The 144,179-nt window shown below is 40.1% G+C and overlaps 7 protein-coding genes and 1 long non-coding RNA gene across 21 annotated transcripts in view; 4 read left to right on the forward strand and 4 right to left on the reverse strand.

Moving 5' to 3' along the window:
- The window catches only part of trabd2a (TraB domain containing 2A), a 64,810-nt gene extending 44,384 nt beyond the window's left edge, over positions 1-20,426 (reverse strand). The window contains exons 1-2 of the mRNA XM_039778790.1: positions 19,725-20,426; positions 17,740-18,300 (exon numbers count right to left, since the gene is read on the reverse strand). Coding sequence (XP_039634724.1) covers positions 17,740-18,300; positions 19,725-19,829 — 666 coding nt within the window. The 5' untranslated portion in view covers positions 19,830-20,426. The remainder of the gene's footprint in view (positions 1-17,739; positions 18,301-19,724) is intronic.
- Positions 20,427-40,196: 19,770 nt separating this feature from the next.
- On the reverse strand, positions 40,197-67,059 carry hook3 (hook microtubule-tethering protein 3). Of its 6 annotated transcripts, none has more exons than XM_039779883.1 (26): positions 66,877-67,059; positions 60,547-60,632; positions 60,154-60,226; positions 59,899-59,949; positions 59,566-59,698; positions 59,353-59,420; positions 58,994-59,056; positions 58,336-58,419; positions 57,397-57,459; positions 55,349-55,512; positions 55,080-55,220; positions 54,691-54,778; positions 54,360-54,473; positions 54,134-54,244; positions 53,704-53,788; positions 53,510-53,579; positions 51,420-51,560; positions 50,951-51,038; positions 49,088-49,093; positions 48,068-48,102; positions 47,815-47,897; positions 47,486-47,586; positions 47,267-47,371; positions 46,445-46,516; positions 45,325-45,461; positions 40,197-45,141 (listed from the first exon to the last, which is right to left on the reverse strand). In XM_039779883.1, exons 1-26 carry the CDS (start codon positions 66,931-66,933, stop codon positions 45,129-45,131), a joined length of 2,232 nt encoding a protein of 743 aa, XP_039635817.1. In that variant the 5' UTR covers positions 66,934-67,059; the 3' UTR covers positions 40,197-45,128. The 6 variants fall into 6 exon arrangements, with proteins under 6 accessions (XP_039635817.1, XP_039635816.1, XP_039635819.1 ...); XM_039779882.1 differs by having other exon boundaries at positions 40,197-43,663; positions 66,877-67,058; XM_039779885.1 differs by lacking the exon at positions 57,397-57,459 and having other exon boundaries at positions 40,197-43,663; positions 66,877-67,058.
- A 3,034-nt stretch (positions 67,060-70,093) lies between these two features.
- On the reverse strand, positions 70,094-74,970 carry rnf170 (ring finger protein 170). Of its 3 annotated transcripts, none has more exons than XM_039780143.1 (7): positions 74,835-74,970; positions 73,801-73,957; positions 73,183-73,258; positions 72,822-72,936; positions 72,463-72,536; positions 71,614-71,745; positions 70,094-71,004 (listed from the first exon to the last, which is right to left on the reverse strand). In XM_039780143.1, the coding sequence occupies exons 2-7, from the start codon at positions 73,938-73,940 to the stop codon at positions 70,735-70,737; spliced, it is 807 nt and encodes a 268-aa protein (XP_039636077.1). In that variant the 5' UTR covers positions 73,941-73,957; positions 74,835-74,970; the 3' UTR covers positions 70,094-70,734. The 3 variants fall into 3 exon arrangements, with proteins under 3 accessions (XP_039636077.1, XP_039636078.1, XP_039636079.1); XM_039780144.1 differs by lacking the exon at positions 74,835-74,970 and adding an exon at positions 74,695-74,821; XM_039780145.1 differs by lacking the exon at positions 74,835-74,970 and adding an exon at positions 74,509-74,675.
- On the forward strand, positions 74,904-78,422 carry gpn3 (GPN-loop GTPase 3). 4 transcript variants are annotated; one of them, XM_039780141.1, is made up of 8 exons: positions 74,904-74,999; positions 76,064-76,172; positions 76,669-76,836; positions 77,245-77,369; positions 77,505-77,620; positions 77,871-77,967; positions 78,055-78,183; positions 78,319-78,422. In XM_039780141.1, the coding sequence occupies exons 2-8, from the start codon at positions 76,082-76,084 to the stop codon at positions 78,382-78,384; spliced, it is 792 nt and encodes a 263-aa protein (XP_039636075.1). In that variant the 5' UTR covers positions 74,904-74,999; positions 76,064-76,081; the 3' UTR covers positions 78,385-78,422. The 4 variants fall into 4 exon arrangements, with proteins under 4 accessions (XP_039636075.1, XP_039636074.1, XP_039636076.1 ...); XM_039780140.1 differs by lacking the exon at positions 74,904-74,999 and adding an exon at positions 75,696-75,776; XM_039780142.1 differs by lacking the exon at positions 74,904-74,999 and adding an exon at positions 75,715-75,903 and having other exon boundaries at positions 78,151-78,183.
- Positions 78,423-78,864: 442 nt separating this feature from the next.
- On the forward strand, positions 78,865-82,071 carry arpc3 (actin related protein 2/3 complex, subunit 3). Its single transcript, XM_039780146.1, has 7 exons — positions 78,865-78,975; positions 79,375-79,474; positions 80,042-80,118; positions 80,565-80,633; positions 80,898-81,024; positions 81,526-81,620; positions 81,820-82,071. Exons 1-7 carry the CDS (start codon positions 78,970-78,972, stop codon positions 81,880-81,882), a joined length of 537 nt encoding a protein of 178 aa, XP_039636080.1. The 5' UTR covers positions 78,865-78,969; the 3' UTR covers positions 81,883-82,071.
- A 1,153-nt stretch (positions 82,072-83,224) lies between these two features.
- On the reverse strand, positions 83,225-90,187 carry ube2g1b (ubiquitin-conjugating enzyme E2G 1b (UBC7 homolog, yeast)). Its single transcript, XM_039780112.1, has 6 exons — positions 89,792-90,187; positions 89,228-89,330; positions 89,029-89,126; positions 88,024-88,202; positions 84,371-84,481; positions 83,225-84,227 (listed from the first exon to the last, which is right to left on the reverse strand). The coding sequence occupies exons 1-5, from the start codon at positions 89,832-89,834 to the stop codon at positions 84,395-84,397; spliced, it is 510 nt and encodes a 169-aa protein (XP_039636046.1). The 5' UTR covers positions 89,835-90,187; the 3' UTR covers positions 83,225-84,227; positions 84,371-84,394.
- A 35,543-nt stretch (positions 90,188-125,730) lies between these two features.
- LOC120545604 lies at positions 125,731-129,806 on the forward strand. 2 transcript variants are annotated; one of them, XR_005636716.1, is made up of 6 exons: positions 125,731-125,848; positions 126,510-126,587; positions 126,741-126,781; positions 128,505-128,597; positions 129,072-129,131; positions 129,633-129,806. It is a non-coding gene; the product is annotated as an uncharacterized LOC120545604 (long non-coding RNA). The 2 variants fall into 2 exon arrangements; XR_005636717.1 differs by having other exon boundaries at positions 128,505-128,534.
- Positions 129,807-136,308: 6,502 nt separating this feature from the next.
- The window catches only part of si:dkey-112m2.1 (transmembrane protein 132C), a 176,571-nt gene continuing 168,700 nt past the window's right edge, over positions 136,309-144,179 (forward strand). For 2 of the 3 annotated variants that reach the window (XM_039780113.1, XM_039780115.1), the window contains exons 1-2: positions 136,309-136,650; positions 137,124-137,315. In XM_039780113.1, coding sequence (XP_039636047.1) covers positions 137,249-137,315 — 67 coding nt within the window. In that variant the 5' untranslated portion in view covers positions 136,309-136,650; positions 137,124-137,248. The remainder of the gene's footprint in view (positions 136,651-137,123; positions 137,316-144,179) is intronic. The other variant, XM_039780114.1, reaches the window with a different exon arrangement.

Below are 144,179 nucleotides of genomic sequence, written 5' to 3' on the forward strand. Positions count from 1 at the left end.
TTTCCAATCCTGAGAGACCCCACACACGGCGATAAAAAATCACGGGTCTAACAGTTTTGGTCGTACAGTGTGTGGTGCGCAGCACACGGCAAAATCAACACATCACACACGAACCGATTTGACTGCCGAGCATTCCCAGGTCAGGCACGGTACCGCCAAAATCCCTCGAGATCAAACGCGACTTCAGACTAAACAATCATGCCGGATGCAGTGGCGATAGTTTGTAGTTTGTTTTTAACCGAAAAAAAACGTTATCAAAAGAAAAGGCGATGATCAAAGAAGTGGAGACAACGCGAGCATGGACTATACTCAGCTACATCATGATATGGAGGTGAGTTGTTGTTTTTTCTCATAGAAATGTCGTTACGTACTACACAGATTAATTACCGTTGAAATACACGTTCATATATTCGTTTCCATGTACTCTGGTGGACTGCAGTTGTGGATGTAGTTATGCCCATCGACTTTATTGTATGCCACAGTCCACAGGCTGCGTGCTCGTTTGTCCCCGGGGGACACCACACACGAGGAGAAATCGGGCCAAAAAAATCCAACATGTTGGATATCCCCGATTTGAGATCGTAGCGGTCCTGACGTCCTTCCGAGCAGACGAGAGCAGTCTTAACACACCACACACAGCAGGAATATCTGATCAGATTATTTTACAATAATCGGAGCATCCTTAAGATTGTCGGGAGGAGTGAATCGGGGCTAAAATCGGCCTAATTATCCTGCCGTCTGAACCAGGCTTTACCTCCCTTTTCTCTGCTTTGCCCGCCCAGAGAATTTGGCCCACCCACGAGAGAGAGACATCATGGCTTTCAAACGAGCAAAGTGGCAGTTGGTCAAGGCCACACCCCCACCCTCCACCTTGCTCATTGTGGGACTGGCTCTAGTGGCTGCAATTCTGCACCAAAGCTGAATTTCAGGAAAGAGACTTCAGATACAGTATTAGGGGACCACTAAGGTCTATATAAAAGCATCCAAAGAGCACCATGTCATGGGACCTTTAAAGGGGAACTATGCAGGTTTTTTAGCTTAATTTACCTTAACTGAACAGCTTCAGAGTCATTGGAATGGTTATATAACTTTTTTCGAGTTGAATGGCGGTCGTCTCGCTCCCCCCTAGCGCCTGTGAGCAGAAAAACCACCCTTGCAATTTTGGGCTGGCGAGTCGCCGGCCTCAGCGTCAGGAAGTATCGCGTGATAACAGGTCTCGTGATGCAACGAATTGCACTGCACACATACGCCCATTAAGGAAACGGCTAACAAGGTAGCGATGGCGTTTTTCACACTATCGTCACGGCTGAGCCAGCAAAAAAGAACAGAAAGCTAGGAAAGCATTGTCGGAGGAACAGAGAAAGAGGAAACGGCAGACTGACCGAGCAAGGAGTCGGACACAAGTAAACATAGGAGCTGCCAAATATCTATTCCGAAGCTGTAGGGGGAGCTATATAGAGAAACCTGCGAGCAAAAAGCGAAAACTGCATAGCGCCCCTTTAAAGACATCAAATCTCCTACTGCAAAGGATGATGGGTAAATGTTGTTAAGGCAACATGTTCTCAATCAGCTCTGACAGCAGTGCCAGAAATCAATCTCCAACTTCTTGACTGTGCAGAAGTCAGATAGAGAGACAGCAGGAATCAAAAACCCACACAGCGCTATTTACGAGTATCTGCAATTCCCTTTAAACCACTGGCCCAGACTCAGAACCAAAGCACCGCTGGCAAACACAACTGAACGGGTTTGCACACACACACACACACTAGCACTCCATGCATGTAAACACTTTCCGTCAGCTTGCATCTGTTCCCTTGCTCTAAACAACAACACTGAGTCAAAGCACAAGACACTCAACCTTTAAGCAACAGTACAAATCCTAAACCTCACACATACTAAATGAGTCTATATGGAATGGAAAATAGGACCAAACGTCCAAACCATCTGAGGAATGCATCTGTTTATTGTGGGCGAAAGACTAATCAATAAAGGAGACAAAAGGGTTGAGAGGGATAAACAGAAGGCAAAATCAATATTCAGAGACAGACAGTGGGAGGAGGGAGAGGAAAAAAAGAGAAAATGATCAAGAGGTATAGGTGGAAAGATGGAAAGACAGAGAGAGAGCGAGACAGAGGGAAGAGCGAGATAGTTGTTGTTGTGCAGACGTCTGCCACGACCCACATCCACACAACCACAGACTTATAAACAGCCAACAAAATATGAAAAGCATCCAAACATCCTAAATGTGTTGGGAGGTCAGTTTTCAGAAAAGTGTCCCTTTGCATTCACTGAGGATGGTGCTCGCATAAACATGCTGCTGTCATGTGAGGTTACGACCAAAATAACAACTGTCAAAGATACACTAACGACACAAGATAAAAAAAAAAAAAAAAGATTTCCACTAATTTTAGATCAGTGTAAGAAGTGCTGTGGGAAGAGAAAGACACACTGAGAGATACGGGGACAGAGAGTGGTTTGCATCTGATTTTAGACTACGATTGTGGGATTCAGCTGTAAAGTATTCTTAAAGGAGACCTATTATGCTTTTCCGTATTTTCTGTCATATCTATAATGTTGCAAATTAATTTGTATTTATGGAAAATGTAAATTTTAGTATGTCCTAAGTCGCCCTGGACTTGTTTAAAACTTGTCCCATGCATTTTATGGTACAACTGAGTAAAGTAAAGTGGGATCTTCTATCTGTTAAATAACAAGTCTCACACTAGCAGCTCTGTGATGCTATACTGAGGTATAGCAGTGGCTTTGAGCTAAAGTCACATAATCACATAAGCCATTAGTTTTCATCCTCTGGGGACCATGAATGTCTGTACCAAATTTCATGGCAATCCATCTCATAGCTGTCTGGACATTTCACTGAAAACCAAAATGTCCCCCCTCAAGGTGAAGAGAAAGTCAGGGGATCACCAAAGTCAGTGTGTTTCTACCTCTGGGGACCATGAATGTCTGTATCAAATTGGCAATCCATCTAAACGTTGAGATATTTCTTTCTGTAACAAAGTGGTGAACAGACCAACATTGCCATGCCTAAAGACATGCGGTTTGAAGAGTTAAAAAAGTGTTCATATCCACGTGGCCGGTTAGCTCAGTTGGTAGCGCGGGCACACATATGCAGAGGTTTATTCCTCGACGCAGAAGGTCTAGGGTTTGAATCTGACCTGTGATGGTTTTCCTGCATGTCTCCCCCCCACCCACCCCCCCTTTCATATCTCTCTGCTTTCCTATCCGATAAAGGCAGAAATGCCCAAAAAAATAAATACCACCAAGGTTGTAAAAACCTTTGTAAAGGCACACAGAGAGTGAAACAGAGTGGTGAAATGAGCTAAGAGGCCAAACAGTGGCGTTGCTGTTAAGCTCTCACAGGTTTAATGATCTCAGCTACAGCAGCTCAGACAAACCCCCAAAACACAAACAGTCTTTGGGTAGAAACAACCCTGAAAACCTTCATCCTCAGCGTGGAACTGACTCTGGGTGGTGGGAGGAATCTGATACGCATGTTTATGTAGGTATGTGTTGGTCTGACGTGTGTGGACACTTGGTGTGCGTGTGTGTCTCAGGTGTATATAGAGTAATGGGGAGGAAGAAAGTGTATGAGACAAAAAAAGAGAAATAGCAGCGTCTTCCACAGAAGTCAGAAACATTATCTGCTACTTGCTTCATAGGAAACTTCAGAGGTAAAAACACAACCACACACCGCAGGTTTATACGATATCTCTTCCTTTCTCTCCTTTACGGGGGCAAAAAAAAGTGAAAGCAGCAGACCATCACATTTCCAATTGTGTTCAGACCAATATCTGTCAGTCATCCATGAAGCAACAACTATTAATCAAGGTGAAACGTGTTCCACTGAAAAGATCTTATCTAGAAGCTACAACTACAGCACAGCTACAACGTCTTGAGCATTCAGACGTTGGATGAAGTTTCTGACTTTATAGGTTATAAAAATTGATATAAGATGTTACACTTTTCCTGACCGGCCAGAAAGCAGCTGGGGAGACGTTCTATCCAGGGCTAATGTTCTTTTGGGGGTAACACCCTTTACTTCACCGATAGTAGGCCTATTAACAAAAGATGAAGCCACCATGTCTTGAGAAGCTTCTTGTTTATTGTTAACCGTTAACTCACTTGACATCGTCTTTGGGATCTCTTTTTTCTCTTGCTTTTTCCTCACAGCCACACATGCACTTCTCAGTCGGACACCGCTACCGCTCGCTCTCCTTGCTTGATAACAAACTCACTGACGTCACTCACTTAACGCTGCATTCTCGCTCTTACTTTCACTACTCTCGTAACAAAGGAATTGATATTGATATATGCAACTGTAGTGCATGATTGGTGGGCTCCCTACTACATGTCCACATTTGGAAAATGCAGAGATGCTGGAAAGAGCACCGCTAAATGTTGCTTAGAAAAAAGTCAGTAAATAAACGCCTTTTTCAATTGTGACAGTGTCATTTTTGTTTAATGTGGACCCTCTTTTATTAGTATATCATCCCTTTAAAGTAGGGCTGCAACTAACGATTATTTTCATAGTCGATTAATCTGTTGATTTTTTTTCTCGATTAATCGATTAGTTGTTTGGTCTCTAAAATGTCAAAAAAAATGGTGAAAAATGTGGATCAGTGTTTTCCAAAAGCCCAAAATGACGTCCTCAAATGTCTTGTTTTGTCCACTACTCAAAGATATTCAGTTTACTGTCACAGAGGAGAGAAGAAACTAGAACATATTCACATTTAAGAAGCTGGAATCAAAGAATTTTTACTTTTGGTCCCATGGCATGAAAATGTCACTTGATGAGGTTTTTTTAACATTAATATGTGTTCCCTCAGCCTGCCTATGGTCCCCAGTGGCTAGAAATGGTGATAGGTGTAAACCGAGCCCTGGGTATCCTGCTCTGCCTTTGAGAAAATGAAAGCTCAGATGGGCCAATCAGGAATCTTCAGTTTGCTAACTGTCAGTTAGCAAACTCATTAGCTTTTGTGGAACAGTTTTGGTCCAACAGAGGAGGTTAAATAAAAGTGAATGGTGCGACAATGCTAATAAGCTATGATAGCTTTGTCTATCTCTAGACTCTCCAGCTCTCCGACCCATTAAAGGCCAGCACTGTCAAGATGGCTTTCTATTTATCAATCAACGGCAGAACATTTGTGCTGAGTAATTTCAGCTCCTCGAGTGGAACCCCTGATCGTGGCGATTCAATTGGAATTATTTTTTTGTTCAGGCCTTATACACTGTCTCATGATGTCCAACTGCCAATGCAGTGCATTACATTTAACTTAGCCAACTGGTAGAAACTGCTATATAGTCAAATATCTTGCAAGCACCTAATGATGACTCAAGCAGCCTGTAATTATTAAGACAGAAATGCTAACTTGGCAAGTTGCAGACATCTCATAAATCTCAGAGAGCAACTTTGCAGTGTTGGTTGAAACATTCACCCAAGTGAAAGAAACTCCTTAATTTTACTTCTTAGGTTCGTGTAAACACACGTGACAGTGTCAAGATATTTGCTTGTCTGAATTTAAGTCTGTGGAGAACAACAAAGTCTCACAAAACTTTCCTATGTCGTGCTCACCTGTGAAATTCCACTTGAGCCACCAAAAATGTGGACGGGAGCCAGAAAGACACAAGTGGATTTATGGGCAGGTTAGCTCAGGAACCATGTGGTTCAACTTTTATAGACTTAAAAATGTTGTATCAGCATCTGTATATTCATGTGAAATCACCCTTATTTTTACTGTGCACGCCATTTTATTACTCAATTTAACATTAATATGATTTTCATTTATATCACTTAGTTTTAGCTTTAGTTAGTAAAAGCATTTTTGAGTGAACTCTATGTATATTTCTATTAACTAACCAGCTAAAAAAGTCTCAGGTTTCAACATTTCTATGCAAAAGTAAAGTTACCTCAAAGCAAATAGTCGAAAAAAAAAAAAAAAGAATCCTCTTTGCTTTTACAGTCAAATAACAAACCAATTAAGTCACAAAGTGGCTGCTGCACAAAACCTTTCCACAAGATCCAGGTGACACTCCGCGAGGAAGCACAAACTATTAATCCTCTGTGTGGGAGCTTGTGGACAACTTTGGCCTCGTATTGCTCGGCTGAAGTCCAGCCAGGTTTGGCTCTTTTCTACAGTCTTGATTTAATGCAGACCAGCCACAAACCTGGCCAGTACAGAGAAAGCATATACCAGTAGCAATTTATAAGACTTTATGTCAAACTGTGAAAGGTTAATGTCCCCTATCTTAAAAAAACATCTTTATCTTTTATTTATTTGCATTTTAATTGAAATAATTGTAGTTGTGCTCATTACGGTGAAATTGTATGACCCTGATTCTCAAAACTCAAAATCCAATACATTTTACTATAAACTGTTAGTTCAGGTGTGCAATTTTCAATTTATTGAACTAAAAGTTGCTTATATGCAAGTAAGTGAGTGTAGGTGGACTAAAGAATGTTTGCTCATTGGTCACTGTACCTCAGCTGAGATGATAATATCCTTGGCGTCTGATTTTTTTAACATTAGGCTTTGAACAGAGGCATAAAGATTTTCATGACTGATGTATAGTCATGTAAAGAAGATCATTATTCCCACCGTATCTGTTAGCTATCATTTCCGGGGACCACCTTTTTTCTGGCAGCATGGAAATTGGTGTTGAATTGACAAATTACTGCATCTGATACAGTATCTCCTTAATACAGGATTAAATAAGTCCCAAAAGTAAGTGTCAATAGTAAATGCTGCATGTGTGAAAGCAACTGACAGCTGTTAGTCAAGTAAATGCTTATCTTATTTAACAAGTTTAATTAACAAGTGACAATTAAAAGCCCAAGAAAGTGATGAATTAATGTTTCAGCCTGCAAAAAAATTTATCGGTTTTGTATCATTATGGAAAAAAAGTAATTATCATTGTAAGTTGTGCCCTCTGGGACATATTAAAACAATGGACACCTCACACCAGGTGTTTTATATGTGTTTTGAATCAAGGATTAACTGAAGTCTGCAGTGTTTTGATGTAACAAGAGAGATATGCTAACCTCAACGTTTACTCTTGTTTTTCACAATTGTATTTTGATACAGTGTTACAGCAGTTCTGCAAATTGACATTTTTTTTAATACACATGAATTCATATAATTAGTTTTTTTCCACAAAAAGAGCAAGTATGGCACTCCTACATTTTGGTCAGTCACATGCTAATTCAGTGCTTGTTGGTTATAGCTTAGTAATAACAATGACCCCGGGGTCCTGGCCACATTCAGGCCTGCAAAACTCTTAATTTAACACAACAATAGAAGGAATGATAGGCACCACACAAATTGAAATTAGCATCGTATTGACTCTAATTGCTCTTACGTATAACTTACATTAGCTTTAAATATGGGAAGGCCGCTGTTAGTGAGTGTTAAGTACAATTGTAGATGCTGAGCTTTTATTACTTAAATTAAGGTGGAGGCACACTGCGAAACAGCAGAATCACAAATGCGTTTCTCTATTGGCCGCCCTCTGCGAGGTTTCACAATCAGATGTTGGAACAGTGAGTGGAAAACTGCCTGCTAAAACAAAGCAGTGGCAGAGATATCTGTTATTTCATCTGCAATTACATGCAGAGTTATATTTACTTGTTTCATTTGAGTTATTATACATTAATCTTTGTCAAGTCATTGATTCATTAATTAATTAACTTGGACCCATTTGGCCAACTAAAGCATTGCCAGCGAGGTACATCATTTACTGCCAGGTGGCTGTACCGGCCTCAATATGCAGGTTTCTATGACGTTTCAAAAGTGCTGATAAATCGTGGTAATAAGCATCAAGTGACAGGCACTAGATTATTTTACTGTATTGAACATTAGCATGGGTGCAGAGCAATGATTGTGCTACGAGGCTCCTCAGCCTGCACAAGATTTCATGACCCGGTGTTAAGTCAGAGAGACAAGCTATTAAATCCCCATTTGAGCTGCAGAAGCCTGTGTTACACAACCAGGAAAAGCCTGCAGCAGTCTCCAGAAGTCAGACTCCCCTCCACTGGAGTGTGTTACTGTATATACTTTCAAGGATCTAAGCTCTTTTTCTTGGCACACAGTTGGCACCATCCAGCTGCATCCGATCCGCTTTCAATCAAATACACTTGAAAAACAAAACGTTGCAAATGGGTGGACTTGCACAGGAATGGAAAATCAAATTGGTGAAATTATTTAACCTTGATATGACAGCAGCGAAGAGGGGGGATTTGCTAATGATCATACGAAAAGCGTTTAGTGGAAACGGACATACCCCTAAAAAATAGAAGTAAGGCTGGTTCAAATCCTCTTACAATCTAAACAAACTCACTGGCATTAATTCTATCAATAGTCCATACAGCAAGCAAAACACCCCCCCCCCCCCCCCCCCCCCCCTCCAGTCACTTCTCTTCATGATGACTTGTTGACAGACATTACTCTTCAATTTCTGTCTATAAACCTTTTATATATATATCGTTTTTATTTAGGGTATTTTTTTTAACGCTTTTTGGAAGTAAAAGGAGCTCAGCATCTTTGTCTCTGGTGTCGTGTATCCAGACAGATGGACAGATAATGTCAAGGAAATGTCAGACATCTAATATGTGACTGTTTGGTCAACAGTGGGGAAGAAATCAAGCACCTCAGTGCCACATGAAACCAGGGACTTGAAGGAAGCTGTGAGGACATGTTGGAAAATTCAACCATAGAACTTCATAAACACATACATACAAACGCTCATTCACACACAAACATGAACTCTTGCAAACATGCACAGAAGTGCACATGTGCACACAAACATTCATGCACACACAGACGTAAACAATAATAAACGGATACAGGCAATTATATGAACAACTGCAATGGACAAACACACAGCACACTGCAACTGAACATGGAAAGTTGACTCCCTTTGATCAAAGTAGAGTGAAGTCTAATTAAAGGTTGCAAACTATGTATTTGAGGACAAAGACATAATAAGCAACTTGTGAAACAAATCGCATCCTACAATATGAGGAGGAATACATGTGCAAAAGGTGAGCATCTTATCATGTGTATTCATCTTAGAGGAAGACTGTTTAAGCGTCTGTTAACATATTTGACTTTAATCTAACTCACTGCTCAAACATCTACTTTTTCTGGTTTTGAGAAACTGCATATTTCCTGTTAGTATCTCATATGATGACGTGTACTTGGAATATCTTTCATCAGTTTACTAAAACACGTGCGCGTGATTAATCATTTGTTTCAATAACAAATGAATATTCCTTAAGCCAAGACAATCATCTGGCAGAGCATGAAAGTCCCATTTCAAATACCTTAATGAGCTTAATACGTTCGAGAACAGGTTAAGATTTATTGCTGTTCTTGTCATTTTTTGGCTGTGTCTACCCATATGAGCACATGTACACATTTCATCACTGCAGGCCATTCTGCTCTGGTGATCACTTAATGAATTGGTTCTTTCCAGTGGTACAAATGAGATTTAATCTGATTTGCTGCCAGGGTATTGCTGTGTAATACTGTCATCATGCCAGCATATGTTCTCTCTCTCCCTTACACACACAAACACACACATTTGCTTTCATCCAAAAATTAGATAAGAAGATTGTTACTACAGGGTTTTTCCTGAATATAGAGGAATTTTTGGCGTTTGGTTTTAGCCAGCCCCAAAGGAAAATCACCAGCACCAAAATGACAAGAATTGAGAATAAAAATAGCAATTCAAATCCTCTCTAAATGTGTTTAGGAGCAAATTACCAAACAACCGTTAAACAAGCAGAACATAAACTTGAATATGAGAGTCAGACTAACAGACTCTCCTGATGATTTATTTAAATATGAATTCTTTTTTTACAGACAGTAAAATTAAAAACTTGACTAGGCCTACAAAATGGAGAACAGTGATGGAGCATTCAATGGAGGGAGAGTGAGGTGTTATACCTAATTAGTGTATGGGGAGATACTTCAATTCAATCAAAACTATAAAGGATCATACCGTAACCGCTCCGACACACAGACTTCTGTAGTGAATTTGCAGCCGCAAAAGGCCAAAATAGCCAATTTGGCTCTCTTTCTCTTCATTCTTTTCCTCCTCAGCACCTGCTCATTAATGTTACGGCTGCCAGTACACAAACATTTTGAATGAAATGCTTACTTCCTCCATAACCTCCCTAACTTCAGTGCAACAGCGTGCTGCGTCTGATGTCATTGTTATTGTTCTTTTGCGCACGCGGGTCAGTTTGAAACCACAAACATCCACACGCCACATCTTAAAAGGTAATGCAAAAATCCGAATTAAGCATTCCGAACGTAGCCTATGTGGCTTTACAGGGGGTCACGTGCGGGACTACATTTTGTCCGGGTGTAGTGACTATGGGAAGTCAATCATCCAAGAAATAGTGCCGAACATGCATACACACATGCACACACACTAGAAGTGGGGGTAATAAAATGTACATATGAATCGTGATTCTTACCCTCTGTGATTCTCAAATCGATTCACAAATGCCAAAAATACTTTTTTGTATGTTGTTAATAAAGTTATGTTGACTAGAAAAAAAAAATTGGAACTCAACCACAAGAACAAAGTGCAGCACCCGGACGATGTACAGCATGCACACGCTGGAGTTATCTACAGTTATCATGTAGTTTTGTTCAAAAAGCGAAATTAAATTAATTTAATTAGCTATTAAGCTAAGTATTTTCTGAATACATTTCTGTGGAGTACGAGCTTAAAGAAATAGTCCACTCCTTACTATTTATCCAAACGAGGATCGTGAATCTATTCTGAATCTAACTGTGACACCAAGCTTGTGAATCCAATTGAATTGCAGGATTCACAAAGTTTCCCACCCTTACTCATCATCATTATCATCATCATTCTCATTTTGCCGTCTAATCTCATTAACGGGGGGGATTGAGACATATTTTCCTCTGTGGGCTAACTCTGGAAATCAGTGGCAGCTTGCCCAACGAGCTGCCCATGCAGGGCTGGAAAATAAGGACAGTCATTGTACTGTCCAGGATGTCTACATACCCAACACACTTAGCAGTCGTTACGAGCGGGACAGTGCAGGGTGTACGAGTTTTGGGATGCTCACACTTTGTGACAGCGTCTGTCCTGTCCAATGAGTTTTGGTCCGTTCAAACCTGACCTCTCTGATCTGATTTATGGTACTAGACATTTTCCCACAAATCTGCTGATTCAAGAACAAACTGTACTTTGATTTATTCAATGTTAAAGTTTAAAACCGCTAGCCAAGAGAGCTCTGCCATGTTGCTGTAATTGAGAACAGACTTTACTCCCTGTGTTCAGAGATATTTCTTGACCAAGGGGTCAAGATGATCTGTTAAAAACTCTAACCCCAAATATTGAAAGATGTTATGTAAAAACATGTGAACAAAGGCAATTGTTACTGTAGGAGCATTCTTTCTGAAATTGGGTATGGAAATGTCTAAATTACACACAGCCAGGACAATATGATAATTGGGTGAAATGTTATGGGGGTCTTATGGGTTTTGTTTGGATTACATCAGACCTTGCCTAGTGAAGCCCAGCAGATCCAGAGCCCCTTTAGCCCGTCAGTTCAAGTGAAAAGAAAACACCACATCTAAAGTTGCAAGGTTGTCAAACAGAGGTAACGTCATGATACCTTTAATGGAGACGGAGTCACGCCTTCCTTCCTTAATGGCTCCTCTACTGATCTCAGTCTGCATCTCAGCTCTCCCTGTTCCAGTCCCTCCTCGTCATGAATGAACCAAATGGGCTTCAAACATTCCCCTTCCCTGTTCTCATAGACGTACACTGAGACCTGCATTCATCACCTCTCCATGCACCATTACTCCCAGTGATGGGAGGAAAGAAACAACACTTTCATTAGCAGGTCTGCTCCACTGAGGTGTGGAATGTCCCGCGGGTTTCCAACAACAGCGTCAGAGAATGCTGGCCTTCATACGGCCATTGTTGTCCTCAACAAGCTCACTTAGTGTAATGGGCAAGGCTGAGCCTGCTCTTCAAAAGACGAGGGGCACCATGCAAGAATAAGAGCAGTCATGCTAAGCCAGATTAGGGATCCCAGTATAGAAAGTATAATCCATTGTGGTTTGAAAATAATGAGCTTAATGGGCTTGATTTATAGTGGCAGGCAAAAATGGACACATCACTTGTAATATGAGATTAAAAAAAAAGCACCCTGTTTTTTAAATGCATTAGGCTGCATCTTATAGCCTATACGTATAACAAATGTTAAGCACTTTGACACAGCTGCACAAAGACAGGACTTAAAGATGCAGTAGGTAAGACTTATAAAACTAATTTTCTGTTATATTTGCTGAAAATGACCCTATGTTCCAGTAGAACTTCATGAAGCAGGTAATAAAAAAAGAAAAAATCCGTCTCCTCTGGCACCACCTACAGCCTGTGGTGTGATTTGCAAAAATCCACCGCTCCCTGTTCAGATGCACCAATCAGGGCCAGGGGGGTGTCTAACTGCGTGTCAATCACTGCTCATGCACCCGCATTCATTCTCTCTTGTGGGGGGAGGGGCTTAGGAGACCATTTGGGCTTTAGCAGAAAGGGGGGGAGGGACTGAGAAGTTCTGGATCTTCACAATCCTACCTACGGCACCTTTAAGTACCAACATATTTCTTTACACTTTCTTTAACTGCATTTGAAGAATCACTGTGAAAGTGAACACAATAAACATTTTTAAAAGATGATTTAAAAAAATATATTTTATAACTCCTCCAACGAGGAAATGTTACATATTTATGAAACATAATAGGCTTATTTCGCTTTAGAGAAAATATGAGTTATAGCCACATATTAAATGTAACTGTCAAACCGCCACATTGATAAGAAGCGATGCGTCAGGATCAGCTCAGCAGGTGACTGATCATCACAGTGTGTGTGTTTGCTTTGCAGTTGTAATCAGAGCAGCGTGACACAAAACAGAAAACAAGGTCGGATGAGAGCCTGTATCTCATTGAAGTTAGCTAAAGATCGTATCGACAAGCTGAAGGCTCCACTCTGCTGACCAATTTCTCCAGTGCCTCAGTGACATTAAAAACATCCTGTGGGATTCACCACCTCATTAAAACTCCCAAACCTCACCAACAACTATTCAAACTGTGCTGTAGAGGTTAATATGAAGCCTATTCTCACCCCAAACTTCTTCAGAACTAGATATCTATATGACTCCAGAACAGCCATCACGACGATTCTCCACTGTGGAAATCAGGAACTAAGACCAGTGACAGCCCGACGAGCGATGCGTTCATCCAATCAGCTGTGCACAGGTTTTAACAAAGGCAAGAGGAGAGGAATTTGGTCTTCCTCAATACATGAATATTTTATTTTCAATTTGCCTTTCCCTTTCCTCTAAATTATGTTTAATGCCAGATGTCAATGGCCAGTGAAAACATTGCAGAGACTATTACAGACCGTAAACATGGTTCACTAGCTGTAGCCTCATTAAACAGTACTTTCAGTCAAGAATGGCGTCTGAGGCGGCAGTATTGTTTTGCCAAGTGTGTATCTCACTCATCACACTATATCTGGACATCTTACACTTGAGTTGAGCTAAAAGGCTTTAAATTGAACTGCCCTTTTCAACTACACTGCGAAAACTGTGAAAGAAAATGTTTAGTGAAATATCAAGCGGGCTGTTACAAGCCAGCCCGGTTAAGGCGTTCATCAAGCTGCTGTTGATCAGATTGAAACCAAGTGTGGAAATTACGGAGTGCCAAGCAGTGTGCTGTGCTGGTGCAGTGTCAGGGTAGAGGTTGATTCTGGGACACTAGAATTTATTGCCGAGCCCTCTGGAGGCTTTGTGGACCTAATTAATGAAAGCCGTGATGATGGGAGGTTTTCTCTCTTAATAGCCCTGTTGACAAACCCAATTTCAGCCACCCACTTTATTCCTGTTATATCCATAACAGCAAGTCCCCATGTTTAAACGGCAAAATAGTTTGCCAATGTCTTCCAAATTACGATAGAGCCAATATGACCATTATGAAACTGATGTATGAAGGTCTGCCACCTCCTTTAGGTTAGCGGTCACACTCTACCTGTGGCGGCTCCGTAGGTACGCCACAGCTGATGTACGCGTCTGTTTCTGATTCTGTGGCCGGGTTAGCTTAGTTGGTAGAGCAGGCGCACATATATAGAGGTTTACTCCTCAACGCAGCGGCCGCGGGTTCGTCTCCGACCTGCAGCCCTTTGCTGCATGTCATTCCCCCCTTTCATGTCTTCATCTGTCCTGCGGAAATAAAGGCCTAAAAATAATCTTTAAAAAAAATGAACTGGAATCTGACGCTGAACTACAAATTGAAACCTATGCCATAGGTACCTATGTCTGGAATCCTGTTAACCTTTGTGTCAAGCATAAATCCAGCTCTCAAAGAAAAACCAACGATGGAGATGTGATGCAAACCCTAGTCTCAAATATCAAAGTCTGACACTTTGTATAACAACATAACCTGCCTTTTCTTCTGAAAAAGTCATTATTTGCACAACCACAGAAAAATGTCAACCAAACCAACCGCTGTAGTATTTCTGGTGACGACGGCCACGTCCAGAACACTTCTACTAATTTAAACATAACACAAAAAGGAGTGTAATAGGGAGAAATCATGACTTCAATGCTCATCGTGTGAAAATGCTTCCCTAACAGAAGTGTTAAGCTAAATTGAATCATCTCATCTCAGTCAGAGAATAAAATCAAGACTTAAACATTATTCATCTTAGACTTAAGAGAATGCTAATAAAAGTGCTGCTGGGTGGTTTGGGCAGAGACTTATAGTCTGAAGGGCCGACAAGACTTAGCTGCTTTAAAATAACAACACTTTAAGCTTCTGGGTGTTAGGGTAAATGGTCAAGTGTAATCCCCTTAGCTCCTGACCAGCATTAGCAGAAATTCCTCAATAATACACAACATGATTTCATAGTGACTGCTGCTTTTGAAAGATGTTTGTAATACTGAAAGGGTCACCGAGGGGCACAGACAGACAGGCAGACAAGGGGACTTAAGTGTGCTTTGGGAACAAGGTTTCTTTTTTTCTGGCAATTTTAGACTTGAGTCATTAGGATCCATTTTTCTTTAATAACAAAGAACGTGGCGGAGCACGGCTGAATGTTTGTACAGCTGATTATTAACTCCACCCGACTAAGCTATGGGAAAGAGAGGTAAAGACCAAACTAAAGGCCTCCGTTATTTAAAAAAAAATTAAAATTGACTTTGAATCTATACATCTGGTCTTTTCATCTGTCATTTGCATTACACATCTTAGTGCTGGTGTATTTTAGGAGATGTGAAGCCACTTCAGCAGAGTAGATTTGACATTGAGTTTATTGAAACAACCTAAAAAGTGTGAAGGGTAAACTCACCAGCTGCGTCACAAAGCAACCACCATTTGACACCCGTAACACACACGAGATATACCGTAGGGTTGCACAAAGCTTACTTTTTCTCCCCCTTCACCCATTCTGTTTACCAAACTGGTCCAATACCAAATACCAGTCTGATACCAGTGCTGTTTTTTCCCCAAATGTAAAATCTGTTAACCTCTCCGTGTGGACGTGATTAAGATATGTGTAAGCTAACGTAGAGCTGCAGGTACAGATACATTCCTAACTATTGAGACGTTCATACAGCAAAATCCTTTTTTGGAACTGCCAAAAGACCTCTCTGGAAAAGCACAGTGAGTATTCTTCGATGGCAGTTTTTCTGACTGCAAAGAAATATCTTGCGGTGTTCCATAAGGGAGTTGCTTGGGTCCATTTTTGGGAGAATGCAGCACACTTTTTTTGTGAAAAACAAGTATATGCTGTTTTTTGTCATGGGTATTATACACTGGTCATGTGGTGGTTGCATGTCCATGAACAAATGTCATGATGAGAAGTGTACTTTACAGAGCTTCTTCTGTCTGTATTACGCTCCCGACCAACATCAAAAGTTGGAGGCCAAGGTCGATTTTAGTCACTAAAACACAAAATACAGAAATATCACATAGATTGGAACGGACATCAAACAGTGTTTACCCTGCCAGCTCCCTGGCATATGATAATCTCCTGTCGAATGTGTGAAAATTCACAGCAAGTGAGTGGGTAGGTTTATGACGTTTAATGCCGCTCAAACATAACCAGAAAAAATCAAACATCCATGGTTGAAGAAGAAGGGTGATTTACATGAAATCGAAAACGTCAGACATATTCAAGGAACGGCGAGACTCGGTTGTTATGACTAGGGCTGTCAGTTTAACGCGTTATTAACGGCGTTAACGCAAACTAATTTTAACGCCGTCAATTTTTTTATCGCGAGATTAACGTTCTTTCAGATCTAGCTAGACCGGAAGCAAAATCTACTTCGTACGGCCACGCAGCCACGACCGCCTGAAGCAGCTCGATTGGTTGGGGTTAGGCATTTCACCTCGAAAGTGGTTAAGGTGGAATAGCCAATTGGTCAGGGATAGGACCTGAACAAATGGGGGTTACGTTACCTTGGACGCCTGGCCAATAGTAGTGATTGAAGGGCGGGTATTTGTGCCCCGGGACAAAACAAAACCGACACGTCGCGGCCTCACACACTTGTTTGGGCTTGTGACAGCGCGTACGGAAGTAGGCTCGTCACGGCGATTAGCTTCGGAGCGAGAAGTGACTCTAGAGTCATAGTGAGAGAACCAAAGTGTCTCCCCTGTTCTTTCTGACCACGGTGGGAAACCTGGAGCAGGAAAAGTTACCCCTCTCCTTGAGTTTAGAAGAAGAAGGACAACCAGGAAATGAGTCGGGGGAAACTTTCTATGGGGAAATGCAACGCTACCAAACTACGCCCACGGCAGTCGCTATGACGACCAGCCATGCTCGCCTCAGGAATGAGGCAGTACTATCTGCAATGGAAAATGGAGGTAACAGTGTTACATTGTGTGACAGATTATTAGCTCCAAGTGTGAATGTTAGTGTGAAATTGAACACTACGTATATGCCATTGTTGTTTTCAATAAAAAAAATTATTTGCACAAAGCAAGCCGATCCACTTTTCCATGTTGATAAGAGCATTAAAATGAGAAAATATAATGGGACAAAAAGAAGTCAAGGGACATTTAAAATAGATAAAAATGTGCAATTAATTGCGATTAATCATGAGTTAACTATGAAATTAATGTGATTAATCGCGATTAAATATTTTTATCGTTTGACAGCACTATTTATGACCAAATTATTTTTTTACGACCACCTCTCTATTTCCAGTAAGTGAGAACGCATCTGACACGGACAATCTTCGGTTGTGTAGTACATATGTTAAAGGGAAACTCCGGACTATGTCGGGACCTAATTACTCGGACTTGGACTAGCAACAGACAGAACGTCGCAGCTTGATGAAGGGCGATGTGCTCACTCATTTTGAATTAAACTGAACGATGTGATTCGAATAAGCAAAGTGATTCATGATTTCCATCTCTTTATCCTTAACCACAGCAAATGAATGGATTATCCCTAGAATGAATGCAATAAAATAGTTTCTGGACTGTTAAACTGCAATGATGCATATCTTGACAGTGTATGACAAAAAAATTAGAAACAAAATCAGCCATAAGTATTAGACAGGCTAGTTTTTATGTCAATACAACACCGTTATCTTGTTTGGTCACACAGAAACACAGAGACAATTCCAAACACTGCTGACAGGATGCAAGTGTAAAACAGGCCGGAACTCACCTGGGAGAAGTTGAGCCCGTTGAGTGGATGGCACTGCTCCTCCACCTTCTCGACAGCCCCCGTCCTCTTCCTCATCCTCTCGGCCTCCTGGGCCAGGTACAAGTCCAGCACCGGCACCCCTCGTGTTTTAATATCTGCCTCGGTTAACGAATTCACCATCAGCATCACCCAAACGGGACGCTTCCTCTCCCAGTTCCCAGCAATGGCGTTGAAGAGGTAGTCTGCATAGAGTCCCTTCCCTCTCTGATCTGGGGTCATCCATGAAGGCATCATGAGTTTTACATACTCAAGGTGTCTTTTAAGTCTCCGATAGATGTCTCTGGGCAGGACATCCTGCAGGTTCTCGCCCTGAGGGAGCAGCTGGCAGCTGGTCAGGGCTGAGATGGTGTAAGGGTCCGTCAGGTCCAGCTCAAAGTAGACGATGTTGCTCTCCTGGAAGGCCTGCTTGGAGTTTTCGGGGATGAAGTCCCAAACGCGCGTGTAGGGAACGTGGATTGTACCATAGAAATATGAGGGAGGGTCCCGTTTGATCGTCCACAGGAAGGAATTTAAGTCAGTTTGCTGGGGGTGGGGGAATAAGAAGAAGCAAAAAAACATTACTTTCAGTATTGATTAATCTGTTGACTATTTTCTGATTGATCTATTAATGGCCTTATTGATGTCAAAAAATAGTTTAAAATGTCCAAGGAGTTGTCTTCAAATTGCTTGTTGTTTTGTGACCCAAAGTAATTCCATTCAACACTGAAAATCAGGAAATCCTCACATTTGATAAGCTGGAACCAGTAAATGTTTGCCATGTTGATTTTCAAAATTGTTGTTGCTTAATTTTATAACATGTTTACCCGTAAATATGAGTAAGTCAGAACCTGATGATATCGATGATATCCCCATATAGGGGATAGAGAAATCGGGAAACAGACAGAATAATGGTGCTAAATTCACAAAAACAGCAGGACGACGCATTTTTGACTTAAAAGTTGCTTTATGCCATTTACTTTACATGAACCAACCCTGGGCCTGTCTGACACCAAGCCACCACTTTGTCTGTGAGAGGCTGTTTATTAGACAGACTGCTGACAGACTGATAATGACTTATTAACAGGCCACTTAGGACCAAGGTGCCAAACAAACAATACACATGTCAGTGATTGTCAGACTGTGAGCCCAGAATGTTAAGCTAAGCTAAGAAAGTTCCCACTTCCTGTTTCCTGAAGTGCTCTGGGTGAGTTTAAAGAGCGTGATTGACTGCATGAAAGCTAATCAATAAAAGGGACAAAAGGACAGAGCAAGTCTTGAATGAATGCCATTTCCCCCAAATACACACATCTAGAGTGTGTAAAGACCTAAAAGCCAATACGCACAACTAGTACTGGAACAATGACTCAATTTGTCAATTTGTCGACTGACAGAAGATCATTTTGATAACTGATTAATGTTATTTATCAAGCAGAAAAATAATTTGCTACCTTTATATCATTATTAATGATCATTATATGATTATTAGTTGAATTTCTTTGTAAACGATTTCAAGACAACACATTGGGCTATTGGGACTTGTGATGGGCATTTTAAAATATTCTCCCTCATTTTAGAGGTAATAGATTCATTGAAAAAAAACATGATATAAATAATAAATCAATCATGAAAATAGCCATTAGTTACAAACCTATACAAAAAACAAGACAAGGCTGACTTTCACCAGTACAATACACAAATTAGACAAGTATACCACAGAGAGGTTCAACTGAAGAAGTTGGACCAAATATTGTGTCCCTGATGTAGAAAAGGTGAACAGTAGCCTGTCAAACAGCAAAAAGAGGGGGAATGGCACTTTAGGGCTCCTTTACTGACTGACACATTATAGCTACTGCAATATAAAATATAATGTGGCAGTTCTGAGAGATAATAACTTACAGTGGATATAACCATACTGCAGCACTTGAGCAGTGTAATTCCCTGTTTATTTTCGCTTCACAGTGACTTACTTTCTTGTTCAGCTCGCAATTGGCGGAGTCCTTCAGCCTCCACTGGTCTGCTCGGACCAGCAGCAGCGCACAGGACTGAATGAATGCGCCCAAAGTGCCCCGCATCGTAGCTCTCTCCAAAGTGTGCACGGTAGCTTGTTTTCACTTCCCGACGTGTTGCAGCAACTATTCCCCAGAAAGCATGGATGAAGTAGCCTACTTCCACATCTCCGGCTCCATGCGGTCGCGTAAAATGAGCTGACAAGTATCCGACAAACCGCCGGACAGAGTCATGCTGGCTCGAGCCCTGGACACGGACACGCTGCTGCTGTTTCACGTGTGTTTGAGAGAAGAGAGAGAGAGAGAGAGAGAGAGAGAGAGAGAGAGAGAGAGAGAGAGAGAGAGAGATGGACGTTGGAGTTTACGCAGGGTCACATCAGCCTCTCACCGAGGCTGCTCTCTCCACACTCCCTTCTCTAAATTGCCTTCTTCGCGGCGTTTTGCAAAAGTTTGCGCGAGTTTATCCAAAGAATTGAATTGAACCAACAGGTCGATGTACGCGTCAACGCACCTAGAGCCCAAAAAAAGAGTCAAAATCTGGATAATTTTCCTAGTTGTTTAGGGATCGTTAGTGATGATGAAACTGGTGTGAATGAGCAAACTGCACCGCTGACTTGCACTTTAAAGTCCAAACTTCTCTGCACTCTGCTCTGTCTGTCTGCCCAGTCCTCGCTGTCTGTATCTGCAACTCTCTCTCTCTCTCTCTCTCTCTCTCTCTCTCTCTCTCTCTCTCTCTCTCTCTCTCTCTCTCTGACGTGTGTGAGCATCTGTCGGGCAATTCTATTCTACCTACCCCCTGGGTTGCCTGCATACCCCTCTCTTTCTCTCTTTCACACACACACACCTTTAAGATTCACAATAACTTAAAGCCATAATTAATGTCAATAGCCTATTTTATCAGGATTTTTTAATTTCAGCTAATTCACAGTAGCCTATACCGTTACCTTTTATATCTTCAGTTTGAGACTGAATTGTTGTCACCCTATAGGAGGCCTTCGGGCAATCAAGGGTGCCACTGGAGATCCCGTGGATAGATTACCATGCCCTGGTAATGCCTGACAAACTGGAAGCATTAACATGAGAAAAAGCCCGCAATAACAGCGCTGTCTGCGATGCATCACAGCACAGACAGGGAGACCCCAGAAAAGATCAGCAGACTTCACGCGGCAGCGGGACATGGCCGCTCAACATAATGTTACCCAACCTATTCCATAACCAACAGACCCATACATTTATTGGGAAGCATAGGCTAGCCTACCTCGATAGTTTGGTGGCCCTCATGGAGCCTATCATACTGCCATAAAATAACTGCTGCTATAACACTTAGACTCCATGAAAAACAATGTTTGTAGCTATAATAGCCTACTGATGTTTCAGTGGCAAATCTATTCAAATTGATAATTTAGCACATTAATTAAGTAAAAAAGAAAACAACTTGGTTTTGACCGTGTGTTTTTGTGAATCTAATTGTTATAAAAGGAGGAAAGAACGCTATAGCCTATACAGGTGCTGTGCTATTCACTCAGCTGGACACTGCATGCCACAAGAATACATCAATCAAAATACACTCAAGTACAAAAGTAGATATTTGTGAAACTCGGATAAGGAGGGTTCAAAATATATGACATATACACCTACCAGCTCATCGCTCACTGATGTTTTTTTCTTTATCAGGAAGCTTTCTAAACAGAATCTTCCCCGTCAACATTCGTTGTGTGGACTATAGTCAATAATCTAACATAGAGGCGCAGGTTTCAGCTTACTCACAAACGGAGTGGAATCTTTTGCGAAAGTTGTAGCTGGAGGCCGATCTATGCGCTCTGATTCTATGCTCCATAGCGTCAAACTCCCGGTTCACACGCTGGCAGCGAACACATGTTGGTGTTGTCAGACGTCTAAGTAAATACTAAGCGGGTTGTTTACGCGGAGAACGACTTCAGGGCTTCATTACGCAGACAAAGAAAAGGTTAAAAAAAAAACGTGATCAGGCCGGGATTCCTGGCAAGGCAGAAATCAGCAATCAAAGGCGATCTCACAGCTGTGAAAAGTCAGTGATTTGGAAAATCATATCAATTAATAGACAGTTTTATCAGTCTTTATTGATAAGGGGAGGACACACTTACCCAGTTTAAAATTGATATAGGAAATAGGAAAGGTGAATTTGATAGGGATATTTATAGCCTATACATTTAAACTGTATGCATTTAAAATATATATGCATGCTTAATGGACCCATTCTACAGTGCTTCTGTCTGTAGTGCAATTGGGACCCTTGATTGTATTGGGGCCCTGTTACAGCTCCCCCTAGTGGAAATAAATATTTTTGCCAGCTGTATTCTCTACTTCTCTGTTTTACAGCTGTACTGTAAATAGTCTGTGCTTTGTCAACACTGCAGCAGGTCTGGTCTGGTCATTCAGAGACATGGAGGAATTTAAAACACTGAAAAAGAAAGAGGAGGCGGAAAGATGAAAGTGAGGATGGAAGACGCAAGGACAAAACACAGACAAGAAGAGAAAAGACAGAAGAGAAGCTTCAGACACAGATACAGATTTTGTTAGTGATGTCTCTCCAGCATCCACCGATCTGAAGACAGGATGTGGCTGGGTCAGCCTCACTGGTCCCAAAAAATGTCTCATTCAATTTCAACTTCTGGACCCTCTTCTCTGTTCAAAATCTATTGCATTCCCAGACTGGAAATACCTGTTGACAGGGGACACAGCAAATTCATATTCCAAGAGTGAAATGCTAGGAGAAAATGTTTAAGAAATACAGCAGCATAACCTATCAGGCTCTCTTCTCAGAAGATCTCACAAAAAGTTCTAAGTCTGAATCTTGTCGTGCAGATATAAAATGAAAGCATGATATAGTAAATGCATAGCCCGTTCCTTACTTTAAATGTATTCAGATTCTACTTATTTAGATGGATAGTTCAGTCATGTTGTCTGAGTAATGAAGAAAAGGCCAATCATTTATTTACAGCCTACTTGAAATTACTTCTTTCTCAAGGTAATCTACAAGCTGTTGTAAAAGCACAACGAAAGAGGCAGAGTAATGAAAATAGTGTGTGTGTGTGTGTGTGTGTGTGTGTGTGTGTGTGTGTGTGTGTGTGTGTTTTTGTGTGTGTGTGTGTGTGTGTGTGTGTGTGTGTTTGTGTGTGTGTGTGTGTGTGTGTGTTCATCTGTGTTGTGCATTTGAAGAAAGGTAAAAAGAATACATGCAGCTGCTTCCTCTTTAATGTCCAAAAAGGTTGAGAGCCCTGAGACTTGTAGAGAGATGATGATGCTGCTGCTGCCCCACACACACACACACACACAAACACACACACACACACACACACACACACACACACACACACACACACACATACACACACACACACACACCTGCTCTTTATTTCATGCTCTACCTCCCCACTTAGCCCATAGGTTTTTCTATATAAATACTCATCCAAAATACATCATATTCTGTAGCTCTGTGTAGCATTACTTATATCTGAGGTAAGACTTGATAACTGCTGTGAACTGAATCCACATATTTTAGCTCTTCACTGAAACTAAATGTGGGATCAGGACGAAGTCCGGGGGTCACGACTCCTTGGATAGTCAAGAATCACTAGCCAGCACATCACAATGTCACACACACACAATGTTTCCATAACTCAAACCATATATGACACACCAGCATGTGAGGTATATTAGTAAAATAATAATGGCCTTATCATAGGCATTTACAAGTGTTTTTGTCAGGTAACTAGAAACCTGTGTGATACCCTTTAGTTTACTTTTATAGTGAAGGTTCTGTTAATGTTTTGGTGACATACACACACAGTTAAGATTATTTTGAATGATGGTTATTTCATTTTAAAGGGAAGGCTGATTTAAAGTGTTACGAGTGCAAAACAGGCTGTCATAAAAAGTCCAATCCTTGCTTTTGATGTTTTATTAGTAATTTCCTTAATTGTTTGCATTTTTGTTTGGATTGATTCCTAACTACACATGTTGTCTAATGACCAGTAAAATTCATTCAAACATAAATAATCTTCAAAAGAAAGAGACAATTGAAATTAAGAGTGATCCGTAACCTTTTTCCCTCCAACATTTAATGTATTTTAAAGTATTCATTTTATTATTCTATGAAAGGGGAGTCTGTTTTGATGCCTGTTTCAGTGACCCCTGTCAATACTGATACTACAGCACATCTGTACATTTCCACTATAAAGTGGATCAGTTTGTGAAGATCAAACAGCGCTGGGGTCTACTGAGGGTTCCCGAGCAAACATCTGATTCTACCTCTTTAGAGAAATCTTCAAAAGGATTTGAATATATGGAAATGACCACATATGTTTCATTTTATAAAGACTGGGAGGTGGATGTATTTGATCCTGTCAGGTGACAACTCTGTCTGTCTCTTTGGCATAGTAAAATGACAAAATAGTGACAAATATCTAAATGATTTTTTAATATGTTTTCAATTAAGTCTTAACATGTGATCTCTGATTGATTTTGCCCGAAGCAAAGTTGGAAAAAACATAAATAGCAACAAACAAAGACAGCAAATGTGTGTATGCAAGCTTGCAAGGGCTTCCAGATTGCTTCCCATAGGCCTAGTTTACAGAATGTGCGCATGTACACCCAGTTGACACATTCCTGATGTTTTCATAATCCTGAAAATGGACCACAGAAAACATGTCTGCCAGTAAGCAGACTGCTGGACCGAGTTGTCCATCCTGTTACACACGAGAAGAAAAAAGAAGCACACGGACAACTGTGTAAGCCTTCCAGTAATAATTTGAGCTCATGTGACTCAGTCCATTTACAGATGGTCAGTCATATCGACCACGGTCTACTTCCTTCACACCCCATTAAACTCTGATTGAAAAGACCTGGCACTATTATCTGCAATTCTACATGCATGTGTTTGTGTGTGTGTGTGTGTGTGTGTGTGTGTGTGTGTGTGTGTGTGTGTGTGTGTGTGTGTGTGCGTGCACGCGCGTGTGGAGGGTTCAAGACACAGCAGGCTAGCGTCATTGTTTCCCTTTGCTCCAAGTCTTTATGCTAACTAAGCTAACGGTCTGTTGCCTGTACATTCATATTTAACATACAAATATGAGAGTGGTATTGATGTTTTCATCTAACTCTCTGCAAAAAGTGTCATTTGGGAACTTCAACAACGTTCTGTCTTCATCTATTATTTATACCAGTGATTCTCAAAGTGGGGGTCTGTTGTGGTCTGCCAGGGTTCCGTGAAAGGTTTTCAGATTCATTCATTTAAGTTATCATATATACATTTTTTTTATTTATTTTTTTACAAAAGGCTTCCTAGTTCACCGAATAATATTTAAATTTTTACATTTAAAAATGTCTAATCTATCATGTTCTAATAAATCTATAACTCTTAGAATCTGCAAATATGCATACGTCTAATATCAACATTTGTGTTTCAGGCTAAATGAATGTATTAATGGTTCCCTGGTCTGTGTCATATAAGGTGCAGTCGCACTTAAATACCCTCAATAAACACACTGCAGGATTGTGTCTATTGGTTCAAAGCCAGCTAAGAATCTCACAGGTCTTCCGGACATACCAGACAGACATGGACATACCTTACTGAACTGTCCATGGATGCAGGGTTCACACGGTCTCTCCCTCAGTGGTTCAGCAGAACGCCCCACCACTCACAACTCAGTCTGTGTATTCAATCAGTCAAGACTGTTGACTTCAGCATCTTATTGTCTACTTCACTGGTACAGATCTATTTACCTGTTGGACTTGTGGACTTTCCTTGTCTATTCGTTTTAAACAGGACTTTTCAAACAGCTCACTTAATGAATGAATGAAGAAATTTATTTCAGACATATCAAAAATGAACCAAACATCAAAAAAAAATTACTAATAAGTTAAATAAGCAAAACATTCAATAAACAATAAGTAACATTAGCCAACATAGACATGTCTGAAAAGGAGTAGGAAGAAGTATACACTTATTTAATCATACCCCTTTTCCATAATTTACGAGCTTCCTGCTGAAGGCAAATTTGTTAATCTCTCACAACTAAAACAGTGACTCAGACATGTTATTAGTTACAAATTAGTATTTTTTTTAAGATCATTTTTGGGCATTTTAGGCCATTATTTATGTAGGACAGATGAAGACATGAAAGGGGAGAGGGGGGGGGACAGATGACATGCAGCAAAAGGCTGCAGGTCGGAGTCGAACCTGCGACCACTGCATTCAAAGAGTAAACCTCTTTACGGGGGTACCTGCTCTTCACGTGAGCTAGCCAGGCACCCAGACATATTATTGTTTATGTAAAGTATAAGAGCTACCTTCTATGGCATGTGGTCTACAGACAAATCTTGATCTATGTGATCTCAGTAACATTTCTGAGTGAAGCGTGGAGTCAGAGACATTGTGGTGGTTACAAAGTGCTGATCTGGATTTCTTTAGTTCTTTCAACAGCGTCAATACCAGAGTCATTACTAACAAAACGGAGATGTGACCTTTGAAATGATAATCTGATTTGACTACACTTAAAATCTAAAAGGGATTTCTTTGTGCCGTTTACAGGAATCCCATCTATTCTAATCTGTGATTTCCCAACACAAGCAAACAAACCTTCCAAATAACTCAACGTCAGTAAGAGTTATACACTGGCCTTCCAGTTTTAGCAGGGATACAAACCACATGATTGCTGTTTTTGATATTCACAACACATTCAATTATCCGGTTCTTGTAAACATCTACAGTTTCATATTTCAAAAACAAACACGACATTAACTCCAAATGACACACAGAGCAGAAGAGGCATGGCTGAATGGTTAGTTGTGATGGATGTGGTTTGTGAGTGAGCCTTTAGTCACAACTTCAAAGCAAAAATGGTGTTCATAGTAAAAAGCAGTTACTGGAATCCAGAGTGTCGTGGCGGCTCTGTGGGCAGACAACTATACCACATATAGATCCAAAGGTCTGCCCCAAGCTCATGTACTTAATTACCAACCCCCCACCATCGCTCTCCTGTTTCCCCTTTCTTTATTAGGAAACATCTTTCTCAGGTTGTCTCCAAGGGCATCCACATAATAACAATAAAAAGGCTTTTTTTTCTTCTTTTTTTGGGGGGGTGGGTATTGTTCATCACCTTTCAAACCTCTAATAAGAAAACCAAGCTAATTTAAACTTCAGCTGCTGCAGGTGTTAATCTTGAGGAAAGTCTTTAAAATCTTGGCAGCTTAAGTCAATAGCGTGGTATATTTGGGTGAAGTTTTTTGCCTTTTTGTTTGTCCATAATTCGTTTAGCGTCTACAGTAATTGTTGTGTGTAATAATCTGACTACTGCCTGGTTGACTGAGTCGGAGTCTACCCAGGCATATTAAGATAGGGATCTGAGGTTTATTGACTGACCTTATTTAGAGGAAAATCTATATTCATTCAGACTAATATTTTCAACATGCAAAAAAGTAACATAAGTCCTTTTTTCCACCTAGATTCGTGGAGGGGATGGACTAAATCAGTGGACAATGAAAGTTGTAACAACTGGCAACCAATTTATAATGATTACAGCCCAATAAATCGGCAGGGCCAATATTTTGGTCAACAATAGCTTATGGCAGATCAGTCTCAGCACTGGTTTTAACACTGGCCAATACGTTTCGAGAAATGTCAGTAGAGAAACGTCATTTCTGGTGTGTCACAGTGTCTTCCTTACAAAAAGTTGTAAACATCAATACAACTGTGTTTTCTCAGTTACTCTGTATCACACTACATAGTTTAAGACTACACATGCCCTTATACAGTATACGACATCCAGGTTTCAGATACTTGATGCCAGTGTGCAAAGTTACCTGTGGTGATTCTCTTCAGATGCGGGTTGGATTTCTTTGTTTATTGGTATGTTTGGCATCAAATCACAAACAGACCAAGACAGTCACATGAAACATGTTCCGTTTTGCTCATTCCATTTACTGAAAACAAAATCCAGTTGAAATCTATCCTGTTGCTTTTCCTAAGATTGTCTCGAGTTGAGGTCAAAAGTTGATTTAGATTTGTTTATTGCTTCCAGCCAGCATTAGGTAAGGAAAAAATAATAATTTATCTTTCCTACTATTATCATTCCAACTTCACCCTAGACATACAGTCATTCCAAAAAGTCTCTCTCTCTCTCTCTCTCTCTGATGTGCAGTGTGCATGTGTACTCAGATCATTAGGTTTCATGATATGCTTAAATTGATGTGTCAGTTCTCTGTCACTGCCAGAGGCTTCAACACGCTCAAAACCAACAGTTCTTTCCACTTAAAAAAAAAAAGAAAAACGTCAAAAGTCAACCTTTACAGCTACATGTGTTTTTACAAGCCTGTCTCACTTTCATTTTATTGATAATCTGTTCTAAACCATCCAAACACCAATATCAAGGCAACCTTATTTATATAGCACATTTCAGCAACAAGGCATTTCAAAGTGCTTTACATAAAACATATCAACACCAATCAATGCTTTTTAATTGTTGTTATTTTTAACTGAGTCCACTGTACCGAGACAATGGTTACAGAAGTAAACCAAATCAAGGGCGGTAGTTGAAGGACCTCATCATGCATTTATCATCTGTTGAGTATTCCTTTAAGTTGTTGACCATTATGTCGCTATGCTAAGACGCACTAAGCAATGTAGAATCAACCTTATTGCTAGCATAAGGTTTATTTACTTATTGCTATGCTCAGTAAGCAGCCATCACTTCCTACTGTCTGCTGACTCTTGTCTAAACCCATCCTGAGAACCAACACAACTTTGGAAACGTTCAAAAGAAATGTTTCAGTGCCGGGTTTGTCCATACAATTGCAATTACATGTCATTGAAAACGAATGGCCCAACAGTATGTGACTCTGGAGGAGGCCAGCTGTATATGTGTGAAAAGAAATGGAAGCTACATAATGACTCACTCGGGGCTGTCATGGGTCCATAAATCAGCTGCAGTTGCCGCTGTGAAACCTCACAGAGTTCCTCCGTTTCATCTTTACGCTCGACCTCTAATAGACACCTGTCCACAGTCAAAGGATGACTTACCTCACTTTTGCACTCTTTTTCCATTAAGCTTGATCTCCATCACACCAGAACATTACTAGGGAGGGGGAGCGAGAAAACCAAAGTTAGTATCACTGCACAGCAAGAGAGAGAGAGAGGATGAGGGGTGTGAAGGAATGCAGCTGTTCAAACAGCTCTTTGATTTAGTGGTCAGGGCACCCAGCGTGACTCACTCTGGCTCAAACACCGTGGATATCACTCAGACGTTCATCCCTCTGGTCCAGTGGTTTTCTGCTCTCTGTCGGCCTCTGTGTGTGTGTGTGTGTGTGTGTGTGTGTGTGTGTGTGTGTGTGTGTGTGTGTGTGTGTGTGTGTGTGTGTGTGTGTGTGTGTGTGTGTGTGGTCGTGTGTGTGCGTGTTAAATTATAACTGTAAATTAAACATGCCCTGTGGACTTTTCTGTGGACAAACAAAGTTTTTTGTTTAAATTGAGTATTTCTCACCAAGACCCATTGTGTGTACAAGGCCTAACACACATGCTGAATGCATTTACTTTCATTAGGGTGCTTTCACTCCTGAACATGTCGGTCCGCTTTAACTGAACCCTGGAGCGTTCCTTCGGATAGTCTGGTTTGTTTGGGGTGGTGTGAAAGCTCATTCGAACTCTGGTGCGGACCAAACGGTCCACTTGAAAACGGGGGTCTTGGTTCACTTCCAAGTGCACCAGAGTTTGGTTCACTTTAGGTGAAAATGTGATCCCACCAAAATATTGGAAATGAACCAAAAAACAGCGCATTTACTAGCCACCAATTTAAATGAATTCAACCTTGCACACAATTAACGAACTGATATGTGATTTAATGGATGATAACTTCAAATCCATAACTTATGACATACATCACTTGTCGTCTGTGGGACAACACATCATAATGTCTCTCTCATTAGCGCCCGTTCTCTCCTTCACTCGCTGTCTTGTCAGCTGCTCATATTGTTCACCTTCTTCTAAAATATTAGATACACTAAAGCAAAACCAGAAAGCCCATGAGTTTAGTGTTGCTCCTTCATTTATGAGACCAGGAAGTGATGGCGAGTATCGCACGACCATTTCGTTTGACAAAGTGTTGCTAACCGAACCAAATAAAAAATGCAACAATGTTACAACTTCACCCCCGAAATCGCACTGAGTCTCCAGAGCTATAGGTGTAAAAATCCCTAATACAATATTAGCAACATTAGATACATTTAAAACGTGCATTTGTTTACATTCACGTTTATCTGCTAGTAGTAGTCTTCTTCTTCACTGCCTTTGTGTGAGCATCGCAAGCACATTATCACCACCTGTAGATCAGTGGAGTAGTGTGAAACCATTGGCAGAATGTTTACTGTGTCACCCGGCTGAATCGGCATGCTTGTGCACAAGAATAAAGAAAATGTCTCAAATCAAACAAACATTGCTCCATAGCACATTCTAGTGGTCAAAAACTCCACAGGGTAACTTTAAACGAATAAATGATAGTCGTGAAGTGAAGTAACCTGGATTTATTTGAGTCCACTGTGTGTGAAAGACATTAAAGGGCAATTCCGGCGCCAAATGAACCTAGGGGTTAATAACATATGATTACCGTTACCGTTACCTGTTTTCATGCTAATTGAATGTGTCTCTGGCTTGAAACAAGCGTTCACGTGTACAAGCAGGCGCCATCTTGGGAAAACAGTCATGACCAGTCGAAAGACGAGCGGCGTGCAACCAGTAACCAAGCACGCTCAAGCACGGCGTTCGTCATTCGACTGGTCATGACTGTTTTCCCAAGATGGCGCCTGCCTGTATACATGAACGATACAGTCTTTATAAACTATATTTTCAATAAACTGCCTGTACACTTAGAAAGTTCTTAACACTAGAACGGCCATGACGGTCATTTTGACCGTTTTGAAATTTATATGTGTAATAACTTTGCTGAATAGAAAAATACAATCCTGCTCCTGCCTGACTTTTCCTAAAAGAGTCTGTATTTTCATTTAAAATAGTTTTTATATACATTACACGAAAGGCAAAGAAAATACAATCACTTTTACCTATTTCGGCCATACACGGTCATATTGACCGCTCAGATTTTCGCGGTATTGTTTTTAATCTTTCGCGCGGTTGAAGATGCGTCTTGGTTGCTTAGTAACTACCATAGTCTCTGTCAGAGAAACGTAACTAGAGGTCTCAAGAAACAAGTGTGGGCATCACCGATGGGCCGAAGGCAAAGCCAGAGTCGTTAACGTAGGCTACGGCGTGGATGGACTCTGTTCTGAATCAGAATGCAAACACCGGGCGCACGGTCCGAGCAGCACTGCGCACCGCAGCTGACGCCAAAACAGAGGCCATGCCAGGTTAGGTTATAGCTAAATGTTCAAATAAGATACTTTTAATTGTTATTTGGCTGTTATGAGTTAAGTTGAATGAATTTCCACACCATATTTTTAGGGATATGAATGTATGAAATAATTACGGTTTACTATGCCATGATATGAATTATTGAAACATAGGCCTATTACTACTCAAATGTATAATTAAACTTGTTAAAATGTACATTTCAGTGTTATTACGTTTTTCTAAAGATATCCTAACACAATACATAATACAGTATCACAATTAGGTATTTATCATGAGAGATTATAGAGTTTGGATTCTGGCGGTCACGGCAGTTCTAGTAGTTATGGAATTCCGGCACTTCTAGTGTTAATGCTTCGGTTTACATGTTGGGACCCTCATTAGGGAGTGGAAGTGGTGCATTGAGCTTGTTAGTGGTATAGAAATAGCGATTTCTTTTTACTTTAACCATGCCCCGACGAATAGCTTTATAAGCTAATCAGCGGTTTGCGCTATCTTGTTTCAAGCTAGAGACACATTCGATTAGCATGAAAACAGATCCCAGAGAACAGTCGACTCAATAATCATGTGTTATTAACCGGAATTGTCCTTTAACACTAAAGCCCATTAAAGTACCTGTTATAGGACTGTTGAATTTACCACTTAAGTTATATTTCCTCACAGTGTGTACATAAATCTTAGTGCTGTTTTTTAAAATGTTGAGTCTGCTCATGAGCAAACAAAATCAAGTGTATAATTAACAAATGGTCTTGGTTTGTCTAGAAGACAGTAGGGTCAAGCGTGAGAATCTGGCTGAAAATGTCAGCCTTTGTATAGGAAATTAGACCAGTTTTTCTAGTGACCTCGGTAACCTATCACTCAACTGCCAGGAATAAATAAAGCGTAGTGCCAAATGAAAGAGATTTGTGTCTCAACAAAATATCCTATCCCTTTGGCCTGCATGTTAGCCTTTTACAAAGATGTACACAGCAGCTGTCAGTCAAACTGCTCCCCTCGAACTCTGCTTGGTCCTCCTAGCTCGCAGGGGTCAATACAATCCAAAGAGCCACTCTGCCTTCCTTTTACTCTCTGACTGTGTCAACAGGCAGAGCATGAGGTTTCAGTTTCACCAGTGCACTTCTCACCTGCGTCTCATTGAAGTCGTGCCAAAAATGATCGTGTAAAAGTGGGGAGGTTGCCTGGGTGTTGGCTGACGGTGAAAGTGCTCTGTGTGTATGCGTCGGAAGGTGTGTGTCCGTGCTTTTTGTGTGCATGTGTGTTAAGCCGGGCTCTGAACCAAAGCGCTGAAACTCCACCTGATCTGTGTGTGTCTGATTGTGTGTGCACACTGGAGTGTGTGCATCAATGAGAGCCTTGTGTTATCAGGCCTCCCCCCCTGCCCCCCCCCACCAGGCTGATTGAAATGGAAATTGAAAGTGTCATAAAGCCCATATTGTCAGCCAGACGTTAAGTTATGAAGAAATAATAACAGGCTCTTTCATTAGGGAAATGACAGCTCTCGTTTGCTCTGATTTTCCTCCCGGTGGAATGTTTCCGTAATTACTTCAATATTGAGAGTCAAAAAACACATCTGGGATCAATGACAACATTTTCTTTGGATATTAAAAACAATGTTCTTACTCTGGCAGCATTTGCTGGTAAGAGCAACAATGTTCTGTAAAATTAGTGTAGTGTACAATCTTTGCACCTTCAGCATTGCCTTTCAGCTGATAGTCTCTAAGCATTAAATGTGTCAAACGTTTCTTTCAATGAAAATACATTTAAGCCATATAAAGTGAAATTCTCATAAATATGAATGTTGTACAACTCAGTGTATCTCAAACTACATGTATATAGTTGTACCTATACAGAGTGTGGCTGTTTAAGATGAATTCATCTCTATGTCTGTTATATTTGAGGGAATGTCTAACCATAAGGGAATGATGATAACTCAGACACCTTGTGATCATGTTTCAAATAACAGCAGAATTGGGGGCTTTTGTCTGGACCACACAAGTGGAACCGTGTCAGTGCCGCTGGTTGTCCACCCTATTCATAAAGTTCATGACTCACTGTCTGCCTGTGGTGTTGTTTCATTTTTGTCATTGATTTTCCCTGACTTCATTTTTTTCTCCTCTTTAAAAACCCTGATGACAAAATGGAGCAGACTGGAACTATGACATACAGTAAGGCATAGCTGTTAAAGTGTGAAGTGGGAGTTTGTAATTTCAAGCTTTAACATCATGTTGGCACTATAGGAAGTCTGTAGGATTCATCCTCTGGGAATGTCTGTACAAAATGTCATGGCAATCCATCCAATAATTGTTGAAATATTTCAGTCCAACCAAAGTGGTGGACAGGCCAACAGCCACAAGCATGGAATCTGTAATAATGTGGACACTTTTTTACTCAAACTTAAAACTAAATAAATAATATACCATAAATAAACACATCATTATTTTTGCAAGGACACTGCTGTACTGTATCTTTACATTACCTTTTATCATCTACACATCTCTTCAGAATTGCCGTGGTGTATCTCTCAAAGTCCTGCAGCACAAAAAACTGATTTGCTATTAATACATATCAACTGGAGAATGGCCTTGTTTAAAATATTACACTGATGTGCAAACAACATCCTAACAGTCAAAGTAATATATAACCAGTGGTGGAAGATGTACTCAGATCCTTTACTTAAGTAAAAGTACTAATACCACACTGTAAAAATACTCAGTTACAAGTAAAAGTCCTGCATTGAAAATGTTACTAAAGTAAAAGTATGTAAGTATCATCAGGAAAATGTACTGTCTAAAAGTAAAAGTACTCAATGCAGAAAAATCCTCACATTTAAGAGACTGGAAATGGTCAAAACAGTTCTGTCAAGTGTTTAATAGTCTAATCATTTCAGCTGTACTTGTAGTTTGGGTTGTTTAATTGATAAAAAAAAAACACCATATTTTATAAAATACATGTTTTGTGTGTAAAAAAATCTTAATTTGTAAAGTAACTTGTAACTTGATGGTGTTTTTTACCCCCAACGGCTCCTTCGAGGCAGCGCTGCGACCGCTGCCTCCAAGGCACCTAACCCTAACCATAACCAGTGCCTAATCCTAGTGCCTTCCAGGCAGCGCTGCCTAGAAGGAGCCGTTGGGGGCAAAAAACACAGATAAACAACTAAACCTTAAGGCAGTTACACACCAACCAGACGGCCAACCGTCGGCAGAAAAGCCAGTTGGACTGATCAGTCTCCCCGAGTTGGTCCAAAAAGTGCCTCAGAACACACCGTAGAGACGAGACGTAATATGTAAGCGAGAAATAGGCCATGCAGTTGCTGAATCGGTCTTCATTTCAGATCAACAAAGGTCAGTTTAAAAGATTTTCGTCAGATTTTGAGAGACTCTAGTCACGCTCATTCCGCTCGCCATTTCCGGGTGACTTCCGACTGCCCTGTCTCCGACTGAACACGTCAGGTCGGCCAAACTGAACGGCGACAGCCCCTCAGACGGACGACGGCACGGAACACACTGAACAGACTCGAGTCACCGACCTCCCCAGTCTGTCCCACAGCCGATTATCGGGTTAGTGTGTCAGCGCCTTTACAGATGAATGTAGTGGAGTAAAAAGTACAATATTTCTCTCTGAAATGTAGTGGAGTAGAAGTAGAAAGTGGCATGAAAAGAAAAAACTCAAGTAAAGTACGAGTACCTCAACATTTGTACATAAGTAAAGTACTTGGGTAAATTCAATTCAACAACTTCATTAATCCCACAAGGGTCAGTTAGTTAAGAGCAGCTACAGACAACACACACATACTGTACATAAATAACAGCACACCTAGAGAGTAGATACATAATAATCAAAAAATAGATTTAATCCTTTTACAAGTCGAATTGCAGAAGGGATTAAAGAATTAGAGTGGCGATTAGTTTTAAAAGCAGGTAAAATATAAAGACGTTTCAATGGCAACAGAGAAAATTCACTCTGAAGAACAGAATCTAAAGAAGACCAAATGCTCGTTGCTTTACGCAAGATTTGTTGATTACAAAGAGAAATGTACTCAGTTACACTTCACCATTGTATATAACAATATAAAAATATTACTGACAACTTACCGTTACCGTCTGAACCTCCAGTAATGTGTTTTTGAGACCTAACTGGGATGGAATCAAGCATCAGAATGCATGACTTGACCCAGGTATGGAAAGTGATATCAACACACTAGACTGTAACCATCCACTGCCCTCCTTTCAGTCACACCCATCATGATGGACGTGAGTGAGAAACCAGAGAAGGGTATTTTTATTGACTCTTGACTTCTGCCTGTGAAATGTCAGGAGGAAGCACCCAGAGGCTGAGGTTGGAGAGAGAAAAATAAGCTCTCAGGAATGGAGAATGGGACACTGATACAGGGAAGTTCCTGTGTCTGCACGCAGTGTTGTAGTCAAGACCACCTAAACTAAGACCAAGTCATTACCAAGACTAGAGTGTATTGAGACTGAGACAAGTCCAAGACTTTGAAGGGTTGAGGGTGAGACAAGACCAAGACCAGACCAAGCAACTGGAACATACACAACTAGCTAAAATTAGCTAATATTCTCTAAATCACTTAGGGTGAGGGGTGGAGAGATTTCTGAAGAGTTTTGGTACAGAGGCAGATTGATAACTTAGCTAGCTAGCTTCGCTAGCGTCACCTACACTTAGTTCACCTTTCTTTATGCTTCCTTACTTAGTACAGATTTAAAAAATGTAGGTGGGCCCAGCTGTGTCAGTTAGCGTTACATTGCAGAATTTACACAGTGCTGTGTGTTTTATTTTAGATGTTGTTTTGCAAATAAACTCTTTATAAATCAGACGATACACAGGCAATTTAGTGATATCCCTGAAGTGGTCTTAAAATAAAATCCTGAGTCCTCTTTATCCGAGACCAAGACAAGACCAAGACCTTCAAAAAGTGGTCTTGAGACCGATCTCGACTAAAACACTGCGTGCACGGATTCAGTTCATAAGAGAATGATACTGAAAATCAGAATTCACAATAATCCATACATAGCTCAAGCAGACGGGATAGTACTGCATTAACGAGAGTGGTTATAACACAACGACCAAAGTCAGGCGAGTTATTATTAGGGAAAAACTATTTCTTTGTTATTGAAGGCCAAGCCTTATTCTGCATTATAAATAAGATAATCATACGTATCGTATCTTGGTTTGTTGGGTATTATAAGGATACATAAAAACAGTCTGAATCACTTCTACCATCATCTGCCTTCCATGCCTGACTTGGATACAGTCTCATCTGTCTAATCAAGGCAAAGATGCACTGCTGGAAGGGGTTTAAGGAAGCAGCTGCAGAAAGTATTCAAATTCACTGCATGCCTAAACTATTTTTGTTTTTTGTGTTATTTGCAATTTAAAGGAACACGCCGACTTATTGGGACTTTAGCTTATTCACCGTAACCGCCAGAGTTAGACAAGTCCATACATACCCTTCTCATCTCCGTGCGTGCTGTAAGGCTGTCTGACGGCTCCAGCGGCAGCAGGCCAGCACAGAACAGGCAGGTGAATGGTTCCAGTAATCCTACTGCTCCGAATAAGTGACAAAATAACACCAACATGTTCCTATTTACATGTTGTGATTTGTAGAGTCACAGCGTGTACAAAAAACAACGTAACATGAGACACAGCCATCTTCTAACCGTAAACAAACCAGGAACTATATTCTCAGGCGGAAGAATATAGTACTTGGGCGGAGTGATATGCTCGCAGCAAGCCTGTCTGAGAATATAGTTCCCGGTTTGTTTACAGATAGAAGATGGCTGTGTCTCATGTTACGTTGTTTTTTGTACACGCTGTGACTCTACAAATCACAACATGTAAATAGGAACATGTTGGTGTTATTTTGTCACTTTTGTCACAATTCGGAGCAGTAGGCTAGTTGGAACCAGTTACCTGCAGGATCTGTGCTGGGCTAAGCTAATGCTGGAGCCGTCAGACAGCGTTACAGCACGCACGGAGATGAAAAGGGTATGTATCGACTTGTCTTACTCTGGGGGTTACGGTGAATAAGCTAAATTCCCACTAAGTCGGTGTGTTCCTTTAAGGATTGTGTGTGTGTCTGACATACATACATACCTGCCCCAAAGGTTTTTGTCTTCCTGTCAAGTGTGATGAAGGCTACTGTATTTTATTCAGGGCATCTGTGCTTATACGTCCTATAAACCTACATTTAAACTGAAATCTAAACTGCTCAGTTTAGATTTCAGTCAAGTGATCCCTGCGAGAATGGATCTCCACCGCTGGACCGTTGGGTCAGAATTTGGGTCAGTGATGTCTTACACCTGCCCTAAATGATTTTTTGGGTTAGGGTTAGCATAGTCTATATCCTTCGCGTTCCACTTCCGGGATTGCTCCGGTGCTGCAGGAAATTCTGCCGGATGCATGTATTTTCCATTTCCTTCCGCTTTCTTTGTGTTGGAATTTTAAATTCGCTGCACTATGGCTAACTGCTCCTCAGATCTCTGCTGGGTAAATTGAGACAGCTAGCTAGACTATCTGTCTAATCTGAGTTTTCTCTCACATGACTATTTTGCAGCGGCTCTGTGCGAAGTTTAGCGCCACCCATGACAATTCTGTTTACAATAAACAAGAGCATGTTTTCCTCCGATCCCCGAATGCTATGTGGAGTAGTCAGACTCTCCTTCAGCACGCTTTGGAAGAGGGTCTGGCAAAGCGAGACTAGGGTTAGCACCAAATCAGGCCTCAGGGTGGTGGTAGCAATCTCAGTTGTCGGCCAATGTCAACCAGCATCTTCCAGTCGCAGGCTAAGCACAGCTGGCATCGACCCAGTGGTGTGGAGCTGCTGCTGGTTACCTTAGGCCCCTCACAGACAAAGACAGTTGTTTGTAGGTGGTTTGATGCTTGTGGTTGCAGGGAATTGGTGGCAGCTCAATTGTTTTCCAGGGTGGAGGCAAGGCTCTTTAGGACTTGGTTGTGACGACATGTGCTAGGGCTGTGAAATTAACAAAAACAGAGTAATTAAGATGCACATTACGTTTTGCAAGTAAACTCTTATTTTGTCTTGTGCTCTGAATGCCAAAAAAAAGTTGAAATGGGAAAAGTATTAAGGAAAAATTTCACAGTTCAAGGTGTTTTCCAAAAGTCAATAATTCTTTTCCATAATCGAGCAGCAGAGAGAGGCTGGCAAGGCCACACGCTGGATCTTCACTCATTGATGACAGCCATTGATGAATATTAACTGCTGTTGGAAAGACGTATGTAGCTCTGATGATAAAGCTCAGTCGCATTGCTTCTATGGCTCACACATCCTTCCATCTGATCTTCCTCTTCTCCACACTGTCCCTTTTTGTCCACTGTCCCTGTTTGCCATGAGAGACTGCCTTGGCCCACCTTGTAGCTTCCTCCTAAAGGCATACTTCCTCCACCACCATCTTTCTCCTTTCTGGTGTTGTGGCATTATTTCAAGCTTAGTTGTTAGTCCAAGGCCTCCTCTTCCTTGGTGAAGATGTCCCACTGCTGGTGTTGCCTCCTTCACTGCTTTGGCTGGTCTCCATTTGCGTCCAGGTTGGCGTGTTGGCGCTCACCACTAAATCTTAGGATTCATTCAGTGTCTTCTGGAGTCTTGCTTTTGCACGCTTGAACTCCTCCTTGAGACCTGCGAGGGGCAGCTTGAGAGGCCTATGGTGGTAATGGAACAAGCCGTTTCTTGATCTAGTCTGTGTTTCTACTGCTAGAGAGACAGTTGCTTGTTTACACATTCAGCTGTTATGGGGCAACACCACAATTCATTTGGAGTTGTGTTTCTGACCACCCAGCCCAAAATTCATTCTCTTTTAGCTTTTAGGGGAAATATCTGTGTCTTTAGTTGCAAAACGCTTCACTGTGTTCACTAACTAGTTGCTAACTGTATGCAGTATGGTGTTGAGCAGGTAAGTGTACAGTGTGTGTTTTTAGCTTTTTCACTGAAAACAGCTGCCTGCTGCAGCCGCAAACAACAGTATGAGAACGGTTAGAGTAAACTGTGTTTACCCATGTAGCCGGCGGGTGGCAATCTTTGTTACCATTCGGAAAAAGGTGTAGCTTTGAAAGGATTTTTGAATCATTCAGTGGATGGAATATTTCTTTTCATCCAGACAACCTGAAAACCTGAATGTATGCTGATACATGAGAAGCACACATTGGGGCTTCGGGCAGCTAAAGCTCTATAAAGCTGAGAGGAGCTGCAGATTCAGGTGATAATTCTCTGTAGGTTCATCACTACGAGTGCCCCCTTTAAGGCCGGCTACACACTAGCTGCGTGGCGTGAGCGTGGCGTTTCTGTTGCGTGTCAGTTGCGTGGTGGCTGCTGGCGTTTTCTATGTCTTTGCACACCAGAAACGTGTCTGACGCACCACTGCTGCTGCTAGCCTTGTCTGTATGCACTCAAGCAGTAGTATACTTCATGTTAAACATAAATATATACTGATTTGATAACAGCAAAGAAAACATTGGCAGTATTGACGGCACAATAGGCTATAGAATATTTTGTTCTGTATTGACAGGTGCAATATTTGAATATCGATAATTATTTATCATTTTTTTTTAATTACATTTATATTTGCATTTATGTCAAAACCTAGAGACTTTTAAATATCATAATGTCATTTATTAGATGTATTCGTGTCAAAAAGACAAATAAACATCTTTTCCTATTCTATTTTGCCTGGAAACGCTTCCAACACGCTTGCGTGTTGGGTGAAAAATAGGCGTCGGTTCTATTTCTAGCATGCACGCGTTTTCTGCGCCTGAAACGTGCGTGTCACGCAGGCAGTGTGCAAGCTCTAACCTGTTAACATGGGAGCAGCCAGTGTGTAGCCGGCCTAACATTGTCATTTAATACATTGTCATTATAAAAAATAAAAATGTTGTGTGTGTGCAAACAATGGAATTTGAGGTCATGGAATAAATTATGCAGTCATTAATTTGTTGTGACCACCTTGAATAAAGTTAACCTATACATGCTGACACAAGAGACATGATTTGTACAAATTAGAAAAACAGACAGCCTGTTTTATACAAGCTTTATTTAAAATGTAATTTCCAAGTTTTGCAGTGTAGGAAGCACATTTTCATCAATAGGTCCTCATCGGACAGATGCTATGATGACATGGGTCTTATTTTCTCATTCTCAAATGGCCAGACACCTCCTCTACCACGGTCATAATTAGTATGTACATAGTGTGTTTGTATACAAGCAATATAAAACTTGGCAAATGGAAGGTTATTTGCTACTTCAATATGTAAAGAAAAGTTTTCCAATGAGTAAAAAAATACAGCAAACACTGCACGCGTAGTGATAAGATTCCTCATGTTGTTTGTGTCATCTCTCTAATACACTTTTGACAGTGCAATTTAGCAGTCAAGTAACACTAAGGAACACTGGGTACTTTCTTTAGCTGAGGCATATAAGTAATACACCAAATTATGATCAGGTTTTGAGAAGATGACTACAATCTTCATTCAGTTATTTTGTTCGCAAACACTCAACATTCAAACATGAATATCAAGGAAATATTTGGGGTTAGAGCTTGAACAGTACATCAAATGTCACCTTTGCTTCTTTATTAAGAAGAAATTGCCATTAGGTCTGAAAATGGCAGAAACTAGATAGCTCCTGCAGCCAGTTTCTCTGGTTATATTACTGTGATAAACTTTCCCTGGTTACTCATTATTTGCCAGAAATGTTAAGTATATACACAGACACAAATGAGCAACAAAATACTGTACAGTGGCTGACTTGATGGGGGATAAAAGGGGACAACATAATAAGTTTTCTCTTAGAGAGATATTAAATAAAAGAAATTGTTTCCCCATTATCCCTGATAAAACAGGTCAACCACAATGCGGATGTGTTCCATTATATACAGATTTCTTAGCAAACCAGTGACTCGTGGGGATGGACGGTTAAAAGACTTGTGTGTAATATAACTTACAGCTGAATGTTAATGGCAAGTGGTTTACAAAACACAGATTTGGACAGAAACAAGTAGAGAGCTGGACAAAGCATCACGTCTTTACTCTGCAAATGAATTCATACTGCAAATGGGATTTCCCCGCTCACTTCTAGAAACTAATTTAATTTATTTGATGCCCAAATGTAGAATCCTTGTTTATTCAAGTTATCCAAACGTCTGAGCACACTTTATTTGAATGCAATTACATACGCACGCCCAACAGCTATATAATGCCTTTTCCCGTGAACGTGGCCGGCATCTTTGTCGCTATCGCTAAAACACTGGAAAATATGATAATTTGTAGGGTCAAAGTAAATTCACAATACAATGAATTAAAAGTGTAAAAATGTGCTTTTTTTTTGTTAATGAGAAAACGTTCCGTTTCAAACAGGACACGTTTTCTAAGAAACTCCTCTTCCTAAAAAGACTTGAGGTAAATGGAACCTTACAGTGTTTTCTCTATTTTACACTGGTCTCAGATGACACTGGTAATAACCTCTGTGTCATTTTATTAAATGGAGACAGACACTACACTATTTCAAACCATCTCCTTTTGTTGCATAAGACAAGTATTTAACAGTATCTTAATGTTGTATGGAAACTTCACATCCATTGTAACAGTATAAGTGGTGATATTATAATACTACTGATATTTAAAAAAAATGTAATAACACTGCTGTACAAGCGGCAAAAGAATAAATAAGCCATTAAGATAAAAATGCACGGCATGAATTAATCCAAGGTTACACAATATAACATGTATGAGTAAAATAGGTTAAAATACAAAGAAGAAAAGCCCTCATTAAGTCTACTTCATTTGAATAGAAGTTTTCTGTCGAGAAATGTATCATGTAGATGAGATTAAAGCTCATCTCTGGCATTGTTTTTTTCTCTATTTTCTCAAATAACGCAATATAATTGGTCTCTAAATGTGGCATGCCTTGCTGCCTTTAGTCTTTAAAAGACTAGCCAATCTTGTTTTCTTGACGTATTTTAAACAAAGGCACTACATTTGAGGACTAAACAATCTCTCATTTGAAAAATATATGCAATTATGCCTTTAATATGCATATATCCTTAGGTCCAGGTATTTATTTTCTTTCTCACTCTTTTTATCAACATACTTTTAAGACGCTCTGGAAATAAAATTTAAATAAGACATTTATTTTAAAAAGCGACACACAATGCACAGTATGACTATGTATACAGCAACACCAAGCTAAGTTTCCCTATGACGGATACTATAAAATGTGTCTTGTATAACTCATTTGGTTAATACTGCATGTGTAAGCAGTCTTAACTTTTTTCCGTTAATGGCAAAAATGTTTTTCACATAACTGTTCGGTTAGGTTGTGTTAACGAAAGAAATGCAGTTACTACAGTATGAACATCCTGACATGTATTGAATAAGGGTTTCATCTGTGATTAACAGGATCCTTTTAGATTGTTACAATGGTTTCCCTGTCAACGTTTTTAAAATAGTTAGTGTTTTCGAGCCTACAAAAAGTACTGTACATTAGCCTGCGTGAGCTGATGTACAGTTACATCCTTATTTAAAAAAATAAAAAATAGAATTCCGGCATTTATTCTATCAAGTTAGTATTAATGTTTTATGGTAAAATGTATTTAACTGTATTAAATTCCATCTAAAGAAAAATTTAAAGTAGGCTTAATAGGGGCTTGTATTCAGTATAAAAGCATATCTGTAACAATGTTATTCATTTTAAAACACTTATTTTTGCCATCCTACTGCAAACTGTCCCAAAGCTTACAGGGCATCACAGTAATGCCCCATAAGCGCTCCTTGTTGTACTCACTAATACTTGAGGTAAAATCACTTCTAAGAAGCCATCTAGCAACATGTTGAGGAGAGGCTGGCACACTTTTTTTTGTTGTTAGGCAGACTGATTTGCAGGTTGCACCTCTCAAATATTTCTCTCACACTAATGCAGACTCTCCTCCAACCATGTCAATAAAAACAGATATGTGGGAATATGTCACTGAGGTATCCTGAAGCAGCCAGCCAACGTCAAGTTACACACTGCAGAAAAGGCCTATTGAGAGATCAACTGCTGGATTGACATACTATGCTGCGATATTCTGCCCCTGTCCTTGGTGTTTGTAACAGCTGAATTGTAACAGACTTGATGCGGTGTGGCATGTCAATAAAGAGTGGGGTGGGGGGTAGTATGAAAATGGAGAATGTAACAACGAGCAGGAGAATATGAAAAGCAAGGAACTGGAAAGGTGGGAAGGAGTTAAATTGCTGGCCTCCCCAGGCTTGTCTGGAGGTTACAATGCATGACACTGCAAACGGTTGTTAGTGCTCATGCTGCTGCGCTGGTTATTCGCAAGTCGTGTCAATGCAAAGTCATGCAAAACAGTAGGCAGGCAGGTAGTTCATGCATCGTGTGTCTCAGCCTAGCCCAGCCTGGGGCCAGCGCAGGCCAAAGACAGGCAGGGCCGAGCCACACAAGGTTTGGCCGGTTCATTGGTGTGCCAGTCATGCAGTGACATTGCTGTTGAGGGAGGAGAAAGAGAGATAACGGTCAGACGGCGGGGCCTGTTAGAATTAACATTCTGAGCATGATCTAAAACATATACACAGCAAACGAACAGGGTTAATTCCCAGACTTCTAAAGGTCTGTCATGTTAATAACAAATCATTCATGATGTGCCTTAAAAACAATGACAATGTAAACAGAGTGGAACCACAAATGGGTTGCAGAAAGGACAGGAACAGCTGCAACAAGCATACCTATTCAAGACTCCTATTTAAAGTGGCATGGGCAATTCTGCATCGTGCTTATCAAAACACCTTCTCACAAACCTTGAAAAACCTTTTGACGATGATAGCAATCAATGGATTCTAAAATGATATGGAAAATAAGTCTGCTTCAATGAGTTCACTGAATAAACGCCTTCTCTTTGTTGTTATAATTGCATAAAGGGCGATCTACAAACCAAACAGTCCCAGGATCTAAAACTCAGGAACTATCTCGTGACTATGTCTTTCTGTGTAGTGTGAGGAGGGACGCCTGCAGTGTTGCCAGTATAATATTGACCAAATACCGTGGAATCTAACACTATGACACATACGGTGTTGTCCGAGACAACCTGGTAAATGCTGGTAAAGCTAAAACCATGTGAAACATTGCTCGACGTTGGCTCCTTTTAAGAAACATAATGAAAACCAGTCTACACAGTTATGTCGCACATTGATCTTTGCCACAATCTCCCTAGATGGGGAATGCAGCTTCTTAAAACAACTTCAACAGCTGAAGCAGTTACTTTAAAAAAAATTCCCAGGGGAAATTACCATTCACGATTAATGCTGCACTATTACCAGCCGACAGTTACCTATTTTTTTTTTCCTTCTCCAAATCATGTCGCCCTATTAGAGATCATTCAGACCATTTAGCAAGCAAATGGAACATTTACATGTGATGACTATACATCTTCCTATGCCTCAATGTATTTGTTGCTCAATATTGCATCTAAATTCATAAATCAAAAACATAATCACACGGCAGAAGTGCAACGTATCACCACTTAAAAAATACACTAGACATGTAAATTACAATGGCTGTCGCCTGCTGAAAGCTACATCATAAGAGTTAAAACAGATAACGCAGGACAGAAAATCTGTCAACTCCACTCAAGAAACAAGATGAACCTCAATTGCTATGACAGGTAGACATGTGCATAAGTACTGCATGAACAGGCAGAGCGGCTCCCCTAAACAAAAACTGACAGTAACTTGTCAAGAAGATGCCATTCTTCTCTGCCTTGGGGACCAAATGTACCTGCCTGACAAAAGTTTGCCACAGAGTACAGGTTGAGGAAGGAAGAGAAGGTGTTTGGGGTGATTAGTCAGGCCCTATCAAATATGCTGGGGGTGTTAAAAGGGTAGGAGCCTGGCATCACAGCGGTCAGGGTAAAATATGCTTAGTCTTAGATTTTGGACAGCCTTGCCTGGCATCTCTACCTCATGGATCTGATCAGAAGGAAAAAAAAAAAAATACAGAAAATCAATAGGCAGAATGCAGGAAAAGAAGAACGTCCATTAGAAATTAATGGAAATGGTGTGCCTCAAAAAAAGGCACATCTACTGTATGTAAGTTCAGGGGATTTGTTAAGGTAGGTTGTCGCAGTATTTTTCTGCCCTGCTGCCATCTACCTTGCGGTAGCTGGCTGGACGTGGCCCGGATAGGAGCGGCGTGTGCTGGTGGCTTGTCTTTGCCGGGCCAGGAAGGACTGACCAGAACCGGTGTTGGCAAGTCTGTCTTCAGCCGCCTTCTTCTGCAGAGACATGCCCTGCGTGAGAGTACCAGAGGAACTAAGTAAGTCACCAGAGACTCAGCTACCATCAGTGCACTAATCGTGATGCATGAGAAAGCAAATTAGCTCAAACACAATATTAGCACCAATTTAACGAACATTTAATGAACATTAACACAAGCTACTGATGAAATGTGTAACAGAGCAAACATTGCTAAGCTTATAGAAAAGCATGTGCTGCCCTCTAGTGGTCAAAATGCCTTCCTGCATGATTTCAAATTGACTTCTTCCATGCAGTACTGGGCGTGACATTTTTTTTTGCAGGATGGTAGGGGAAGACTCATGAATATTCATTAGGGAACTCATCCCTGAATGGCTAGTACTCGTTGCTGGCTCTGGTCGGGTTGGTTAGGTTTAGGCAAAAGGAGTGGGATTGGTTAGGGTAAGAATGTCAGGGCGAATCTTCCCCTACCATCCTGCAACATAATAATGTGCGTACTGAGCCTACACTTAAAACAGTATTACAAAAACATCAAAAGTATTCAAATTGACACATAAAAACATGGAATGTCATGTGTAACAAAAAAGTGTAATGTTATGTCTATCAAACGACGAACTGACCCCAGTTGTTTTCTGGACAATTAATGTTTAGGTAAGTATGTTTACCAGTGTCTTAGGTTATCGTTTAATGTTTTACCGCTGGCGACGGCTCACAACTATTTTTCAGGTCAGCTATGTATTAATTTAGGGCTGCAATTGAATGATTATATACATTATCATGTAATCGTTGGATGAATTAAACAGCAGAGAACAGTGAAAAATGCACATCACAGCATCCTAGAGCACGTCTTTGTCCGACAAAGAGTTCAAAACCCTCAAGATACTCAATGTAATTGATTAAAGGACTAATCGTTGCAGTTCTATGTTTACAAGTAACGAGAAGTCGTTAGCATGTTCCTCAATTAAAAAAGGACAGTGGTCAAAAACGCTCAGTTTTAGGCTGTAAAGGTCCTTCTTACCATATTGTACCAGGCTGACACAATCAGTTTCTCCTCGTAATCTCTCTGGCTTTTTGTCTTGTCCATCTCTTTCTGTTTGGAGGAAACATAAAGACGCAAAAAGAATTGAAGCAATGCGAGGGCTTTTTAAGATGCAACACACTGTTGTACAAGTACTGCCATTGTGTTTTCACACACTTAAAACAGGCTTCCTTTTTCAGTCGCTGGTTATCTATCTATCTATCTAAGGTAGTCTCGCATTGCCAGACCTTCCTCCACAGCGCTGCGGAGGAGGGTCTGGCTAGTCCACACAGCATTCAGGGGTGGGAGAAAAATGAGCTGCGGTTAATTGGCATTTCTTTAAACCAATCACAATCATCTTGGGAGGTGCTAAGCGCCGGACACAATGATGGTGCCGCTGCTAAATAGCCTCGGGAAGGAACTTGTTTTGGTGGAACGTGTACGTTCAAAAGTTGTTTTAGTTGTGGAACAGAAAACTCAGAGGAGTTTAGAACGCCAATACAAAGAAAGTGGAAAATGTGAAAATGAGGGACCGGAACAATTGCGGAAATGAAACGTCGTCGATATAGACTATCTAATGGGTGACTGTTTAACCCAATTAATCTAGAATGTCCCAAGTCCACACCTTTCCTTACCAGACCATCCAACTCTTCTTCTTTTTTTAAGAGATTCTTTTTTGGGCATTTTCAGCCTTTATTTTGATAAGACAGCAGAAGACATGAAAGGGGGGGGAGAGAGAGAGAGAGAGAGAGAGAGAGAGAGAGGAATGACATGCAGCAAAGGGGGGCACCCAACCATCCAATTCTTCTAATACTTGATTACCTCCAATGAGTGCAACATCCTGTCCTTCTCTTGCAGCTGGTTCTTCAGGGCCTGGACCTCTGGACCTGAACCCTGGTTCTGTTTGGGGTCCAGGGTCCGGATCACCTGGAGAGGTCACATTCAACCACATCACATACATTTTCTTGTTGACCCACACCTACGACAATGCACTGTGCAAACGAGAATTCACATGTTAGTTAGTAACAAGAATATACTCACACTCTTGGCTTTTTCCAGATATTTCTTATATCTCTCCTCCATCTGTTTCATGTCTTCATCTTTCTTCTTCAAGGCCTCTTCCAGCTCTTCCACTCGTTGGGCTGAGAGGCAACAACATACATGTTATGTGGCGTTTTGTTTTTGGCATAGTTTATTTCTCCTTGGCAACGTGTTGAAAAATACAGTTGTATGTCTCAGTGTTGAATCTGTGCCACAACATCTCACAAGAAATCATTTCAAATTTGAAAAATGAAAAGAACATATGGTAAGAAAGGATGGAGATCAAGAGGCTGCAACGGCACTTCACACATTCAGAATTTTAAACTCACAGCTGCTGTTGTATTTCGGCTCCATTTCATCGATGAAGGCATTCTTCTTCAGTAACTCATTGTTCAACTCTCGTAGTTTCTCCCTGATGAAGAGTACAAAGTCAAAACTGTTTGTAAGGCCTAGTTTTGTTTAATATTTCATAAAACAAACATCCCAGAACTGAATGAAGAGGACATTTTAAATCTATTTAAATCAAGTTTTGTCATCCTGGCCCAGCAAAACATATCTGGGTTTGTAAAGATGGTAACTTACATGTGCTCCTCATATTTCTTCTTCAGAATGCAAGACTGAAAAAAAAGACAAATAAAGGATGTGTTTTATGACATTATATGCCAACCTATACAATCTCAAGAGACAGCTTCAGTCTTCAAAACAACTAGATACATTCAGAGAGACACTCTGTTGGATAAAGGCAGGAGTTGCAGCAAACTTCAGTCTTCTTGATCTTTATACCTGCGGCCAACATTGTGTGCCATGGCAAGTTCTCGTCTGGTTGAAAAGGACCTCTCAACGTTGTAATTAAAAGGCACCACAAAATAACAAAACCCTGCACATTTCCATTCTCATCCAACAGAGGGAAGAGTAGAACAGATAATGACTGAAAAAAAATTATTAAAGTGGTATTCTACTACAGTAAGAGATCTGGAATTACTGTAAATGAGGCAACCAATTAGAGAAGTGATGCAGACCTCAAACCAAATCTTATAACATGTAAACAGGTGTCCCCAGGTTGGATAATCACAAAGAATATTTATAATTAGAGTAGAGCTCTGGTTCATTTTTTTTTTACTGATTTTTTATTCTGTATCCATTGCCACTATCCATGTGGTGTGCAGCAAAATCATGTGAGAGCAGACATCTGCAGAGTATCTCTAAACTAGAAATCAAACAGCATCTAGGAAAGAGGAAAGCTGGGTTTCTACAGAGAGGAAACATCTACATGTATAGGATGCCAAAGGACTGATTAAAGAAGGTCTGAGGAAAAGGAGACCTGCAGAAATTCAACAACTAGCTAGGAAAGAAGTAACTGTTACTATGTGCAACAACTCAGTGTAACAAATGCATGGAGTTGTAATTATTTTCCCAAAGAAACTAGATTGTATTTTGGAGTTATTGTTGCATTGCTCTAATATGTATGTATATAATACATGAGCACATTTATTACATTCTGAGTTGTTACAAATTTGTTTCAGTAAGTAAAAAAAAAAAAACACCTTGAAAGAACAAAGTCTAAAAGAAGGAACTTGTCAGGAATTGCAAAGTTATACTTACTATAGTCTGACAGTGGGAGCATTATTTGAAAAGAAAATGCACAAGTATTTCACTGATTGGCAAGAATCACAGACCTGCCAAATGTGGATGGTTTTACATCCAATGTGATAATCTGTCAAAGTGTCTTTCCCATCTTTGCACCTGACATTTGGCACACCAGCTCCTTACCTGACTGAAATTGTACTGATAATTTTACTTAAATAAAAAGTCTTCCTAAGCAATTCCCTTCACAACTGGGATAATGAATTAAGGATATTTGTTTTCCATTCTCTGCTTATTAGATGCTTGTTCTGCATCTATAAAACAGTAACTGTTGTGTTGATTTTTAGTGAAAAGACAGATGATTAAAGCAATACTGACAACACTGCTAATGGGATGCAAAATCTACACAGGCAGGAATGGAATTGGAAAACCCATGAAATGATTAGTTTTTAGTATTTAAATCAGGGTTAATTATGCAGTAAAGGAAGCTGGCGTTTGACATGCATGCAAGCTCTCTCTCACACATAACACTTCTTGGGAGGTGCTCCAAACCATCCTAAATACCAGTTGTCCCCTACGAGGAACTGGTTTGAAGGAGACAGGGAACAGAGAAGAAAGCAATGAAAATGTCCGTCTTTTCTCCTCATCACAGATGAAACACAAGTTAATAAATATGTTAATATGAACTAGAACGGATTTATGTTGCTGATTTTATGAGCCAACATTTAATTAATTTATCAGGGCTAACTATGGCTACAACATACAAACTCTATAAAAGCGTGCACACACAGAAAAATAAGATCATGGATGCTGGTGTTAGAAATGGTTATTGTTATGAAGAGTTCATTACAACAACAGGAAATCAAAAGTGATTTCAGCTGTTTCCTATCCACTGAGACACACACACAAACAAATGTGACTGAATAAAACCGTTAACTCATTTTGCCTTTCATTTTCACAAGTTACTTTTTAATAGGGCTGGGCAATATATCGATATTATATCGATATCGTGATATGAGACTACAGGTAGATATCGTCTTAGATTTTGGATATGGTAATATCGTGATATGATATAAGTGTTGTCTTTTACTGGTTTTAAATAGCCTGGGTAAACCCTGACGGACTTCCGGCAAATTTGAGATTTGCTCTGCAAGTCAGTCTGGCGAAGAGCCCATTCAAATCCATTTCCAATGTCCCCAAAATAGAGGCACCAATCACAACCGCTGAGGTGGGCTTTACGCGACGACGATAGCGCAGCGACGGTGAGCAGCTTTTTGTTTACATTCAACATGACGGCTACCGAAGTGCAGCGTCACCCGGATCGTTGGTCCGATTGGTTGAAGGACTACCGAAAGCGCCCAGCGGCATTTGAGCGGCGTCCGTTGGTGACGCCCCTTTGGAAATGAACTGTCAATGAACCTTTCCCAGACCCACTCTCAGTTACAACTGACAAGGGTCTGCTGTCAACCAGGCTAGGTTTTAAAGGCTGCATTACAGTAAAGTGATGTACTTTTCTGAACATACCAGACTGTTATAGCTGTTCTATTATTTGCCTTTTCCCCACTTAGACATTATGTCCACATTACTGATGATTATTTATCTAAAATCTAAGTGTGAAGATATTTTGTTAAAGCACAAATTGTCAACCCTAGAATATAGCCGCAATATCGATATCGAGGTATTTGGTCAAGAATATTGTGAGATCTGATTTTCTCCCTATTGCCCAGCCCTAGTTTTTAAGGAGTAAAATACCAAGACCTTGAGCCTTCAGGAGGAGCGGTGTACTGCTGTTTAAGTGTGCTATGGTGGGAATTTGACTCTCTGTGGTTGTTGCCAACTTTTCAACTGCTATCGGAGTTATTCACCAATGTCATTACTTACATCGTCCGCTTTGGAACCCTGTTCTTGAAGATTTTTCTGTAGCTCCTCTACCTGACTCTGTTCCTCCATCAGGCGCTGATTGATTAACCTAGATAAACAGCACAAAAGACCAGTTTGACAAGATAGTTTTAACATATCAATGAGCAAACATCAGAGAGGCAGGCTGCGGGCTATAAGGTCATTGACTGAAATTCCAGTTAAGACAAAGAAAATCTTTGTGAAGGGGGAAGAATGGGAGATTGATCCAAGTTCCAACACAGGGAAACACAATCAGCCCACAGTGAAAGCGTGGCTCTCAAAACTACATGAAAAGACCAAAAGATTTTCTCTTTGCTCTATTTTCATTTAATTTGAATAAGATATTGAGCATGAAGGAGAAAAGTGTAATAGTGTTTTTCCTAGTGAAATGCGATAAAGAACTCAACCTGCTAATCCTGCTAGGCTGCATGTTTCTGTGCCCTTTGCTGACCTGTTCTCTGTCTCCAGTTCGTTCTTTCTTCGGTTGGCATCCTCCAGTAGACTCTGCAACAGTGCAATCTTCTCATTGTCTGATCCCTCCTGGGCCAGCTTCAACATCTTGTTCTCATGCTGAAGACGAATCAAATGTTCTCTGCAACAAACACAAATGGTACAAAAGCAGGTGTGAATACCAACACACAACACTATGAACTGATCACAAATAGTTGAAACAACCAATAGTGGCCCTGTACTCAACAAACCTATAAAAATATTTACCTCAATGTTGTCATTCTAAAATTAAATCGGATATCATCATGGCTAAAGACAAACAGAGACCACCAGTGAGAATACATTATTGCATGTGTTGTTCTCTGTGGTTTTATTATATCTGTCCCAGGTAACTATTTGGCACAAACTGCACTGCATCAGTCAATATAACGTGAGACTTAGTAAGTAGACAAGACTTAGAGTAATTTTGTTAGCACAGGACACACACACACCTTGTGCGAACATATGCAACACATCTGCTGGCTGAGTCTAGTAAATACTAAATCATTTGCTGCATTGTAATGCTGCAAGTGTTGGACCGTCAAAGTGATCGACACTGTCTTCTCCAGAGCTAAACATTTGTTTGAGACGCCCACTGAGAAGCCACTATCTTGCACTGTTCCCCCGACTGACTGACTGCTTCCTGATAATGAACTTTGTACTCAGGACAGAGAAATGTCAGGTGCAAAGACAAGGCAGAGATACTTTCTCCCTTCAATCCATCAACTGTACTAAACAGATAAGATTGGCTCAGTGTTTTGATAGCGTTGAACTCAGCCTGTCTCTTCTGTCAAGTTTTTTAGGGTGTGGCTGCCGACTCCTTTCCAACTAAAGAGCTGACTAAATGTTTCAAGATGAACTTACAGCTGCTGGCTGGCAAAGGTTAGTCCAGGGAAGGCAAAGGAAGACTTGAAAAGAGGTTCCAATTCAGCTTATTGGGAAAATATTACAGCAATATGACCAGATTTCTTCTGGTGGAGTTGTGATTCCTACTCTGCAGTATATTAAGGGAATAACTACATTTCCAGCTCCTGTTTAGCCGTTTTATAGTTTAAAGGGAAAATTCAATCAATCCCAGATGCTGCTTATATAAAAGCAACAAGTTGAATCTGTCAAAACGGCACAGTCTAATGTTCCACACTCACTGAACAAACAACCGACAGACATAAATGAGCATGAATCAATCATTATCAATTCTGTATTTCACACACAATTCTTCTTTTCAGATATCTCACATAAAACATCGCTATTGCAACATTTTACACCTTTCGAAAGCTTGCAGGATAGGACATCCGCTCAGGGCACAAGAGCTTTTCGTTACTTATGATTAGCCTGGACTGGGTTAACTTAAGTACTTTTTCCCCCCATTAGTTGCTTTTAGAGAATTTCACTGTAAACCCATATTTATTTTGGTTCACAAGTGTTGAAAAAAAATTCAGGCACAGTATGCTGCCAGCAGAAAACCCAGCCCTCTTGAAAAGCAGCAGTCTAGCTGATGTAACTCACACACAGCTATTGCATAACTCGCTACAGAGACGGCTCTTTTTAGGCCAAACTCATCTGCCTGAAAACAGCAGAGAGAGCAAGAGGAACATGCTGTAAATCATCTGGCTACCAAGTGAACAACAGCACTACAGACAATACTGTACTGTACGCACAGACAGACAGACAGACAGACAGACACACAGACATTAATTTACCTTACTAACCTACTGCTGGATATAAACACATAAGATGTTTTGATATTTGTACAGCTCTAAATGACTAGCTTCTCTTTTTTATTCTTTTCTTTGTAAAGATTATTACTTTTCTGCCTTTAATTGCTAGGACAGCTAGGTGAGAAAGAGGAGAGAGAGGTGGGGGGGTGTGGGGGGAAGACATGCAGGAAATCGTCACAGGTCGGATTCGAACCCTGGAGCTCTGTGTCGAGGCACAAGCCTCAAAGTATATGTGCAACTGCTCTACCCACTGAGTCAACCCCAGCCCACACCTTCTCTTTTTCTTTTTTACACACCAAAAGTGAAACGAAAGCATAGGGTTCAAAATTCATACCGAATCTCTGGGGTGGTGATCTCAGCAGCCAGTGAATCAGAGCCATCGTTGCTGACCATCGGGAACAAACCTGAAACACACCGATAATACAGTTTAAACCCAACTATTTAGGCTCAACCAAATAGATTATACTTTGCTTTAAAAAAGGCCATTAGGTCAGATTTAGCCACTCTTGGCCGTTACACTCATTTCACCTGATGTAAGCTGTCCCTCCTGGGCTTGGACACAGTGTAGCTCCTCAATAGTTTCCTTCAGAGAGTCTCTCTCCGTCCGCATACGCTACAGAGGGAGAGAAAAAAAATGTGTCAAGGAGTTATACAGAAAAAAGTCTGACAGAGAGAAATAGTGCAGGGTCTGCAATGAAGATTCCCAATGTGCCAACAGAATTCATCTGTCAAACAAGTAGGGGCAGCTCCCACTCCAGTAACTGCAGCATTTAAAAGTGATGTACAGCCATTGGTCTTACTTTCTTCTTACTTGTTGAACAAAATGCTAATTTACAAAGTTAGGCACACTCCTCTGTATGTATGGTGTTATATTTGTATTAAGCGTGTATTTATCTTCTTGCAGAGTAAAACGAATACTGTTGGGTAATTATTTTTTGTACCAGTAAATTGTACATACATCTTTTTCTTTTTGTAGAGAGTCCACTTTCTCTTTGACGCGTTTGTACTCAAACTCCATCTTGTCGGCCTTTTTCGACTCCTCTGACAGTCTGTTCTGAAGTTCGACCACCTGTGCAGAGAAAGGGCAGTTAATGGGAACACATTGTCTCTCAAAATATACATCCAGGGGCCATATAAATAATGATAACTGCATGCTTCTGTCAACATGGCCGTGGGTTGGGTACCTGTCTCTTGTATGTCTCCAGCTGGCCCTTGGTAGCATTCGCCTTTCGTAACTCTTCTTCCAAACTGACGGTGCTCTGCATTAACACTGTGTTCTTCTCCTCCATAAGCTTATTCTGCAAAATAGCGACAGAAATGTAAATTTAATTTGTGCCATCTAACTACAAATTAACAAACACACACACACACACAGGGCAGTCGGTAAAAGCTATCTATACATACTAAATGTTTCTTACTAACCAATGGACACTGTGTAATGTATTGTAAGGGACATTTAGTAGAACTTATCACAGTAAATGCATTAAGTTACTGCTTCGACCGTTGTCTGTGTACCTGTCTCCTGAGAAGTCCCATGTCCTCTAGTTTCTTCTTGTAGTGCTCCACTGTGCCCTCCAGCTTTGACACTTTGTCTGATGAATGCCTGGGGAGGGAAACAACAGGCACTTTGTGATGTTACATTTAGAAAGGAAAGGAGATGGGGGAATCTTTACCAAGGCTCTGTTTGTGTAGCAACACACCTGTAACAACAGAAGTGTGAAATAACAGGATGGTGGTTCAAGCAATACATTATTTGTCTTGCATCATCTCCTGTTTTTTCTGACTCATTGAATTCCCATCAGCCCTTTGGAATCCCTTGTCATGTTAAATGTTAAGCTTTTTAGTTTGCTTTACTCAGGTAATCTCAGTGTGTTGCAAGCAAACCGTTTGCATCCTCGTCTTACCGGAGGACATCCATCTCGTCCTTGAGAGACTGGGCTTCATCAGCCAGCGACGCAAGCTCTTCATTCTGCGACTTCACGTCCAAGAGTTCTTTTTCAAGCTCTTCGCAACGGATCCGATAATCATCTTTTGATGCCTCCAACCTAAAAAAAATAATAATTAGCAACAATAATCATCTTGAAAATCTGATTTTGACAACAGCATCAGTCAATCCAACTCTCAATTTTTTTTATATGACATGAACATTTGTCTGCTTCTAGCATCTCCACACCTAAAAGTTTCTTCCTGCAGTTGCTCCAGTTGTGTCTGCAGCTGGAGGTGTCTGCGTCCAGCAGGGCTGTTTATGTCCTCTATGGAGTCAGACTGGTTAAGTCTCTCCATCAGGATCTGGTTTTCTGCCAGCAAACTGCTCTTCTCCTCTTGCAGGGCTGCCACCTGTGGGAGGGAAGGGAGGGAAAAGGAGGGCAAAGAACAGAAACGCAAAAGGAAAAAAAAAGGAGGAGCAGAAAGGAATGGTTCAGCAGTGAGATACACGGAATTGGATGAGTAGGGAGAAGACAAGGATTTGGATAACAAGAAAGGTGAAAAATAGAGGAAAGAGGAAAAAAAAAGAATGACATGGAGGATGGAAGGATAAAAGGGAGCACGAGAGGTGTAGAGAATAGAGGGAAAGAATGTTCAAGATGGAGAGAAGAGAGGCAGAAAAGGCAAATTAGTTTTCAAATTTTGTCGCTCAAGCTACTTTCATGTACACGTAGCCTATTTTTTTTTTTACAGCATTTAATCCATTAGGTTAGGATTATATCACTGCAGCATTGATTCTGGTAATAAAGCAAGCACACACCAAACACACTTCAACATGGCAAACCAACAAACTCCAACATAGCAAAGAGAGCTACATATGGTTTGATGTTGCCTTCCCAACGTGATAGACAGGGTATCAAACTCCACACAAAGCAAAGCAGGAGCAGATTTGTTTGTTTGTAATGGGCCAATATTGATACTAATTAATTACCAAGTCTGCTGCACCTCAGAAAACACAAGAACTGATCTTAATATTTGTTTTAAGAGAAAATAGAGACAAATCTGTAAAATCAATGAGCAGGCTTATTTTCAAATTTTAAATTACCTGGCATGTAAAGCCATTACCACATTCCATCATTTCTCAACCCTGACTGTTTTCTCTGCCAGGATTAGAGCTATAGTGCGTAGTTTCTGTCGCCCCCATGAGAAATTCGAAGTAATGACAACAACACTGTAGGCGCGTCCACGCTATATGAGCCTTATGTGATCGCGCACGCCCTCCCGCCCACCCATTCCCCCACTGAGTTGCTAGTAGCCAAGGAGGAGACGGAGGTTTAAAAAAAAAAACATGAACTCTTCAGAAGATATTATCTTCACACGAGTTTCTGCGCGGGAAAGTCACCGGACGACACAATCTTCTGAACATACATACATACATACTGAGAAATACAGAGAGAGTTGTTTGGAGCGGATAATCTTAATTAGCTTTGTAGCAACTCATTTGGCAATGGCTTGAATGTAACGGACGTTCATTAATATCAAAAAGTTACGCACTAAAGCTTTAAGTCAATGACCCTACAGCAAAATACTGTGACTTTAAAATAAATGCCAATAGGTATTTCTGACTTTTCTTCTAGCTATGTCTGCTTTTTTTTTTTTTTAAATGTTAAGACTTCCATGTGTAAAATGTATGCCATTTAAATGTCATTAACACTGTAATATGGAAGCATTCTGGGAGAACTTGCACTGGTGTGAAAATTCCCTCACTGCAACAAGCACATGTCCCATTACAGCTGTGACCAGAACAGAACGGAAATAGAAAGGTAGTCAGGAAAGGGTTCCCTAAAAACATACTTAAATCACAAATAGTAATCTCACATATTAGTAATATACAGTATGTGTAAACTTTTTGTTGTTGTTGTTGCATATATTCAACAGTTTTGCCAAGAAATTACTCTTTCCTGGTTTCCCCTTACTGTCTACTATTGCTGTGGGGAAGCAATGAAACATACCAAGGTAAAAAGACATAGGATAATTAGTGAAGGGGTGACAACTGACACACCCACACAAAACTGCAGTTGTGGCTGGTGTGCCCCAAGAGAGGACCACGTTTATACGTGTCCACAAACGTGTACACACACATGCACACATAATTAGGAGAAGGGGGATCTGGATTCCGAAGGGGGGGGATGCTGGTGCAAGCAGACTGAAAAAAATCCAGGACTATTAGACACGCCACACACCATGAATGGGGAAAAAAAAAAGAGACGGAAAGAAAAGAAAGTTTGGATTTACCCTCTCTTCTAGCTCATTAAAGTCTAACCTCAGTCTATCACGCTCCTCTTGGACATGGAGGGCCTTTAAAGCAAGGCACACAGTGTGGAAATAGTCAGGAAATAAGAGGAAACCCATTTAACACAACAGGAGAGCAGGTCACCCTTTAAATTACAGCTCCATTTTCTGCAATAACTGTGTCATCATTAGCAGAAATAAAATGTAAATAAAATATGTCCATTATGATAGATTTTACAAAAGCTTATCAGTGTTAAGGTAAAAAAGAAATCCACAATCTGGGATATAAACATAGGAAGAGTCCATCAGTAACAACAGAATCAGCTTTAATTGATACTATGTAATTATAGTGTAATTATGCAAAAAAACAGGAGCTGGTTTTAAAATGTAACCAAAAATAGCAATAAGAAGTATGACACAATCAGTAAGATAGTAAAAGAGTTACACAATATAGCAGCAAAGGTAAGATTAAAATCTAATTAGGTGGACATAAGTGTTCTTGTATCTTTCCAGTTATTACACAAATATAATTGCTAAAGGCTAATGAGTAATGCCCGACACTCAAGTGTTTAAATTATACATTTGTGTCATTTTCCTAACAATACTGATAATTGATGAATATGTTAAGCACTTGGGAAATTTTATGATGGAAATATTTCAGCACCATGAATACAAAGACCAAATGGTCCGGTCATAATAACTGGCCGCAAATAATAAAGTTATCCACTTTAATGTCAGTTATTCCCATCCTGACCTTTTTTAATAATGTGCCACTGTGATAACTAACTGAACTCTAAAACCTCGCCAGGCTCACTGCTGGTGTTGTCTTTCAGGCTAGTCATTCAGACACGCGACAGGAGTTCCTGCACACTGTGCCATGATGTACAAAACCAGCGGTCAAACAGCCTTAAACATGGCGGATAACAACGGCATAAAACCAACCTGCATGTCAAGCTCGCGGCACCTCTGGGCGATCTCTTCCTTGGTAGACAAAGCATCATTCAGCTCCTCTGCTGTCTTCTTCAGCTGAGAAGAGAAAGACACAAATAAAAACCCTGCAGATTTACTTTGATTTCCACGAAATGTACTGTCCACTTGGACGAGACTAAAGAAACACTTTTAAAATCTCACGGACACGTTGGATCAAGGGCTAAACAAATACATCTACCCCCAAAAAACAGCGGGAGATGTTTTTGAGGCAGTTTATACACAGTAATGATTGCACAATAGCACAGCGCTTCTGCTGAAGCTAGCTTTTCCACACATCCAGCTGGTTTACAGGCCTGTGGCCAAAACAAGGAGGAGGGTGAAATACTGGTTGAAGGGGAGATCTGGGTCGAGTTTTATAGGGAGTACTGTGTGTGTAATGACAATGGTGTTGAGGTTTCAGTGGACAGTCCAGATACCGGAGGGTGTCTGTGTGTGATATCAAAGACTTCCGAGTTTCGTGTGAATGTTCAATTTTGTATCTTACAAGTAAAGTCTATTTATTACAGGACAGTTACATTTAAACTTGTACATACTTCCTGACAGTACGAGTGTGCCTTCTGAAATTTGAGACCCTATTGAAGACACTTGCAGTTCTATAAAGTCTCCATACCTGTCTGTCTAGATCCACATACGAGTCATTTCCTCCCATCACCGGAGTCTCTTTACTCATCAGCTGCAGAAACACACAAAAACAAGTTAATGGTTCATGTGAAGTGTACACAGCGCCGACACTTGTTACACCTTGGTTCAGTGATGATGCCAACCGAGCAAGCGGGACCGTTGTGTCAATCCTGCATCTGCCCGAACTCACAGGATTACCAGCTGATCCTGCAGATGTGCCATCCCAATCCCACCCACAACCCTGTTTCTGTTAACAATCTATCTGACCAATCCCATCTAATTCTCATAGTTTATCAACAATTACCTGCAATCAATTTGGTAACCGGTCAAAATAGCATGATAGTTCACCTCTTGGATGGCTGTCATGACAACATGCTGCACTGACTCCTCCATCATCATTATGGTCTGGATGTATTCTAGAGAGCACAGAGAAATAGACACAATGATGGGGGAAATTTGAGCCTCTGAATCTGCTGTAAATGCAATGCGATATCACAGACCATTGTTTCTCAATATTAAATTGCATATGCGTGCACACGCACACACACACACACAATGTACCTTGTTTCTGTTCACAGTTGACAGCACAGCCCAGTATAAGTTGAAGCATCCTCCCAAGTTCTGCTGCATCAGAGTGCTCTCCAATAAGGTTAACATCTGGTAGTGTGAAGTCGTTAATGTGCTGGCCTAGGATCTAGACAGGCACAAAATATGCTTTAATAATCACAGTACATCATTATATGAAAAGTGGATTATCATAACCTGTGCTGTGCTACAGCGGTTGAGGGTGGTGTTCGGCAGTCACAACTTGTCCCTGTTAGCAACACATATTCTTATGTAAAGTGGATGCTAGATATTGATCAAATCAAAATGAATACAGTAGATTCTTCTTACCTCCTGGTTATAGTCTAGGATGCCTTTTAGAACTTTCTTTAGATTGCTGATCTGAAACAAGAGAGAAACGCAACAAAGGTTAAGACTCAGATATATCTATATTTTGAAATGTGACAAAGATGTAGTGGGATCACCTAAGTCATCAGGACCATACAGTACCAACAGATAATCACCATTTCTAGATATATTACTCATTTACAATTGGAAAGGTCTGCTATGTCACCTGCTAATAAACAAAGACTAATTGATGCTTACCTTTAACCTCCAGTTATCTCCAACCTCTGGCTTGACTCTACTAATCCAAGAGTCATTGAAATACACTACATCTCTAGAAAATTTGCACAGACACAAGAATAGGGATTAAAAGAGTAACATTTATTTTAAGTGGGATCATCAAGAAGGGGCATCTTCAGAATCTACACATTTAGGAAACTGAATGAGAAAAAGGCAGACAGTGATGGAGTCCTATTGACTGTTTTAATAGGTTTACTTATTAGTGAGAGTTATGTTTACTGTACGACCTGACATATTCCTTTACCACCAACAATGTAAAATAACATAGAAAGAAAAAGGTTTTTTTATAAAGATGTAACTAATACAACAAATAATGCATTTTCTGACACGCCACGCTTCAGGATGAAAACTCACATTTTCTGTAGAGCTTGGGCCATGACGATGCCACTTGTCAAGTCTTCTACTGTCTTGCATGGAGCCTCCACTCCAAATGTCTGGATCTAAACAACAGACAGACATGCACGATGAGTGCTGGGTGCATGATAAAACTAGTGTAATTACATCAAGTTGCAAGTCTATTAACATTTCACATGACAAGCTACAAAAATGGCATGTTATCTTTCCCCAGGTGCTCCCTGAAGACCAGAGTAAATACAGTCACAAGTATGCAGCTCACACTTACTGCTCCCGCAAACTTTCTCTCAACTTTGCTTGTAATCATTGTTCAGTTTCACTTTTGTTCAGATCTTTTTTTTTTTCCCCACATTGTTCTTTTTCCATCCTTCATATTCTTCCTATAGTTCTTCCTCCAGGCTGAACATTTGTTGCCCAGACTGAACTGAATATTTTAGCCTACATGCCAACAGTCCACATGCCAAAGAAGGGGAAATTGAGAGCAGGAATGTTGGAATTCTGACAGGAAGAAAATGACGAGGTTTAAATTCTGCCTGCACGGGATTCCGCCTGTCTCACTTTTCATTACGTGGAGCCTTCAAGCCCTTAGTCACAGATTTACAAAGAGCAGAAGGCAACAAAGAAGAGATTCAGCACCTTGTCCAAATACTTTAGACCACCTATCAGCCGGGGACACAGGTTAGATCCCTGATGAAGCGTTTATCCTGGATCCATTTGAAGTAGCTGAGTTAAATGAACTGAGCAGAGTGCTAAAAGTCAGACTCAAGCTGGACTTTAATATATTCACATACAGTATATATCAGCGTGTCATTGTTTTTAACACAAAACTCATTCAAAGTTCTCATGACTGGAAATATTTTACTGTGAAAAGCAGCGACCAGCCTGTTGGGTAGTAATAATATGCCATTTCGCTTGGTGTCTGCTATGAAACTAATAGCTGTAGAACAAATCTTAAAATAAACATGATGCAAGAACAACACTATCTCCGATTACTGTCGACATAATGTGAATATCCGTTTTAAAAAGATTTAAGGAGAGGTGAATTCACACTTCTTATTTAACTCTTTTATTTTATTTTTTTATTCTTTAGAACCGTTTCCATAGATCTGGGACATGAGTAACACCGAAAACTATATTTTCATTGATGAGCAGAGACAGAGGTCAGTAAACAAGAAAACATTCTACACTGTACAAAGTAGAGGACACACTAAAATTGGCATGAGGGCAACATGACTCAAAATAGCATCCACACACTTTTACTTAAGATTCACAGTTGGACATGTGTACAATGGACAAGTGAAGTGTGTACTACACAATCAAGATTACACCCATTCCTGTGATGCTACATTATCTTGTAGAGTGGGTAACAGGTCGACTTCCTGTGTTTAGATACTATAGGAACACAAACCTGTCAAGTGATGTGGTACTGTATTTTAATACATGGATGGAGGAGTGATGAAACTGTTGCATCAAAAATGTTTATTCAGTATTAAATTGGCGTTTCAGACTGGTCAAAAATAGCTGTATTACAAACATGTTAAGATGTTAGCCGCGCTCTGGACCCTCTTGACCCCTCTGGACACAGAATTATGCATTACAAAGGGGAGAGACACTTCAACAAGGCAAATAACTTTTCTCTGGAGTGGCACAGGGCTAAAATTAGTTGAAATGAGACAGGCCTCATAATACACATGGTTGCATATAGGCCTACACACATATTGTTCTAACACTATGTATTGGCTCTCCACCACTGCAACATTTGGTCTGCATCAATTCCCTTTGCATGAAAGAAATTGAAGAAAAGAAAATAAAGCCCTTCACAAGACAACCAGCAAACATGGCAGCATGACAACAGGTCCAGAGCTATCTACAGACTTAGAAAGCCTATCTGAGAACGAAATGAATCGATGGCCCTTGAGTCATGTAATAGGTCAGGTTGGAATATTATTGACAAACACTGGCTGAGGTATTAGATCAATCACCTTCAATCTACCGGATACTTGAGGTCCCGGCAAATCCAAATCTGTTGCATTTTGTAGACTGACTGACCAAAAGTATTGCATCCCCTTTTAGCAGGGCTCTGTATCTTTTTTTAACACCCTAAACGATTGTTACCAAGCAGCAATAGGTTCTCGTGGCCACATGAACTCCACATGCTCGACTGCATGTTAAGTCAACAAACCTGTGGTATACATACCACTGGATTACAAAGCCTTTAAACAGAATGTACGTCCATGTGATGTCTCTTGAAAAGCCACAGAAGAGCAGTGCTGGTGAGTGGCTTTATGCTGTCTATGACATTGTGCTGGCACCGGCTATCTGTGAAAGAAGCCCCCTTTTAATTACTGATGCCACATACATTTGATACACTTGCTGCCTTGAATGTTGATCAGTAATCAGATATTTAAAAGACAACAGATCATCCTAACACCCAACTAGGGAAGATTTTGCAGAACTCAACATTGTTATAGAAATAAGAATCTGTACAGTGTATAAGAATCAATAGCCTAAATGGCCTAAATGTTCAAACGCCATGGCTAGTAAGGGTTAGGGTTGCTGGCTGAAACAAGCTGCCTAATGCTTATAATGAGGATTTCGTACAGTGCTTAGACTGAAACTCAATGTCTTCTGGAAAAGGTTTAGTCCTTGCTAAACCTCTGAGCTGTTGTTCCTGGGCTAAATGTTATTGGCCTGTGTCCCACAGTGTAAAAGGATTAATAGGACCTATTCAAACGTTGTTGATTTTGGTTGTAACATCAGATCTCTTTACACAGTGCGTTTACATGCAGTTAAAAAAAAAAAAACGATTATATTCGGGTTAAGGCAATACCCCGATTTCTCCAACGCCATGTAAACATCTTGCCCCGGTTATAACTGGAGTTCTAATAACCCGGTAAACAGAGGTAGAGAACTCCTTCAGTAACCGGGGTATCCCTCCATGTAGCTATACACCTTAACCTATGATCGGTTTAAGTATCTGTGCATGCTTCAACAGCAAAAAGGAGGCCAACAATCACTTCTGCATCTATCGGACTAATATTGTCTGTATTCTCATTATTCTTGCACAAAGCAGCTTTTACAGCTTAAACATCTGCATTAAAGAACCAGTAGCTGTGCATTTTGGTAACTGAAACAGCACTGGTTACTGGTTAAACAGCATATATGCTTTCCCAGTACTGGATATCTACCACAGCATATCGTGTGCTATTCTGCACAGTATCCTATGACCTGTGGTGCCCAATCTATGGGTGTGAGCAGCAAGTTATTATTGAAAACCAATTAATTTGGAAACAAAGCATCATGTGATCGAGGGATTTTGAGGTTCTAGTTCAGCAAGACTTGCTCATGTTCCAAGGTCTTGCCAGATTACATTAAATCTGCTTTGATCACATCATCCATAGCAATCCGCTAAAAGGGTATAGAAGAGCACGTAATGCAGTTTAACTGAAAGAAATTCAGACTGGAATGCCGGGTTTAACAATGGGAGTTGTCCACTATGATATCTTCATTGAAAAATGAGAATGTCTGAGTGTGTGACACCTAAAGAGTTTGTACAATGGCTCCTAGAGACAGACAAAAAAGGTGCATTACCCATGATACCCTCAGCTTTCTGAGTCACATGCACAATAACTGATGTAATGACAACATTATTGTGGCAGCACACAAAGGGCCAAAAATAGAAAATAAATACTACAAATTTAAGAGACTAGGATATGTTCAATACTGAGCAACAACAGACCTTAAGCAATAAAAACATAATCATATCCTTGAAAATATTGTCTTAGGTACACTGTGGACACACACAACTCAGATAGGGTGGACTGAGGTCAAAAAGGAAACCCACACCTATGAGTTTGTGGAAACAGTTGGAAAAGGAAAACACATGTGTATCACATGCCTATGACTACTGATCAGAGTGAAGCAGATACTTGTCCCTCCAAAATATTAAGCTATGTCCACATTAGTTTGTATCAAACAGCATATCAGTTCTTCGGTTTGATTAAATGTGCTTTTCCAAAAGGAATAGCACAACCAATGCCACACATGCCAACCTTGTACAACTTTGACAGTACCAGTGAACATTAATTTGGTACCTAATGTAGGCTAGAAAAATAAATAGCACACAATGCAACCAATGCACCTAGTTGCTTTGGTGATGTGCAACCCAGTGCATCATTTCAGTGCAAAGCATGAGTGAGCCATAAATGTCAGATATGATTTTTCTCAAGCGGTGATGGGATATACTGCAGGTATTCCGTTATTTTTTTGTTAAACTTCTATACGACAGAACTATAGAGCACATTTGTAGGACATTACAGTTATTAATACAGATGTTGAAATGTGTAATTTCACTATGTGTATGACAACTGAAATTTTAAGATAGCTCATGCAGCTAGGGCCATATCAATAGCTATGCCTATATGAAATAAATAATTGTTCATGTGGTGCAAAGGGAAAAAAGTATATTTTTGTCCTGTGACTACAATGTCACGAAAAATCATTTAATCACTTGCATCTAGTTATCTTATTAGACAAACTGGTTTATATAACACGCAAGAGGCGTCAGATGAAAAAATGGCTAACAGCACAAACAATCTAAAGTCACATATTAACAGGCATCTGGCTGACATCTGGGTCTATTTTGTACACTGTGACCATATTATTAGTATTACATTATGTATGTGGCAGCGATTACTTTGGCAATCTGACCAAACAGACTACAATAAAAAAAACAATTGACTTAGTACTGTGGCTTCTTATATTTCTGATATTCATTTATTTATCATACAATATAATATAACAAATAACCCACTACTTAGTAGGAGCTTCATGTTTTTCAGTATTCCTTCATTTAAAACTAATTGGACCTCTTACTGCACTGACCTAAAGCAGAAACAGTTGCTTAGACATCTCCACTTCTAATTTGTAAGAGTTACAGTCTCATCATGTGCTTCAGTAACAATCTGCCACACTCAGTGCTGTGACTTTCGCAGATAACATGTATTTGAGGAATGTTTTCCAGCCACATCATTACTTGGAACATGAAAAAGGGCCATTCTGAGTTGCCGTACATAAGCCAGGCTATGACAACAAGAGGAGGTGACAGTGATGCACGTAAATGTCACATTAAAACACACAAGCTCTGAAAGGCCTACGTCTCAATTTCACAAAAGGGAATCCACAAATTGATTTCAAGTATGATTATGTGACATCTAAGGAAGCACATGACTATGCAGGAGTGTAGCTTGCTTGAACTAAGCCCTACTAAAACTATCACCTCATGCATGTTTTCACTATACACTACTGATGTGTATCAGTAGTGTATAGTGAAAACATGGATGTACCTATAGTTTCCATCACATGGCATGTCTGCCAATACATGCACAATTCTGTTGACACATCTGAGTAACGCTTGTGATGAAAACGCATCATACCTATGAAGTCAGTTACTCATACCTATAAAGTCAGTTACCTTTCTTTGTTTAAAATATACATTGCAGTTAAGAGATTCTGGACTTTTCTGGATTTATTACTCTCCAGATGTGTGACATCAACGGTGAATGTCTATCTGCTTGGACATCATATTAGCATTATCCCCAGACATCAACCATCTCTACTTTATGTTGTATCAAAACACTCAACAATGAATGTAAACCTGCTACAATCGGTAGTATGTGATCCTGCAATGTGATGCCTTTCCCCCCCCAGTTGGTAGCTTTAGATATCCGTTTTTTTTTACTTTGACTAGAAATATTTAGGGTTATGGTAACGTTATAAGCTCGCCTGTATTTGACATTTTGGATCAAGAGGAATGGGGAGGAGCGGACATAATGATACATTGGTCAACAATGAGAGGAAACCAGCCTCGAAGCAGACACCGAGCTGTAACGTTAACGTGTTATGCTCATTCCAGAGGAAGACACCCTTCGCTAAAAAAGCGTAGAACCATAACAAGGCCACCGTCTCTTCCGTCTGATCCCCCCCTCTACAACTAATACAACCACTGTTAAAACATAAGACATAGCATTACGAAAGTTGAGCTAGCTAAATACCCCCCCGCACATATCTGGAACCAAAATTATAGTCTTGACTGGGTAGACGTTTTGCTTGTGGGTGGCTAGCTAGCAACACATCAGCAGCTAAAGCAGCAAACAGCTGGCCTGCATACGTAACCAACGTGAGCCCGTGTCATTTTCCTCTCGCCTGCTAATGTTACCCCCGCTAGCTCATCGAGCTAGCAGTAGCCTAGTCTGCTACCTAGCATCGCCGGCGCCGGAGAACTGTCTGTCAGTGAAAACAACCCCACAAACTTCATATTTGATCACCTACCCATGTCAAGAGGCTTTCACAGAGTTCCATTCGATCCAAGGAACCTGATGTAGTCATCGTTACCTAACGTAAACCGACTTTGTGTGGTAAACAGAGCCTGGAGTTAACAGTCGGCTTCATGTACTCCCGAGATCTCTTGCTCTCTGGGTGTCTCACAGTCGGGTTCGCCGCTTCGCCAGTCCGGCGTCTGCCAGAGGAGGTCTGGGTGGGCGGAGTCTGCAGTGCATATAAAGGAATACTCCCCCTATTACAGAAAGAAACCATGAGACATTTTGCTGAGGGACATGAATGACACATAAAAGGTGTGGAAAACATTTTGAAGCTAGGTAACAAAAAAACTAATTTGCTTGCAGGGCTGGATTAACCTGCTAGGATGGCACAGAGCAAAAAATGAGCCTCCATAAAATAGAGCCTCAAGTTTGGGTAAAAATGCTGAAATAACCTTGGGCCCATTTTAGTTACCATTTCAGTTGTATTGTGCTTGGCTTGTGCATACAAACAAACACATTTGTAATTTATAAAATAATTGTTGCCCTCATCAGCCCTTTAGACCTAATCCAGTTTTGTTTGCTTGTGGCACGAGCAGAGGAAGAAAAGGCATTTCCAAGGGCTATGTGGCCACAAATAGCAGATATATGTTAGGAGTCATCTGTTGCAGATTTCTGACTTAACTAGTAATTTAGGGCAGTTGTTCCCAGGGGAGCAACATAATTGGTGGGCTCATGGATTACCAGCATAGGAAAGCAGAAAACATATCTAGGATAGGCCTACACAAAATGACACTCCTCTAATCTGTGCTTTTTCCTTGTTAATTACTGGATCATTTTATTTCTTCAGTTCTCTTAAATAAAATGTAGTTACAGTGCTCATATTATGCTCATGTTCAGGTTCATAATTGTATTTAGAGGTTATATCAGAATAGGTGACATGGTTTCATTTTCAAAAATCACCATATTTTTTGTTGTACTGCACACTGCTGCAGCTCCTCTTTTCACCCTGTGTGTTGAGCTCTCTGTTTTAGCTACCGAGTGAGGCATCTTACTTCTATTCCATCTTTGTTGGGAGTTGCGAAAGTGCACAGCTGACTCACTTCTGAAGAAAGATGGGGAGTTGTGCTCAGAAATAAGTCAGCACCAAACTTGGACAGATTAGTCTGGAGGATCACGATTTACCAAACTTAATAAATGGTGGATGTCTTGTAAGTAATCTGACTCACATTTTGTTATGGAATGATAGAAATGATAGGTGTTAGTTCATACATTAAGAGCAGAGAGAGGTATAATCCTGGCATTATATTACACATTTATGAAATCTGTGTTGATTTGTACCTGGAGTATGCCATAATTCACTAGTGTTGTACTTTTTAAATTGAAATTGTTTGGGAATTACGATACAGATTGCACGAAAGAACCGACTCTTCAAACAGTCACAGTATTTTTCCACCAGGGTAGACTCTCACCTAACCAGTTCTCAGCTGAAGAACAGCTGAAGCATTTACAACACATGCTTTCAGTGGCAAAAACAAAAGGCTGGAGGTTGCTCAAACACCCCAGACACTAACTAGAGGAGACACTAATCAGTAAGGACAGCGAAAAGGTATGACACGTGCCACACCTTAAAACATGACATTCCAAGAGTGAACTGATGGTCTTTTTTTTATCTGAAGCGGTCGAACAAAAATGAATTTGACAGGTGACTGTCAATCTGCCACATGAGCCTGCACCCCCGTCTTCTTCTTCTACTATTCATGACCACGAAGGCCAGTGCTTGCACAGCAAATCCAGACCTAAGAAAGCAAATGGCCTGAATACAGTTTCAGTTCCCACTCTGAAGCCAACATTTTCAGCCTGATGGTCAGGGCCCTCATGGACTCACAGTAACCTTAGGGTGCTTAGCAAAACTTAACAGGGACAAAACATTATATTTCTACAAATTTAAAGGTGTCCTGCCACACAAAACCGTTTTTACTTTCATTTTTTGAAATATGTTAGGTCCATATGTGTTTGTGTTGTGTTTTATGTTGTGAATGTGAAAATGAACTGCTTCCTCCTCTGTCAGCTCTAGCCACTGAAAAGAAATAAGCGGAGAAATCAGGCCAATTACAAAAGCTGGTCAGTCTGACGTGGTGTTGCCTGAGCTCATTACTATTCATGAGCTCGCCCAGTTGCGCTGGGTAAAAGATGCTGATAGCCAGACTCTCATTGGCTAGCTGTTAGCCAATCAGAGTCAAGCAACTTAGCTCATTGAACATTAATGAGAACTGGCAGAAATCAAGTTTTCCTGCAGGCTTTCCATACCAGCTAGAATGGCTTGAAACAAGGTAACAAAGTAGGGCCGAACGATTAATTCATATGAATGTTTACACCAAGCTTGGTCAGTGCTCAATATACTACTGTGATTGAAGTAGTTAAATAAAAGATGTCATTCATATAAATTCATGCATCACCTAATTTCATCATCACATACAGGCCTGGCCTCCAGGAAAGAACAGTTTGTTTAATCTATCTAATTTTGTGTTGTTCATATTATACAATGATTTATTGTTTGTCTTTGTTGAATAATAAAGAAGACAAAGAGCTTAAAAAAAAATAATCGCAAATAAATTATTTTCAAAAATCATTCAGCCCTATAACAAAGGCTTTTTTTTCCCACAAAGAATGTTACAGAGTCCATGGTAGAACTTCAGAAATTACCACAGAGAAAATTAAATACGTGTAGCAGGGCACCTTTAAGACATTATCTACTGCTGATTGTGACGTTACTTTTTTCCTTGGAACATGTCAAATCATTTTGGGCCTCTCCTCTGATAAACAAATATTCAGGAGTCAAAAAGGATGAGAGATGGAGAACTGCATCTTTACAACTCCAGTTTCAAAAATGAATTGAAGGATCTGAAACACTTTGTGCTGTACATAGAGTTGTTCACCCAGACTCTGAGCCTTAGGACTGTTAAGTTCTGTACAGAGGACAAACATCCAAACTCATGGTTATCTGTACAACGTTCAGAACATAAACATTTTTTTTAATTTTTTTTTATCTCTTGAATAAAAATCTGCGAATTGAGAAGTTACTAAGCAACGGTCAGGTTGTCCTGTGCAGCGAGGTTCAGATTTAATCAGATATGATTAATAGATGTTTAACGTTGGAAGTAAGATGATTCACTGGTTTTCACACAAGCTGTGTTTGTCCAGTCATTAAGAATATGCATAGTCACAGGTTTCTTAAATAAGTGCATCATCATTTTTATTGACAGAACAGGCTGTAATAGAAGACGGGTTAGAAACACAAATCTGTCCGACAGTCGATAATCTGGATGCAGACAGCCAACTTTAAATGCACGTAATCAAGACACTGCCATTGATACAGTACATTCAAGATCACATTATGTTACACAATTGTCTGCTTTTGGCTATGCTGTCATAAAATTGCCTGCTAGTTATGCTAGTCATTCAGTTAGGGGTGTTCCTCAAGTACTTGAATGGACCAAAACTATTTCCCTGTCTTACTGCAAAGTCTGATAGGGCAGATATTAACAACATCACATCCCTACACAGCCATTCTCATGCTCTATTGTTGTTTGCCTTGATGTCACTCAATCTATGAATCATTAATGGCGATACAGAGTCAACATTCAGAGATCATACTTTTGCTAACCCCTCTGATTAACTAACATCCCAGGCTTTAAAGTAAACCTCTCTGAGAGAACCAGCATAACTGATGGACTGTCCTTTTTTTTTTTTTTATTCAGTCTTTACCTGCCCACCTCAGGGGCAGGTAAAATAAAGTTTACTTAGATGCTGTGTTCACTCTTCCTGAGCCTGGTATGAGCGAGCCAAGGCCTCTTTCATGAGCGAACACTTAGCCATTCAGTCTCTGCGTAACCACCTCTCTGTACATTATAGAGATGTACACGAAGAGAAGTAGGATCACAAAGAAATCGTCCATGAATCCCAGCAGACCGAAAAGTGCCTCAGGGAGGATGTCAAGCGGTGAGGCCAGGTAGGTGAGTGCTCCCACTAGGCAGAGAAGAATGCGAATCCTGAACATCCAGAAGAGGCCTCCCACAGAGAACATCTCCCTAAAGGCATGACGGAGCAAGGTGGGCACATCTCGCAGCCTGTCCATGTACTGAGAAGACAGAGGAGAGAAAACATTATGAGAAGCTCTAAAAAATACTCCCATAATTATAATGTACTGCACAAGCCAGCATCTCATTTGCAGACTTGTATCTTTTACTAGCAGAGCTTCAGCGTAATTCTCTTTATATTTGAATACTCACAAAGCATCATAACTGATATTGCTTTTAACATGTTTAAATAACATTCATAACATGACAATGAGTAGCATCTTTAACTACATTTGAAGAATTGTTGCTATTTTAGATCTAAAATTAAGCCAGCTAACCTGTAACTACTGCAGCCCAAATATGAATCTGGCTGTAGAATGGAATAGAATTAGAATAGATTCCTTATTGTAGTATACTCACTAGGGGTGCACGATTCAGAAAATGTCACGATTTGATTCAAAATCAATTTTCGATTTGAAAACGATTCTTGATTAAAAAAAACAATTCACAGTATGTAAATGTAGTTACTTTTCCCATGTGATTGCAGTAGACATACAAAAGGAAAAAAATTATGAATAGATTTTTGGAATTCTACGAATCGATTTTGAATCGGTAGAGCTTGAATCGCGATACGAATGTGAATCGATTTTTTGCACACCCCTAATACTCACAGATCTTGGCTGGCCTGAGAACCTGCGGTTGTAATCGTTAATGTCTGTTAATATCAGCTGAGGTTCTCCCTCGCCATCCTGGACCCTCTGAGGGGCGGTGTGTTCATGAAATAGTGGGAAGAGCAGCGTTACCTAGGGGGAAAAAAAATAAAAAAATAAACTTAACACATGGCAACATACTGATGCGAAAAAAAGGAATTGTGTGGCACACACCTACATGAATACAAATTAGGAGAGAGTAACACTGTGTACTCAAGATTTTCACAATAACTAACAGAAAACAATTAGACTGAAAATTAATAAAGGTATTAGAGTCAAACATTTATATCTATGGGTAAATTTGGAACCCGCCCTCTCCGCTCTGCATCAGCCAACCTGCTTGCTGTCCCCTCACGGCGAGGGACAACTAATCACTCAACGAAATCCCGACTGTTTGCTGTCCTTGCTCCTAAATGGTGGAATGAGCTCCCTATTGACATCAGGACGGCCAAAAGCCTACACATCTTCCGATGAAGGCTAAAAACAAATCTCTTCCGACTACACATAAGAACATATAAAAAAAAAAAGTATATATATTTCTTGAAGCTGCACTTTCATATGCTCTTTGTAGTTTTTCTTATTTAAAGCTTATGTACTTGGACTTACTACTTGTTGTCTGGAGTTTGCAGCTTCAGGGTTGAAAGCACATAATCGGAAGAATTTGGATAAAAGCGTCAGCTAAATGACATCTAATGTAATGTAATGGAAGCAAGAAATTCTAACAAATACCTGTAAGTCTGGTATCTAAAAAATGGTAATATAAAAACTTAGGTTAACCATTCTACATCCAACATTTATTACAAGTCTCACCATTTGTCGGCAAATGGGGCAGTGAATTGCACCCAGCCATGTGCCATACCTCCAGTAGGCTATAATGCAGGAGCCTATTCAGGGAAAAAAACATGAACACAGCATAAGCTAAAATCAAAGAACAAATATTTTAACACATATACTCCCCCAATTATGCTTGGATTCATTTTCGCAACTGAAAATCTATATATCTAGATATATCTATCTATCTATCTATCTATCTATCTATCTATCTATCTATCTATCTATCTATCTATATAGATATATAGATAGATAGATAGATATTCTGACTTCTGAATATGGTCTAAAGCTAAAACAGTTTGGTTTTGCTTAGTGCACATTTCTAAAATCAGTCTTACCACAGAAAAGGTGTCCACAATTGGTTTCCACAGGCAGAACAGCCTGCTGTAAACACACAGGACAAGACATGTCTGTGTAATACTGCTGTCTGGCCTCCGCCTGAGGATTTTCATCCTGACAGAAATCAAATAAATAAAAATAAAAAACACATGTGAAGTTTAATATGACAGTAATCATTGAACAGACGATTTCTAAATGTATCTCCTCATTGAAAAATAAACATTACATTATAACATGTAGAATTTGTTAATGGTTAATTTAATATATATATATTTTTTACATATTGTTGTTGTTTTTATGCTATTTTTGTCAATTAGCTATATTAGGGAGGAAAGGCTAAAGTTGTATTTGCCTCCGTACCTGCTCGGTTTGGAGCTGTTGTCGGACAGCTCGAACATGCTCCTGATTCTCCGGATGAATGTTCTGCTGCTCTTGTCTGCAAGAAGGTCAAAAGGACAGACATTTGAAACCATAATATCCTTTAGCTGAAACTAATGAATGTAACAGCACATTAAGCTATGCAAACTGACATTTTTCATTCAGCAAATTATTTGCTAATGCAAAACACAAAAGTTTTGGTAACAGTATCAAATGTTGTGTCAGCTTAACAGCTCTGTTTCACTGTGTTATACAGATAGCCTTGAAAAGAAGAAATGCACAGCATAGAAGCAAAACTACGCTTGCAGTACAGGCCACTTTGATTTGAATTATAAATAATTAATATAAAAAAGATACAGATTTATAATACATTCGGTAAATTACTGTAAGTGCAAAGCACTGCCAATAGGCAAACTAACTGTAGAGACAAGTTATCCTATGTGAGACTGAGCTAGAAGTAAAACGTTGGGGTTTAGTGGAATGTATTTACTTGACAAATTGTACCAGATTACGTAAACAGAAGTTAGAGCAATTTTGAATATTCCAGTTTGTGATGCTACTTCACATGAGTAGCATCCTGAAATTTGGATTTTAATTTACCTGCAGAGCAGAGTGAGAAGGCCTGCAAGGAAGGTGATACTGAGCACCACAACAAATAAGACCTGGTTGCTGACACCTTCGATGAGGGTGTCCTCATCTTGGACCAGGTAGTCCAAGTCCCCACATTGACTGTCCTCCATCACCCACACTCATAGCACTAGAAAACAAAGAGGCAAAAAATGAGGTTATTACACTGGACAGTGTTCTGTTTCTGATCTGCATTAATCTATTTAATAATTAAAAAAAAAGAGTAAAATAATATAATAACTTAGCTATAACTGCATAAAGGACGCTAGTTTGGCAGAGAGAGAGAAGTTCTGTCATTTCTAATATCAATTTGTTTCAGCATATTTAGCTAAGGTATGAAAACAAGTGTCATTTTTACATCACTATGAGCCTTGAAGCCTTCTTATCCTTACTCGCGTTAGCTAGCGTTGCTGGACTGATAACGTTGGTCAATATACTTGTCGTCCTATCGGATACCAATATCTAGGAAGCCGTTGTTGTGTACTTTCCTGACATTATCAGCTCTGTCATTAACTTAACAGTCATTAACTTAACAGTAGCCTATTAACATTAACTTAATAGGCTACCCCACAGTGACAACTAGCTAAGTTTAGCGTTAGCGTAGAGTAGCCTTCCTAGAGTAGTGCTAATGATACGATGCCACAGACTGAAAATTAGTATTAACAGTTATATGTACGATACATTTATATGCTGACGTTGGAAGCCGACGATGTGTCGTTTCGCTTTTGGAAGCAAGTACGTGACATTCGCCCCGGCGGCAAGTAGCAAGAGTTATTAACGCTACACAGCGATAAAAGACAGTGGCTGCTCTTCTAATCCGAGCTCAACCTGGCCAATTATCGCTCGTAGCTAAACCATAAACGTTACCCCTTTGCCTGGTTAACCAAGAACGTCTTGGGTCTGAGCACTACTGGCTAAGCCAGCTAATTTAAGAGTCCAGGTATGACACAAGAGCACACTTCAGCAACGTAACAACCTACCAACTGCATTGCAATGACATCACCTACCAATAGGAAGTCCGCTGTCTCTCAAGGCTTGACTTGCCAACTTCTTTCACTTTGATCCTCGAGACATTTTCTTTCCATCGATGGCAGATTATAGGCTAGTGACTCGCGTCAGACCGGGAGCGAGAACCAGTATCGTTGCCGTATCATGAACTGCGTTTGCATCAGGTTTGCATGTGTTGGTTGTTTCCAATTATTTCAGTTGGTTTCGTCTTGTTTTCTTCTTCTTCTTCTTCTTTGGGGTTTAACGGCAGCTTGCAGCTTGCATGCCACATGTTGCACTACTGCCATCTTCTGGAGTTAGTTAACTATAGTGTCTAGTATGTCGGATTATCCTCCTCAGTCCTGCTCTTATTGAAGCTGACCAAGTATCTTCTGCCTTGTCCACTTTCAGCACACTCCACTATATTCACACACCTGCTCCTGTTATCCCAAATCGTTTCATTTATTCCATCATGTCCTTTTTTTCTAATAGCCTTCATATTTTCTGCAACTAACAAGCACATGCTCTGCAGTTTCTGGTACAATGATCACAAAAACAAAGTGTATCTATCTATCTATCTATCTATCTATCTATCTATCTATCTATCTATCTATCTATCTATCTATATATCTATCTATCTATCTATCTATCTATCTATATATCTATCTATCTATCTATCTATCTATCTATCTATCTATCTATCTATCTATCTATATATCTATCTATCTATCTATCTATCTATCTATCTATCTATCTATATATCTATCTATCTATCTATCTATCTATCTATCTATCTATCTATCTATATATCTATCTATCTATCTATCTATCTATCTATCTATCTATCTATCGTGTTTAATTTTATTTCACACTCTGATCAGTAGGTGGCAGTAGTGGGCCTTACAACAGGTGAGAATGCCCTGAAACCCAGAAGAAGAAGTACTAAGGCATTCTGTACCATGGTCAGTATATTAACTATCTAGCTACAGTTAGCGAATAAAGGGATTTCACTTTACCAAAGCACCTTTTCATTGAGGCAAAATGCCTCGTTATGCACAGCTAGTGATTGGCCCGGCGGGTAGCGGTAAGGTAAGTTATCAGTCATTCAGTTGCACGTGCTGAAATGCCTTGTTATGCTATTCGGCTAAAGCGCCATGCTAAGACATGGGGTAGTCTATCCACATTGACCAAGTTTAAGTTATATCTGCTTTTGATTTGTAAATTTTTTGAGTTTTATTTTCCATTTCAGAGTACCTACTGCTCCACCATGGTCCAGCATTTACAGACCCTTAACCGCTCAGCTCAGGTGGTCAACCTGGACCCAGCAGCTGAACACTTTGACTACCCTGTCATGGCAGGTGAATAATATATACAGCATGTTTTTAGTTTACAAAATTATTACATTAATTACAAAGAGTGCATCTTAGCCGTATATTATACAGAACTATTATGTTATTACATGCGTATATTGGGTGTATAGTGTTTTCGGTCTAATTTTAAAACACTGACTTGTGGTTGGCTAATAATAGATAGCCTACGTAGATGAATATATAAATACGTTGGTTCACATACTGTACAACAACAGACTAAACTAGGACACAGTGTAGTGTGACCACACACTTGGTCATAATAATGTTAACAATACAAAAAACAGTAAAAATAAATAAATAAAATACACAAACTGGGAAGTGTACTATTTAATAGTTTAGAAATAAAGTTATTTATCCTGCACTGTCAGAGATAAATGTTGTGAATCACATGCTTGTCACATGTTTTTTTGCTGTTACATTTAGAATACTTGCAGTAAGAGTTATTTTGTTCGACACAACAACCGGATTGTTTCTGTGTCCGCAGACATCCGGGAGCTCATCCAGGTGGATGACGTGATGGAGGACGCTTCTCTCAGATTTGGCCCTAACGGAGGTCTGGTCTTCTGCATGGAATACTTCGCCAACAACTTTGACTGGCTGGGGGAAAGCCTGGGGCATGTAGAGGATGACTACATACTGTTCGACTGCCCAGGTAAATATCTTGGCAGAGGCATGCTGGAAGCTGGTGCAGGGTGGATTTACCCACTGGTTTGTGCTGGGTATGGCCCAGTATGTTAAGAGTTGAAAGGAAGGGGTTTTATGGGATGACATGTGTTCTGTTAACCCATTGTAATTACTATAGAAACAGTTAAATACATTTAAAAAAAATGTAGGCTTCTTGCTCTCTACGAGCAAGACAGCTTGAGTAACAAGCATTACAACTGAAGTTTGAACATTAATTCATTCAAGAAAGTGAACGGGACATACTAAAATGAGATTTGACATGGTTTTCATCACAGTATTGGGATTATGGATTTGTATTTACATTGTCCCAGTTTTGATGCTATGGTTTTCGTTTCACAGCTCAAGCACAGTTTTGACAAGTGGCTTCTTTTTGCAGGTCAGATTGAACTTTATACACACCTCCCTGTAATGAAGCAGCTGGTGGAGCAGCTCCAGCAGTGGGAGTTCCGGGTGTGTGGGGTCTTTCTGGTAGACTCCCAGTTCATGGTGGAGTCTTTTAAGGTGACAGACGATGTCTTCATCTGTTTGTTTGGTTCCCCTTTGTGTGTGAACACCCAATTTTTGTAATAATGTGAACTTAATGTAGTAATGAAAGCAAACGTGAAGTCTCACATCTTCCCTTTTCTCTAACTACAGTTCATCTCAGGAGTCATGGTTGCCCTGAGTGCCATGGTGTCATTAGAGATCCCTCAAATAAACATCATGACAAAAATGGACCTGCTTAGTCCCAAAGCCAAGAAAGAGATTGAGAAGTAAGAGTATGAGTAAAGTACAACCGTGTTATGTGTCCTAAGTTAACATGAAACTTGCCTTTTAATTTTTGTAGTAAGACTCAAATAAAGGAAGGGTTAAATGTTACTTTTACCTAATATTCTGAACCTCAGTTATGGTGTTTTTCAAAAAAACTTAACCTAGTAAAAAAGGAAAGTCATCTATTTTCCTAATTATTGAAAAGGTTTTTCAGCTGGATGCAGCATTATGTTTTTCTTTCTTTTTCACTAGGTACCTGGACCCAGACATGTACTCAATGATGGAAGATAACTCCGATAACATCAGAAGCAAAAAGTTCAAGAATCTGACTAAAGCCATCTGTGGTCTGGTGAGTGAAGCCCTTAATTTAATACTGCATTTATTTTAATTTTCTTTGTAATGAGACAGTTTCTAAAGTCTTAGTCTGTGTGTCCAGATTGATGACTACAGTATGGTAAGATTCCTGCCCTTTGACCGCACAGATGAGGAAGGTATTAACATAGTACTGCAAAACATTGACTTCTCTATACAGTATGGAGAGGACCTGGAGTTCAAGGAGCCGAAGGTGAAGAAACATACAAAAACATAACACAATAAAATAACATTTAACAATATGGTGTTAATTTATTACAATGCATTTGTCATTGTTATAATATTGTGAATTATTCTTTTGTTATTCCTATTTTTTCCTTTTCTACAGGAGGTTGATGAAGAGCCTGCTAACCTCAATTATGATGCGTTTTTTCAAGACAAAGTTGACAGCTGAGGACCGGGAGTAGTGTGACTCCAGGACTTCTGCAACAACAACAAAAAAAAGAGACTAGAGTTAAAAACATTTGAGGCTGATGAAGAACCAGGATACACTATATCAAGTCCAGATGGAGAATAGCATGACAATAACAAAGGGACATGTGTGGTTAAAAAAAGACTGACCGAAGATCATGAATATCTTGTGTCATGTACAGTGTGTTTTTGTTTTTGGGTTAAGCCTACCTTTTTGATGACTCAAGAAATGTGTGATTTCAACCCATTCATGTTTTTTATTATGTCAGGACAGTGTTTAATTTTAAGTTCAAGAGTTGTTAATAAATACATGTATTAATGCTATATTTTTTAAATAAAATATGACACAAAATATGCAACTTGACTTCCTTTGTGAAGAAAATCGGTGTGGTAGCGCCCATAGACATAATATATAATTATAATAATATATATTATGTCTATGGTAGCGCCTCCGTGTGGACGGTACGCCACATAACGTGGCCACTTCCTGTAAAGCTGAAGGGTGGGACAAGCGGAAACTGGGTCCTGTAGTGTTAGTATTTTTCTGGACTGATATTTATCACTCAACATGCCGGTGAGTAAATTCTACGCGATTATTAACCAACAAAAGCTTTTATCGTGCGGCTTAGAACAACATACAACTGCATAGAAACTCCACTGTAACACACAGGGGCCTCCGAGTAAACGCTAGCTGTGATTCTCGATAGCATAGTTGGCTATAGCTATGTTAGCATTCGCTCGCAACGTTTGGGCTGTTTTACAGTCAAAAGTGATACATTCACTGTAACGCTTCTGCAAACCCTCCGTAGTTTAGTAGCTATCTGTTACAATAAAGGGTTCGCTATCGTGGTAGCATAACCTTTTACAGCGGAGCGGACTGTAGCAGAGGTGTCACCGATGCTATCTGCCAGAAAGGTAACGTTACCTTGAAAGTATAGCTACGTGACAGCAACTTTATTCTCTTTTTTTTAAGGCGTATCACTCAAGCCTGATGGTCCCCGACACCAGGATGGTGGGGAATATGGCTTTGCTTCCCCTCAAAACCCAGTTTAAGGGACCAGCCAGAGGAGACGGTAAGGTTTGAATTAACACAAAGTGGAGCCAATCCCTCTTAATCACAGAAATGCATAGGCTACGCAGTGGTTTAGGTTATTCTCTAAAATGTTCACTCGCTTAGTTTTTGTTACCTTGTTGTGACACGTTGCTCAGTTCCTGAAACATGTATCGGCTTCACTTCCATATATGGCTTCAAGAGCGCATCCTAAACTTCAACTTCTTCATTGTCTTGACGCTCCGTTTCCAGCATTTAAGTGTCTGTAAAGCTTGAAGTGAGTATAGAGCAGAGGATTTGATTTGGTAGTCCTAGTGAAGTCATGATTTGATGAGATTTTCACCATTAAAAACTGTATATTGTTTGGTCACTTGGGAGTTGTTTCTTAGCAGCCTGTATATCACGACTCAAAAATAGGGACTTGCCATACAACAACAAAAAGATGTGGTGACTAAAACAGGAAATTACTGCATTAATACATACTTTGACAACACTTATTAAATAAAAGTTTAAAAGTAAATAGTTATATGCATCTCTGTATTATGTAGTGAGTGGAGAGCCTTTTATCTTTTTTTTTTCTTCATTTCAGGCATAGAGTCAGATATCATTGATGAGGCCATCTACTACTTTAAGGCCAATGTTTTCTTTAAGAACTATGAAATCAAGGTAAGAAATGTACTCTCACTTGTATTGGCAACTTGCATTTATCCCTCATTTAAGGTGTCCCAAGAGAAAATTTAAATTTGTGTGCATCAAGCTTCAGAATTTTGCTTGCCTGTAGATATTAGACAGAGAAACCTCTACAACAAAGAAGTGTTGCATTTTATTTTATTTTGATAGTTTTTAATAGATGTTTAGTTGAGGAACAAGTATGTATCACTAGTGTGCGAGTGTTCTTGTATGTTGTCTCTTCCCCATCTGTCTCGGTCTTGAAGCAGCTGTGCATTTTGTTCTTCGACATGCCCCAGCTTGCTTCTTCCCATTCCCCTCAGCAATGCATATTTGCTCAGGATTTAAACTACTGTACTAATTACAATAACATTCATGCTGTAGACACATTTCTTTCAGTCTAATTCCAGGTATTTCAGCTAGTAATGTGTGCTTTCTTCCAGAATGAGGCAGACAGGACGCTGATCTACGTCACACTGTACATTTCGGAATGCCTAAAGAGACTACAGAAGGTAAATTGCATATTTGTTACATATCTCTGTACTTTGTATACAATGGCTTCATACTAATCTTTTATATTAATATCAGTCTGAGGACCCACAAGGGCTTACCGGATGGCTTTTAGGGAGCCATTAAGTAGAATGTGAATTGTTTTTCTGTTTTACACACACGGGGAGGAGGAATTAGCGGCTTGAATGCCTATTCAAATGGGTGCTACTATAACAGGTGATCTGATCCTTTGCATCGGTGTGTGTGTGTGTGGTTGCTTTTTGCAGTGCAGCTCCAGGAGCCAGGGGGAGAAGGAGATGTACACTCTGGGCATCACTAACTTCCCCATTCCTGGAGAACCTGGCTTCCCTCTCAATGCTATGTACGTCAAACCTGCAAACAAGCAAGAGGATGGTAAGAACCAGCACCATCAACTAACTACAATGCTGTTTCACTTGCCAGTGTCCTTGTACTCTTCTCATATTGCGTTTAATTCCCAGCCTGAAGTAATATCGAGCCCAAAATAGCAATGCTGACCAAAGCCTTGTCAGCTTTAAGGATCTGATGCTGGAATTGCTTTTTCTTGCTTGTGTTGTGTCCCTCAACCTTGTTCTTATACAGCGGGCCTGGACATTGAATCATCCCTCGTGATATGTAGTGGCTGAGACTGTAGGTTTACTGAATCAACACATCTATGCTGAATTTGGAATTGTCACTACTGTGTTTTCCCTTTTTACTCCTGAATATTTACACTGGCTTTATATTAAAAGGTGGGATGTCAACAATTCAATTAGTGCCTAAGGTCCTTATTCTGAGTTTTCATGTAGCTGCAATAAATGAAATGTCATGCTATGATGTGACTTTTCTCCATAGTAATAGTGTCTGTTAAAATCCTGGTTGTGTAACCTTTTCCAGAGACTATGAGGGCGTACCTCCAGCAGATCCGCCAGGAGACCGGCTTGAGGCTATGTGATCGCGTGTTTGACCCCCAGACAGACAAACCCAGCAAGGTGAGCCCAACACCTCCAAAATTTCACTACATCTTTATATCGAATGTATTTCAGCATTAAAACAATCAATCCTGTTATTTTGTGACAAATGGGTTATGGGGTGCCCAGTTATTTTTTTTTTTTTTTTAGATCTTCCCTCAGGTACTTGCAGAACCTTCAGCCACTTTTCTTAACAGAATTTGTTTATTTTTTTCCCCAGTGGTGGGTGTGCTTTGTCAAGAGGCAGTTCATGAACAAAAGTCTGTCAGCTCCTGGACAGTGAACGACTAACGACTCAGTTTCTATTCTACACCTGCAAGATGGTGGGGTTGGAGGGGGGGGGGTCTGCTTCTGTGTTGCTAAGATGATTTTATACTCTTTGAGTTTAAGGATATGTCTTAATTTGTCTAGATGTTAACCATATTGAGCTGGTGCTTAATTCAATAAAGAAATCATGGAGATTGAAAAATAATGTGGTACTGTGTTTAGTTCTTATTGCACGTCACACTAAAAACAAGGCACATATTCAGGGAGTCGTGATTAACAGTAGCTCTGAATGGACTTAAATCTAAAGTTAGATTTCAGTTACCTGTAGAAACATCTGTTAAAGGTCCCATGACACGGTGCTCTTTGGATGCTTTTATATAGGCCTTAGTGGTCCCCTAATACTGTTTCTGAGTCTCTTTCCTGAAATTCAACCTTGATGCAGATTACAGCCACTAGAGTCAGTCCCACAATGAGCTTTCCTTAGGATGTGCCATTTCTGTGTCTGTAGCTATTGAGGAGGAGAGGGAGGGGGGGGGTGTTGCCTTGACCAACTGCCAATTAGCTCGTTTGAAAGCCGTGATGTCTCTCTCTCATGGGTGGGCCAAATTCACTGGGCGGGCAGAGACAGTGGAGGTAACCCAGATAGGCCCATCTGAGCTTTCATTTTCTCAAAGGCAGAGCAGGATACCCGGGGCTCGGTTTACACCTGTCACCATTTCTACCCACTGGGGGACCATAGGCAGACTGGGGGAACTCCTTAATGTTAAAAAACCTCAAAGTCAAATTTTCATGCCATGGGACCTTTTAATTTAAGGTGAAGACTTGAATAGTGGAGAGGTAGAACCATTTCACCAGTCACTCACATGTCCACAAGGTTTACTTGTTTTCACAATATAAAAAAAAAATCAACTTAAAGTGAGTGCCACTGCACACCGATTACTCAAATTATGCCCATACTAAACACGCTATAGCTATTACTGTTTAGCTCTATAAAGTCACTTGATTAGCGGATAATTTTGTGGGTGATAGAGGCTTTTACAACAGCAAACTATTTGACTTATTAGTAGGAAAAATGCCTCTATTCCTTTCAAGTGTCCCAGTTAACAGAGTGAGGCCGCATGCACAACGCCAGGACCCTGAAACTGACAGCTAAATGGAATTCTATTTACACGCATGCTTTTCCCTGTGTGACATGCCAAAATGGCCGCTACTGTACAAAATCAATACACTGCCTCTCCCATAGCAAGGTGAATGCATTTTCTCTACACACGTGCATGTGTATTGTATTAATGTTCAGACAGTTCTTCCAAGCAAGGACAAACACAGTTTATATTTACATAAGTAAACAATGTAGCAAGTTCATTAAAAATATATTTATTGGTGCATTCTCTTTGGTTTGTCCACAATAGTTTTTCTGGATTCAAAACAAGCCTTCAGATGCAGTCCTTATTGAAGATAAGTTTCCTTCGCTGGCAGTCAAAGTTAAGGCAGCGCTGGGTGATAAGTTTGCCCCCTTGTGTAGAGAGGGACCACTTTCTCTGCAGAACACTTTGGCTGTGCAGGGAAATTAGAGCCAACGTCTGTATTTCCATCTCTTTAAAGAGTACAAATACTGCATAATTGATGAAATAACTGTAGACTGGATGGCTCAGCGCGGCAGGTTGAAAATAAAATAAAACCCTCCATTACAGACAATATGCATCTTAAAACACACTAAATAGTCGCACTCTAAATAAATAGGTAAATATAAAGTAAACTAAATGAGGCCGCGATCAGACAGAGCGAATTTGTTTGTTTATTTTGCTGTGAAGTTAAATGACGTGGGGCGTTTTTTCAGCACCGCGTTGAAGTTCTGTTCAACACGAGGAGTTCAGGGCGCTCCTGCAAAAGAAATTCAACGCAAAATGCTTCACTTTCATTTAAAAACAATTAGCCTACAACAATCCGCCCCAGGCTGCTCAAACACGCTGTCTGATCAGGGTCCAATGGTGCATTTATCAAAGGGGATGACTCCTAAAATCTGATGAGTATGTACATAACAAAGAAAGTATTAGGCTGTATAATGCATCTTCCTGCGGATAAAAATGCTGATGCCATGTGTCTTGTGCAACTGATGGTGGAAAATGGAAAAGTAAAATGGAACTTTTGGCAGCATGAATGCCACTGCCATTCAGCAAGATTCATAAATATCAAACACTCAAACTGCAAGACACAAATTAGTAGAGATATATGGGTTTAGAAACTTTTTTCCTGCGAGTCTTCCTTGTTTGGGTGACTAGTTGATGTTGACAAAGTTGTGCCCCATGGTCATCTGGCCGACTTAAGTGTAACCAGTTGTCAAATCCCCTGTGCAGTTCCAATCTGAAACAAAATCAACATCTTGGTTTGGTTAATGCTGTGTAAACCTACAGCACTATGATTATATCGTTTTACAAGTAAAGACGTCCGCCAAACGAGCAACAGTAACTAACGGTGTGTGATTCCTGATAGGTGGTTGTACTCACTGTGTTGAGGGCTGGAGTGAGGCCTTAGTCATACGCCATCTCTTGACTCCTGCGCACACAGCGTGCCACCTTTTTCTTAAAAACTCCTTTAGGATCCTCTCGCCACTCTTTCTGCAGGACATAACATGTAAAAAAATTAAATATATATATCTATCAACAATCTCATTAGCTTACTTTCGCTTGTGCTTTGTTTCTAACTACCTCCCAACACTGTTAAGCTGCTAGATGTTTACTTCATTTCACAATAGTGTGTTTTTCTGTCTCCCGGCAGCCCCTGTAAAAAAACGAGATAGGCCCATATAAACCAACAAAGACTCAACTTTGCCTTGACCGGCTGTGATTTGCCCTCACAGGGACCCACGTCACTCAGCCCACTTGTTTGGATTTCCATTAGAAAAGCAAGACTAAACTGTGGTGACTTAACAGTCATTTCAAGTTGTTGTTGTTGTATACACACACACACACACACACACACACACACACACACACACACACACACACACACACACACACACACACACACACACACACACACACACACACACACACACACACACACACACACACACACACACACCCCTAAAGGATTATTAGTAACACCTGTTAAATTTCGCATTAATGCAATTATTTAATCAACCAATCACATGGCAGCTGCTTCAGTGCATTTAAGGGTGTGGACCAGGTCTAGACCGACAATCTCCAGAGGCCCGTTCCAGAAAGCAGGTTTAGTGAAAACTGAGTTTGTTAGACCTGAGATGAGGGAAACTGGGTTTTCCTTTTCAGAAAGAGAGGTAACTTAACCTCATAGTCAGTTACTATGGTAACTGAGCCTGTGAACCTAACCTAGAGGGAGGAGACGGAGAGAAACTGTGAAAAAAACCTAGAGTTTCTCTCATTCTCCTCCCTCTCAGAGAAACTAATTCCCTCATTCATTCATTCATTCAGTCTGTATCAGGCGCATGTTAATGCAGTTTGTTATCTGCATGAATAAAAAAATGTATTGGTTTATGTTAGACAGATTAGAAAACGTTTTTTTTCTCAAACATGTCATGTCCTTTTGTCGACGATCCCGTTGATGAAAAAGACGTATTAATTCACAGAGTTTACGTCGGGAGATGATACTGAGTCCCGACTATAGATTTATTTTCATTTCCACAAACGATTTGAGAGGTATTTTTTATCACAGTCCATTAGATACCTTATCCGTCCTCATATCACTAACATCAACCATCGTGGACAGGCTTTAACATCCCAGCAGATTCTTCATTCACTCATTACGTTTTTTGCAAACAGCAGTTTTCTTTATAACAGTGTACACTGTTATAAAGAAAACTGCTGTTTGCCGTTACAGTATGATCTGCGCGGATCATAGCCTAGGCTACTGTAATAGTAAAGCCGCTGTAGAGCCGTCAGAAAAAGTGTGACTCGCTCTGAAACGTTTTTTAAACGTTTTTGTAGTGTTCCCTGGACACAAACCAGTGAGAGCCATTAAAAAGAAATAAATGATTATACATTATAGTTCTGTTAATGATCATGGTGCTGCAGCCTCAGAATGGGATTAGTATAGTTTACTTTTTCGCCCGCAGGATTGCACCTAAATGAAATTATAGGTGTAATACAATTCCAGTTTTCACCAGTAATATTATAAGTTAACTGTGATTAAATATGAAATGAATACACTGTTAATGCTTACGCATTGACTCGAGCAGCAATTTTCTCCCACACCAATTCTCTCTCTTTTGCAGCAGCAACCGCTGTCTTGCTTTTTTAATGAAATGGATGTTCAAACTCGCCGTTTGTGCGCATGAGTATTTCCGCCGACCCGTTTGTTTTGTGGTTGTTACCATGGTGAATCATAGAATCATGGCTCCATTCATACTGCCTTTTTATAGTGGTTGTGCACGCGCGTAACCCTGAGTGAACCTACTCCGAGTTGATTGAACCAACTCAAATCAGCTGTTCTGGAACCGAAAACTCGTTGTTTCCCATCTCAGGGTAAATCAACTCAGACATCAGGGTTAGACTCAGAGTTTGTTAAACCTCCTTCCTGAAACGGACACCTGAACTCCAAACTGAATGTCAGAATGGGAAAGAAAGGTGATCTAAGCAACTTTGAGCGTTTTGAGTATTTCACAATCTGCTCAGTTACTGGGATTTTCACGCACAACCATTTCTATGGTTTACAAAGAGTGGTCAAAAAAAGGAAAAACATCCAGTATGCGGCAGTCCTGGGGGGCGAAAATGCCTTGTTGATGCTAGAGGTCAGAGAAGAATGGGCCGAGTGATTCAAGCTGATAGAGGATCAACTTTGACTCAAATAACCACTCGTTACAACTGAGGTATGCAGCAAAGCATTTGTGAAGCCACAACACAAACAACCTTGAGGCGGATGGGCTACGCCAGCAGAAGACCCCACCGGGTACCACTCATCTCCACTAAAAATAGGAAAGTGAGGCTACAATTTGCACGAGCGCACCAAAATTGGACAATTGAAGACGGTAAAAATGTTGCCTGGTCTGATGAGTCTTGATTTCTGTTGAGACATTCAGATGGAAGAGTCAGAATTTGGGGTAAACAGAATGAGAACATGGATCCGTCATGCCTTGTTACCACTGGGCAGGCTGCTGGTGGTGGTGTAATGGTGTGGGGGATCCCTTTTGCCTTCAGAACTGCCTTAATTCTTTGTGTCATTGATTCAACAAGGTGCTGGAAGCATTCTTTAGAAATGCTGGCCCATATTGATAGGATAAAACATGGTATTAGTATGGTGTTCCTAATAATCCTATAGGTGAGTGTGTATATATATATACCGTAAAACTTCAAATAATAGCCCGGGCTTCTATTTACCCAAATCCCCGAAATACACTGGCTTGTATTTGAGACATGCGTCTATAAGAGACAGGCCTTTAATTGACAATAGGAGGTTACCACATTTTTAATTCGTATTATTCGTATTATTGGCCCTGATCATTTTACGTGAGATTCTGAGATGCTTTGCCCGCATGCTGTGGATCCACTCACACACGCTCACCTCCAGCTCTTCACTGACCTTCTTCCTCCCTCCACCTCGCAGTCTGGCCCTTTTGTCGTCTTCCTCGGACAGACGTTGCAGTTCTGCTTTATGTTTACGCCATTCTCGCACTCTCTTAGGATCAATCGAGAAATGTCTTGCCGCTGCTTCTCCCGAATTTTGTTCGGCAAATTTGACAACTGTCAGCTTAAATGTCAAATCATACTTTTTTCTTTTTGTCTCCATAGTGGTATTGAGAGAATTAAGAAAAACTGAAGACTAAAAGAAAGTTTGTTAACCTGTTTGTTATGACGTTTATGAACGGTTGCGTCTGTCACGTGAAATCAAATCAAAACATAGAACAAACGATCTGACGGGTTTTAAAAGATCAAATACAACCCGACACGAAAAAAAACAAAAAACAGACCAGGCCTCTATTTGAGACCGGCCTTTATTTACCCAAATCTGTTGTCACACCAGGCGTTTAAAAGAGACAGGCATCTATTTGGGACTCGGCTATTATTTGAAGTTTTACGGTATATATATATATATATATATATATATATATATATATATATATAAACAAATCCACAAACTAACCCTAGCTTGAGATTGCTCTTATATGGAGACAGTGGGCACTTACAGCTGCATCTACGTTGGCAGGAGAGTCTCCATTGGGGTCTGCCAACATGGAGATAACACTTATCATGATGGTCTCCACTGTGTGGATTGGCAGCCAGCGCTCTTCTGGCTTCTCATAGCCATACTTGTCCTCACCAGGTTCATGCAGGATGGAGATGCAGACATCGCCATTTTTTGCCACTGGCAGAAAGAAATGAACAGATATTACTGACACGTTTGTACTAAAGCAATAGATGAGATACTACACTGCAGTTCTGCACTCAGCAAAACTCAAGCCTAATACATTGAATTATGAAGCCAGTTACAGTAAGAGACTTTTGTTAAGGGACCTTTACCAGAGAACTATTATCTGCAAACTAATATACTCACAGCCACCCCAGTGGCCACTGTTTAAGGGTGTTTTCTCACCTGCGCTTTAAGTCTGGTTAAATCAGACCCCCCCCCCCCTTGTACGATTCGTTTAGGCAGGTGTGAAGACAGTAATCACACTCAGGTGTGGACCCAAATGAACTCTGGAGTGGTTTGTTTGTGGTGGGAACGTGATCCGACCCAGTTGTACTCCAAGCTCTGCAAGTTTGAGCTAAACGGCTCCTTAGGCCAGGTGTGCTTTGCGTTCTGGGATGCAGCAGAGCACGCAAATGTAGCAGCTAGCCGGAGAATTGAATAGGAATGTTACAGAAATACGCACTAGCTCAGAACACAGGACCTTCCTCATGTACTTACTTTCTTGCTCCCGCCCCTGACACATCTGACCAATAAGCTGAGTAAATGTTCTCACGCGGTTTGTAGTGATGCATTTTGGATCGCTTGGATTTTACCAAGGGGAAAACGCTCCAAGTTAACAAACTCATCAACTGATTCGGACAAGAGTAAACGAACTATAGGCGTTAAAATAACCCTAAGTATTAAAATGCCATTACAGAAAATTGAGTCCATTTCCCCGAAAAGAGGCCGTATTTAATACAGATTAATTAGAGATACAGTGGCCTGGTATGTAAGTCCTTACCATTTGGATGCCAGATTTCTGTGATGAACTTCATCTTGGGAGGCCTCAAAGGGTAGTTACGGGGGAAGGTTAAGGTGGCTTTGAAGAAACCTCCTTCACTGCAAATAACAAAGAGGATGGTGTTAATAACACTGGGTATTACGAGTGAACAGCTCAGCTACAAATCAAATGAAGTTTACGTGCAAATGATTTCTCTCACAACAACGTGTCTTGAGGTCCAATGACGACCACTTCCCACTGATAGATGTCATCATCATCTACAAGACCGGCAGAAAAGCCTTCCACTGGGTTCTTGTTGAGCTCTGAAATTTAAGTTGCAATTAGTCTAGTCTCGCATTGCCAGACCCATCTCCACAGCGCTGTGGAGTAAATCGTTTTTTGTCACACAACGTACAGTATATCAACCTGGGGGTGGAAGTGAGTCAAATTTGTTGATGTGCAAGTAACGTAATGACAAGTAGACTGACGAAAAGACACCTGACAATGCTTAGCTGGCAGCTGAATATCCAAACGTACGCATTGGCTTGCGTGTGGTGATTTTGAAACGCCTTCAATGGTTATTGAGCAACAGTCAGCTAGCCTTAGTCATAGTCGGGCTATCCGTGACGTTACACGTGCATTTCAACTTTGTTGTCACTAGCCGCATATGTAACTGTTACGTAAAAACGTCAGCTGCTGCTCTGATGTGATAACTTAATATAACGTTACGGTAAAATAAGCTCTAGCTAGTAGCAACAATTATCGTTAACGTTAGCCAACTTACCTGCTAATTGTTTACGTAGTAACAACGAGGACTGTCCCGTCATGTTATAGCCAACGTTATAAATGTTTAACCCCGTTATTCGTATTTATTAACGCCAACTAACTGTCAACACGGTTAAATTAAACATTGGGCAGATACTATAGCTAAAACAAACCGTCCACGTTTCTCCTCTGTCTCTCTGCTCTCTGACAAGACCAATAACCACTGACAAATAACATAAGTGAAAAAAAGAAGAAGAAAAAAAACGGTAAGAGGTGATTTGCCCTCAGTACAACCTGTTAGGCAAGCCTTTCTTTCAGGCGTTATACTGTCCCCAATAAGGTCCAATTAAATGAAAGTTAGTTTCAAACCTAGGGCCTTCGCTAGGATATAGGGCTGTTGATTTTGGCAAAAGAGCGTGGAATGTATTACTCACACAGCTCAGAAAGTACTGCCCTTCAGGCCTAATCCTGGGCTAAATCTAACACTGTCTTTTCTTCTTCGTGTAGCTCCGCAGCTGGCTATTCCCACATTGGTGCATTACTGCCACAAACCGTTTGTAATGAATACTACATGTTCTGTATTTGCATCTCGAGGTGTAGACTTGTGTACAAAATGCAGCAATATAAAGCCAACATTTAAAACTACAATAACATAAATCTGTATTTTCCCACCACAGTTATATTCCTGGTAATGCGAAGAAGGCGTTAACAGCATTTAGATCATCATGTCGGTAGATTAACTTTACAGAAAATATATTGAACAGTAAATAAACTGAACATGAAAAATCCCATTTGTTAGAAAATTGTGACTATGGCTCTGTCCCCTGCCTGCACAGAACTCTGACCTCCAGTGCATCAAAAATCTTTGGTATGAAACGCAGACTAAAACCCATGTGTTATTGCCTGCTTGTCCCCAAATGGGAGCAAATCCCTTAGCTAAACTCCATGTAGCCTATAAAACAGTGTCTCAGTCTTAATTATCTTTATTGCCTCATTGCTTACCTACAAAGTGTCCCCTGCTGAAATAATGGCATACCCTACTCTCCTGTCCTTCCCCCACTCCCTCTGCCATCTCCTTGTTGTTTTAGCCTCTCATTTATCACTTTCAGATCCCTCTAAGGCAGCTTTCAAATCCACCTCATCTCACTCTAATCTTCCCCTGCTACATCCACAACCTCATGGCTTCCCACGCCTACATGTGCTTCAATCTCTAAAAATACAAAAGCACTTCCTGTATCCACTCAATTCAGTGCCACTAAAAGCTCCAAACGACCTCAGGCTTGACCAGAGATCATCCCACTAGCAGTGCTTGTCAGTGCATCGGCTGAAGAAAATACCTGTTTGTTACTTGTCTTACGCTGGTGAAAACTGACAATCCCTCTGGCAGCAGCCTTTTCTAAACAACTTGTACTACAAATCTATCTGTAAAAAAATCTGCAGGTGCAATACTCCTGTAGGCTTTTCAAAACCTAATCATCATTTGGCTTTTCACAATCTCCCCTCCTTATCTTCTCCATGATAGATATGTATCAGGATTTGATAACAGCCATGTTGTAATACAGGGACACGTTGTGTGACCTTTTTCCACCTCAATCAACCCCAGTACATCCACTTCCTCACGTGCTGTCCTCACAAATATATAACCCAATAATCTAAACTGGCCAGTGCAACCCACCCCCACCCAAATATCTTATCATAATGATGAATGAAAAATATTATAACAGTTTAAAAAACATCCCGAAAAACGTGGGTTGAATATGCAGAATACAGGAGATTAATTAATTAAAAGTAAGTAAGTAAAAATTAAGACATTTTCACCATAACTTGATGCAAAAAAGGCACAAATTGTTGCAGGAGAATTCACCAGAATGCAGGAAATTAAGTGTTTGATGCTCAAAATTTCCTGGGGGGGACAGGGGACCCCAATGATGACACAAACAGCCTCGCAAGATAGGTGGAGATCTCAAATCCCCCCGACCCCAATGTTGAACCCAAAGTAACGCCCCTGCCCTCTTATCTATCTCCCTTTAGTTTGTACGTCTCCTGCATGTTTTAACACATACTGGTAGAGACATTAAACCACAAATAATTTCTCTGAACCAACCTTGCTTCTGGAGCTTGTAAACATTTACTACCCACTCCATGATCTTAAACATAACAGCTGCCAACTCAATTTGCCCGTATAAACCTGGGTATGTGACATGCGTTTCTGGTTTTAAAATGAAAACACTGCATGTTTTCCCCCTAACATTTTAACACTACATCATCTCACCATGCCATTGCTGAGGTCATTCATTACTTAAAAGATTCAGCTTTGTATTGACCCCGTGCACTTTGTCCAGCAAAAACTACAAGTTTGGATCAGAGCTTTTCTAATTTATCACACATTGGGTTTCCTTAACATTTTACTCCTTGTCCTCCTCTTCACCCCTTAATAAGACTTCAGACATTACATGTGGTAGTGCCCCTTTCTTATAACACTTGTTTGTATTCTAATACACTTATTTGACCAACCGTGCTTTCACCACTCATGTTTCACAACCTCCAACGCTTTAGTAGACTTAATTATATTTTTCCGGCCACTGCTCTTAACCTCTTATGCTCTACTATTATTTATTCTACTGGATATTTTCTCACAGCTCCCCATGGCTTTATTCCTTTTACCATCTACATTATCACAAATTTCATTCCTCCAAACGGGGTTCAACAAACTGTAAAAGAACCACTTCATACTAAAGAATATCAACAAATCGTTTAATTTGTTGCCCATTAGCAGCAAAATATAAAACAAACCAATGATATGTCATTGCCCTGAACTCATTTGCACCCTGACTGACATCCTCACATTTGTCTTCTTATCTCCCACGAAAAAACCCTCTGTGTATAGTTGTGCTATATTTGTGTATCTCCACTACAACAACCTTTGAATCCTCCAGCAACTATTCTGTTGCTTCAACCAGCACTCCAGTCACCTCAGGTCTTTTACTGACTTGTTTGTCTTTTGCCCACGGGCACCCATGATAAATGCAAAGAAAAGACTTCTAATCAAATATGTTTCAGGAGGACTTCCTACTTGGGTTGGTCTTGAGGATGATATGTTCATGTTTTTCAAAAAGCCTTTTGAATTTGATCCATGGCACATTTCCCACATCATCTTGCAGCTCTGCAGACTTCAGAAACTTTAAAAAAGAAAGAAATAAAGAAAGATGACAAGGGCAGGCCTCTGTCTGTAAAATGTAAACAGAGATGGGTTTTTGGGAAATGTGGTCGTGGAACAGTGGGCCAGCTCTTTACCCTTGCAGGGTTACTAAAGGGGTCACTCGAGTTGTCTCATCTAGTCTACATGTGGATTGCTCCACCTTGGGAGAGAGTTGGTGCCCCGAGCAAAGGAATAAGTATCTTAGGATCTTGTTCACGATTGATGGTAAAATGGAGCATGAGATTGACAGGCGGAATGGTGCAGCGTAAGCAATAATGTGAGCACTGTTCTGGGCCGGTGTAGTAGACAGGGAACTAAACTAGAAGGCAAAGCTTTCAATTGATCTACGTTCTAACCCATATGGTCATGAGCTTTGGGTTGTGACCGAAAGAATGAGATTGCGGATACAAGGAGCTAAAATGAGTTTCCTCTGTAGGATGGCTGGGAAATGGACTTGACCAACTGCCACTTTTCTTGTTTGCAAGCCATGATGTCTCTCTCTCATGGGTGGGCCAAATTCTCTGGGCGGGCAAAGCAGAGAAAGGGGAGGTAACCTTGCTCCTTATGACCACATCAGGAACAGATTCCAGATCGGCCCATCTGAGCTTTCATTTTTTCAACGGCAGAGCAGGATACCCAGGGCTCGGTTTACACCTATCGCCATTTCTAGCAACTGTTGGACCATAGGCAGGTTGGGGGAACTCATACTAATGTTAAACAAAAACTCATAAAGTGACATTTTCATGCCATTGGACCTTTAAATAAAGCTGCATGCATTTGTCTCTGTGCACATTTTCAAAGATTGCACTGAAACCTAAGGGGGAAAAGATACAGAGCCCTGGTTAGTGGCTAATAGCAGGTAATTTGTTGCATTGATTAGAGCTGTCTCATTGCCGTTCTGAAGTCGAAACCACATTGGAGTATGCTATTGATATTCTTTAAACTAAGAAAGAGAACAAGTTGCTGACCTACCTCTTTCCTTGAGAATTTACAATGAAATGTAAGATTAGAAGTGGCTTGAAAAGTGCACACTACCTGTGATTGAATTGTACCTGTAGAAGCCTGAAAATCAGATATATAATCCCTGTATTTTTGCGAAAATGTCATAAAGATCTGACAAGAAAAAAAAGATCAAGTGGGAGATTATGACCAGCTCTGAGAAATGATTTTAATTATTTATTTTTGTTTCAGCCTGGCTGAAGATAGATCGTGTCAGAACCAGGGATGACTTACAGTGAAGGCGATTCATTATTAGCTTAGAACACAGCCAATTTTCAAACATGTTTGTCAGGCATGTGTAACCTGAATACCAAGCAGCTAAATGTCACATTGTCCCCTATACTTTAGGATTGGACATATCACACACACTACTCAATGCCTTTATGGTCCCAGAGATTTACTGTCTGAATATTCTTTTCACTTTCCTTGTCTAAAGATAATAGTTTGTGTGATGCTCATAAAGAGCCTGGCTCTCTGAACTCAGTGGGCAACACTGTATCATTGAATGTCATAAGGCAGTGGTTCCCAAACCTTTTCACGCCAAGTACCGCTAAAATGACACTTTCTGTAATAAAACATCTAAAAGCAAATATCCTATTAGATGGGGGACCATGGGACAAAATCGTATTAAAAAGGGGTCTGTGGACTTATATTTGATGGTAATCTCAGTTTTAACAGGCACGTAAATTCCGTTGTGAAGTCCAGTTTCTTCCAACTCAGAACTATCTCCAAAATTAGACATTTCATATCACCCTCTGATCTAGAAAGAATCATTCAAGCACTAACATCATCCAGCCTGGACTATTGTAATTCCCTCTACCTCGGCATTTCCCAGGCTACCATTTCCCGGTTACAACTAGTCCAAAATACAGGCGCCCGGTTAATAACATTGACAAAGAAACAAAACCACATTACCCCTGTCCTTGCCTCTTGACACTGGCTCCACGTTCACTTCAGGTTAAACTTCAAAACCCTCTTAATTACAAATCACTCTATGGTCTCGCCCCTGCCTATCTATCAGAACTTCTCAACCCCTACAGCACCACCAGAACCCTCAGATCAGCCCATCGTGGCATGTGGACTGCCCCGGTCATGAAAAAAAAAATGGCAGAGGATATGGCCTTTTCTGCAGTGGCTCCTCCGCTCTGAAATAGCCTGCCAGAAGCCATTAGACAGGCGGAGTCTGTGGATGTTTTTAAGACTCACCTTTAAGACAAACTTTTATTCTCTGCATTTACCCAGTTTTCTTTCCTTTAATTTATACATATAAAATAAAAGAAACAAACCGGTATATGTATATATGTGTGTTTTATGCTTGTATACATATGTGTTCGTCTTTGTGAAGCACTTTGGTGCAAACTTGTTTGCTTTTAAAGTGCTATATAAATGAAGTAAATGAAAATGAAATAATGTGTGTCATTTTAGTGGTCCTTGACGTGAAAAAGTTTGGGAACCACTGTTATAAGGGATTTAAAGCTATAGTGCGTAGTTTCTGTCGCCCCCTTGAGGAATTCTAAGTAATGACAACAACACTGTTGGCGCATCCAATATAATTCCTACTCCTAATACGTTACAAAACCCATTACTAACCTGTTAAAGAGCAGTAAGGCGACATCTGTGTCTGACCTCAGTCCCTTTTCTTTTTTCAGCGGTCCAACTAGGAAAAGTTGCAACAATAGTTATCCGTGTTTGTCTTTGCCGTCGGTCACTTTGTTTTGGGGATTTTAGTCCTTCTGATAAACGTGTAGGTCTTTTCTTAGCAGTACAATCACCGACTGAAACATTTTGTGGGCGCTTCTTCGGGTTTTCAGCCATGCCTTCACCTGTTGCAACAGTCCTTTTCGTCTACAAAGCTGAACGCTGCTATTGTCCTTTCTCAGCGGTGACGTAAAACGCATCACTCGAGCTGCTGCGAGCGTAATTCGCTGTACTACACCATTTTGTAAACATAGCCATACTGAGAAATACAGATACAGTTTTGTGGAGCTGATAGGCTTAATTAGCTTTGAATCAACTCATTTGTCAATGGCTTGAATGTAACAGACATTCAATAATATGGAATAGTCGCGCACTATCGCTTTAAGGCAGAAACAAGTTTAAGTCACTGCTGTTTATAAGAACTAGTCCAGGTGGACCAGAATTTGCCTATTCAAGTGTTACTCAACATGAAATTATGATCAAAGTTAATTCCTAATGTTGTGCACAAACTATGGTCTCACCTGTGAATTTGACCCGCTGCTTTTCATTTCTTCTAGAGTGAACTGCGGAAATCTTAGTTGACTTGGTGAATTCACCCTGTCCACATGTGCCTGATGGCTTGTTTCTCTAAGTTCTCTTGTTTCCTGTTTGTTCATGTCGGCAGTAATCAAAAGAGGTATTGTTAGCTAAATGTTCTGCAAATATGTGCTGACAATGTCACTGTAGTCTTTTATACCCATTGCAAACTGTCTTGTTTAATGCAGTCTGTTGCTGATATTGTTGTTTTGATGTAAAGTGGAACCTGGGTGTTAAAAAGATGCTATTTTTTCACAGTTGATGCTATAATGTTTGTAGACATAACATTTTACAACAGACGGCATCTCTGTAAATAGTAGGCCTAAGTGTAACTTTTCTTAATTCATTGATTATTTAAATTAGTGGAAATGGGATACTACTCATGAAACCGCAAAATAGCATGGTCGGAGAAAGTCATTGTCACGGTGCTAAAGCAATTAACGAAAAGGTTGTTAAACCAAGAGCTGGTGGGATTACTCGCTCTCCTAGGAATATGATAGTTGTAAAAGGGGTCACCGCTATTTGCAGGTTGAAACCAACAGTGCTTGTTTTTTTTCCAGTCCACTGGGAACTTCATACACCTTATTATTTAGGAAGCCAAGTGAAGTAATTAATAGATTATAACCTCAGAGGTGCAGAGACAGTGGGCTTATCTCCATTTGTTTGTTTTTATAAAACGTGACACACATATATCAAAACTGTTGCCATGAAATTTGCAGCGCACATTCAAGTACCAGCAGGAAGAAAATTATTGATTTAAGTAACCCCCTGACCTTCCCTCTTGCAGTGTTTGTGAAGTACATCTACAAGTACGTCAGTTTCTATGCTCAGGAGTCCCAATTACTGGCTTGACTGTTTCTGGCCAGCCAATGAGAACACAATTAAAGTATGTTTCAGCAGACATCCATAAAACAACATTTCTAGACTGAATAAAGTGATTGATGTGGACTAATTTCTCAACCATTATTCATTAAATGTAGCTTCATTTATCAGAATGTATTGAACCAGTGGCCTCTGTTTAGAATTGAAATGTTTTAAATTTTAACTTTATGAAGGTTATGATAGACATTTTCACGTGAAATTTAGTCATTTTAGCACTTGGTTGGTTGTAAAGAGACCATTTAATTTTCACTTCAGTTCATCCCTTGCTTTTCTTTACTTAGCTGAGGATGTTTGCACCATAGAGTAGCACTTTTAATTTCATTGTATGTACTTACAATGACAATAAAGTCAATTCTGATTCTGACCTGAAGGGGCTCACTTCTTTTATGTAACAAATTGTATCACTAAATGAGGCTCACTGAAGGAAAGGGATAGGCTGTATGCTGTCGAACTGTTTGAATGTTTTCAGCACCATGGAGAGAGACATAAAGGGGAATTCACTGAAGCTTTAAAGTGCTCCTATTATGCTTTTTGGCTTTTTCCCTTTCCTTTTTAGTGTTATGTATCTTTTTGTGCACATTATAGGTTTACAAAGTGAAAAAGCCCAAAGTCCACCCCAAAGGGACTTACCATCTCCAACAGAAAACACTGTTCACAAACTGCTCCAAACAGCTCTATTGTAGTCCAGCCTTTACTTCCGTGAAAAACGTGCGTCACTTTGTAACACACGTTATAATGCTCGCCTAGCTGCTAGCGTGGCACAACCTCATACTCTCCAACTGACTAGCTAGCAGTGCATACCTAGCTACTGCGCATGTGCGACTCCCAACAAAAATGGAATAGAAGTGTGATGCCTCACTCGGGAGCTAAAACAGAGAGCTCAACACACAGGCTGAAAAGAGGAGCAGCAGCAATGTGCAGTACAACAAAAATATAGTGTATTTGGAAAAATTAAACCACATAAACTTATTCTGGTACAACCTCTAAATACAATTATGAACCTGAAAATGAGCATAATATGAGCACTACCAACTACCATCTCTACATAATATTCAATCAATACAATATGCTAAGGAATAATTATCATTTTGCCCCATAACTGACAGGTGTAGTATTGCACAACAGTCTAGCCAAGGCAAAATATTATATTGTGATTTTAAGAAAAAGTAGTGTACATGGTATTGACAAAAAGTCAGTATTTCCTCTCTATTTGCATTGTCATGCCACACCTTCTTTCAAATAAGACTGATTATGATATAAACTCTATATAGACTTTATCACAGCTACAAATATAAAGACCCAGCAGCCATCAGTCAACTTGAGCCGCTTTGTATTGGCTTATGTAAACACCATTATCTTTATAAAATACTAACAATACACACACATACAATACTGTCACTAACAACAACATCAAAATGGCTCATTTGCTGTTTTGTACATTTGTAGTTTCTAAAGATGTTTATTAAATGAATTGAATTATTGTATTGGAAAAAATTGTATTTATTCTGTAAATGTGAAACTCATTATTGTGTTTATTATAGAAAATTGCATGTTGCCCATCTCACCACTCAACCGCCAGCAAAGAAGATAAACATATCTGGGAATAGGCAACAGTCATGTTTTCATAATTGTATCTGTAGTTGCCACAGAATTGACTTAAAAAAAGGGGGATTCATATAAATAATACTTAGAAATCTGTTGTGATGTGAAATAAAAGCACACAGGGATGTATAATTGCCATAATATATAGATGAATAAAAAGAACAAGAGAATGAGGACTAGAAAGACAAATAGATTAACTTTCACTTCAAAAGGTCCAGTGCAGCATATGTACGGTTGATGTTACCTTTCAATAGATGGCAGTGTGACCCACATTTTAAATGAAAAGCTTCCGTGTCTTCAAATATGGATGGGTTTAAGACTATAACTTGCAACTTCTGTGATTTGAATTGTTTGACAGTTTACCTATATATCTATGTTGTCTATCCAGAGAAGGTCGCTGAGTGTGCAATTTTCTGTACAATATAGCAAAACAAACACACCCAAGAGCAGCCTATACTGCAGCAACGAGTGATTCTTGTAAAGTAAATGTGCGAAAAAGGACCTCACTTTTTCTGTTCAACATCCTTCCTGATCATCTGGGGAACAGCACCCATGCAACCCATTGCACAATAGCTTTTCCCCACTTTCCATGACACATACTCTCCTGTTATTCTGAAAATGTATACAGAATGATTCCCCATAGGTCAGGGCTAACAGGCTAATTATCTTCTGATAGACAGTAATTATTCATTATATGACAATTTTATTGGAAAGTTTTAGACTGCATACAGCCTTTCTTCCGGCTGAAACTGTATGTACATGTGCAGTTTTCTGCGTAAATCCTGTAATCACAGTTTCAGAGAATTCATCTATAACAAGAATCCGTAAGAAGAAACTGCATTTTGAGAGAAAAGACAATATAAATTTGGAAGTACAATAATTTTCATGACAAAATTATTGAATTCCAAATGTATTTACAGGCCAACTTCCAATACAAAGTAGCAAAGGGACATGGAAGCAATTAAAAAGTCTAATAATAATAATAACTAATCTAATCATTGGTGAAATCACAAATTTTAGTCTGATGTTTTGACAGCTCTATGTAACTCTTGCCAGTGTGTGTTTTATTTTTCACATTGATATGTCCTGCTTTAAATAATGAAGTATTTAATCCCCTAGGGACAGCTGAACACCCTGCATGGCTGATTACATCATGCTTTGATTTAAATGCACTCATCTCTCACTAACATCATTGGATTCCCCGGTTCTGCCCGGAAATTAGTGAGTCAGTCCAAATGATTAATAAATGGCTGGTAAATAAATCTGGTTGTGTCACTGTACAGCCGAAGCATCACACTCAAAGGTCCTACAACACTCTGCTTGTTCGTACTAGGGCAGAATTATGAAAGGTGTGTGCATGTATATTATATATATATATATATATATATATATATATATATATTTTTTTTTTGGGAGGGGAGGGGAGGGGAGGCGGGGAGGGAGACTTCTCTTACATGAAATTGTTCATTTTGTTCTGTAATTCTTGCTTTTACCCACAGTAAAGCCATAACCTGTGATAAGGAGACACAAGCAGACTTTGCTTCATTTTAAGGGGATACAAGCCAAACATTTTGGGAAGCAGTGCAGGACCTACTTAATGTTTAGCACTAGTCTAACGTTAGATTGTAATGGAACGTAGCAGCACTTTCTACCGTCAAAAATCACAGATAAAGGCTTCTGAACCAAACACTACCCAGGCCAGTCGGACATGTTTCAGCAGTAATGCTACCCGAAATTGGGGAGAATGTAAAGGGGCGCTATGCAGTTTTGGCAATTTCTTTGCTGTTTTATCGCTTTTTGCTCACAGGTTTCTCTATAGAGCTCCCCTTACAGCTTCGGAATAGATATTTGCCAACACTGTTGTAAAAACCCGTTGGCGACTCTCCCCCCTCCCATCTTCTCCCTCTGGTCATGTGCATTTGTTTTCATAGAAGCCGGCGAACGCACGGAGACAAGACAACAGACAGCGATCATAATAAAAACCTTTACAGACAATAGCAAACACCCTGACATCACAATAACAAGAAATACAAAGATTAAACAGAGTTTATCCCAAAGATATTTACAAGTGCAACAGCAAGAACGCCAGGTCAGCATTGGATTTGCAGGCTTCTGTTTGTCTCAGTTCCCCCCATTCTAAAACCGCAGCTCCTATGTTTACTTGTGTCTGACTCCTCACTCGGTCAGTCTGCCGTTTCCTCTTTCTCTGCTCCTCCGACAATGCTTTCCTAGCTTTCTTCTTCTTTTTGCCAGCTCAGCCATGACGATAGTGTGAAAAACTCCATGGCTACCTTTTTCTTATAGATAGCCGGGTCCTGTATGTGTGCAGTGCCGTGAAGCAATTCGTTACATCGCGAGACCTGATATCACGCGATACTTCCTGACGCTGAGGCCGGCGGCTCGCCGGCCGAAAGTTGCAAGGGTGGTTTTTCTGCTCACAGGCGCTAGGGGGGAGCAAGACAACCGCCATTCAACCCGAGAAAAGTCATATAACCATTCCAATGACTCTGAAGCTGTTCAGTTAATGTAAATTAAGCAAAAAAAAAAACTGCATAGTTCCCCTTTAACAAATTGGCATCCAAGATGACATATTTTACTTCCGTTACCATATAGTTACTATAGTTAGCAGTGGACAATAATAGAAAATAGCAGCACTTTCTACAGTCCAAATCCCAGATAAAGGCTTTTTAACCAAATACTATATAACAGGAAATGTTTCAGGAGTAATGTGACCCGGAATTGGAGAGAATTTTACAACACTGGCAGCCAAGATGAAATATTTTACTGCCATTAGCATGTAGCTACATGCGACAATATTCACACTGCAGTAGCTTAAAAAAAACAACAACATTCCAGGTCTGAATACCTGGAGCAGATGACCAATCATAGAAGGCCGGCTTAGAGTTGCGTAACACTTAGCCGAGAGTCTGTTTCAACTGTTGAAACCGGAGCGTTCAGAAAATCTGAACGTTTTAGCTCACGGGGATTTGTTTAAAATATGTTTACCTCATTATTTGAACGTTTAACATGAAAATCCGACGTTATAACATTGTAGATATGACAGGAAATATGGAAAAGCATAATATATCCACTTAAAACCGCCACTGTAAGTACATAGTGAGGAAAACTGGGACAATACTTGCTGCTTTGTGCTTATAAAAAAACAATTTCCTTATCACTGAACATTGTCTAGTAAAGTAATAGGCACAGGGCCCCCTCAGGCTCATGACCAGGAATAGCTGTTCTGATTGTCCTCTCAGTTGGTGGTCGTGAATGAGAGGCTTCATGTGTTCAATGTTCACCAATGTTCCCATTAATTAACATGATACGGATAACACAACAAGCTATGACCCAGAGGAAAACAGAATTGATTAACAAGATTGCAGGATAAAAACAAGATTGGCCTGGATAACGCAACATCCAGCAGAGATCACTCATGCACGCAAACAGGTAGAAAGAGAAGCTGAGTGTGTAAAATTAGTTTAATATCCCCCCATTACACTTTAATCTACTTTTGGGAAAAAGATGACTATGTGGTTTTGAGGAGAAAGCTCTTGATCTTGGGTGATTTTAAATTGAAGACTTCTCTTTTTACATTTTCTTCCAGCTTCTAATGTTTTAAATCAAATCCCTGTTAACGGAGAAGATAATGTAAGATATTCCCACACTTGCTGCAGTTTTCAGTAGGGGTGGGAATCACCAGAGGCCTCACGATACGATATCATCCCGATACTTATGTCACGATACGATATTATTGCGATTTTAAACATATTGCAATATTCTGCTATATATTGCAATGTATTACCTTTTTTCCAACTTCAGATTTTTACCAATTTCAAATAATGTCCCGAAATCTGTTTTATGTAAAAAGATACATTTCTCTGCTTGTTCATCTCTATTCAATTTTATTGGTGCAAAATCAGATTGTCAAGCAGACAAACTGACCAAGACATATATAATAAAAGATCGATACTTGGCGTCTGTGTATCGATACAGTATTGCCACGAAAAATATCGCGATACTATGCTGTATCGATTTTTTCCCCCACCCCTAGTTTTCAGTAGACATTTGTTTCAGTGGGTAATGATTGTTCCGAAGCACTTCAATGTATTTATTTTTCTTCTGTGAAAAGCCATTCTCTGTATGTCCTAAAGAGTTATTTGCATCCAAAATAGGCTCAATGACCAATTCCTAAAATTCATTTACCATTAACGTTTTAGAGTGCACACAAGGGAAATTCTCAAGTATGAGAAACAAGGTTACTGATAATCTCTGTCTGAGAAGCTGAATTTTGATTTATTGCTCCACAACATAACTGCAGTGAACACAGGTGGTGCAATCAGAACAATGGTTGGTGTAATTGTATTTTGCCTCTTGCAACAATATGTCTGCATTCAATGTATTCTCAAGGTTTGTACAAATCCGATGAAAACCACACATTTTTATATCATATTTTAGAAAAGCATACTACGGATTTAAATGTTCATTTAACACCTGGCCTGACCTGTTTTTGACTCTCCTCACCTGCGTATCTCTGTAGCCTTTTCTCCAAGACTTTATTCTAAGATGTGTGGTTGTTCACACACAGTCATCATATTTGCCTTTCTAATGCGATTTATCCAATCATTCCACTCCCATGTTTTTGTGTGGCGACTCCCAAATCATGTACATGCGATAGCAGTGATTCATAAGGGGGTACTTCTGCAGTTGGCAGAAGTTGAAGAAGATGTTAAACAGCTACAAGTAGCCAATGGATAAATGATTCAAATAGATGAATGAAACGGTTGGAAGTAGAGTAGCTAAAATTATACGGATAAACAGTTGAAATAGATTGCTATAGGCTATTTAATGAATAAACAGAATATTTAGCCTAAAGTAATGGATTAGTGGTTGAAATGAGAAAAGGGAATGGATAAACAGTTGAAATAGTAAGCTTAAAGTAGGCTAATGAATAAACGGCTAAAAACGATTGTTAAAAATGAATGGATAGGCAGTTTAAATAGCTAAAAGTAAATGGTTGAAATTAGTGGATAAACAAAATAGTTAGCTTAAAGTAGGCTAATCATGGATAAACATTTAAATTATTAGTAAGTAAGTAAGAACCTGAAATAGTTAGAAAGTACTCAATAAACAGTTGAAGTAGTTAGCTTAAAGTAAATTGATAAACTGTTGAAATAATAACTAAAGGCAAACAGATGAAATAGTTAGGTGTAAGTAATGAATAAACTGTTGAAACATTAAACGTCTGCCAGTAGATGTAATCAATTGGGCATATTCTGTTGGTTCTCAGGGTGCCGGTTCCCGCAGCATGAAAACAGTCCTGGTCAGACAGATAAAAAAAAAAACATGATAACAGAACACACCGGCCTTGAGGCAGAGAGAAAATCCCAGGCTTACTGAGACAGTTTGTTCAGATAAATCTCTCTCTCTCTCACACACACTCACTCACTGCTGTAGTGCACTTTAGCAAGGCAGAAGATGACGGAAGTTATACTGGGCAGCTCCTGCTATGAAATGGAAGTGTAATCAGCAAACTAAAACCAAATCGCTCTCTTCTCTGATGAAAGCTGATTTAACCAATATATACACTTTTATGCCACAAGCTTATTTGTTTAAAGTATTTCAATATTTAATAATATACTGGCCTATAATTCACACTACAGGCCCTATTTTAACGATCTAAGCGCACGGCATGAAACGCATGGGGTGTCCAAATCCACTTTTGTTTGACGGCGGAAGAAGGGTCCGTGCCCCGGCGCATGTTTCAAAAGGGTTGTACTCATTGACATATATATAATGGACCAATAGATCCCGTTGCTCTGGACGGAGACCAGTGAAGGCTATTAGAAGCACTTTTCCGGTGATCCCTTGCTTTACTGCGCAGCCTCCAACTGACGGAGACAACGTAAATGTGACGTGAGCAACGTGTCTGAAAGTTGTAAGTCTTCTGGTAGCTGTGCCAAGAGAAATCTCAATCATTTCCAATCTTACAGAGACGGAGAGTGTAGGTATATGTAAGGAGGTAACATAAGCACAGGCTAATTATTGCTAACTAACATGCTAGTTAACATTAGCAATTAAACCTAAACAGCTAATGTAAGTCGAAACTGCCTGCAAGCTTCTCCTGTACTATACGGTAATTCCTCTACTGTGCGACAGTAAGTCACTTGGTTATGACACAATCGTTAGCCTATTTTTACAAAAACGTCTGCTACGGAGCCATAACGTGAGGTACAAGGTAATGGAGCCTTTTATACATTGTCGTGTTTCTTTAGAATTAAACAATGGACAAATACAACGCTTTAAACGCTTCAGATGTAAAGTTATTTGCAGTCAAGTGACGTAAAAAAAAAATGGCGGTCAGTGGAATGCTAACAAGAGGTGATACCTTTGTAGCAACAAAATGGCGCCATCGGAGGTTCGCGTTCAGAAGCGAAGCTTACCCCCTTGGTACACAACCGACAACTTCCGTGTAGGCTACTTCAAAATAAAAGCACTTCCTGTGACGGTTCGCAGTAAAACTAAATTACTGTTAAACAAGGTTGTGGACCTTTTCACATATCAGCTGTAAATCAAGTACTGTAAATAGTGAGTTTTAATCACACTATAATTGGCAATTTCCTTTAGACTGTTTTAAACTAAACAACATGAATTTCTTATTCAAGTGCTTTAAACAAACATTTTACAACAATGCCGTACTTCAATACAACTGTAAGGTACTTTTAATTGAGTATTTTCATTTTCTCCTACTTGCCTATTGTACGTTTTACTTAGGCTATCTATTTTTTATAGCTTTAGTTACTTTGCATATTCATATTAATTATACAAAATATTATGAATAATCTGAGATGTATTAAAGTGGATAAAGATGAGACTTTATTGATCCAGTGGTGAAATTCACAAGCTAACTGCCAAGTCAAACTTCCGCTGTTATTTTGGTGAAAGTAACTCAAAAGTAATGCAAAAGTAGTGTAACGGATTACAATTCAGAGACAGTAATATTGTAATATAACTAATTACTCTCAAATGACAGTAACTAGTAATCTATAATGTATTACATTTTGGAAGTAACTTGCCCAACACTGTGTGTAACAAGCATAGTGTGCGCATGCTGTGCACAAGCGCATTTTACTAATTCGTTGTTAAAATAACAATGAAATGCTGCGCTAAGTTTTTGTTGGTCAATGGCGCGATCACTTCCCGCTACCTCAAGATAGCAACCAAACAGATCTGGTAGTGATTGTTTTGTCTCATGGATAAAGTTTGACTGGACTTGAAAATGTACAACCAAAAAGGTGTTACTGGAACTGGGTGGAAACAAAGTTCACGCACTGCAGTACAAAGGAAGTATGCAAACACTGACAGTTAATTTGTATTTTTTTATTGAATAGTGTAGCATCCACTATTATGTTATATCATTAAATTAGGGCTGAACAATTAATTGCATTTGCAATAATATAGCGATATGTTAAAACGCAATTTCCTAATCGCAAAGGCTGCGATTTGGTCACGTTTTTTATTTTTCTGCAATCTGCACTTTAGTTTGTGTGATTTGTTTCTGACTTTCATATGAATGTTTACATCAGGCTTGGTCAGTGCTCAATATACTACTGTGATTGAAGTAGTTAAATAAAAGATGTCATTCATATAAATTCATGCATCACCTAATTTTATCATCACATACAGGCCTGGCCTCCAGGAAAGAACAGTTTGTTTAATCTATCTAACCTTGTGTTGTTCATACTATACAATGATTTATTGTTTGTCTTTGCTGAATAATACAGAAGACAAAGAGCTTAAAAAATAATTGCATATTAAATCGCAATCACAATATTGGTGGAAAAAAATCGCAATTAGATTATTTTCCAAAATCGTTCAGCCCTACATTAAATGCATGTTTACAATTTCAATTTAAAGCTATAGTGCATAGTTTCTGTCGCCCCCCCATGAGGAATTCTAAGTAATGACGACAAAACTGTCGGCGCGTCCACATGATGCAAGCCTTATGTGATCGCAAAATCAATTAACTAACTTTTTTGCTTCCCTCTTTTCCCACAAAATCAATCATCTTACGTGAACTGTAAAGTCTCCCTTGAGTCTAGAATACGCTTTCAACTCCTGGTGATAAACAACTTTGTGTTTCTTGTGCAGGAAGAGATTCCACACGAACCCTGTCACCCACATCAAGTGTGTACTCTACTTCACATTTCAAAACTCTGTCAGTCTGCATCTTGGTATCCTCTAAAGCAAGATGATTGTGTGCACCGAGATATGATTTACATATTTTGATGTGGCGTAGGTGTAGTGGTAACCTCCCCTAAAAAAACTCAAAAGGTGAGGAAAAGTAACTTTAGGCATACTTGCATTAAGACTGACATTACCTTGTCCTACCAGTTTTCCTTGTCCTCAATTCTGCCAGTTAAAGCACATATGCTCCTAATTACTATGAAGACGTTCTGGGACTGAACAAAGAACAAGATTGTGCTCCCGAAGGCTTTTGGCAATTTTGGGTGCTTGACTTCTTGAAATTGAAAAGATACATACGCGGCCTCTAGACTACATTTCTCCAGAGATTCAGCCAGTGTGCCATTGCCTTTTGTGCAATTTGGAATCTGGGAGCTTGATCCAGGTACTTTAGCAGTAATGGCAGGTATACTCATCATCCTGCGGCGCACAATTAGAATGGCCTAGGCAACAAATGTGTAGATTTCTGATTGGCAGCCTGCGTTTGACACTTCTCCCTACTTGTCATTAACGGTTATCCTGTGTGAGCTTCAGTCTGGGGCCGACAGGCGTCTAAAGTGGTTCTTTTTTGTGTGTGTATCGATCGGGATGGTTGATATTCCACGTTTAGTGTTAAACAGCCAGGTCTTTCCCGAATTTTTAAAAAATTTTCTGAGATTCATATGTTCAAATCGGACTGTTGCTGTTTAAAGAAACAGGATGCGTGCTCATGATCAAAGACAGGCTCAGTCTCTGCCAAAAGTCAAAAGAGAAATATTCCACCCAGCTCTGTTTTTACTGTGCCTGCTTTGCATTACATGGTTCTTTTCCTCCAGCCCTGTTTGCTGTGGATTGAGGAGAGGACAAAATAAAGGCGACTGCTGCAATTTCATCCCTATTGGCCCCGTGGCAAATTGGCCCTTTATCAAACAGGGGCCTCATCTATCAAGCCAAAGACGGGTATTGAAATTGCCCTACCGGCCACAAATCAGACCAATGGATCGGCCTTTATCTCAGACAAGGCCGTCATCACTCTGTAGTGACTGGAAGGGGAGGAACCAGGCCATTTAAGAGTCTATCCTGCGTTTCTTTGCTGATGGATGTGGCCCGCTTGACCTCCCTGTGACCAGGGGCTGCTGGATTAGAGCCAAACCTGTGCTTAACCTGGATCATTATCTGGCCTCATGCGTGTGTTTGATTCTCTTTCACTCTGAAAACTCTAACTTTGTCTTACTCTTTCGTTTTTCCCAATCCTGACATGCCTTTGCTGTCTGTTTTTCACCTCTATTACTGTGAGCTCTCGATTTTCTAACCTCTGTCTGCTTTTGTCTCTTCCCCATCTCTCTAACACACACGCACACACACACACACACTCTTTTTCACCATGTTTCTTTCTAAATCTTTCCTCTCACTGCTCACATTCATTTTCTGTAGCCAATCAATGCAAATAGAGAAAGACCATAATGAAGGACAAGACAGATGGGTGCAGTATTGTCAGCTGTGCCTCCCTAGTTTTGAACATTAGTCGGCCTGCTATGATTGATGGAAAGCTGTATTCAGGTAATACCCCACTCTTGCCATATTCCACATGAGCAGCTATCCGTAATGGTGAGATATCTAAACTGCCTGACTGGCATAATCCAAATGCGTGTTTCTATCTGTATCAATAATATAAATTGTATTGTAAATATTGCTGCCTCTATATCAAAAATAATGTAAACTGATGGTTCCCCCTGCTCTGCTGATTCACATTAGCAAGATCCATTCACCAACAGGTCAAAAGTTATGACAAGTCAACGAGTGTTGATTGCAGAAGTGCATATGACTGCCACACAGAGTGATATGTCTGACCTGTGATCTATCATTCCCTTCATTGGCAGCCGGCATCTTTGCTCATCCTCTCTGATCAATTCCGTGACTTATGGGTCTAACTAAAAGCCCATCCACAATCTAATCCTCTTCTTAATTATGTTTCAACTGCTCTGCTCTTACTTGATTAGATTCAATCACTGAGCAATTAACCCAATCAGAGACAGGGATATTATCTTTACATGCAGATTTATTATTGTCATTGGGCTGATTGGAAAGCACCAGAGACATTAGGACAGCAGAAAAGCTGCTTGTGTGAAATTTTGTGTGACACCCACAACTTTTGTTTTCAATATTTCAGTATCCATTATTTGATAAAGGTTATAATAATATTCTATTTGTCAAAAAGATCTGGGAAGACAGCTACATCACAACAGTCTGATGGGGCAAGAAACATACGAAATCAGACAGACAGGTTATAAACAGGTTACCAGTACAGTACAACAATGGCATGGACGCATGGTTACGAAGGAGATTTTGGGGCTAACACTTTACAATAAGGTACACAAGATTTTGAGTATAGTTATCTATTAGTAATGACCTACTTTATAGTGCTCCATTAGGAATGAATAGCGAAGTACCTATTAATGATTCATCAATTATCAAGTCCTAATTCGTTCCTTACTCATTTCTCATTACTCACTAACTAATCCATAAATTGGATTAACTCATGGTTGGTTGCTATGTTAGTTTTTGTTCCCTGCTAACTACTTAAAGTGATGGTTCGGAGTAATTCACCCTAGGGTCCTTTGCACCATGACCTCGAGCCAAACACCCCCCAGAAGCTTTTTTCACCTGGATCTAACATTGGGGCGTTAGCGTGAGTAGCGTTATCAGCTGAATAGCTTTACGCGCGGGGCTATGGACCCGTTTGTATCTACGTAAATTACCCACTAATAATGCCCGAAATGATACCAAACGTCTACAAGTAGTACAAATAGGTTATGCTCTCATAAAACGATGGATTGGAAAGTTTGTAAGTACACCAGAAGTTTATGTAAATAACACTTGCCTGCTGGCTTCTGCTCTCTGCTGTTGTTGCTGCTGCAGTCAGACGAGTGCTTAGGGCCGTCTACAAATTACAACACCGAAAAGAGATGCAACAAAAATATTTATTAATTTAACTTTTTTTTTTAAAGTAAGTGCTGTAGTATAACTAGCAGGAGACAAGTAATAATTGAGGTAAGTTTGGAGACATTACCTTATTTAATCATTGAATTAATAAATATTTTTGTTGTAACTCTTTTCGGTGTAGTAATTTGTAGACAGCCCTAAGCACTCGTCTAACTGCAGGTAGCAGCAGCAGCAACAGAGAGCTGAGGAGAGCAGGCAAGTGTTCATAAACTTCTGGTGTACTTACAAACTTTCCAATCCATCGTTTTATGAGAGCATAACCTATTTGTACTACTTGTAGACGTTTGATATCATTTCGGGCATTATTAGTGGGGTAACTTACAGGATACAAACGTGGGTCCATTAGCCCCTGCGCTAAGCTATTCAGCTGATAACGCTACTCTACACTAACTCTCCCAATGTTAGACCCAGGTGAAAAAAGCTTCTGGGGGGGTGTTTGGCTCGAGGTCATGGTGCAAAGGACCCTAGGGTGAATTACTCCGAACCATCACTTTAAAATCTTGCCTACCTTATTGTAAGTGTTACCCCTGCATGATGGTCTGAATTCTCTTTAGCCATAATACAGCATTCCAAGATCTCAGCAATTAACCTGCTGACTACAATGTTTTTATTGCCGATAGAAATGATGACCAAACCTGCGAAATTGAGACCCAAGTTGTAATAAACTGGAATTTCCTTTTGAGTGAAGCGGTCTACTTCTTGTATGGTCTGGTGTGGATAACACCACCTTACAGTTGCACTGAGCAGTTTAAGATAAATGCAAAGTATTTTTGCTAATGCTATTTTTACACACATCTGGCACATGTGAAGCAGACTGCATAATCCCACTGCCTGCACTTGGTGCAGAGTGAGGAAATGGAGCACCATGAAATGCTAATTCTGAATTCAATTCTGAATTCTAAAAGCCTTATCCCACCCCATCCCCTTGACTCAGTATGTGTGAGGTGTTATCAGTCCCTTGGGGGAAGCAAGGGAACCTTGGCCTGCACAGTGTTAAGGAAGGGAAAAACGGAAGTCTCCAGGGGGAAGGACACCCACACACACAATGGAAGCCTGCAGAAAGTAAAACAGGTCAGGACTCCAGTGGTCTGATAAGGCAGAGGACTCGTGAATTAAAGAGTGGTGGAGAAAATATGACATTTTTCTTTTCCATTCTGTCTATCGGGACTACTTGCTTGCCAGTGAAATTACCTGGAGAGAAGCTGGTCCGATAATGGAAAGCCAGAGACGAGATTCACTCTGGTAATTTCCCTCTGCTCGTAAGGGCAGATTGCCATTGCAAATTCAAAACACTTTTACTCCCTTTTGGGAAACTTAAGAGACAGGGGAGTTACATTATCATAATAGATAATTTGTATCTGCTTAAATACCTATTTTTTCTATTGTGTAATGGAAGCCATTCTTCCACAAATCATTCCCTATTGGATGAATATTGGATTTACAAGGCTCATTGCGCCTAATTAAAGCAGCCAGTGGGAGCCTTCATCATTCCCAAAAGTTATATATGTTCACTTATATTAGGGTTTCACACTGACTTATTGCATCGGTTTTTATTCTAGCAACAGTGCATTCCAACTCCACGGCTCAAACCAGCTTACATTCAGATAAAAGGCCAAAAGATCCCTGCTGTTGTTTTGGGGGTAAATGAGGACCTTTGTTCTTTTTTGCTCCTTCTGCAGAGAAGTGGATGATTAATATGGTAGCGGTAATGGCAGAGGAGGGCAGGGATGCAATGGGTCTTCTTTCTCTAATGATTGTTTTAAGTGAGTGCTGTAATGGGCTGTGGTGCCGGGGCCGGTGATTTACAGAACTCCTGTCGTCATGCCATTGAGGCAGCCTGGAGGGGTGAACCAGAGAGTTTAACCATTCTTTTGCAATAATATCCGACAAAATATACATTCCTAAAAGATTTATATGTATGCATTTTACTCTTTTAGTTCCTGAAAACTCAAGTGTGAATGTGCATATTTATCGCAGAGAGAGAGGGAGAGGGGTGGCCTTGTTCCAAGCTAACCTTTAACTGAGAGTGTGCGTGAAGCCATGGAGGTGTGTGCTGGCAACATGATGAATGGTGCTCACAGATAGAAAAGCTGGATGCAGTTTTTTACCATAAGCCCCAAAGCGGAAACTTGGAAGATCCTCAATGCAGCGGTACCTCGAAACAGAACTCCTGAGTCCGGATTTACTGTATCAGATGCCTCTGGAGAAATATACACGAAGCAGTTATTTCTCACTTTGAAAAAGGTTATAATGTCCTCCATGGGGTCTTTTGGTGGGCAAACAAAGTGAAGGGGAGCCTGAGGGGGGGAAAGGTGGGTAAATAGCTTCTCTAATGGAGTCCTAATCTGTGAAGGCAATCTGCAGAGAGCTGCCCCTGGCTGTGCCAGTTGGGATGATGAGACAGAGGTGACAGCGTGGCAGTTATTATTAGTGGTATCATTGATCAGATAGCCGCAGCGGCAGAGTTGGAGAAAGATGATGGATTCGGTGGCCCCAGCCCAGCTAAGACATGAAGGCTGTCAGGAGCGAGTCAGCGAGGGGCTCAATGTTTCTATGTGGGGAAAAAAACAGAAAGGATGAGAAGTTGAGGGTGTTGTTCTGTACTTTCATGTAAATGAGGTGGGGTTTTGGCCATAGTTCAAAGATGGGTTGGCTGTATTTGACAGAAGTCATCCATCTCAGGCAGTGACACGTTCCAGATGAAAAAGTTTGTGTTTTAAAGTGGAGTACACACAAATTGCACTGTATGAGGTTTTGGAGTAAAGCAAGAACGATCAGTATCTTTCCATTTCTCTCTCTGAGGGTTTGCCTGTTTTGATCCATTTCCCCCCCTGACCTATAAGTACACTATATATACGTTGCCAGGATAAAGTCTGCGAATGTCAGGCTTTGCCGCTCGACGGTGTTTTTTGCCCCCAACTGCTCCTTCCAGGCAGCGCTGCGACCACTGCCTTCAAGGCACCTAACCCTAACCTTAACCCTAACCCTAACCATAACCAGTGCCTCCCAACGGCGCCTTCCAGGCAGCGCTGCCTGGACGGCTTTGCCACCCTCCCCTTCTGCTATCGGTGTGTTACTGTTCTCAAAATCCCTTGGCTACAGCAAACAACAACCTCCAAGCTAGCAAGCTACACGTTGAAAATGGCAAGTTTTGACAAATAGTTTGATCATGCATTTACTATCTAAAAGGGAAGTGCAAGCATGTTTGCTCACCAGTGGAAAAAGCTTAGATTTGCAGGTATTTGGTCATAAACCAAACCAAAGTACTGGACAAATAAGTGACAAGTGAAAAGTTAAGAGATCATCAATGTTACCACAATTCATCCAGATGGGTACATGAAAGTCTGCAACACATTTCATGGCAATCCATTCAATATGTGTTGAGGCATTTCACTAAAATCCACAAATGTTAATCAAAAGGATTTATTGCGAAATAAGTAAGCTCATGGTGGCAATAAAAGAAAAGTCACCAAAGTCATTTGGATTCATCGTCTGGGAACCGTGAATGTCTGTACAAAATATTGTGCCGATTTATCTGGTTGATGTTGAGATATTTGACTTGATCGGTGAAAACTATAACCTGATGGTGGCTCTAGATGAAAAGTCAGGAGGTCAACAAAGTCATTAAGACTTATCCTCTGGGCATCATGAATGTCTCTCTTTCATAGCAATCCAATTGGCAGTTTCAGTTTGGTCTGGAACAAAGTGGTTGACCGACCTACTGACCGACATTACCAATCAATAAACAAGTACTTAAAATGATAATAGAAAAAAAATCTGTTAGACTGTTTGAAGGTTGTACAGCATATTTAAAACATCAGAATGCCTTTAAATGTTTTATTCATGTTTTTTTTAGTAATGCACCCATGTATGACAGCAGGTGTTTCACTTTGAAAGTGTCAAACACAAGCTTCCCCACTGAGACTAAGGACGCTGGGACTAGAAGTAAGATAGAGCAGACTGGTCTCACAGAATTCCGTGAAACAATTAAGAACTGTTAACACCGCATTACATGGTGGTGGCACGGAATGTGTGAAAATTCTGTGTGGCCACCACGGAAAACAATGGCAATGTAAAGTCAATGAGAAGATGACGTAGCATTAGGAACGACTACGGTAGCGAGCAGTATGAAAGCCCGAAAATCTGCATAGGGAGGTTGGTTGGGGTGGTGGATGGGTCAAACAACACAGGACTTTCACCCAGGAGGCCGGGGATCGTGTCCCACGTGTCACGTTGTTTCCTAAACCCAACCGTAACCATCCCGTTCTTCTTTTCCTAAACCCAACCGTCCCGTTGTTGTCCCGCGTGTCATGGAAACGTAAGCACACCCACAACCTTTTCCTTAACTTAAGGGGCCGTGTTCATTTCACGGAATTCTTCCGTTGGCCCATCACGAAATTTTTGCCGATCTGTGTTCATTTCACGACTGACAGATTTGCCACTTATGATTGATGTAGTTGTAAAAGTCCATCATATCCACTCAGTGAACTGAAAACAGGATTTCAGTGCCACAGATTCAGACCGTATTGCCATGTTATCAAATCGCATTTAATAAACTTATAGGTTCATGGAGCCTCGTTATCTCTGAGATTTTCCTCAAAAGGTGCTTTAAATATGTTCCTTATATCTGAAAAAAACTGGATTGATATTTCTACAGAATAATACTACTATACCTGGAAGACGTCTAATGTCAGTGCTGGGCAAATGAGTCAGTGGCAGTTGTCATTTTTCTTGACAGGAGGATCACACCAGAACGATTACAACTGAGAATGTCAATTATGTAAAAAACACAGTTGGTAAAACGACCAAAATGAACTTACCGCACTGCTCTTAATGAGGCTATACACTGACTGCATGATCGAGTTTTGTCTTTGTCTTGGTCTGCCTGGATCTGCCTGTTCGTTAGTCAGTTTGGTCTCTCTCTCAGAGACACAAACATTTATAATTGATTTTCAGTCAATCCCTGAAGTTCACAAGAAAACTATATTCATGACGTCAATATTCAAGTATGAAAACAAGTCGACATAAACGGGTGTACGTAGAAGAATTTCAGATTGATATCAGAACGATTTGTCTCTATATGTTGAATTTGATGAAGCTATAAAAACATGGAGTATTGGGTTTGAATACTTCACTCAATGTAAAAATCGTGTAGCTTCTACAAAGAGCTGTAAAACGTCTAACAGATCCGACATTAACGCTACTTAAAGGGGAATTTACGGTAAAGGAAACTGGACGTTAAGGGTTAAATCAAGACAACATACTGTATGTAATAACTTTAGACTTATTTGTATAGCTCAACTGTATAGCCCTACAGGTATGAAACTCCAAAATGACTGAATAAACAAGACAAATAATATAAATGCATATGAAATAAATACATTAATGAATAGTGAAAATCACTAGTGAAAACAATTTATTAAATTGTTCAAACTCAACCCATTACTGTGAAATGATAATTCACCAGTCTCATTTTCATAGTACAAGAGTTTTATTGGACTTCATCTGTATTTCATTATAGCAATATTTCACGCAATATAAGTAAGTTCTGAAGGGAAAAGCTCCGGCCTGTCTGGCTCAGAGCTTCACCAGCTAGAGGGCAGAGTTGCTCTGGAGCCGAGACTGGGCCGACGCACTTCAGAGTCCATTCTGCTGACTCAAGACCAAACACATCTAGGCCACTTTGATGCGACACAGTGAAATGTGTTTTGTTGCCATGTAGGGAAGAGAAATCAGGACAATGGATCGGTCATTGTTTTCTCTTTCTCTGCTGCCCTGCACCCTTCAATCAAAGCAGTTGAATCGGGCCTTGTTTACATGCTGGGATGACAGTTAGGTCTTTAAACTGTCTCTGCTTCATGTTCAGTGTTACTGTTGTCCTATTTCAGCTTAAATAGTTTGCCCAAGCAGAGACTGTAGAGATGGGACTCCAAATCATTTCCTACCCTACAAACTTACCAACCTCTAATTTCTCTGGCTCTTTGCTATTTATTTTTTTTAAAGCGCCCATATTATACTCATTTTCAGGTTCATAATTGTATTTTAAGGTTGTACCAGAATAGGTTTACATGGTTTAATTTTCAAAAAACACCATATTTTTGTTGTACTGCACAGCTCTCTCTCACTGCTGTAGATCCTCTTTTCACCTGGTTTCTGTTTTAGCTACAGAGTGAGACCTCTTTTCTTCTTCTTCTTCTTCTGTACTATCTTTGATTGCACTCGCACATGCTCAGTAGCTCAGATGTAGATCATGTCAGCTAGCTAGCTCCATAGAAGTAAAAGACAGGCTGTTTCTCCAACTTCAGTCAGTTACAAGGCAGGATTAGCTGGAAGACTTCTAAATGAGGGCGCACATGTAAGTAGTTCTTTTGTAGATTATGGTGAACTTGTGTGTGTTGTAGCAGTGCTTTGCTATTGAGAACAAGGTACCATGCTAGTGTTAGCATTAGCGTTAGCATGCTAATGCTAACGCTAATGCTAACGCTACGAGCTAACGGTTGCGGTTAGCCAGCTCATTTCGGATTGTGACGTCACAGTCCGAGTCGATTTTGAACAGCTCACCAGGAGACTGAAGGCAGGACACATTCAGAAACCGTATCTCACTCAAAACAGCATGGATGGATTTTTTTCAAAGTTTGTATGTGTGGAAGCACCAGAGACACAAAAGAACACCCCAAATCCCAGAAAAAGTGTTTTTTTCATAATATGGGCACTTTAAATGGTAAGCACCACAGTTTTAAACATCCTGTCTGGTTATCTTTCCAATTGTGTTTTCTGCCCTGTCAGACTTTGATCTAGCGACATGGTCACATCCCAGGACTAGTTATCAAAATGTCCAATAACTCAAAGCAATGATGTATATAGAATTTAAAAAAGGGAAAGGACATTTCATTTAACTTGCCAGGTAGCTTTGACGCCTCCATGCCCTCAATAATCCCTTTGTACCTCTAACTGTCTCCTGCCTGATCTCCCGAAGCTGTTTCCTGTCATTTAAGCATTGCACGGTCTTTGCTCAGACAGTTGGAATTGTTTTCTCCTTCTATGTGGAGCTTTTATGCATAGAAAAGATTCTCTTCATTATACTTAACTTAGTGTTTGGTAAAGGCTTAGGCTGTGATCCAATTTACATCCAGTGTTTACTTAGTTTGTTCGGTAACATTTCCTGCATGTGATAGGATTTAATCATATACGCCCAGCTGCGTGGAAGGTGCAACCCTCACTGTGGCCTTTTCCCTGCCTTAAACTCACTATGATGCACTACTGATTACTGGAGGGGAAATTGTTCACTCTGTTTTGATGCCTATCTGCAGATGCTGCCCTTCTGTACTGAACTCTGCTATTGTGATGCACATTTGAATATTTTTTTTAAATATGCTCTGCCTTTACTCATTTTACTGAAAAGTCCAAACTTCCCACCAGAAGTTACGTGATACTCAGCCAAAGGCATTGGCAAGTTTTACAAGTGCACGACATGGAGGTCTCTTCCCTCCACTTTGGCTGATGGAATTTGATGCCACACTATGTGCTTTATGTGTAAATATAAAATCCTGGAAAATAATCCCAATTTCATATTTCGCACTGTTCAATGAACCAAATTAAAGTCATCTCATATTATCATCAAGTGGGCAAAGTGCCTCCTGCTCTTCACCATGAACTAAACTAAACTAAATAAACCACTTTTTTGATAACCTTATAGGCTTCCATAAAATTCTCAATTTATTTTTTTCTGCTTTACCTAACTGGCACAGGATTCTATTAGACTGGGGGCTGATGATGCACCTGAACGCATTTTTCACCTTTTCTCCACTTGAGTGGGTATCATATATTTGGTGACCTTCAATTGGCGGGATATTCGGAGGAAAGGCATCCTTTTGCACAGAAGATGTTGAGTCAAAATTGACTTGGGCAGTTGCCACTGTAGGTAGAAAAAAGACAACTTTCCCATCAACAGTATACATTAGTCAAGTCAAGTCAATTTTATTTATATAGCCTAATATCACAAATAACACATTTGCCACAGGGGGTTTTACAATCTGTACAGCATACAACACCCTCTGTCCTTTTGACCCTCACATTGGATAAGATAAAAACTCCCCAAAAACCCCTTTAACAGGGTAAACAATGGAAGAAACCTCAGGAGGAGCAACTGAGAAGGGATCCCCGTCCCTGGACGGACAGACTATGTTGTGTGTCAACGCATTCTCATGAACGGGTTCGTATTATATAGTACGAAAACATATGCACAACAATGCGTATGATATTCTACCAAATTAGGTGACAGTTTACAAGTTTAGCGGTCTTTACTCTTAAATTTTGCTGAGAAAAGGTCACATGTGAGCTGTCTTTAGAGGCCGTTGCAGTTGAGTTTAGCCGACAAAAGGTGACTGTGAGCCGGGGACAGTGCACCGCGAAGCGATGGTCCTTTCAAGCGGCATTGCGGTTGAGTTTAGTCGGCAAAAGGTGACTGTCATGCGGCAAAGACAGTTAAGTTTAGGCACCAAAATGAGTAGTTAAGATTTGAAGATTGTGGTTTGGATTAAAACGACGGTCCCCTTAAGTAGTACTCCAGGGACACAAACATGCATTTCTTTTCCCTTCCCCTGCTTGAAAGGCCATTTTATGACCCACCCATCCACCCTGACCTCCTCACTACGTGGACCAGAGCGGTGTGGTGCATACAGCAACAAACGTGGAATACATTCAAATTAAGGTGCATTACTTTTCGTAGCTATATGTACGAATGGTTCATGAGAAGAGCCTATGTGTGTACAAAACAGAAGAACATAATTCACACAGATAGGAGCCAGGACACACAGAGAGAGACACAGACAGACACAGACAGAGACAGAGACAGAGACAGAGACAGAGAGAGAGAGAGAGAGAGAGAGAGAGAGAGGCACACATCTGTGACTGGCTGTGTTTTAGTCATTAGTTGTGTTCTCCTTTGTCTTTGAATTATGCTGTCACAAAGCATTTCTTTATTTACTGTATGTCTTGGTATCTTTGAGACAAACTTTGGATAAGAACATAGGTAGTACTATTTTGCCTTACATATCACTGCAATTCAAAGGTCCTCATAAAAAAAAAAAAAAAACGGTTTTGGTCATGTTATTGTTTCACACTGTCCTAGAACTGACGTATGCAATACATAAACATTTCCACAGTTTAGAATAATAATGAGACATTTTATCCAAAAGCCAAGGATATGTACAAATCAAAATCAAAGGTCAACAAATTGATACAACAACAGAAAACCAAGCAAACTGAAAATGAAAAACACAGAAAACAAGACAAGTGGATCGGTCAAAGAAGAAGCAAGAAGCAAGATGAGTTTTATATATGCAGATTAAAAAGCCGGGTGGGGGAAGCTTATTTAAAAAGATGAGTTTTCAGTTTACTTTCAGATGCAAGATGCAGAAGCAATAAAATACTCAGGACACAGAAAGCCGTCCCCATAGAGGGAAATATAAACGAGCAAACAGGCAGTGGAGCAAAGACAAGAAAACGTTTAAAAAAAAATGAATCTGATACCCAACCTCAGAGTTACCGTGTTACATGAAGAAGCCAGAAAAAGCCTTTCAGGACAAAGCCTTCTCAGGAAGGCACACTGATGTTTAATCAGATCTACAGTTCAACAAAAGAGAATTTTATGAGGTTTGATAAGGCAGTGGACAACATATCTTGAATACGATTAGAGTCTACAGCCATGATAGTGGCTCTGTGAGGCTGTTCTCAGGCATAGCGGTGCTCAGAGCTAAATGTTAATGTCTGCATGCAACACGCTCGGACTAACGATACTAAAATGCTGATGTCAAGCAGGTATAATGTTTACCACGTTGACCATCTTCATTTAGCATGTTAGTGTGCTAACATTTGCTAGACAAAAAGTCAGACGATCACCAAAGGTGTTTCAATTGACCCTGAGGGGAACATGAATGTCTGTACCAAATGCCATGGCGATCCATTCAATAGGTGTTGAGATATTTCACTCAAAACCACAAATGCCAACCCCATGTTGCTACAAGAAGAAAAGTCAGAGGATCACCAAAGTTAGTAGGATTCATCAAATGGGAACCATGAATGTCTGTATACAATTTCCCCATTTAATACAGTAGTGGTCAGGATATTTCCTCAAAGCTAAATATTTCAACCTGCTGGTGGCACTTGAGACCAAATCACCATAATTAGTAGGATTTGTCCATGAATATCTCTATTTAATATCATGGCAATCCATCTGGTAGTTGTTAAAATATTTCAGTCTGTACCAAGGTTGACCGACATCACCATCCCTGGAGCCATACTACTAGCATAGCTAAAATACCACACAAGTCGGTGGAGAACAGTGATGGGCTTGAATGCATATTTGGATAGAAGTGCAAAATGTGTGTGGTTGCATATAAACAGTTTCTTGCAGGATGTAAACCTTCATTAGTCAGAGTCAAAACTAGCGTTTACATGGAAGACTCCTGAATTTCTGAATTGCAACGACATATGGTGAATTACTTCAATTAAAATCAAAAAGCCTTAATCACCTTAACACAAGACATAATACATTTCAGTGTACGTATAGTGCTCAATAGTGGTACGTAATTAATGTCAGATACAAGACAAAAACTAACTACATTTGATATGCTTTGTACCCATTTAATTAAATAGTTTATCAATAATGTATAATTGCATTTTAGAAGCATAAATTAAGCACAAAGGTAGATAAATCCCTAAGTCAGTACACAAGCTAAAATTATTAAAAAGAGGCAGTGAAAGGTAAAGTGTTGCCAGTGATGATAATTGCACAGATCTGGTCTGATTAAATCTTGCTTTTTGTGTTTGTGTCAGTCTAAAGCAGGAAACCTGTTTCATCTTCCTCTCCCAAGAGCCTCTTACTATTCAGCAGGATGCTCTTCGCAATGAATAAGACTCTTAATTGCACAGAGTCCTCCAGAGCCAAATGAATCATAAAATACATCCATATGTGATTGTGTCACCACAAAGCTGGCTGGCTGCATTCATGTCATGGTGATCTGGTGAGCGGTTGCATGGTAACCCCTTTAGTACAAGTCGTTTTTTCATCATGGTTGAAGTGGGGAAAAAAGGACATTTGAGATGAGTATCAGGTGATATTTTTATGTTTCAAAAGCTTTGATCAACAAGCTCATATTAGCTAAGCGTTTTGTTTCTTTTACTCAAAGAAACTAGCTCAGGCTTGTTTTATAAAATCTTAGCTAATTAACCTGTTACTGAACTAGCTTACATATACTTATAAACTTATAAACACTACTGCAGTACTTCTTGATGATATTTCCTCTTTTTCTAAACCGTGAAAAACTAGCCTCAGCCGATGAATATTTTTTTGCAATTCAAGCATGACTGTATCAAAGTAATTTACATTTGTATCCGGCTAGATGAGAGGCACACTTTAAATCTATTACTGCAATGTCAAATCCCTGTTCATCCTCTTTTTCTTCACACCAGAAAAAAAGAAGATATATATTGTTTATTAAGCTAAACCTGGAAGATTGTACGAGGTACGTTGGTTGAAGGATAGTACGCTCCTGGCGAATGTGATTAGTGGGGGGCTTTATTACCTTCTGTAAAACATCCCACACTTTAATGTGCAATAGAGCTCCTCTTTCTTTATGCTGCTGCAGTGCTCCCTCTTCTCTTCTCATTACAAACATGCTTGTCCTGCATTTAAACACCTCTACAACCTCATCGTCAATGGCCCCACCGCCTCTCTGAGTTTAAGCACTTTCATATGTCACTATGACACATCCAGGGACTGGAGGGTAAACACTTGGCAGGCCATTGCTTCAACAGTTAGACATTACATCAGATGCCGTTTGTGTCGTGATTAGTGTGGTGGACAGCGGGCCTTGTATCAACCTGTCTAGAGTCAAACTGACACAAACATGGCAACGCTATTTTCCCCCAATAACATCTCCTTTTGAGAGTACTTGGCCTTAAATGACTTCACATGAATCTGAGGCTTTACCGTGATTTTGTTTTTTTCTTTTTTAAAGTGAAAGATAATATAATACTTCTCATTGTCCTCACAAATAAATCTGTTTAGCACTCTAGCATGGAGTTTAATCATGGCTGGCTCAGGAATCTAATATCAGAGATAATGTTTACCAATTACCACTGGAGCTTTAAAAGGAATTGTAAAGGTAATTGATTCAATTTTTGGAAGTGCGTCCCATGGTTTCCACTGGAGGTTACAGGCAAAGAGTGTTGCCGTTAGCCTTCTAAATAGCCCGGAGTGGATCACAGAGGCCTTTAGCGCTGCAGGTAAATGGGCTGCAGGGCAATCTGCTGCTGTCTCTCCCACTTAGCCAGGGACTGCAATGGGGAGCTGATGTTTGGCAGTGCTGCAAAGGGTGGGATTACAAAGACACTAAAGGGGCTTTAGCCACCGGGGTGAATAACAGATCTACATTCTCCATGTCACAAGGCTGAAAAAGGAAATATCTCAGCTGTGGGAGAAGCCTCTCACCAAGTTGATCTATTACTAGATATGTCAGCAGGTTCCCCCCCCCCCCATTTCTATATGCTGTGTGATCAGAAAACAATCAGTATTCCTTTCACGTCCGTGATACTGTCAGGGTGTTTAAACATTATTAACATACATTCCAGGTAGCTGTCCAACCCCTGTAGTTGCATTAAAACTGTCGGTGTATCTGCCTTGCCTTGCATACAAATCAAATACAGATGATTATCTCCTTCTGTCTGATGCTATAAAATGTTAAGTTTTCTTTTATGACTCTGTGAATAACTTCACGACAATGATTCATCAAGCACTATTTAATTGAATCTCCGACTCAAGGTTTATGGAATCAGTCTGGAGACTGGCTGGAAGATTATACATGATTTCAAAGGTGATGTGTACTTTGTGCCTAAAAATTATACCCTTGCTAGTCCGTTTAATTAATGCAGTTTTTCATTCATTTCTTTACACAAAGCTAGGCGCACCTCCGGTGAGTATACATACATTCATTAAACTCAAATGTGGAGATTTCATTGTGGAAGGAATTATTATGTTATTTGTTATCGATTTGCTTTATATAAGAGTTCTGCATGAAATTGTGGCAGTCAGCAATAAAACCAGTGGTAATAATTATCACACTTCAATATTATGATTTGTGCTATGTTTAATGATCCATTCTGGCTCAACCAGCAGCTCACCTATTTCCTGTTTTTGTTGTGCCGATCAATATTACAAAGAGTGTTGAACTGACCTTTTGATTCTCATTAACCAACAACAGACGTACAAATAATCAATTCAAAAACAAATTCAGCACTTATTCTACAATTCTGTAAATAAGCATTCAGCTTGCAACTACTGCAATCCAGGGGTTTCCAAGTAGTTTCTTCATGAGCTTCAAGTGCAGCAAGAAGATTGTACAATGTGGCATGCATTATGTAAGAGACATTGGGATTATACATGCAAAGTTGTGACATAATTGCCAATATGCATGGCCAATCAGAAGAGGGAGCTTTGCATGTAATTCTCTGTTGTACTTCACATCTGATTTCCTAACAAGCAGTGGCATGCCAGTGGGCCAGTCATTACAAACTCACTGTGCTGCCAAACATTGTTTAAATCCACAGTACTTTATCTGAAATTCTAGTGGAGTTTCCACAGATGTCTGCAACTGCAACTGAAGCAAAAAACATCTGGATTATTTCCATTTGATGAATTAGAAAAAAACACGGGAGACTTTGGTTTTTAATATTTCATGTAGTGTAAATATTATGACATAAAAGTTCAAATAAAAGTTGGAGCTGTCTGATATAGAGCACACTGTATTCACCCTTTGCACGTGACGTCACGCTCTACTCGCGCAAATTATGAACGCCATGACGGACGGCAGAAGAGCTATGCTGTAGACGGACATATAACAAAATGGTTATTTCTTGTTGTGCGGTGGGCTGTGCCAATAGACAGGGTAAAGCCAATATATCTTTTTATCGGATACCGTTTGATGGGGAGAGAAGGCAGCGATGGGTTGCTGCTATCAGCCAAAAGGACTGGCAGCACTCCAAGTGCTCCAGGATTTGCAGCGAGCATTTTTTACAAGGTAAGATTCATGCATTTCCCAGTTACTTGTACCTCATTTGTGTAATACCATACCGTCATCCATGTCCAGATGGAAACCCAGTCAAATTGTCATTTGTTACATGAGTAGCCTATGTAATGGGCAAGTACCAACTAGCGTGATAGGGCTGTGCAGTCTACTACTGATCATATACACTCCGTGATTTACAGCATGGATTAACGTGTGACAGATAATTAATGACTGCACTTCCCAGAGCTGGGATGCGTTCAGGCATCAATTACAAAGTTGAATTGGCACCCCCAGTGAACAACGGTATGTGGGTAGCCACGACCGACCATGTCCTCTAAAAATATAGGCTATGTGTTATATAAATCTTTACTTGGGTAAAGAATAGATATTAATACAAAGTAAACACTAGATTTATGTCTTACCTTTGCCATTATGAGGTACCTCCCCCTCTCTCGCTTACCGAACTCAGATTAAACTAGTCAAAAACTAGACAGCGCAAATCAAATGTAGGCCTACACCAAGATGCGGTTACTGTATTGCCTTATTTCACGCCTAAAATGTTTTCAGAAAAAATGTTCAGCTTACCCTTTAACTGTTACATGAGGTGTTTGTTAGCAGCCGGCCACCAATCTGTGTCAATACGGACAAGCTTGTAAAGCTTGCATTACGTCACCCACCAACAGGAGTGTTTGGTCCAGTGTGGCACAGGGCATTCTGGTAGTTGTAGGTTTTCTACCTTTTGAGCAAAAGGGAATATCACAGCTTATTTTTTTCTGTTTTCTCTGGTCATGTAGCACCGATTTCAAAACTTTGTTGCTTATTTAGTCATGAATATTCAGGGTTTCCCGCAGCACTTTTCAGCTAAGGCGGCCGCCCAAAGCAACACAAGTCTGCCGCCTTAACTTTAAAAAAAAAAAAATGTATATGAGCGATATCCGCCTGTCCTGTTTTCTCCCTTTCATTCCAAACCACACAGTTGACAACCTCCAGGTGGAGGCGGTGTAGACAGGCTCGGACATAAACACTGCAGGCTGCTGTGGACTTGTCAGTCTCGCAAGCAGTTTCAGGAAAGTGGCTGCACGTGTCCAACAATGCACAGAACATTAACCGGTTACAAGCCTACAGCTGTCCGCAGACACGGAGTGGGGAAAATGTGTCAGAGCCTCCCGGACAGGTGACCTGAGACTCTGTTTCCTGCTTGTCGGTCAATGGTTAATCATCAGTTAACATTTCATTTCATTGTTCTATCTTTTGGAAGGCTGGCTGCCAAAAATCACCACTTACTAGCTAATTAATTGGCCTGAGGTAAACGATAGCTATCAGTAAACAGAAGTGATGTGGTGGCTGGTGTCTGGTGTATGCGCCAGTGTGCGTGTGTGTGCGTGTGCCGGCCCGCCCTCCCCCCCCTGGGAAGCTCCGACATGCAGACAGCAGAGCAACAGAAGAAAGTAGCTGCACTGCCAAAATGAAGACGGAAAAATATAACTATTTTGGTACAAACATTTATGTCATGGTTGTGTATGTTCTGTTTCCTGTTTTATTTGGAAGTCTGTCTTTTCTCCCTGGTCATGTCTGGTTTTACTTCCTGCCTTGTGTTTTCCCGCCTTTTTTGATTGTTCTGCCCAGCCCTAATGTGTTTCAGCAGTTCCTGTCCATTTTGTCACCTGTCCCTGGTTACCTCGTTACCCTGTGTGCTATCTTTGTCTTGTGTTCATTGTTCTGTGTATGCTCTGTTTTTGTGCTTTATTGTCGTGCTTTGTTGAATCGTGTATCGTTTTGCCGACTCCTTCCTTGCTTCCTGGCCTGCGTGCTTTTTGGGATTACTTGTGTAAGTTTTTGCTCTGCATTCCTCTGTCGTTTTTTTGGTTGTTATTTTTGGTGAATAAATAGCAAACTCTGCATTTGGGTCCAAGCCTCGTCAATGCCATGACCAATCGTGACAATTTACTCGCCATGTGGCAGATAGATAGATAGATAGATAGATAGATAGATAGATAGATAGATTGATAGATAGATAGATAGATAGATAGATATAATTTGATTAATTATATATTTAATTTAATATTTAGTATTTAATAAATAATTGTTAAATGTAGTACAGAGTCTGTAATTTGGTAGACCCATTAACCACATGGAATGCAGTGGGAGCATAAAGGTATTTACTTTTTACTCAGGAATGGAAGATATGCTTTCTTATGACGCACATTAGATATAATGGCTATATTGCTGGTCATGAACTTTGCAAGTTGAGTCCGCCATATCCAATTGGCCGGTCACTCAGTATTACCTGCTCGGCAGCGTATAATGGCAGCTGATGACAGTTCAGCCTTGCTCTGAGCTCTTTCCCCGACTGCCTGTTGTTGGTAATGGCTGAGGGAGCAGTGCAGTGGGAAAATAAAGACCATGGCAGGTTAGCATTATTCTCCCATTGTGGGGGAAAGGTCTCTCTTGAAGACTAATACGTGTTAATTACTCTACCCTGACATCAGCCGGAGAACACAGCCGGAGCAGCAAGAAGAGGGCCTCATAATGGAATTACTGCTGAGTATCTGGTTGTGTTTGTACTTGTGAGTGTTTTTATTTGTTAGTTTGTATATATTAAAGTCCAAGAAGAGCACAATCTACATGTTAGAAAATACTTGTTGAAAACATGAAAAGACTGTGAAGTACTCAATTGTGGAGTTAGAACATTAACTGTTTTTCACCACTTCTGTGTCCAGGATGAAGCACTGGAGTCATGCTTAACAGTCTGGTAACACTGGTAAGAGCAAATTATGTTTAACCATGTATCCAGCTAATATATATATAGCTCAGGTTACTGTATTGTGTGAAGAGTTAACTTCATTTACTATTTATGAGGCGCTTTCTTTTTGCGGCGTGCAAATGGTGCACCTTAACAAGTTCCTTTTGCAGAGCCAGCGTCGCTGCATCTGGAGCTTAGCGCCGCCCAAGATGATGATGTGATTGGTTTAAAGAAATGCAAACAACACAGAGATTTTTTTTTTATTTATTTTTTTCTCCTATCCTAGAATGTATGTGTAGAGGGGCCAGACCTAACTCCCCAGCGCTGTGGAAATAGGTCTGGCAATGCAAGACTATGCTTAACACAACCCCTTCTATATAAAAACGATGTAACTACTAACCTTACAGCGCATAGCATCAGTGTCGTATTGTTCACCCTGTGTGAGTGACAAGTTCGCTATGTTCCACAAGCTCTATTAGATCTTTCAGTCTAATAAATACATGAGCAAACAACACTGTTAAATGCCACAATCATACAAACACATGTCCTATTTAAGGACAAAGGAGGAATAAAACAAATGCAGCAGGAGTGTCCGTGTCAGGGGATTTTCACTGCAAACCCAGAGAACTAAGGAGCTTGAGGAAAACGTGAACAAGACAACATAAGACGTATTTTTTTAGATAATATTCTCCATACATTTGTTCTCATTAATCAATACAGATCAGCTAACAGCCTCGCCCCAAGTCAGCCCAATGGCAGCGGCAAGGATGTAATACAGCTAATCAATACTTCAGTGATTTGGCCTGGAAGACAACACATGCTCTGTGTGTGAACCAGCTGATGTATCCTCGAGAAATACTAATAAGAGAAGCTGGAATCACAAAAGGAGAAATACTTTCCACACATTATCTCAAAACCTGTGTGTGTGTGTGTGTGTGTGTGTGTGTGCGCGCAAAAAAACAGACAGAAAAATACAGATTAACCATTATTAGACATTATTGTTTATAAAAATTATCATCAGGGCTAAATTGTGTCTAAATGTGTTTAGGGTGACAATCAGGTTGTCATCAGCCCTTTGTAATTTCCTATGTGAGCTATAATACACTACACGTTGTCCTGATATGTGAACAGACAGAGTTGAAAAACAACAATGCGAAGCAAATTATTATGTCTACACCACTCATTTACCACAGGCAAAAGGACATCAAACTTATTAAAGTTTGTTTATAGTCAGTTTTACCCATGCTTAGGTCAGATCCACCAGTGAAAGATATATTACTGTAACATGGCATGAAGCCCAAGTACTGTTGCCATGGTTACCTGTAGTTTAGGGGGGGTTGGATGTGTTAATATGTCAATGGTGTTAATGCAGTACATTCTAAAGGTCCCATTCATTTTCTGCATATACAGTACAATGCAAAATGACTCGCAGATGGAGCTGTTGAATGGTGAGGAAACTCTCAGCTGAATTATCAATACAAAAGATTATCAACCGTGAAAATGTCTGCTTCTTTGATGAAAAAGTCAAAGATAAAAGCCTGTGAATGTAAAAAATAAATATCAGCTATGACTTCCAAGCAGTATTTCTTCCTGAAACACCCAGTTATTAAATTATGTGAACAGCATGTGAGCAGAAGCTAAAGATTACACTGATAATTAAAAGGTTAAAAGATGCTATATAGATAAACTTGATAATGCTAATATGCTCTGATTCCACCTCTTGTTGTCTTCTTCTCCATAGAACTGGCAGCTGAGGGATGTTATTGTTGTGGTACGTAGAGCCATTCGCCATACCAAAGTGACAGAAGAAACATGTTTCCTCAAAAACTGATAGGTATAACAAACCTGTGGTATAGTGAAATTGCGCTGGAAACTCCTGTGTTTCTATGTTGAGGAACATTAAAGCTAGAATACTTCAATCAAACCACGTACTTGATACTTTTTATGCTCCATTTATGATATTCCAATTCTGTAACTACCTTTTCATTGGTAGTGGTAGAGTCCACCATTCCTGTGCTGTATTCAAATTGCCTCCATGCGCACAAGGGATTCACAGGAAATGATGCACGCATATAATCTAGCGTGACTTGATATCAGATTCACTGTTTACAGTTCACTCTCCTCATGCAATACCACAGATGTATTAAGTTACTGCCAATGTAGACCCAACATTTCCTTCTGCTGCTGCCTCACATTAAACGCATTCAACTGGCAAAACACAGGGGGGCTTTTATTATTGTTTGACCACAACCATCATTAAAAATATGCCCACCGAACAAGACTAACCTGTTTTTTGATCAATTTCCAGTATTGCTGTTAGCTGAAGAGCTGCAGGCGACAGGCTGCACACCTCCAGCTCCTCAGCAAGGTAAAAAAACTCATATTCACTGTTCCAGCTGTTGTGTGGGAAATTACTGTGCCATGACTGTGCCATCCTCAACAAGAAATCCGATTTCAGTTGCTCATGGCATTATGGAAAAAGGCCAATTATCTTTTAAGACACATACGTTTCCTTGGCTGTGTAGTAAATAGATATTTGACAGACAATAATAAAAAAAAAATAAAGTACTTTGCTGCTTCGCAACTCTATACCTGATGTAGAAAAGTTAAAATGTTGACCAGAACTATGGCTGAGATGTCCTGTTATGAACACATTATAATGGAAACCTGCCAACCAGTCAGAAATAAGCATTTTCTATGGTCATGTTGTAAGCAGGTGAGAACTCTTTGGACTCCCAGCACAGTTTTACAGCTTTGTCTGGTAGATAGATTGCATTTACTGATTGGAAAACTTTTTGATGAGATAAATCAGCGTGCTTGACAACATGTTTACTACACTTAATGGTCCTCTCCAATTGTCCAATTTTAGTGACACTCTTGTCTCTAACCTTGTTGGTCCTTCATGTGCGTTGAGGAATATCTAAAAAGGTGCATCACATTGAGGATGAAGACGTTTTTCCCAGCAGCATCTGATCTTCTATTCATAACATATCATTGTGCTTGTACCTCTCTATTCTGATTCATCAGCACATTATGATATTGTTTTCTTTGTGTTGCTCATGCTGTGAGAAGGGCAAAAAACAATTTTCTTTTGAAATCTCTAATCAGGTCAGCCTCTGGTAATGACCTCTTAATAAACATGTGTGTATGTACAGTGTGTGTGTGTGTGTGGGGGGGGGGGATACATGGAAGGGGAAAAGACTATGATATGAGCAGTGCATCAACTGACTCATCCCTCTGCTCTCTGTTCTACTCCCTACGTAGGTGAGTTCAATATCTACTGCATTATAAGAAAAACTGTTTAAGGGCTAAATCTTTTGTTGTAAACAGCTGGGCCTCCAGCTAACCTGCTCAATATAACATTTAAAGAGAACGATCAATGTGATTAATACTTTACTCATTCCTTTAAGATTCCCTCCACATTGCTATGTGATGATGTATGGGTCACTGTTGGAGGAGATTCTTCTGTTCAGCTGCATAAGGGAACAGACATACTTAACTGACAACACTGGTTCACACAAGGAAAATGCCACATCGGCTGTTTAGCAATAGATCTCTGCACACAGGCTCTTTAGTTGTAACGCCAGCAGGTTACGGCAAACAGATCGAACATGGCGTGTTATCCAAGGCTATCAAATACAAAGCTGCAATCAAATGCTAATATCCTCACTGAGACTCGAGAGATCACACAGTCATTTGACCCATTGTTTTTCATAAAAAAAATATTGAGCCACTTTAAATCCAAGGTTTTGTGAAAAGGCTGCCTTTCTCCCTTTTCACTAGGCCCTGTTCTCAAAATTAATACGGTTTGGTGTCATGCTTAATTCTTAATATCACTAAAGTTGTAGGTTATTGTTTTAGTGTAGCCTTCTCTCCAGTCATCATTCATGACAGGTCTATTTGAAGGAGTTGTGACTCTTTCAAAAACTTAGATATTAGTGACGTTATCAAGGTTCAACATAGATCTAGAAGTGTATCATTAAAGACTAAAATGGCAGGAAAAGTACCATGTAAGTTTGGTTTTCTGCACAACCAATACAAATATAAAAATGCAGAATCTGAGAGGGAAGACATCAACTAGCTTTAATTTTGTGTGTGTAAAAAACTTTATTAGATTTATACTGCGCTTGTTGGAGTGTGATTTAATAACACAAGTGTAACTCTGGAGTTTCCACACTTGACTACTGTTGGAAAGTCAGTTCAGTGGGCACTTTCGCCGTCCGTGCAAAAAAAGTAAATCATGTGAACGTTCTATTTAACGTAACGGGCGCAGATATTAAGACATAACGTTGTGAAATGGTGTAAAACTACTTAGGTTTAGGCAACAAAAATACTTTAGGGTTAATCAGGTATTAGCTTCAAATGAGTCACGTAAAAATACTAAAATGAGGACGTAACGTGACATCACAGACGTCATTTAGTCACGGACTAAAGTCCATAAAACTCGGTTAATTTGAAAAAGTGACTTGACTTATGGTTTCACATGAGACACAAACCCCGGTCTCTTGAGTGAAAGTCCTGAGTTTGTTTGACCGATCCACTAACCTACCTGCTAATGTGGAATTTGGTGCTCTTATACTTTGTCACCTCGCTTTCTCTTTTGCTCTCCAGAGAATTACTACAGCCACGAGAGGTCGCCGCCTAACAAGAAACGTAAATATCGATCGTTAAGAGCTGCTTGCACAATCGACCTATACAGTCATTTTCTGGGTGAGGACGTTCTGGTCCGTGACACCGTTTACAGTTCAGCTCTCTGCGCATGCCTCTTACAAAACCCTATGTGTAATTAAGAGAAGAGAAAATTGAGAGATTTCTTTTCTATGACAGATTTCTACAAAGTAAGCTCCTTCTACAGTATAAACTTCTCACCACGTTGCAAGCTGAGCAACTGCCAAGGAGCTTGCAGCTGTAACAACCCATACCAGAGCAAAAGCAAGAGACGCTCAGGGCCAACAAAGTGACACCCCATGGGACTCTGCTCACCAGGAGGTAGATGCCAGTTTAAATTTCACACCCAGGATTCTGTGTCTGCGTGGGGTCACGCCGAGTCTTTCCCCTCCTCTAACACTGCCATCAAATAATCTGTTTTAAGTCTATTTCTGCCTCCCTCATCAGTAGCTTATTAAACCCTCACTGTGGGAACTATTAGGTGAAACAGGCTACAGGACTTAAGTCCTGTGAAATAAACTGCAGCGTGTACCTTATGTTCATGTCTTTTGCGGCAGTACTGTAAGTTATGTCTGAATTGGACAAATAGTTCCAGACAGAGAATCAGAAAATAGTTAAATAAAGGAATACAACGGGTCAAAAGGGTCTTGGGTATTTACAAAAAATGGATATATACAGTATGTCTTCTGTCTTGTAAAAAAATTATTGAGCAACAAAACACAAAGGAGAAAAAGTTCCTTCACTGTTGCTCAAGACAGACATTTAACATTTTTGTATTTTAGGCACGCAGCTAATGTTCTCATCAGTAAAACTTATACTGACTGCAATAAAATTAAGCTCTTAGATCACCAACATTACAAGCAGCCAGGGAGGATAGTAGAGGTCAGAGCCATGGCGTTCTCAGAATATTTCTGACTGTAGAATCAAGTAAGAGAGAAGAGAGATATGTGAAAAGAAATAGAAGTATAAGGAAAACAAGTTGAAGTGGGCAGAAGCATAGCCTGTAAAAATAAGGGGCAGAAGCCAATTTGATATCCTGATGATGTAAGAAATCATTTAAAAAACATGCTTTCAGCTGGTGACACTGTTTTGATAGCTGCTGTTTGACATTAGTATTATTAACCACGTTCTGTCACTCTCTCTCTCTGTGCAAAGCCTTCACTTAGCATTACTCAGACCTCAACTTTTAAGTAATAACGTGTTGCGGAACACACACTGGGTTCCATAAATATTGTGCAGGAAACATAATAATTATATATTTGGATTGTCAGCTTGAGTGGCAGGCCCAGATCCAAGAAAGCAGCTGAAATCAGAAGTAATTATGGAAGTCAGAACTGTATATAAAACAGCAACAATAACACGCACAATCCATATTTTATGTCAACTCCAAGAATCGGATATGTGTTAAGGGAGGCCTTCCTGGAGTGCGGTCATTTGAGATGGAAATTTGTTTCTCCTTTGATATCTCATTCTACTTGAATGGTGGTGGTGGAGCGAAAAGCATGAAGAAGACAAGAAGATGAAGGAGGAAGCTTTCTCTCTCTTCCAAACCCACAGGGTTCCTCCACTCCGCCGCTGATGGCCTGTAATTGGTGTTTAGTGCTGTTGTAGAGAGGCCTCAGCTGCAGGGTGGCTCCTCTGGCTGCCTTTCAAAGTGTCATTGGTTTTTGTGTCCCATTGTGGCTTGTTCACGTTCCTCCTTAGGAGTAGCGGGCGTGTATGCTGGCAGATTGAGGCTTTTCACCCAGCAGGGTGCAGAGAAAGCAAAACCACCAACAGCTGTGTTACATCGTTCTCTGAAGGGATGGATGGATGGATGGATTATAATACACTTCTTTTTTTATATATATTACTATACCATTGTACCTTTTTATTTACTTTATGGTTGGTAATACTTAGCAGAGATGGAATGTAAGTTAGTACATTTACTTAATTACTGTGCAGTTTTGAGGTACCTGTACTTTACTGGCACTTGTACTTTACTTGAGTATTTCCATTTCATACTTTATAGGCCAACTTACTACAGTTTGGAAGCCAATATTGTATTTTTTACTCGCCCACATTGATTTGACACCAATGGTTACTTTGCAGATTCAGATTATTATTACAAAGATATCAATCAACTAATACATAACTATGGATTAAGATACTCAGCAGTATATAAAGTACTTTAAATTAGCTCCACCTTTACCAGCTATAACATTAGTAATGCTTAACATAACATTAATGCATCACTAATCTAGTAATATGATATATTATTCTTAAATGGACCATTCTGCATAATGAATACTTGTAGTGCTTTAAGTATATTTTGATGCTAAAGCTTCTGTACTTTTACTTGCTTCGGAGTATTTCTAAACTGTGATATTTCTACTTTTACTTAAGTTAAAGATGTGAGTACTTCTTCCACCACTGCTGCTAAGCCTGTGAAAACAGTTGATGGTGTTATGAGGGTTATCTTGTCTTGAGCTTGACACTTAACACTTTTAACAGAAAGCCTAAATTACTGGAGGTGCAGGGATTGAACGGGCATTTAGGAGGCAGGGAGGGTTTAATGAAAGACGCTATTGAGCTGCCATCATGGGATTTATAGGATCCACAGTTTGACACATACTAGAGATGAAAGTCAGGATATCTTGGTCTCTGTTGCATCACTTTAAAACATTACTAAACACAATCTGTCTCTTGTAAACCCCCCAACTTTATGGAAGTAATAACCAAAATACCCCTATAATATAGTAATTGTACTACTGCCATATATTGCTCTTCTTTTTCTGTTCTTCTGATTTTTACCTTATTTTTGTGAAACTTCTGAACTATATTAATAAACGTTACAGAGAGACAATGACCAACTTTGTATTGACTTCCTATTTGAGGCGTTCATTTTATTTTGTCTATCCCAGCATATACATTAGATACATGTTTCTATTGTTTGTCTGGATGCCACTTAAAGCTGCAGTAGGCAGAATGCAAAAAAAAAAAACACCAGAATTTGACAAAGAGGGAGACCTCTTTCTTACCTTGCATGGCAGTTGAATTCTCGTAAAATCATGCGAAAATCACGGGATCACATGTCACACGAAAATAAATCTTGTCAGGCTTCAAGTTATGTGTTTGTGTCCCAACAGCAGCAGACCAAACCAATCAGTGTCCGGCGACGAGCTACTGCCAGCTATGGGGGCATGGTTTAGGTGAGTGTGATGGACATGACTGTTTGTTCAAAACAACCACGGCAGACGTGATAGAGCAAATCATCCAATCACCTGCCAGATATTTTTTTGAAAGTGCCTGCCCTTTTCCAAACAGTTTCCAATGACGCGTCAGGTTAGCCTTAGTCAATATCCATGACATTCCACTTCCGGGATTGCTCTCATTTGGACGGATGTCACTCTTTTCGGATGTCCGTTTTAAGATGTCCGTTACCTTCCGCATTCTTTGTGTTGGAATTTTAAACTCCGGTGGATTTATGAGGACTATTTAACTGCTCCTCAGATCTCTGCAGGGTAAATCCAGACAGCTAGCTAGACTATCTGTCCAATCTGAGTTTTCTGTTCCACGACTAAAACAACCTTTGAACGTACACATGTTCCACCAAAACAAGTTCCTTCCAGAGGCTATTTTGCAGCAGCACCGTGGCTCTGCTCGGCGCTTAGCACAGCCCAAGACAATTGTGATTGGTTTAAAGAAATGCCAATAAACCAGAGCATGTTTTTCTCCCATCCCGGAATGCTGTGTGGACTAGCCAGACCCTCCTACGCAGCACTGTGGAGGAAGGTCTGGCAATGCGAGACTAGGTTAACCTCTTCTGCAACTCCCACTTCTTTTTCGCACGGGCAACGAATGCGCAGAACAGCCAATAGGAACGTTCTCTCTCTCTCTGAAATGACCTGTGATTGACCAAAGTCTCCCGTCACGGTTAGATTACCTAAAGGCTGAATACAGAGCCAAGAGGAAATGCAGAAGTCTATCTGAATAACAATATGCTGAAAGGTTATAATGGAATGTTTGCCCCCAAATGATGCTACAAATAAAGTGCCTACCTCAGCTTTAAGCAGTGACTGCTCCTTTCTGCATATCACCATGTTCAGCCCACAGTTGTACTTGAAGACAACTGGTATTTATGCAGTATTTCCTGATTCATGAGTCATGAAGCTGACTGAGGGCAGCAGCTTGCAGTCAGAGGTGCCCCATAGGTGGCACTGTTGGTTCTCATGAACGAGCCGTGGCACAACAGGTTGCACTGCTCCACTCCTCTCTTCACTCAATGGACACTAATGATCCATACAGGTTATGGGAGTGGTAAAATAAAAATGTAATGTGTGCTGCTTTATGTCATTGATAACCACTCTAACCTGAGTTTAGAGCAATTTAATCATGAGAATGCATTGGACCTCAGATTTCTGGTTGTTTCTGTTCTGTTATAGGCCTATATTGTGGATTATACTGGAAGTGTATATGACAGAGAGCTCCATATGCCGAGCTTCTCTTTATTATTTGATTATTTAAAACAGTGTTAAAATAATGCTGCTCCATGCTGTATTATACACCTGATAGAGTGGTCGTTTTCTACCGTTTAAATTGAGATTATTATATACCTGTGGAGTCGCAGTCTTATGCTCATTTTCACCATTTCACCCAACATGTAATTGAAAATATGTGGTGTGGTTCTGGAGCCCCATTCTAATTTGCCGTCAACTTTCCTTTTCCAAAGGTTTTGGGACAAAAAAAAAGCGCGATCCCGTTGTGATATGAGCCGGAAATTGGATGGCATAATACTTGCTGACGTGACGCCCGTAAACCCTCTAATTTGCCAATCCAGCCGGGAGTGCGCGTCCCATCCTCAGTTTCAGCACCAGCACTGTCCGTGTCCACACAGCCACAGGCTGCAGAGCGGCAACAGCTCCTGGATCCACTGTGCACGCGTCTCCATCGCACGGAAAGTTGGAGGACTATTTGCCAGATATCGCATGTGCTCACATGTCACTTGCCAGGTGATGTGGATCGCTGTCGAACCACCACTCTATGGAAAAGAAGAAGAGGAAGAAAAACAAATAGCTGCGCGTGTTATGAGATGTCTTTAAAAAACAGAGATTGTTGAGGACTTTTTTTGCTCGTATCGTTGATGACATTATTCCAGCCTGGATGAAGAGACGGGTGTATTTTAATGTCAGTATTGGATGAGAACGCAGCGCCGAATCCTGTGCTATACGAGAAATATGGTAAGAAGCAAAGAAACATATACACTGCATCAATTTCACATAATTATTCCTAATTCCATAATGTTGCTTTTTGTAGCCTGTAGTGGTTGTTTTACAAGTGTGCAAAGCCCAGAATCAGAGAGAAAGACGAACAAGATCCTACAATTTTTGACTCGTTCAGCACAAATTTGCAAAATATTAAACATCCTGGGTGCTGTAGGGTGAGATTGGTGACACACGGTTTGTTTTACGCACCCCGGAGGCACCTGTTTTATCCTCAGAAATTAACAATTAAATCAACACGTACCGTGAGGAATGAGATCAGCCAGAAAGAGGCATATGAGAAGTTGATGAATTAACGTCCATGTGCTGTAGCCTATACATTTTTGGAGTAAAAAAGAATCGACAGATGTGGATTTCTCTTCTAGCCCACCATAAGTGTGTTTTTAAGGCATGGTAGCCTACTGACCGTGCGTTCATGTCTGTGATGGCAGGTGGTGTCGCACGGAATACAGCTGTTTTGTTTGAAATGGAGAACTGCTCACAGAGGATAAATTGCGTGCAAACTTGTGCAGCTTTCCGCTGAGGAAGTTATCCAGCAGCCCCTACCCGAATAAACATGAGTCCACGGCGAGACGTGGGGCCGCTCCGCTGCGTGGGACTCACCGCGCTTCTCCTGTGCACAGGTAAGACCCCAGAGAAACCTCAGCTAATGCCAGTAAACACTTGTGTCCATACGGCCCGAACAAGAATTATGCAGATGAAAGATAATGGTCACAATATGAGACACTATAAATGCATCAACCTTAGAGTGATTGTATTCAGTGTGGAACTTTTAATCAAATGCTAATTATTTCCATTCAGCCAAGAGGACACATATGATTTATGAGACATGTAATTAGCTGTAAGCTGCTATGGCAGAATACAAAATGACTTTAATATTAACATGAATGAACTGTGACAGTTGCCTAGGGAGTGTGTGGGTTTGGGTGTTGTGTAGCACCACTTAAATTGGATGCAGTATATGAGCATGGCACTGCAGAGCACCAGGAATAACAACAGGCTGCAGACACAACCCAGAAAAAGAGAAGTGCACCTTTTCACTAAGTTTGAGCAGTTGTGCACTTGGTGTGTGTGGAAAATATCTATCTGTGTGTGTTTTTGAGCGTGTGCACCTGCACGTGGTTACGTTTTAGCGTGTATATATTTGCCTGTGAGAATGTGGATGTTCGGGTGTTACGTGTTTTTGCAAGATGTGTGGGCTTGTGCAGACCTGTGATTACAAAAATACGCATATGTAGGAAACATCATGTGTTTTCGTCCTCGCTGTTTTCCTGCCAATCAAAGGCGATGAAAAGTACCCTTTTTCACTTGGCTCTGACTAATTGAAGACAGATATCTTTGTCATTGTTAGATGATGGATAAATACTTAATCTACTGTGTGTATTTATGGGAAATTTCTTATGTTATTTGTGTAGTTTTACCCATCCTTCTATTTGGTTATGGTCACATTTCATTTAAAAATGTTACTGCTGTGATCTGGGCAGCCTCGCTAAACCTGGGTCCATTAGCAACCAGACCAGCCAGATTATTTGACAGACTGAAAACAAACAGCCAGTTCAGCCGTATTATCTGAGGCACTTATTTGCAGAGGTGGGTAGAGAAGCCACAAACTGTGCTTAAGTAAAAGTACAGTTACTTTATAATAATCAACTTCATGGTGACGATAGGACACACAAGGAATTCACTGAACACGGCCAAGAAATACAGTCCTGCACATAACCCCCCATGAAGAGTGAACGTTTTTACACTTCTGTTTTTGTATTGATTAAACCAAGAAGATACAACATCTTAATTAGTGAGCTCTAAGTGTGCTGGTGGGCACATTTTTTTAACCTTTGAACAGAGACATGCATTGCTCCTGTTTCCAGTCTTTGAGCTAATACGGTAAGCTCTCCTGTCTGTAGCTTCTGTATTTGACGGACAGACGTGGGTGTTATCACTATTCTCATCTAACGCGTGTATTTACCAAAATGTCTAACCATTAGTACATGAAATGGAGTGAATTAACTCGTTATAACCCACTTCTGCTAATGTGGAAGTGAAAACAGAGGTTCATATTAAAATGATTACCCAAACTCTCCGCTGTAAACATCGCTCAGATTTACCAGAGCAGAGTTGTGCATGCAACACAGTTATATTATAATATTAAAAGATGGAATTCTGGGTGATTCTGGTTAAATGCTGGATTTGTTTTAACCAACCTGTTGGTAGAAATTATTTCTAGTGAATTTCGGCAATCAAGTTGATAAGTAAATGCTATTATAAATGAAAATAGTTTATCAGAATATATGTATTGGGGGAGGAAAAAAATCAGTTGAGTGGCTCTTTTCACCAGATTAAAGCCACTTCACAAATATACAGGTGGGCCAAAGATTGATCCATATCTCGTTGGTTCTTGTCAGCCACTTAATCTTTGCAGGTGAAAGTGGAAGTAGGGGGAAAAAACAGATTCCATCCTGTCAGTCAACCCCCTGGTGTGCAGAGTCTCAGAGGATATTATAACTCTCCAGCCATCTGATTGCTTTCACAGAGAGGTTCCAGGTTGTCTCTTTGAGACACACACACTGACAGGCACACACTGCAGAGTATACCTACACACACTCATACTGGCAAACTGGCCATCATTTGGAAACACTCCATATACCTGGCATGCTATAGGATGTAATGCCGTTTTTAAACATGACAGATTGAAGGATTGTCATCTCTTACTCAGATAGAAAAGTTTCATGAGTGAAAAATTGCCTAGTTACCACTTCACAGTGAGGCAAACTTATAAAAGTTGCAGACTTTGTTATTAACAACTTTATAACGTTAATAATAATGCACCGGCCAAAGGGATCATTTACTTATATTTGGTTAAGAATGTGGCAACCCAAAATTGCGTAAGTGAGGTATAAAAAAGGATATATATCTCTCTCTATATCTATAATTGTCTATAGTTTTCATCACCTGCTCACAAAAGTATTTGAAGGCCTGGGATAAATGGCACTGTGCTTAACAAGAGTGGGAGGATTCCCACTTGGAGCTTGCCTGCTCTTTTCTATGTGTGTGGGCCCCGGTCAGAGTGGATTGTGATGTAAAGTTGAAAAGTTACAAAACCAAAAAACATTTACATTTACCTTAATTTAATAGCAGCTATCATGGTTTCTCTCTCTCTCTCTTACACACACACACACACACACACACACAGAAACCTAACCAAAATAACAGTAGCCAAAGGCATTTGACAACTGGTAATTTCAGATCTCCACTGTGTTTAGCCATTTTCATTTTGTTATAACCTAAACACCAGAGTTTAATTACTTAGAGTGCTATAGATAGCACAGGATGCTAATAAAACCATTGTTTATTAAACCCTATTGCCAGACAAGAACACTGTTATTGGATGATTCTGCAAAACCTCGAAATTACGTTTAACAGCAAAGTTGTTTTTTTTACGTCCAATTTTAAAATATTTCACATGCTGCTTTCAAAAGTATCTGTGCTTGGTAAGTATGATGTCGTTAAGGTCGGGGAAAGATAGTGGTTAGGGGATGAATAAAAAAACATTTACTGCATGTCTGTGAAGGGCGGTAAACTCTGGTCACCTGAGTGAAAGTCAAACACACTAAACGCTAATCTAGCACTCCGACCTCCAAACCCTCACTTCCTGCCTCTCTACATAAAGGGCACATTACTTCCTGCATCAGAACTGAATGTTGGCAAATCCTGAGGTCTAATATGAACTACGATACTGGGCTGGGTTTTTAATGCATAATAACTGTTGTCTGCCTATTGAATATATATTATATTGAGTATAGTGTTGCTCCAGTTTCTCCACTTGTTTCTTCTTGAATATTTTAACATAAAATAAAAAACAGAGATCACAAAGAATGCAGTGTTTTACTAATGTGAACAGCAAATTGAATCATTTGTCATTTGGCTTCAGGTTTGTCCTTCGTCAGGTGGAACCTCCCCAGAAAAGCGCTCCCAGAAGTCGTTTGTTCAAGTAGCAATTACAACTCATATTTACCTTTATAGTTGTAGAGCCCTCTAGTGGCCTACCTTTATTATGGGGGAGCAAAATAGGCAGCAAGGTGACTAAGTATAAGAGTGCCAAATTACACGTAAGGAGGGCGTTGGATGGGTCAAACAAACACAGGTCTTTCACCCAAGAGACCGGGGCTCGTGTCCTGTTTTAAAAATAGAGCTTTTTGTTAACTTTACGAAACAAACTGAACTACCAGTGGTGGTTCAAGGTTGGCCAGTGCCCCCGTAATATTAAGCCTTATTTCATAATTGTTAATTGTTACAGGCCTACTTGGTGGTGCTTATTAATATATTTGCTACCCCTAAAATCGCATGTGGCCCCTCCATTTGAAATAGTCTAAAACCGCCACTGTGAACTACGTCACATTCTGTGTTACATGCATAACCGGAAGTTAAGTTTTTTTTTAAACCTTACTAAATAGTTTTTATGCCTAAATGTAACCAAACTGCGACCGTTACACAACGTTAACGACATGTTTAAAAGTGTGACCATGCATTTAGGTATTAGAACAGAAAACCGCTCCTGTGGGTCGTATTTTCTGCAACTACTAGGGGCGCTAACTTATGAAATGCTTCTATGGTTCGTATTAGAGGGAATGAAAAAAAAATACATATTGTTGTATGGTTTGTAGGACTTGTAGGGTGAAGCCTGAATGCCATACATCTGTAATATACACAGCGGAAAGTTAATATCTGCTGGGTGATTAATGAATAAAGAGTTAATGAGCCCCATTAGCAAGTTCCATGTGATCAGCCCTGCATACTGTAACACAGTAAGCTTTGATGCTATTTCCACAATATCTTCCATCAGGCCTTTTAGTCAATTCAGCTTTATTATTGACTATCATGATTGTGCTGTTGGAGGTTGTTGAGTGTGGTTGGTTCGTCAAAGTTCAGGGATGTTTTTAGTCTTGCTTTGTCCCTGGCACCAACTAATCAAGTAAATGAATTGTCCCTGTTAACCGTTCCAGCTGCACTGCATTGTTATTTTAATGAATATTCTTTCACTTGAAGGTAATGCTTCTGAAATGCTTGCTCCAATTTGAAAAGGCTTTTGTTTCCACACACTTCAGTTTGAATGATTTCCTTAAAACGTTTCCATCATTTTTAAAATCACCATCAATCAACTGATACTTAAGTAAACTCATGCTTCAAACAGGGAACGGGTCAATTCTGTTTTTCAAAAGAAGAGATTACCAAAATTTAGGGGGGATTTACTAGTGCTGCTACATCTGTACACTTTTAAAAGGCTGCAGTGGATTTCACACAACTGAGGTCATTCTGTGGACAGTTTCCACAGCAAGTGTTTAACAGTCTACTGACGAAACAGGCAGAAAACTTGAAACTTTAAACAGATTATCTCATGCCAATGTTAGGAGAGAGGAAGAGCCCGGAGTAACCCTGCAAACACAAAGGCTGTGAAATCCAAACTGGCGTTTTCCACCAGGAGAGCAAAGTCTCCTGGGATATTACTTGTTGGCTTTGAGCATCTCCTGGTTTCCCTCTGGGAGGTTGGCAGGGCTGGGTGCTTCTGGGTAGCAATAGGCTGATAATAAGCTGATTTTGCAGAAAACCTTTATGAAAAATGGGTCCCCCCCTCTCTTCGTTTTTCACTCTTGTTTTCTCCTTAAATGGTCCAAAAGGCATTTCTATGAGCTGTAATGTTCATTACCATAAAACAAGCACTAGGATACTTGTCACTGGAGGCCTCAACTGGGAAGCTAAAATTGAGTCGCCCTCTTAAACATCATGGGTCTTTCTAACAGCAGAACAAAGCGTTTGACTTTCCAGAGGCAAAGTCAAAGTTTATTACACTGAAAAGAACACACACTTTGTCTGTAAAGCAAAAGCCCTCTCGACAAACAAAAATGTAATAACAATTTTGCCAAATCCAGTGCAGAAATGTAGCATCACTGAATTAATGCGGTATTATAAAGTGATAGATGAAGACTGGCTTCCCCCGTATGTCACTGTATTTTACACAAGGCTCCAGTGAGCAGCAGAGGGAAACTCTGCACCAGGGAGCCATATGTCATATTATATGGTTCATAACACACAGACACAAGTCATAAAGTGAAAGGTCAGGTAAAGAACAGTGTTAAGTAAAATGTGTAGTACAAACCCAAAAACTTTTGTATGCTTTAAAAAGCTACCATGTAATGGGTCTGCAGTAAAGTTAATTGAATGACATTTAAAAACCAAAAGAATAAGGTAAAAGAGGCTAAAAAGATTTGTGGGAACCGAGTGGTACTACAGATATGGATGATCGGTTTTTCACTGCAAGCGATACATTTCGCATGACACAGTCTTTTGGTACATCAAACCAGCCACTGAACTACAATTTGGGAAATATCTGATTTTATTGAGGAAGACAATACAAAAAATTACCAAGAGGACAGAAAATCCCAATATGTAAAAGAAAATCAGTAGCTATTATGATGATAGATTATGAATACCATTTTCCACCACCAGCTGTAATACAGATAACTTACTCAACTGCTATTTTTTAGGACTATGAATTTTTATTTTTTTTACAAGGTCCACAAGACTAGACTAATAGAAGATAGTGAGAGTGTTGCTGAATAGCTACAACAGGATGCAGCAGATGGACCTCATGGTAAGAGATGATTGATTCTGCGTGCCTAAACATAACCAAAAAAACAACAACATTTTCACGTTATGTTGATATAAAAATAAACGAGACAGCATTATATAACGTTTCTGTTATTAGTATAAATGTAATGTAACAGGGTTAAGTTGACATGCTTTCTCCCCTGACAGCAGGATGGCAAACATGGAAATACAGTATTGAATTTGGAGAAAAACCTAACTATTTGATATAATATAAAGACTATTTGTTGAGTTGTGTATTGCATCATCCTTAAATCTTAAGTGAAATATTAATCAGGAAACAAGTTAAATTCTAACACAGGCATACAGTATATGAGTCATGCCTGGATAGTCTATATCCTTTCTTTTCTTTGTGCTGGAATTTTAAATTCGGTGGATTTATGAGGACTATTGTTGACTACTCCTCAGATATCTGCAGCCAATCTGAGTTTTCTCTCACATGACTATTTTGCAGCGGCTCCGTGTGGAGCTTAGCACCGCCCATGACAATTCTGATTGGTTTAAGGAAATGCCATTAAACCAGAGCACGTTTTCCAACCATCCCAGAATGCTTTGTGGAGTAGCCAGACCCTCCTTCAGCACGCTTTTGAGGAGGGTCTGGCAAAGCGAGACTATGCCTGGATAACCCAGAGAAGCCACTCTTCTTAGTGGTGCTGAGACTAAAGGCCTTTTTGGCACAGAACATTTTTTAATTGATTTTGTGCATTTGAGGCAAATCTTGCCCCCTGCTGATACCCCCTTTTCATCCACCTGGCAGACCTTGTGTTTTTTGGAGAAACGCTCTGAGCATCCAAAGTTCAAATACAAGCAGGAACACACCTCATAGC

This window comes from Perca fluviatilis, chromosome 17, assembly GCF_010015445.1.
Source record: "Perca fluviatilis chromosome 17, GENO_Pfluv_1.0, whole genome shotgun sequence".
Classification (NCBI taxonomy): Eukaryota; Metazoa; Chordata; class Actinopteri; order Perciformes; family Percidae; genus Perca; species Perca fluviatilis.

Excerpts from the sequence above, each read along its gene's own strand:
- hook3 (XM_039779882.1), bottom strand. The coding sequence starts at position 66,933 with ATGACTACATCAGGTTCCTTGGATCGAATGGAACTCTGTGAAAGCCTC. Across the intron at positions 60,227-60,546 it reads GCCCAAGCTCTACAGAAAAT|AGATGTAGTGTATTTCAATG; the intron begins GTGAGTTTTCAT and ends CAAATTTTCTAG. Across the intron at positions 59,950-60,153 it reads GAGATAACTGGAGGTTAAAG|ATCAGCAATCTAAAGAAAGT; the intron begins GTAAGCATCAAT and ends CTCTTGTTTCAG.
- rnf170 (XM_039780143.1), bottom strand. The coding sequence starts at position 73,940 with ATGGAGGACAGTCAATGTGGGGACTTGGACTACCTGGTCCAAGATGAG. Across the intron at positions 72,537-72,821 it reads TTGTGGACACCTTTTCTGTG|GCTCCTGCATTATAGCCTAC; the intron begins GTAAGACTGATT and ends TTCCCTGAATAG. Across the intron at positions 71,746-72,462 it reads GCCCCATTTGCCGACAAATG|GTAACGCTGCTCTTCCCACT; the intron begins GTGAGACTTGTA and ends TTTTCCCCCTAG.
- gpn3 (XM_039780139.1), top strand. The coding sequence starts at position 75,856 with ATGCCTCGTTATGCACAGCTAGTGATTGGCCCGGCGGGTAGCGGTAAG. Across the intron at positions 76,173-76,668 it reads TGACTACCCTGTCATGGCAG|ACATCCGGGAGCTCATCCAG; the intron begins GTGAATAATATA and ends CTGTGTCCGCAG. Across the intron at positions 78,184-78,318 it reads TGGAGTTCAAGGAGCCGAAG|GAGGTTGATGAAGAGCCTGC; the intron begins GTGAAGAAACAT and ends CCTTTTCTACAG.
- arpc3 (XM_039780146.1), top strand. Across the intron at positions 80,119-80,564 it reads TTAAGAACTATGAAATCAAG|AATGAGGCAGACAGGACGCT; the intron begins GTAAGAAATGTA and ends GCTTTCTTCCAG. Across the intron at positions 81,621-81,819 it reads AGACAGACAAACCCAGCAAG|TGGTGGGTGTGCTTTGTCAA; the intron begins GTGAGCCCAACA and ends TTTTTTCCCCAG.
- ube2g1b (XM_039780112.1), bottom strand. The coding sequence starts at position 89,834 with ATGACGGGACAGTCCTCGTTGTTACTACGTAAACAATTAGCAG. Across the intron at positions 89,331-89,791 it reads ACTACGTAAACAATTAGCAG|AGCTCAACAAGAACCCAGTG; the intron begins GTAAGTTGGCTA and ends CTTAAATTTCAG. Across the intron at positions 89,127-89,227 it reads GGACCTCAAGACACGTTGTT|TGAAGGAGGTTTCTTCAAAG; the intron begins GTGAGAGAAATC and ends TGTTATTTGCAG.